Here is a 144,179-nt window from a genome sequence, read left to right on the forward strand (position 1 = left end):
TCATGTTTGGCTACCAAAAAACCCCGAAAATTCAGTTATAAAAACGCCAAACTTTTTCCAAAATAACTCCATAATATCGACTGAAACATGGCAAACGTTGTTTAGAATCAATCCTCAAGGTGTTTTTCTACACATCTCTTCAATGATGTATCGTTCCTGGAAGTGTGCTTCTGCTTCTGTATCCCATGGCAAAATGAGTGTTACTGACAATTGCGCACCAATTTAGACAAAGGACATCGGAAGGCCCCCTGGCAAATGTAGTCTCTTATGGCCAATCTTCCAATGATATGCCTACAAATACGCCACAATGCTGCAGACATCTTGGATGAACGGCAGAGCGCATAAGCTCGTTCACAGCATATTCACAGCCATATAAGGAGACGTTAGTAAAACACAGCGTCAAAAATCCTGTTCATTTCCTGTTTGAAGTTTCATCTTGGTTTCGCCTGTAAGATCAGTTCTGGGGTACTCACAGATAATATCTTTGCAGTTTTGAAAACGTCAGAGTGTTTTCTTTCCAACGCTGGCAATTATATGCATAGTCGAGCATCTTTTCGTGACAAAATATTGCGCTTAAAACGGGCACGTTTTTTTATCGAATAATGACATAGCGCCCCCATAGGTTGAAGAGGTTAAAGAACATTTCTGCAGCATTAGTAAATATCAGATCAATACATGTTGATGATTTAATTCCTGTGCTGTTTGTAACTACCCTGGTAGTTACCCTACCCTGATCCAGGTTGCAGGCACTGGTTACAGTTTTTATTTTTTTCTTGACTGGGCAGCTTGATGATACTTCTCTGTTGATTCCAGATACATTATTAAGCATTTCACACATCTTATCCAGATACTGACTGTTAGCACTTGTTGGTCTATATGCAGTTTCCCACCTGAATGAGCTTTAGGTGAGGCAGATGAACCTGTATCCATATTACTATAACAGTATTTAACATTAGATAATCTCTAAGCTTTACAGGAATGTTGTTCTGAATATAGACTGCAACACCGCCTCCGTTGGTATTTATGTCTGTTTAGTACAGAACAAGATTGTAAAGAAAAAGGATGTCCTACCGTAGTTTTCAAAACCTCCCACAATGACTCAATTTCTTGCTCAAAACCATGATTGGGCCTGTGGCTGTGACGTTTAGCGTCCTTTTATTTTGAATGTTGACCATAACCTGGCTATCCTCTTTACCCTTGTCTACAAGGCATGCTGCCATCAAATGTGCCTTGGTTCAAGAATGTTCAAAAACCTTTTTCTGAGGGGCCTTTGTTATTTTTTACATGTGAGGCATAGGATGTTACTAGTTTAATCACTCCAGTTATTTCTAGACCCAAGCTCCCTACCTTTTTGCATGTTGTACAGCCCAACTTTGAATTCTGCATGACAAGCCAGGGGTTATACATTTGCTTGTTCTTGAACTGCAAATTGTACCTGCTCCGAGCATTTCGGCGGTGGATGCACTTCACACTTCCCCGTATCCCTCTCCCACTGAGTCTGACTCACTAGTAGGCCTACTAGCTAGTGGAGGTGCCACTGGTGATGTTGAACTAGCGGGATTATCAGTGCTGCTAGCTAAGAAATCGCCATCGGGAACAGTTTGTCCCTAACTCCTCTTCTCTTGCATTGACAGTTCACTGGCTTGTTCTGGGTTTGATTCATACTCTTTCTCTGAATTTTTGGAATTGAAAAATGTAATCAAATTCGATTCCCTTTTCTTATCAATTTTGTATTTGGCTTTTTCACGTTTCAAATTCAGCAGGGAGATGACTAGCCTAGGCCGCGTGATGTGATAATTTAGGGACCTCTTCACTAGCTGACCACCACCACCAAGACCTGTGTCAAGATCAGTTACTTACCCCATTGGCCCTCCCAATAACCTCTATCTACAAAAAAAAGAGAGCAGCTCTGCAATCAGTGTGGCAGGATATGTTGATTACACAGAAGGATCATTGTGCTTTTACATGATGGAGTACGAACAATAAAACAATTAAGAAATCATGCCACGAGAGGTTCCGGATCTGGCTCAAATCAAATCACATTTTATTTGTCACAGGCACCGAAATTCTTACAAGCCCTCAACCAACACAAATAAGTTTTCATATACATTACACTGTTGGGGTCACTTAGAAATGTCCTTGTTTTTGAAAGAAAAGCACTTTCTGTCCATTAAAATAACATCAAATTGATCAGAAATACAGTGTAGACATTGCTAATATTGTAAATGACTACTGTATCTGGAAATTGCATATCTTTTATGGAATATCTACATTGGCGTACAGAGGCGCATTATCAGCAACCATCACTCTTCTGTTCCAATGGCTTGTTGTGTTAGCTAATCCAAGATTAAAAGGCTAATTGGTCATTAGAACATTTTGCAATTATGTTAACACAGCTGAAAACTGTTGTTATGATTAAAGAAGCAATACAACTGGCCTTCTTTACAATAGTTGAGTATCTGGAGCATCAGCATTTGTGGGTTCGATTACAGGCTCAAAATAGCCAGAAACAAAGACCTTTCTTCAGAAACCCGTCAGTCTGTTCTTGTTCTGAGAAATTAAGGCTATTCCATGCAAGAAATTGCCAAGAAACTGATGATTTCGTACAACGCTCCCTTCACAGAACAGCCCAAACTGGCCCTAACCAGAATAGAAAGAGGGGTGGGAGGCCCCGTTGCACAATTGAGCAAGAGGACAAGTACATTAGTGTCTAGTTTGAGAAAAAGACGCCTCCCAAGTCCTCAACTGACAGCTTCATTAATACCATTCTTAACCTCTCTGGGATAGACGGGACGCAAATGTCAAACCTGGCCAATTGCCAGGGAAAATGCAGAGCTCCAAATTCCAAAAAACTGCTATAAATTCAAACATTCATTAAATCACACATGTAGGATACCAAATTAAAGCTACACTCATTGTGAATCCAGCAAACGTGTCAGATTTCAAAAAGGCTTTTCGGTGAAAGCATAAGAGGCTATTATCTGATGATAGCACAACAGTAAACAAAGAGAGAATAGCATATTTCAACCCTGCAGGCACCACACAAAACGCAGAAATAAAATATAAATCATGCCAAAATGTCCATTTAATTGGTACGTTTGATACAGAAAAAAACAGTTTTCCAATCTGCGCAAACGCCACTACAAAATATCTCAAAAGTAACTGGTAAACTTTGCCAAAACATTTCAAACTACTTTTATAATACAACTTTAGGTATTTTTAAACGTTAATAATCGATCAAATTGAAGAAGGTTCTGTTTTCAATACAGAAGAATCACTACTTTGCAAGTCTTGCGCAACTCTCAAACAGTACACATAACGTTACCCTGTTCCAAGATGGCCGTACTTCTTCATTGCACAAAGGAATAACCTCAACCAAATTCCAAAGACTGGTGACATCCAGTGGAAGCGGTAGGAACTGCAAAAAAGTCCCTTAGAAATCTCGTTTCCCAATGAGATCTCATTGAATAGACAGTGACCTAAAAAAAATATAATTCTGAATGGTTAGTCCTCGGGGTTTTGCCTGCTACATAAGTTCTGTTATACACACAGACATGATTCAAACAGTTTTAGAAACTTCAGAGTGTTTTCCATCCAAATCTACTAATAATATGAATATCTTATATTATTGGCATGAGTAGCAGGGAGTTGAAATTGGGAACGTGAAAATGCTGCCCCCTATCCCAAAGAGGTTTTAATGTCAACAGTGAAGAACCGACTCCGGGATGCTGGCCTTCTAGGCAGAGTTCCTCTGTCCAGAGTCTGTGTTCTATTGCCCATCTTAATCTTTTCTTTTTTTTGGCCAGTCTGAGATATGGCGTTTTCCTTGCAACTCTGCCTAGAAGGCAGAGTCGCCTCTTCACTGGTGATGTTGAGACTGGTGTTTGGCGGATACTATTTAATTAATAACTCTTTAAACAACATATCCCCGTGGTGCCCCGAATTCCTAGTTAACCTCTTCAGTCGACCCTCTACTTTTTTGAACATTCTGTTAAAAATCGCGCAACATTTCAGCGCCCTGCTACTCATGCCAGGAATATAGTATATGCATTTGCTTAGTCTGTGTGGATAGAAAACACTCAGACGTTTAAAAAACTGGTTAAATCACTGCTGTGGCTTTACCAGAACGGCATTTACATCGAAAAGCACAGGAAAAACTGATCACTGAAAATGGGGAAAATATATCCATGCGCTACTTGAACCCATTGATAAACGTGAACCACAATTAATTGACTGAGGTTGCAGTACCTACAGCTTCCACAGGGTGTCTAAAGTCTTGTCATTTCCCTTCGAGTTTTTTCTTGGTCAAACACATACAGGACACCGTATCTAATCCGGTCTAGGACCGGATATTTTCGTTGAGTTTCTAGCCGGACATTTTTCCAGACGGACAGCTAATAATCTTTACATCGCCTCCTGATGAATTTTATCGCTTATTAACGTTTACTAATACCTAAAGTTGCATTACAAACGTATTTCGAAGTGTTTTGTGAAAGTTTATCGTCGACTTTTTGAATTTAAAAAATGACGTTACGTTTTGAAACGATGTTTTTTCGTTTATCACACAGTCTACATATAACGATATCTAGGCTTTATATGGACCGATTTAATCGAAATAAAGACCCAAATAGTGTTTATGGGACATCTAGGAGTACCAACAAAGAAGATGGTGAAAGGTAATGAATGTTTTCTATTTTATTGTGCGGTTTGTGTAACGCCGAAATGCTAATTATTTTGTTTACGTCCCCTGTGGGTCTTTTGGGGTGTTGCATGCTATCAGATAATAGCTTCTCATGCTTTCGCCGAAAAGCATTTTAAAAATCTGACTTGTTGCCTGGATTCACAACGAGTGTAGCTTTAATTCGATACCCTGCATGTGTATTTTAATGAACTTTTGAGTTTTAACTAATACTATTAGCATTTAGCGTAGCGCATTTGCATTTCCAGAGCTCTAGTTTGGGACGCAAGCGTCCCGGGTAGAAGCAACAGGTTAATTAATGTTTTCGTGATTAGTTTATTCACAAAAAAATTAAGCCTAGACAATTGATTTCATAATATAACAGTCTTAACCTTTAATGATAGTCAGAGACATGACAGAGCTAATATGTACATGTAGGTAGAGTTAAAGTGACTATGCATAGATAGTAACCAGAGAGTAGCAGCAGCGTAAAAGGGTGGGGGGGGGCTGTTAAGAAGCCCTTTGGACCTAGACTTGACGCTCCGGTACCACTTGCCGTGCGGTAGCAGAGAGAACAGTCTATGTCTCGGGTGGCTGGAGTCTTTGACAATTGTTAGGTCCTTCCTCTGACACGCCTGTTATAGAGGTCCTGGATGGCAGGAAGCTTGGCCCCAGTGATGTACTGGGCCGTACTCACTACCCACTGTAGTGTTTTGCGGTCGGAGACCGAGCAGTTGCCATACCATGCAGTGACGCAAACAGTCAGGATGCTCTTGATGGGGCAGCTGTAGAACTTTTTGAGGGTCTGAGTGGACCCGTGCCAAAATATTTTTTGTCTCCTAAGGGGGTCGGTCGTCATTACCACAATCTGCAAAGTACAGGGTAATATTCTTCTCTAAAGTACACGGTATAAGTTTTCTCTGGAGTGCAAGGTAATAGTCAGCTTGACCTGACCTAGAGAGAATTATGATCAAACTATCGTTAACACGTTGGTTTCCACATTTTGCACCCGTTCTGTTGTTAGTGGGGAGTGCTTTCCTCAGAGGAAACCTTATTTATTGTTTCTCTTGATTAATTTATTCTATTTATCAGTAGGACCATCTGTGTATTCATCTCGCCGCCTAAGAAATGTTGTCTGATTTTACAATTTCCCTGCGTGGTCCAATTGTGTGTTGTTTTTACTGTAACATCTGCAGTGCTGTATTAAGGGACAGTGTGGAGTACTGAGCTCAGGCTCAAAGGGAAACAAAAAGCCTAGAAAGGGAGATTAATGTTGATGTTAAAATTACATTGAATTGTGTGTGTAAATGACGTCACACGAGAACCGCTCCTCCCTGATTCAGCTCATACCAAGTATAGAACGCATAACTGTCCCCCTGAAACGTCCAACTCGTTATGATATTGATTGAAGGTCGTTATCCACACAGGCTATTTCCTTTTAATCAGATAGCAAGATTTGAAAGCGCTATGTTCTTAGACAGAATACCATTGACAAACAAGCAGAAAAGATGAAGGGATGTTTTTATAGAGATAATTTGAGGATATGTGCAATCCCTTTTCCTCCATATTACCACACTTGGTATGTGTTACTTCAAGGAAAAATAATTAGGAAGAATGAAGAAGAGTACTGGATGAATGAATGACTCATTACAATTTTATAGCAATGTTTTGTACAGTACTCATTAGGAAACCCATTTCACAATGCTTTGAAATCTCTCAGTAATTACATACCCTCTCCTGGCTTCCTCTCCAGGGAAATGTGGAGCTTCTGTTGGTCTAGTGGTCAACAACATTTTCTGCTCTTCCCTCAGGTCATGGGTAAAGAGAGGTGGCTTGTGGCGGTCATTTTCTCCCCCTTCACTCTTTAGTGAATGTGGCCATTAGTAATAGTTAGAACATTTAGATTTAAATCACCACCATCTGCTCTCTTTGGAAAGTTGTCCTGACTGAATATCGCTCTGCCAGGTGAGGGGCTTTGAGGACTTCTGCCAAGGTTTCCTGGACTTTGAGAAGAAAGTCTTATGCAGGTGTGATGGCGTGATAACTTGTCCAAATCCGTCATTGTAATTCAGAATAGGATGTCCTGCTCGAATGTGACTGATGTAATTTCATCCGGGATTTCCTCATGCAGTGTGGCTATGTGCATTTATAGCCAACTCATTCTCAGTTGTATGTGTTATTTGTTTCCTGCTTAAGACACTGTGCCATCAGCCATCTTTGTCAAATGTAATAACTGTTTAATAGCTGTCACTGACACACACACACACACACACACACACACACACACACACACACACACACACACACACACAAACACAACATATTGATTTGAGGACTAATAAACCATGCAATCACAAACTGCACTTGGACGCTGATCATGAGAGCAAACACTCACCATAACTTTGAAATGTAACATATAAAAAAATGCACATAACACAGTATGAAATACAGTTGATGGGTTCTGAATTCTAAACTTGAAATATTGTTAATCATCAGGCATCCTTTCCGAAAGGAAAAGGGCCACAGTCTGGTTTCTACAACAGAAGATAATGGTTATCTGTAGGAGTGTCACGACTTCCGCCGAAGTCGGTCCCTCTCCTTGTTCAGGCTGCGTTAGGCGGTCGACGTCACCGGCCTTCTAGCCACCGCCGATCCACATTGCATTTTCCATTTCTTTTGTCTTACACACCTGGTTTCAATCCCCCAATTACTTGTTCATTATTTAACCCTCTGTTCCCCCATGTTTGTTTGTGAGTGATTGTTTTTCATATTGCGGTCCGTTATGTGTGGCCTTGGATTTATTTGACGTGTATTGTAATTATTGTTGAGTAAAATTGTGTATATTACTCATATCTGCTGTCCTGCGCCTGACTCATCTACACCAGCTACACAGACGCATTACAGAATCACTCACCTACAATGGAGTGAGCAGGAGCAGACGGCCCCCCTTTGGCGGTCGAGGAGCACGTCCAGAAGCATGCAACCATGTTGCAATGTCTGGGCACTGCCATGGATCGCGTGCTGCAGACAATGGATCGTTGGGAGAGAGGAGGAGGTCTTCCAGCTCCTCCACCAGCCCCACTACAGCAGGCCCCACTGTCCACCCCTCCTTCACCCGGTCCCAGCGGGATTCGGTTCACCCTCCCGAGGGAATATGATGGGACGGCTGCCGGATGCCAGGGGTTCCTACTCCAGCTGGACCTCTACCTGGCGACCGTCCACCCGGTTCCTTCGGGACGTGATAACGTGTCTGCCCTCGTCTTCTGCTTCTCAGGCAAAGCCCTAGAGTGGGCCAAAGCCGTATGGAGTGAAGGAGATGCGCCGTTGGACCATTACCCAGAGTTCACCCGCCGCTTTTGGGCAGTTTTTGACCACCCACCCGAGGGTCGAGCAGCGGGTGAACGTCTGTTCCACCTGTGGCACGGGACAAGGAGCGCGCAGGATTTCGCTTTGGACTTCCGGACGCTGGCCGCTGTCACGGGATGGAACGACAGGGCCCTGATCTATCACTACCGGTGCAGTCTACGCGAGGACGTGCATCGGAAGTTGGCCTGCCGAGACACCACCCACATGATGGACTAGCTGGTGGACCTGTCCATCCGGCTGTACAACCTGCTGGCTACCCATGGACGTTCGATTCGGGGCCTGTCAGTTCATTCCCCCAGCACCCCCGCACCGACGCCCATGGAGCTGGGAGGTGCTGCTCTTAGGGCGACCGGACGAGGGGCCATTCCCCGCGCAATCTGTGGCCGCAGAGGGCACACTGCTGGTCGGTGCTGGGGTGGTTCCTCAGGGAGTCGAGGCAGCAGGCAGGGAACTATCATGTCACCCCAGGTGAGGCCGCACAAGGCTCACCCAGAGCCCCCTGTTGCTCACATGTATGTGTTTATTACATTTCCTGAGTTTTCCCCGCATTCCCAGCATAAGGCACTCGTAGATCCAGGCGCAGCTGGAAATTTTATTGACCATTCATTTGCACATAGTTTAGGGATCCCCCTTGTTCCTGTGGATATGCCCTTCCCTGTGCACGCCCTAGATAGTCGACCATTAGGGTCAGCGCTGATTAGGGAGGCCACCGCTCCACTAAGCATGGTTACGCAGGAGGGTCAAAGGGAGAGAATCAGAATCAGTGTGTAGGGGTTTCTATCGGTGCGACTCCGGTGGAAATTCCAGACCAGGTCTCCACCATGCGCATCCCCTCAGAATATGCCAATTTGGCTCTCGCCTTCTGTAAGAAGAAGGCGCCTTATTACCACCTCATCAATGGGGGATTGTGCGATAAATCTCCTGTAGAAGCAGGACTTCCCAGCAGTCACGTCTATCCTCGGTCACAGGAGGAGACGGCGGCTATGGAAACATGTCTTCGAATCCCAGTGTACAGGGATACATTCGGCCCTCCACTGCACCTGCCTCCTCGAGTTTCTTTTTTGTGAAGAAGGATGGAGGTCTGCGCCCGTGTATTGACTATCGGGGTATCAATCAGATCACTGTGAGGTACAGCTACCCGCTGCCTCTCATCGATCTCATTGAATGATTGAAATGGAACGTAGACTAAGTAATTATTACTATTACATTCAATTCCATTCTACTAGGATTATCAATAAACTTTTTCTGGAGCAGCAGGAATACATCCAAATTGTTGTAAATAGGAGAACAAAAGATTTCTAAACAGAGATGAAACATTTAGGCCAAAGGTAGACCAGAAAGATGTGCAGCTCCTGAAGTCTTCACTCGCTCTATACAAGCTAGCAGTCCTGAGTGTCCAGAGGAATGCAGCCCGGACACAGAAGAGTGCGATCCCTTGTAAAAAAACTGGAAATCTAATTTCTCAAGCAGCACAGACACAATTTTAAGAAGGCCACCAGAAAGCTTAGATTCTTCTCTTCAATGCATGTTCATAGCATCATTTTTAAAAATGTGTTCCGGCTGGTGACATTTTATGAGTCAATATCAGCCCGGTTAGCTCAGCCAGTGTGCGTGCCTAGAACCTATGAGACTAGCTAATTAGGCTACATGTCAGCTCACAATAAAATTTAGATTCAATCTACATTTTCAAACATTTCTGACAGTACAGTGCTCCTCATTTCAATCTTTCCCAGAGTTCTCTAGGCCAATCAACACCAGTTGTACCGTTAACTTACCATATGTATCCATCTTTGCACACATGCTGGATCATGTTCTGCTTGAGGCCAAAGATAGGACACCTCACAGATTTCTTGAGCAGGCTTTTCTTCTGGATGTATATTACTTAGCACACAAGTTAAAATTTGTATCCAGCTAGAAATTGTAGAAATTGTAGTGAAATACCCACGTACAGGAAATTGTAGTAACAATAATATTGTCACACCCTAACCTGAGTATTCATTGTTTCCTTTATATATTTTGGTATATATTCAGGGTGTTACGAGGGTGGTATGTGTGTTTTTGTCTCATCTAGGGTTTTGTATGTCTAGGTGTGTGTGTCTAGTCTAGGCATATTGGAGGTCTATGGTGGCCTGGATTGGTTCCCAATCAGAGACATTTAGGTTTAGGTTGCCATTTTCCAGTTTGGGTTTGTGGGTTATTGTCTATGTGTAGTTGCCTGTGTCTGCACTCGTTGTCATAGCGTCACGTTTGTTTTGATGTTTTTGTTTAAGTCGGAACAGCCTCAACTCATATATTGAGGCCTATACTATACTCCTATATATCCACTCATTATGACATTTATAATGCTTATATGTGGAGGCGTTGCCTGAACAAAACATGCACGCTATAGGCTTGATTATTACTGATTTCTTCATTGTGTCAGGCACTGGCTTCTAATTTGCACTGAGCTGTTTTACCTAGATTCTGGACAGCATTGATAAAAGACGCAGGTGCTGAGAGTTCTGGATGAGAGGCAAAGGGTGAGGCCATTATAGAGTCTCTATTATAGAGACAGCCTAAGTAATTGAAGTAGGCAGTGCTTGCCACTGCGTGTGCTATAGTTTTGGAGAGCTTGTTCCCTCAAGTCTCAACAAGGTAGTATTGTCAGCATACCTCCACCTGGTGTTTCTACATTGGCTGGTTACCTGCCATTAAAAGGCAGCATTTCGAAACAGAGGTGTGCAACCAATGTTCCCTGTGTGCAGAGGAAATATCAGCCTGCTCAGAGAACGAGATTGAACTTTACTCAACTTTCTAGAGTTTTCCCCCTTAGTTAACACTATCAACGTTTCCCTTTACTTTGGTAATTGGGATCGAATCAACGCAATATTGGCCACTTTCAATTGAACATTCTGAAACAAAATGAACTATGCAAGACTTAGTATTTAAAACTAACTAAGCAAGAAATGTTATTGGAGGCAGTAGTAGATAGCTAAGATATTTTGTCACGAAAAGATGCTCGACTATGCATATAATTGACAGCTTTGGAAAGAAAACACTCTGTCGTTTCCAAAACTGCAAAGATATTGTCTGTGAGTGCCACAGAACTAATGCTACAGGCGAAACCAAGATGAAATTTAATACAGGAAGTGAGCCAGATTTTGGAGGCCCTGTGTTCCAATGTCTCCTTATATGGCTCTGAATGCGCAAGGAATGAGCCTACACTGTCTGTCGTTTCCCCAAGGTGTTTGCAGCATTGTGACGTATTTGTAGGCATAGCATTGGAAAATTGATCATGAGACTACATTTACCAGGTGTCCGCTCGGTGTCCTCCGTCGAAACTATTCCGTAATCTCCAGGTGCGTGCATTTTTCCATTTTGAACAGAGGAGAAACCAAACTGCAACAAGTGATTTATCATCGAATAGATATGTGAAAAACACCTTGAGGATTGATTCTAAACAATGTTTGCCATGTTTCTGTCGATATTATGGAGTTAATTTGGAAAAAAGTTTGCGTTGTAATGACTGAATTTTCGTTGTTTTTTTTTTGCCAAACGTGATGAACAAAACGGAGCGATTTCTCCTACACAAATAATCTTTTTGGAAAAACTGAACATTTGCTATATAACAGAGTCTCCTCATTGAAAACATCCGAAGTTCTTCAAAGGAAAATGATTTTATATGAATGCTTTTCTTGTTTTTGTGAAAATGTTGCCTGCTGAATGCTAGGCTTAATGCTATGCTAGCCATCAATACTCTTACACAAATGCTTGTGTAGCTATGGTTGAAAAGCATTTTTGGAAAATCTGAGATGACAGTGTTGTTAACAAAAGGCTAAGCTTGTGAGCCAATATATTTATTTCATTTCATTTGCGATTTTCATGAATAGTTAACGTTGCGTTATGGTAATGAGCTTGAGGCTATAATTACGCTCCCGTATACGGGATTGCTCGTCGCAACAGGTTAACCCTGTTATAGATCATTTGTAGTCAGCAATGGGGGAGTAATTGCTTCCTCCAATAACACAAAACGTGTACATTTTTAGACATCTTTAAAAAGACTGTCAGGTAAAGAGTTTGTATTGTCTTAACTTCTTATGGCTAGGGGGAGTATTGAGAAGCTTGGATGAATAAGTTGCCCAAACTAAACGGCCTGCTCCTCAGTCCCAGTTGCTAATATATGCATATTATTATTAGTATTGGATAGAAAACACTCTAAAGTGTCCAAAACTGTCAGAAATATTGTCTGTGAATTTAACAGAACTGATATTGAGGGCGAGACCCTAAGGTAAATCAAACCAGGAAGTGGCTTCTATTTTGAAAACTCCGTGTTCCATAGCCTGCCTTTGTTCCATTTAAAGGGATATCAACCAAATTCATTTTCCTATCGCTTCCTCAAGGTGTCAAACGTCTTTAGACATAGTTTCAGGCTTTTATTTAGAAAAATGACTGAGAAAGATAACATCGCGTCATTGTAAGGCCAGGTGCCAGCAGCGTTTTGTATGTGTAACAGAATTTGGGCAGCCATTCCCTTTCCTTTTGGCAGAGCGCCAAATTCAAACAGAATGCTCAAAATTAAAATTCCTCAAACATATCTTATACCATTTTAAAGGTAATCTTGTTGTTAACTTTTTATGGCTGCAGGGGCAGTTTTGAGTAGCTTGGATTGTAAACGGCCAGCTCCTCAGTCTCAGTTGCTAATATATGCATGTTATTATTACTATTGGATCTAAAACTGTTTGAATTATGTCTGTGAGTATAACAGAACTCATATTGCAGGCAAAAACCTGAGAAATTCCACTTCCTGTTTGTATTTTGTCTGGGTGTGGCAGATTTTCAACCAAGCTCTCATTGAAATTACAGCGAGATATGGATGAGTTTTCACTTCCTACGCCTTCCACTAGATGTCAACAGTCAATATAACTTTGTCTGATGACTCTAATGTGAAGGGGGGTCGAATGAGACAGGAAATAGTCACCACAGCCACGAGTTGACCATGCTTTCACTATGCGCGTTCTTAGGGGAAGGACCTGCGTTCCACCGGTCATCTGAAGTCATTCTAATTCTCCGGTTGGAACGTTATTCAAGATATATGTAAACAACATTCTAAACATTGATTGAGTACATCGTTTGACATGTTTCTACTGACTGTTACGGAACTTTTGGACATTTCGTCACGTTATAGTGGACGCGCTTTGTGACTTTGAAATTGTTTACCAAATGCGCTAACCAAAGTAGCTAATTGGACATAAATAACAAACATTATTGAACAAATCAAGTATTTATTGTGGACCTGGGATTCCTAGGACTGCATTCTGGTGAAGTTCATCAAAGGTAAGGAAACATTTATCATGTATTTTCTGTTTTCTGATGATTCCAACATGGAGGCTAATTTTTCTATTTTTCTGATGAGACTCAGATGAGACTCATAGGACTTCATGTTACACAATACATATGTTTTGTTCGATAAAGTGCATATTTATATAACAATTTCTCAGTATACATTGGCACATTACGTTCACTAGTTCCAAAAACATCCGGTGATATTGCAGAGCCACATCATTTTACAGAAATACTTATCATAATCATTATAAATGTCAATTGTTAAACTGTTAAATTGTTAAACATGGAAATATAGATACACTTCTTCTTAATGCAACCGCTGTGTCAGATTTTTTAAAAAGCAAACCATGCAATAATCTGAGTACAGCTTTCAGACAACAAATGAGCCAAAAAGATATCCGCCATATTGGGTAGTCAACAGAAGTCAGAAATAGCATTGTAAATATTCACTTACCTTTGATGATCTTCATCAGAATGCACTCCCAGGAATCCCAGTTCCACATTAAATGTTTGCTTTAGTTCGATAATGTCCATCATTTATGTCCAAAGAGTTAGCACGTTTGGTAAACAAATCCAAAGTCATGAAGCACGTTCCCTAGTAGCAGACAAAATGTCAAAAAGTTCCGTTACTTTTTGTAGAAACATGTCAAACGATGTATGGAATCAATCTTTAGGATGTTAACATAAAATGTCAATAATGTTGCAACCGGAGAATTCCTATGTCTGTAGAAAAGCAATGTAACGAGAGCAAACTCTCTCGTGACCGCGCCTCAGAGCTTGTGGCACTCTACCAGACACCTGGCTCAAACAGCCCTTATGAGCCCCCCTTCACAGCAGAATCCTCAAACAAGTTTCTAAAGACGGTTGACATCTATTGTAAGCCTTAGGAAGTGCAACATAACCAATATCCCACAGTGTTTTCAATAGGGGCTGGGTTGAAAATCGACCAACCTCAGATTTCCCACTTCCTGTTTGGATTTCGTCTCAGGTTTTTGCCTGCCATATGAGTTCTGTTACACTCACAGTCATCATTCAAACAGTTTTATAAACTTCAGAGTGTTTTCTATCCAACACTAATAATAATATGCATATATTAGCAACTGGGACTGAGGAGCAGGCCATTTACCCTGGGCACCTCTGGGCACCCTTCATCCAAGCTAACCTGCAGCCATTAGAAGTTATACAAATGTGGTTTTACCATCTATGGCATAATGGAAAGATGAGTGGATAAGAGGCACTTTTTCTCTCTCTCTCTTTTGCTGGTAAAATTGGCTGTGTATTTTAGTGAGTTGTTGGTGAGCTAACAATCGTTTGTGGTGCTTTCCCCGTAAATCCTATTTGTAATCGGACACTGTGGTGGGATTAACAACAAGACTACCTTAATTACATTCCGTAATTTCGATTAAGACGTTAACGAGCAAGTTAAGATGGACGTAATCAATATAACTATTTGTTCAACACTTTTAAAATGTACAGCAATGCAGAACATAGGCTGTTCTTACAGTATTCTCCCTGTACAGCAAGTCAGAACAGTAGGCTAAATAAAATGGGCATATAAGCAGACAACAAAGGGACAAAATTATTAGGGTTAGGCACATGACCTACTAACAGCTTACTACACAACATACACTTAGTATTACAGTACTTTCTTAGCTACAGTATACATGTCTACCTGGCGTATTATATAATTTATGCAGCAGCATACAATACATTTTTGAACCCAACGTTGTGCTGTGTTCACTTGATCAGGAAGGTTGCGCAGCGGTCCTTCTTGTTGGTGTCACGTCCTGACCTTAGTTCCTTTTTTATGTCTCTATTTTAGTTTGGTCAGGGCGTGAGTTGGGGTGAGCATTCTGTTTTTTGTTCTATGTTTTGTATTTTTGGTTTTGGCTTGGTATGGTTCCCAATCAGAGGCAACTGTCAATCGTTGTCTCTGATTGAGAACCATACGTAGGCAGCCTGTTTTCCCACTATGGGTTGTGGGTAGTTGTTTCCTGTTTTGTCACCTAATAGGACTGTTTTGTTTGGCATGTTTTCTCCTTTGTTATTTTTGTGTTCAGTTTAATAAATATAACATGAACACTTAGCACGCTGCGCATTGGTCCGATCCTTCATACTCCTCGTCAGAAGAGGAAAACCGTTACAGTGGGCAAATTTAGTCATTAAACTTTGTCATCAAAGTCTTCCATTCCCTGGATTTATAATGCTTTCAAGACAACTTGGAACTCTGAAAAAAAAGGTTGAATCATGACGTCAGTGATCTTCAGGTTGGAGCTTGAGTTTCCGACTTGTTGGATGACCGTTCAAAACTTATTTTCCCAGTCGGAGCTAATTTTTTCAGGGTTCCCAGTTGTCAGGAACCCACTGAAGTCTGAGATTTCCCAGTTCCAAGTTTCCAGTTGTTTTAAATGCGGCAGAGGTCATGCTGGATTGACAGCATGGTCAATGTATTCAACCTTTTCTGGCCCATGGTGTTGCGTGTGAATGTTTATTATTTTTAACTTGGAAAAGACACCCTTAAACCCAGACTTGGACCACACACCCTCTCCACTAAATAGCAGACAGGGGAAGCAAAATGATGATTGCTTTGCAGCACTTGCAATTAGTCCTGATTCCTTCCAAATAACTAATTGTTGATTTTGCGATTTCCAATTTGTTGTGTAAAGTTTATGTCCAATGGCTGCATCGATATGTTTCATATATAATTTCTCTTCATATGACAAGGATTGAAAAGGATTTGCCAGTAGATTGTTGACGTGATTCATGATGATTGACTGCTTGTCTAGCTTGATAGCTAAGATTTTGAAAGTATGATGTTGACACGATCAGTCAAATCAAAGCTACGGTAGATATAACATGATTTGACTTCATTTTATCTGTGGCCAATGACCTTGGATGAGCACTTCTAATGTCAATCTATGGCAGCGCAGCACCCAAGGGGGTTTAACTTTCTAGCTCTCCATGTAGATTTTGCAGACAGTGTCCCCATGAGTGACAGAACACTGAGCCAATCACGGCAAAACTAGAGCAGATTACTAACCCCTTTGCTCTGTATTTTCCGCTGGCTACCCCTCCACCACAGAAAGCAATGAGCTATGCTGAACCACCTGCATTTTGGAGCTGCCTACCTCAAGAAAGCAAAAAAGAGACCACGTTTGTATGGCTTTATATTTTTTACATTGTTTGCAAACTGATATGTGACACATATTCATGATGGGTCACCATTGCTTCAAACTACATGTAACATATTGGCTGATAAAGCCCAGTAATACAGATAGACTAATATAATGGCCCATGTGACAATTTCTGGCAATTTAACCTATTTTTAGAGTTATTTTCACACATTTTATCTTGCCTATAAAGGCACAACATTTCTGGGACCATGGCTGGCAAGTGATCTGCGTCACATACGCCTAAAATAACATTGACTGCGGATGGGTTTGGGACCAGTTCTTGCGGTAGTGGTGGGGTCGGAAAGAAGGCCAGAGGTGCGGGAGCATGAAAAGCTCCAGGTGCGGACAGAAGTGGGATGAAGAAATCATTGTATGATCGTGCACATTTACACAAACCTTGTGTAAACAGTTTTAGAATCATTTCTTGTGAGGTAAGACAGAAAATAAGCCTGAAGGTGCAATTTGGCTGCTCTATGAATGGTCTGGATCTCGTAGATGTGCAAGGGTTTCAAGAGGCACGTTCCCAATAAAGGCTCTGGGAAACACCTCATCTACTAAATATACATTGTAAGACGTTTCAAACAATGATTTTTAACGTTATACAAAGGCTCTGGGCAACTAGGTTCTAACGATGAACCAATATGATTTTGGGAAACCAGGCCCTTGTCTTTACACACGGTTGCACATTGGAGAGTTTCAAAGGACATGTCATTTACTAACCTACTAGCCTACTAGCAATACAGATGACCAGCTTCCAACTAGATGGTCATTTTCCATGATGAACAATTTTTTAAAACAATTTTTGATCATTATTTTGACATTAGTTTTCATAAACCATGTACAATATTTGATTGCCAAATCAAATAAATAAATAATATTTTTTGTCACTCTAAACTCCAACAAACAGCTGTAACGTTTGATTAGTAGGAGATAACTATGCTACACTCTAAGTTGTCTGAAGCCCTGCAACTTCAGTTGTTTGGGAAAAGTAAGTAGTAGTGGTTACTAAAACAGCCGGATCGTTAGATTGGTAACATATATTTTTGTTCCAACATCAGATTTTAATTGTAGATGAGTAGAGGAAGTTGTCATACCCTCTAACATTTTGTCTAACTTGGGAACATGGTCAAAACTTCAGTTGTTTATATAAAGTTAAAGAACATGTTGTTGATGTGGTTACCAAAACAGCTGCAACGTTTGATCGGTACAATATAATTATGTTCTGGTTAGAAGTCCAAAACGTGCCAGTGATACAATGGGACTCATTGGGTTAAAAAGAATGATAAGGATGAGTGAGTTAGTTGGATGGTAGTTTAAATAGCATTTGCACCATCTGCAATATAAATTCAGGACTCCTCTCATTTCCATGTGTAAAGTAAAGTAGGAGAATGTGCAAGGGTAATTAGACAAAATTCCTATTCAAAATTGAATTGTGAATCCCAAATTCTCAACATATCATGTCCTTCTTGCTTGTTGGTATCTGACTGTAGGCCTATTCGTCAATACACATCCAGCAGTGTTTTCTTAACGCTGTCATTTGGAGACAATTTAATCAGAAGCAATGAGAAAAGTGTTTTCAAATTCATAGCGAATGTAAATCTTTTTTGCATTCTCCATAACATATTTCTGACCTGCACATGGATCACCTTAACTGCTTGCTAACCCACCTTGACCCTCCCTTTTCCTTCGTTGGGTTGGATGTGTTTTGACCATGGATGGTTACAGCACATCACACCAGAGGTGGGTTAGCAAGCAGTAAGCACTGGGCTTGTGCTGTTCACATGTATGAGCACCAGGTCCATACACATTGAAGTCATTGAGTCAATGCATTTATTTTCTATCAGAGGACCCTTTAAACAAATCAGGTCCGACTGGGGCACAAACTTCATTGGGGCTTGCAGAGAGCTAAAGATGGAGGTCGTTCAGAGTGAGTGAAAAGCAAGTCTTTAACCCACCACACTCCTTTCACATGGGAGGCAGCTGGGAGAGAATGATCGGAGTCACAAGGCGGAGTCACAAGGCGCATCCTGAATTTAATGTTGCTGAAGGTGGGTCCATCCAAGCTTACTGATGAAGTCTTGACCACTATGGCAGAAGTCTCAGCCATTGTGAATGATCGTCCAATGGTTCCTGTGTCTACGGATCCAGACTCCTCCATCATCTTCATACCAGCAACACTTCTAACCCAAAAGGTTGATGCCATTACCCCTCCACAAGGGGAATTCAGCCATCAATGTAGGCAGGTACAGAGCCTTGTCGCCTCCTTCCCTGCAGAGTCATTGGAAGTGGCAAAATGAGAAATCAACCTTCATCCAGGAGACATTGTGGTGCTGAAACACAGCCAAGCAAAAAGAAACGACTGGCCCATGGGCATTGTCACAAATACCTTTCCCGGCAGAGATGGAAAGGTGGGAAAGGTCGAAGTCAAGACAGCAAGAGAGTGGTCATGCAAGGCCTTCCTGCATCCAGTCTTAGAGACAATCCTACTCTTCTCTCTTGAGACTGATAAGTACCTTTGAAGTTCTGACATGCATAGTCTTAATGGTTAATTGTGGCATCCTTAAAGATACCAGGCGAGGAGTGTTCTGGCCCCTGTAGTCGGGTTTGAGATCTTTTAGACTATTGTGTAATTCCATTGTTGACCACTTGGGGCCAACTGTGTTGATGTGTGTTGTTCGTTTAATATGCTAAATCCTGTATAAGAATTGTTTTCGTTCCACAAGGGTGAAAGTCACACTGTGTAGCTGCAGATGTTACATCCTTCTTGCTATCATTTTGTAGAAGCATTTTCTTTTTACTAATTTCAGTCACTATTACTGTACCTATGAAGCGGTTTATCTATCTGCTCAGTTTAAGAAGGGGAATATTTTGCGAGGGAAGAATAGATGTGAATTCAGCGCTATGCCCTACAATGTAAAAATAAACAATAAATTAAAAAACATCCACGTGTTAGGGACCCAACACTTTCAGGGATTTATTTTCTCAACACTTTGAAAAATGTTAGTGTTAACATTACTTTGTTGGGTCACATATAAAGACTAAGAAAGTGTTCAATTCAACACGGTGGGTGATACAATTCAGATCTCAAATTTGCTGTGTGGATGTGGATGTAATATTAATGTAATATCAATATTAACCAAACAGGTCTTTGGTTCATTGTGGCGCTGTTTCTGAGATCTTTCCACGTAGTCTTTGGCAAATTACGCATTGGAAGAGTGTGCTGATTATGTCGCGTGTCCCACCAATGACCCACAGACAAGCTTCTTTCAAAGCACCCTCAGTGAAGTGGTGCCCTTGATGGAGGACCTGCTCGTGGTGGTGGCGGATGAGTAGAGTAGTGACGTGGCTCCTTCCTGGGAGGATGAGACGGTTGATTTAAATCTTGGCCATAGGTTTGCTTGGGACAGGCGTCCTCCAATCCTCAGTAGGCCTGAATCCTCAATGTAGGGGCACCGACCTAATAGTGGGCTCTGTTTAGGAATGGCTTTACGTTCTCTGACACATTCCATTTCCCCTTGAAAGGTGCTGTGTTGCAAACTGCGTTTTCTGATGATTTTGGCCTGATCCAGGTCCTTGATGGAACAGGGTTTATCACAGATGTGCCATCCTTTGCAGCTGCTGCTTTGTTTGAAGGAGTGAGCACAAGCTGAACTGCACAAGCCGAGCTGTTGCATGTGTCACTGCTCGCCAGCTTGAGACCCTCTCAAAGCGCTTTTGGTCGAACTTCTTACCAGAGATGTTGGTGGCGTGGCAATCAACTTGGGGCGGATCTCGACATCAGACCTGGAGTCAACCAAGTCGAAAGGTGTCTGAGGGGTTTCTGGCTCTGCTGACCTGAGCAAGGAAGCTGGTCCTGTCAACCATGTGCTGTGAGTTAGGCTGCCTGTTGGGACTGATCTCGAGGCATGCATCCGTTATCTCAGGATTTGGAGTGAGCTTGGTCTTGCCAAAGATTAAGCCGCCATCAAAGTTCCCACTGGCATCGGTGGTCTTCAGGTAAGCTACTGCTGCGATGGTGTTTGTGGATAGATCACGGAAGACGCACATCTCTTTCTGTGTGCTAGGCTTAGAGAGATGGAGGTGTATGTGCTGGGAATCTTGACCTGCTCAAGCTCCTACTGTGAGTCTCTCCAGAGTTTTCGTTCCTTGAACTTCTATTCTGGGAAAGATGTGTTCCAGTCGCAGTCCTCCATAGTAAGTTCTCTGAGTAGAGCCCTTCATTGAATGCTTACTGGGGGGTGTAATATCCAAGCGGATCGTACAGGCTGTTGATCGTTGACAAGACTCCACGTCTAATTTATGGTTTCTCTGCTGAGGACACCTGAAATGTGAAGACATCCTCTGCGACGTCCCAGCACACCCTAAGACTTCTCAGCATGGGAGGGAAGTCGACGCTAAGATCCAGGTCCTTCTGCCCCTTAGCTAGGTCGTCTGCAGGAAAGGCTCTCATGATCTCCGCCTTGTTAGAGGCAATTTCGTGCAAGCATAAGTTGGAGAGGGTCAACATCTCTTGAGCATCGTGGAGAAAAGTGATGCCTTCTTTCTCTGTGGGCAGGGATACAAGACCATCTAAAACGTAAAAATTCCTCTCAACGAAGTGTGTTGCCTCTGCCCCATGATCCCTCTCGCAGCATTCCTGAGATGAGGACCCGCATCCGGTACTCCACAACTTCATCATCCAGGTCATGGTGCTGTACCAGAGGAATCGTAGGTAGTTTCTGATGGTTTTCATGAACCACAAAACAGTGAAACATCTGCTGCACATCTGCTGTCGCAGAAACAGGCTCTTTTCTGAACCGCAGTAGTACCCAAAGCAAACTGTTGTTCATGTTGGGACCGGTAAGCAGGATGATGTTCAGTGCTACCCCGTGGTGCTGAGCGCTGGAGTCAAATACCCCTCTTATCTGTCTGGGTTTTTGTGGATGATACACCCCAAAGATTGGAAGATATCAACACTCTTCATCTGCTTGTAAGGTTGGCACGATTTCAGTGTGCTTATTCTCAAAAATCTTGCTTATTAACTCAATGAAGTGGTCCTTCATCTCTGGAATGTTTCTTGAGCATGCGTGTGAGTGAGTGAAGTGAGGTGATTGTTGGCCTGGGTGCAGTTGCCATGGGCTATGGAAGGGGAGCGGAGCAACCCAGCTGTTTAATGCATCATCTTTCTCCATCTTCAGGAAGGCGAGATCCTCTATTGAGTGGCCCCCAAGTGGTCAACAATGGAGTTTAATTATAGCCTAAAGGAGCCTACAGGGGCCAGAACAACATCTTTCCCAGCATGCCTTTCAATTGAATGTTAGATACACATGCATGACTTGCTAGTGACAGAAACATGGTTTTTCCAGTCAATAATTTCCAGTCCTGAACCTTTCAACAAGTGACTGCCTAAGTGAATATGTTTGAATTATGTCCATACATTATAGATTTCATAAGGCCTTCAGATATGGCTTAAGTTTCCCCTAACATTGTGGTCTGATGATCCTGGCTCACAGGGCATATCAGATCTGCAAGTCACATTATGCTGGGAGAACATTCAATTATCGGAACGTTTTTTCACTCACAACCTGCATTAAGAATGACTGCTATGGTGAAGATCTTGTAAAAATAGACTACCTAACCCATCTAAACTGGAACAACCATCTCAGTAATGGGTGCAATAAATCCTATCACTTACAGATTGGATTAGTTTAGAAACATGTTAGTTATTTATCTGTATAGTTTCAATGAATCAATCAATGTGCATGTATAAAAATAGATATTAAAACAAACTATTCTTAAAATCATCCTGCAACAAATAATTCTGGGAAATATGATAATTACGCCCCTGCTACATCTTTTTCACTCTGGGAGAGTTAACTGAAATTAACTCAACACAGTCGAGTAACAGCAACACCGCATGGTGTTGATTCCACTGTGATTAAAATAAAACTTAATTTCACCGCATGTGGTGTCAATTTCAATCCCACTGGTGTTAACCCTACTAGAATCAACACTCAGATATAACTCCCTAAACTTTTGACCTCACCACCAACATTTTAACACCTGCAAATTTGCTATGAATCCTAGCATTCCGATCAGTGCACAAGCTCTATGAAAAAGACAGAATTCCCCATAAGGAATATCTAAAAATGTCATGGACAAATTGGTCCCTAGACAGCATGTTTCCAGAGCAAAGATTCAATCAAACTCACACTGTGTAAAATCACATTAGCAGATAGCCATAATCTGTAAGATTTCCTATAACACTCCAAAAACCGACAGGTGCACTTCCATTCCGACCATCCTAACAAAGAATTTACCATTAATCTGCCTGCTCAACAATGCAAAGCCATAGTACATAAGACAATGTTTCACATCACAGGCTGTTTTGAGAGTGGAGAGTCACTGGCCTGTGTAATGTTCACTGCCACATGTTGCAGGACAAGCCCTGTCAATGTACCTGTGTGCATCAGTTGAGGACAGGGCGAGGTCATAGCCTCTGACTCGGGTGCCATATAATTGCTTCTGTCTCGGTCACGCTTCAGCCCCTATGAGCACATTCCACTGGAACAGTCTGTCAGGTGTCTCCTGCTCTCCAGACTGTAAATACCGTACATGTGCCTCTTCCTTCACCCCCAGTGCCCCTCCTCTATATGCTCTTTAATTAGCTAGTTCATTCATTATTTTCTGTCAGATTATGTGACGTGTCCTCTACTGCTACTAAACAGCCTTCCTCCACTCACATGAGAATAATATTTATTCGCTGTGTATTTTAAGATTATCCAAAACTAATCCGATTTCTGTTTAGTATGGCTAATAGTTCCATTAATCTCTAAGCAAGCAGAGACAAACATCAAATGTCATGTTGACTGAATGTGGACAATGAGGGGAGTATGGCCACTCAATTGTATAAAGCTTTGCAATAGGATACAGTTTTGTCTAATAATTAACAAAAAATACATATTTGTTACTTTGCCCTGTAACAAACAGTCTTTGGACAAGGAGAAACAGTAATACATACTTTGGTTTTGTTTGACTGGCTCCTGCAACCAAAAACTAATTTAGGCATATCTGTCCAAAAATGTACACTCACAATAATCGGTAATTGGCGGTGGCAATGTGTTCTTTCTATTAAGCACGGTTAAACTTTCCCCTTTCCGGCTTAAATCCTCTATCACCAACCTGCCTGGCATCCTGCTTTTCTCCTACATTCATGTGGAATCTATACCTTCAATGAGGTTTCTTTTGACGGTATGTTGTTTGGCTAGTAGGCATCAATCTCCTGTCAGTTGCTTCTCTTCCCAGAGACAAGGTTAACAGCAAAGCTGACAAGCGAGAGTTTGAGTAAAAGTGTTCATTCTATCAACTGCATACACTACCGTTCAAAAGTTTGCGGTCACTTAGAAATGACCTTGTTTGAAAGAAAATCAAATTTTTTGTCCATTAAAATAGTACATTCATCAGAAATACAGTGTAGACATTGTTAATGTTGTAAATGACAATTGTAGCTGGAAACAGCTGATTTTTTCATGGAATATCTAGATAGGTGTTCAGAGGCCCATTATCAGCAACCATCACTCCTGTGTTCAAATGGCATGTTGTGTTAGCTAATCTAAGTTAATAATTTTAAAAGGCTAATCATTCATTAGAAAACACTTTTTCAATTACAGTGCGGCAAAAAGTATTTAGTCAGCCACCAATTGTGCAAGTTCTCCAACTTAAAAAGATGAGAGAGGCCTGTAATTTTCATCATAGGTACACTTCAACAATGATAGACAAAATGAGAAAAGAAAATCACATTTTAGGATTTTTAATGAATTTATTTGCAAATTATGGTGGAAAATAAGTATTTGGTCAAAAACAAAAGTTTATCTCAATACTTTGTTATATACCCTTTGTTGGCAATGACAGAGGTCAAACGTTTTCTGTAAGTCTTCACAAGGTTTTCACACACTGTTGCTGGTATTTTGGCCCATTCTTCCATGCAGATCTCCTATAGAACAGTGATGTTTTGGCGCTGTTGCTGGGTACCATCGACTTTCAACTCTCTCCAAAGATTTTCTATGGGGTTGAGATCTGGAGACTGGCTAGGCCACTCCAGGACCTTGAAATGCTTCTTACGAAGCCACCCCTTCGTTGCCCGGACGGTGTGTTTGGGATCATTGTCATGCTGAAAGACCCAGCCATGTTTCATCTTCAATGCCCTTGCTGATGGAAGGAGGTTTTCACTCAAAATCTCACGATACAGGGCCCCATTCATTCTTTCCTTTACACGGATCAGTTGTCCTGGTCCCTTTGCAGAGAAACAGCCCCAAAACATGATGTTTCCACCCCCATGCTTCACAGTAGGTATGGTGTTCTTCGGATGAAACTCAGCATTCTTTGACTTCCAAACACGACAAGTTTAGTTTTTATCAAATAGTTATATTTTGGTTTCATCTGACCATATGACATTCTCCCAGTCTTCTTCTGGATCATCCAAATGCTCTCTAGCAAACTTCAGACGGGCCTGGACATGTACTGGCTTAAGCAGGAGGTCATGTCTGGCACTGCAGGATTTGAGTCCCTGGCGGCGTAGTGTGTTACTGATGGTAGGCTTTGTTACTTTGGTCCCAGCTCTCTGCAGGTCATTCACTAGGTCCCCCTGTGTGGTTATGGGATTTTTGCTCACCGTTCTCACCCCACGGGGTGAGATCTTGCATGGGGCCCCAGATCGAGGGAGATTATCAGTGGTCTTGCATGTCTTCCATTTCCTAATAATTGCTCCCACAGTTGATTTCTTCAAACCAAGCTGCTTACCTATTGCAGATTCAGTCTTCTCAGCCTGGTGCAGGTCTAGAATTTTGTTTCTGGTGTCCTTTGACAGCTCTTTGGTCTTGGCCATAGTGGAGTTTGGAGTGTGACTGTTTGAGGTTGTGGACAGGTGTCTTTTATACTGATAACAAGTTCAAACAGGTGATTTTCTGGATTTTTTTCTTCTGATTTTGTCTGTCATAGTTGAAGTGTACCTATGATGAAAATTACAGGCCTCTCATCTTTTTAAGTGGGAGAACTGGCACAATTGGTGGCTGACTAAATACTTTTTTGCCCCACTGTATGTTAGCACAGCTGAAAACTGTTGTTCTGTTTAAAGAATAAATAAAACTGACCTTCTTTAGACTAGTTGAGTATCTGGAGCATCAGCATTTGTGGGTTCGAATACAGGCTCAAAATGGCCAGAAACAAAGGACTTTCTTCTGAAACTCGTCAGTCTATTCTTGTTCTGTTGAAATGAAGGCTATTCATTTCCAATTGAGCCGACATGCAGTGTTTACAGTGAATGCAGTCTCCACTAACATGGGAACATTGCCTTTAAATTTCAATTATTCTGTAACTGTAACGGATGTTTGAAGAAGTGGACCAAAGCGCAGCGTCGTAAGTGTTCATGATTTATTAATAGAACTGAACACTGAATAACAAAAACAACAAAGAGAACGACTGAAACCGAAACAGTTCTGTCTGGTGCAGACACAAAAAACATAAAACAAATACCCACAAAACACAGGTGGAAAAAGGCTACCTAAGTATGGTTCTCAATCAGAGATGGCAGCCTCTGATTGAGAACCACACCCGGCCAAACACACAGAAATAGAAAACATAGAACACAAAACATAGAATGCCCACCCCAACTCACACCCTGACCAAACCAAAATAGAGACATAAAAAGGATCTCTAAGGTCAGGGCGTAACAGTAACGCTGAACTATCGCTGAACTAACTCTAAGCTACCAAATCCACAAGCTGCTTATGTATTGCTTTTGAGGAGTTCACTATTGTAGTTCTATCATTATATCATTTTGTTTAACATAAACAGAGGGAAGACTGACATGTGGATACTCTTGGAAAGTAAATTTGATTTTCAACTTCAAACAGGTTTACCCCGTCACAGCCTGTGAGTTATTGTCCATCTCCTTTCACAACTGAGCTGTGCCTCTACATTGACTTGCTGCAGTGAAGCTCCCCACCCCACCTCATATGCAAGGTGTGACTTCACAGTATGCTTCCGGTTTTACCCACCCCAAATGTCCTGCAATGGTAAAAATACAGCAAAAGGTCAGGGAGGATGTATCGACCACCGAGGTATAATAAGAACTGGAGACAACGTGCAAGATGTCCGCATGTTGTTTTCAAGGTAATCTACTCACGTTTTCATACGCCAAATCATGGACAATCTATGTGCGGCTTGTCTCTGGTTCGAATATGCTGATTCATGGACCGTCTATATCTGGCTTGCATTCTGTACATACGGACCAACATCACATGTCACTAGCACTCAGTGCGCACAGAGAGCAGCGCGAGCAGTGACAACGTCATCATGTTATCCAAAAACATGGCAGACATTGGATACATTTAAAAATGTAACCTTCGGCTGTGCATGACAAATAAAAAAAGTGGCCTTATTTGAATAATTCCCATGGTGGTTTTGTGCACAAAGGTGATGACTAAAATCTTTAATTATGTACTTTCAAATCTGACTTCTCTATGTGGGCATCTATGGAAATTGTCTAACTGGGTCAGAAATCAGTTACACTGCAGTACCAAAAAAAACTGTAGGAACACTGGAAACTGTGCCTCTAGACCGAAGACCTGTCCCCTTGTTATTGATGGCCTCTGCTTAGGATGGTGACATTTGAGGTTAGCGCATGTGTTTTATATTGCCCAGACATGACATGAATTAGGGCTTTGTGTCCTAGGTAGAGGATCTAGATGAGTTGTAAGGGATACTTTAAAAAAAGATCTTATCTATAATGACAGCCTTCCCTAACCCAGATGACACTAGGCCAATTGTGCTCCGCCTTATGGGACTCTCGATCACAGCCAGGGTTGAACCAGGGTCTGCAGTGATGCCTCTAGCACTGAGATGCAGTGCCTTAGACTGTTGCTCCACTCGGGAGTCCTTTTGACAATAGGCTCTGTATATACATGACTTATTTTCTATCAAAGCTGGTAATGGATAGGCTCTTTGTGTAACACATTTTGGGAATAAACATATTAATTTTCCAATTGTTAAGCTAAGCCTGTGACCTTTACAACCGATCTTGACAAATGCGATGAGAGTTCAAGCTGACATAAAAACCTAAAATACAGATGCATGAGTTACAACAAAAACATAATGAATGTTGTGAAGTTTGGAAATATTACTGTCACATTACATTATATTATCAGCTGAGAATCATTCATATTTATATTTATGCATCACCGCTTAGTATGTCAAATGCACCACCCTCGATCGCAAAGCGGTCCATCACTGAGACCAAACTCCATGCCACCCAGGACATCCATATCAAGCGGTGTCAGAGGAACGTCAGAAAAAATGCCAAATACTGTTCACTCTGCTACCATCCGGCAAACGGTTCTGGCGCATCTGCACTCGGACCAACAGGCATCGAGACAGTTTCTACCCCCAAGCCATAAGACTTTTTTAAATGTTCATTGAATGGTTAGCTGGACTATCTGCATTGACCCTATCTTGCAATGACTTTATGTACACTCACAAGACTATACATACACACACACACACACACACACACACACACACACACACTACACTACACTGACACTCACACAAAACTCAAATCAAATCACATCAAATCATCAAATCAAATCAAATGTTATTTGTCACATACACATGGTTAGCAGATGTTAATGCGAGTGTAGCGAAATGCTTGTGCTTCTAGTTCCGACAATGCAGTAATAACCAACAAGTAATCTAGCTAACAATTCCAAAACTACTACCTTATAGACACAAGTGTTAGGGGATAAAGAATATGTACATAAAGATATATGAATGGGTGATGGTACAGAGCGGCATAGGCAAGATACAGTAGATGGTATTGAGTGCAGTATATACATATGAGATGAGTATGTAAACAAAGTGGCATAGTTAAAGTGGCTAGTGATACATGTATTACATAAAGATGCAGTAGATGATATAGAGCACAGTATATACATATACATATGAGATGAATAGTGTGGGGTATGTAAACATTATATTAGGTAGCATTGTTTAAAGTGGCTAGGTGATATATTTTACATCATTTCCCATCAATTCCCATTATTAAAGTGGCTGGAGTTGAGTCAGTGTGTTGGCAGCAGCCACTCAATGTTAGTTGGGGGTAGAAACTGGTCCGTGACGGGGCTGGTTTTCTTTTTGTAATCCGTGATTGACTGTAGACCCTGCCACATACCTCTTGTGTCTGAGCCGTTGAATTGAGATTCTACTTTGTCTCTATACTGACGCTTAGCTTGTTTGATTGCCTTGCGGAGGGAATAGTTACACTGTTTGTATTCGGTCATGTTTCCGGTTTCACATTCTGTAAATGACATATGCACGCACACGCAACACACACACATACTTTCACACTCATCACATGCTGCTGCTACCTTGTTTTTTATTTTACTGTTATTATTATCTATTCCAATGCTTAGTCACTATACCCTGCCTTCATGTACATATCTACCTCAAGTACCTTGCACATTGATCTGGTACTGGCACTCCCTGTATATAGCTTTATTCATGTGCATTTTATTCCTCGCGGTACCTATATAAAAAAATGTCTTACTGCATAGTTGGGAAGGGCTCATAAGCCAGCATTTCACGGTAAAGTCTACAGCCGTTGTATTCATTACGTGACAAATACAATTAGATTGTATTTCTATGTTATAAAACCATATAATTGAAGTTGTCATTTGATATCATTAGATTTGCCTTTATTTGGAAAGCATTATATGACAATCTGTGTGGTGCAAATTGTTTGAAATGTCATCTCCAAAGGATACACATCTGCATCCTTGGTAGGGACACCACATACATCATCCTGTGTTTATTAAATCTTGAATCTTGTCATGGATGCTAGTCAGAGACTTCCAGGTCATCAATACCAACAACCACTTGATGATTACATGTACCTTTGTGCATCTTCTTCTTTAGAGTAGCATAAACTATGAATGTTGTTTTCAATGAAAAGGGAATTTATGCTGTATGTGCAGGTGAATTTGTGAATGCTGTACAAATTTGGCCTCTGTGTATTGCCAATGCATTTAATGAGTACATCAAGAGAAACATTTCTTTAACATGAGAAACACGTTGGTACACATCAAATAATCACATTTTATTTCAAATCAAATCAAATGTATTTATATAGCCCTTCGTACATCAGCTGATATTTCAAAGTGGTGTACAGAAACACAGCTTAAAACCCCAAACAGCAAGCAATGCAGGTGTAGAAGCACGGAGGCTAGGAAAAACTCCCTAGCAAGGCCAAAACCTAGGAAGAAACCTAGAGAGGAACCAGGCTATGAGGGGTGGCCAGTCCTCTTCTGGCTGTGCCAGGTGGAGATTATAACAGAACATGGCCAAGATGTTCAAATGTTCATAAATGACCAGCATGGTCAAATAATAATAATCACAGGCAGAACAGTTGAAACTGGAGCAGCAGCACGGCCAGTTGGACTGGGGACAGCAAGGAGTCATCATGCCAGGTAGTCCTGAGGCATGGTCCTAGGGCTCAGGTCCTCCGAGAGAGAGAAAGAAGGAGAGAAAAAGAGAATTAGAGAGAGCATACTTAAATTAAGACAGGAGTAGTACTCCAGATATAACAAACTGACCCTAGCCCCCCGACACATAAACTTCTTCAGCATAAATACTAGAGGCTGAGACAGGAGGGGTCCAGGAGGGTGTTTTTAGTTAAAACTCAAAGAACGCATCAGAATGATTTCTTTGATGCATGCTGAGAGCATAATAAAATTACTTCATTTGTCAGATCACAGCTGATAAGTGTGATTAAATTGACTAGTAATAAACGTCAAAATGATATCCAATAAGGGAATGTGGCACAAGGTCCCTTTTTCACAAGCTTGACTGTTCAACTAAGATAAGGCACATGAGCTTTGGTTCAGTAAAATTTGTGTTATTTACAATGTGCACATCTTTACTGACCATATCCAATTAAGGGTCATTATTTGTCATGTACATACCAATGCAGTGAAAGTGTACTTGCCCCCTTTCTATTTCTACGATCAGATCTTAAACCAAAACCTAATATAAGATCATGGAACCTGAGTTTACAATTTATGGAGTATATGCATATTTTATTTATTTAGTTAACAAAGTAACACAACACCCAATTCCCTGTGTGAAAAAAGTATTTTCCCCCTTACACTCAATAACTGTTTGTGCCACCTTTTAGCTACAATGACTGCAACCTAAAGCTTCCTGTAGTTGATCAGTCTCTCATATTACCGTGGAGGAATTTTGGCCCAATCTTGCATGCAGTACTGCTTTAACTCAGTGACATTTGATTGTTTTAAAGCAGGAACTGCTCGTTTCGAGTCCTCTCAATTGGGCTTAGGTCTGGACTTTGACTAGGTCATTCCAAAACATCAAATCTGTTGCTTCTAAACCATTTTCATGTTGACTTGTGTTTGGATAATTGTCTTTCTGCATGACTCAGCTGTGCTACAGCCTGATATTCTCCTGTGGAGTTCTCTGATACATTGCAAAATGTATGGTTTATTCTATGAAGGCAAGTCATCCAGGTCCTGAGGCAGCAAAGCATCCCCAAACCATCACACTACCACCACCATGCTTGACTGTTGGTATGAGGTTCTAACTGTGGAATGAAGTGGTTGGTTTTTGCCAGACATAATGGGACCCATCTCGTGGAGGACCCAAATGAGCAGTTCATGTTTGAAAACCCACAAATGTTGCTGAGTTAAAGCAGTTCTGCATGCAAGAGTGGGCCTAAGTTCCTTCACAGCGATGTGAGAGACTGATCAACTACAGGAAGCATTTGGTTGCAGTCATTGCAGCTAATGGTGGCACAAGCAATTATTGAGTGTAAGGGGGTTACTTTTCACACAGCGGAATTGGGTGTTGCATAACTTTGTCAATTAAACAAATATGATAGGTATATATATTTTTTGTTATTTGTAAACTCAGGTTTGCTTTATCTAATATTAGGTTTTGGTTGAAGGTCTGACAACACTAAGTATAAAAAATATGCAAAAATAGAGAAAGTCTGAAAAGGGGCAAATACTTTTTCACTACACTCTAGCTACTGACGAATGCTGGTTGAATAGAGCATAATTGGCAAAAGGTAGATATTTCAGCATGTCTTGTAAAAGCTTTGCAAAAGGTCTGTGCCAAAGGTTTGTAGCCAGTCTGGTTAACCTTTCCTCTGCATTTATAAAGCCCAACTTGTTTTTTTTATGAATAATATTACGCAGGTAGTAAGGCGCTTAATCAATAGAAACATTCACACATACAACATTATACAATTTTCAGTGTGGCTACAATCTCATACATAAAAAATAACAGACCACCATGTTTCATTTCAGTCCACTACTGAACTATAATGGGTTTTTCTCTCAATTCACGAAGAACAATATAAGCTGTGTTGCATTGTTCTATAACTTATTTGTCATTTAGCAGATGTTCTTATCCAGAGTAACTTATCACATAAATGTTTTTAACTTTTTTCTACTGGTCGGCCGTGGGGGACGCACCATGCTCTACCAACTATGCCACACGGAACCTCTATGATAATTTTGTTCAAGCATCATTTTTTGCTCCTCTCTAATCTGCATTCCAATGTTTGTGGGACATTTATGCATCTTGTGTTATATTGTGAAATCACATGCTTGGAATAGATCGAGTTGATTCTCTTCAGGGGCAAAGAGTAGAAATAACATTTATTCTATTGATGAAATGCCACTGGCTACCATATCAGACTCCAGTGGAACACACCATACAACGGCAGCCGTTAGTCTCACAAAACAAAGGGACGTGGAGGAGACCAGCAGAGATTCTCATGGTTTAAAAATCTCAAATAGATTTTATGCGTCAGCTGTTGGTGCCTCATGGCCTTGTTTTGGTCCCAAATAAATACAACTCCATGCATAGGCTCAGATGAAAAGAAAAAGCAATTTCTCTGTTAAGGAAAAGCAGCTGCTCGCTAGCAAAGAACAGGATGGCTAGTAATTAGACACAGCTACTGTAAGTAATTACATGTGTCCCCGAGACCTTTCACATTGTTGCCTTATTGGTTAATGACTTTGAATCGCCAGGGGTGGAGGCTTAGCAAGGCCTAGCACCTTCTGTAATGTGATTGTTTGAGTGCAATGCGTCACGTACAGTGAAAAATCAACAACGGCTTAATGACATGCTCACTGACTAATGGATTCAACAAAGGAGGTAAATATTCATGACTGTCACGCCCTGATCTGTTTCACCTGTCCTTGTGATTGTCTCCACCCCCTCCAGGTGTCGCTTATTTTCCCCAGTGTATTTATCGCTGTATTTCCTGTCTCTCTGTGCCAGTTCGTCTTGTCTGTTTCAAGTCAACCAGCGTGTTTTTCTCATGCTCCTGCTTTTGCTCTTCTCTCTTTTGCTAGTCCTCCCAGTTTTGACCCTTGACTGTTTTCTGGACTCTGTACCCGCCTGCCTGACCAGTCTGCCTGCCCTGACCTCGAGCATGCCTGCCACTCTGTACCTCCTGGACTCTGATATGGTTTTGACCTTTTGCCTGTCCACGACTATTCTCTTGCCTACCGTTTTTGGAACTAAGAAATATCAAACACTCAAACTATCTGCCTCCCGTATCTACATCTGGGTCTGGCCCTGAGCCCTTATACATGACCACAGAGCTGGCTGATTTTGCCATCAACTCCACAAGCTTGAATTAAAACCTATGTTTGCTTGCTGTTGGTTTTTATTGATACCTACTCTTCTCATACAGTACATACACGCACATACATGCAAGCGTACACACAGCACATTTTCCACTCAATGACTTTCACATTCTTGTTTTGAAGCGATTGCAGTGTTGCTTTGGTTGTATGCATGTCTAATCAAATAAAATTGTATTTGTCACATACATATGGTTAGCAGATGTTAATGCGAGTGTAGCGAAATGCTTGTGCTTCTAGTTCCGACAATGCAATAATAACCAACGAGTAATCTAACCTAACAATTCCAAAACTACTACCTTAGACACACAAGTGTAAAGGGATAAAGAATATGTACGTAAAGATATATGAATGAGTGATGGTACAGAACGGCATAGGCAAGATGCAGTAGATGGTATAGAGTACAGTATATACATATGAGATGAGTAATGTAGGGTATATAAACAAAGTGGCATAGTGGCTAGTGATACATGTATTACATAGAGATGGCAAGATGCAACAAGATGCAGCAGTTTAAATGAGTACAGTATATACATATACATATGAGATGAGTAATGTAGGGTATGTAACCTACTTATATTAAGTAGCTAGTGATACATTTTTCCATCAATTTCCATCAATTTCCATTATTAAAGCGGCTGGAGTTAAGTCAGTATGTTGGCAGCAGCCACTCAATGTTAGTGGTGGCTGTTTAACAGTCCGATGACCTTGAGATAGAAGCTGTTTTTCAGTCTCTCGGTCCATGCTTTGATGCACCTGTACTGACCTCGCCTTCTGGATGATAGCGGGGTGAACAGGCAGTGGCTCGGGTGGTTGTTGTCCTTGATGATATTTATGGCCTTCTTGTGACATCGGGTGGTGTAGGTGTCCTGGAGGGCAAGTAGTTTGCCCCCGGTGATGCGTTGTGCAGACCTCACTACCCTTTGTGGTCATTGTCCTGTTGGAAAGTACATTTTTGCCCCAGTCTTAGGTAATTTGCACTCTGAAGCAGGTTCTCATCAATTATTTGCCTATATTAGGCTACATTCATTGTTCCCTCTATCCCTCCAGTCCCAATCTTCCAGTTCCAGTTCCCCTTAGAATGACGCTGCCACCATGCTTCATGGTAGGGATGGTGTTAGACGGGTGATGAGCTGTGGCTGTTTTTCTCCAGATATAGCACTTTTCATTCAGACCAAATAGTTACATTTTTCTCTCATCAGACCACCGAATCATTTGCCTTATGCTCTCAGAGTCTTTCATGTGCCTTTTTGCAAACTCCAGGCATGCGGTCATGTGCCTTTTTCTCAGGATTGGCTTCCATCTGGCCATTCTCCCATAAAGTCCAGATTGGTTAAGTGCTGTAGAGACAATTGTCCTTCTGGCAGGTTCTCCCATCTAAACCAAGGAACTCTGTAGTTCTGTCAGAGTGGTCATTGGGTTCTTGGTCACCTCCTTGACCAAGGTCCTTCTTGCCCGGTTGCTGAGTTTGGTTGGACGGCCAGCTCTAGGCAGAGTCTGGCTAGTTCCATATTTTTTCAATTTCCCAACAATGGAGATCACTGTGCTCTAGGAAACTTTCAACACTCTAGAAATTGTTTTATACCCTTCCCCAGATATACTGTATGTCACAATTTTATCTTGGAGATCTACGGACAGTTTCATGGATTTCATGGTAAGGTTTCTGCACTGTCAACTTCGGAGCCTTAGAATAGAAAGATGTTGGAATGGTGGAAACATGTCTTTGTCTGAATACAGCTGTGTCGACCCTTTGGGAAAAATTTAACTTGGTTGAGCTTCTCTAGTGTCCGTGAGTTAGTAAAAAAAATGTTTTACCTAACAATAGCAAAGATGTCGGAATACTTATGTAAATGAGATATTTAATCCATTTTGAAATCAGGCATGCAACAACATGTGGAAAAAGTCAAGGGTTATGAATACTTTCTGAAGGCACTGTGGAAGAAAGTTAGGGGAATAAATGGATGGCGAGAGAGGGGGCTAAGAATGAAAGTGAGAGTGCGTTTTCCATCAGAGTCGACCCTGCCAGGCAATTTGGACCCCCATTTCAGAGGCCTAATGGGAGATGGACAGTGATGGACAGCACATGTGGGTAACTTATTAATCCGAGATAGGCAATTGGAGAACCTCCATTGACCTGCAGTAAATTAAATAAGGCCCTATCTTGAAATGGCGTTATTCTCCTTTAACTTTCCTTCTATTCTTTCTATTTTTGACAGTTTAGATGAAAGCAAATAGAAGTGGAACATTTGGGAGTTGGTAGATGATAATAGATGTTCATCACACTTGTACTAAAGGGGGAAGTTCATACACTAGGATTAATGAGGAGAAACGGATTAATCAATCAATCAGTAGTGGTAATAACTGAATGGTGCACCCAGACAGTAAGGGTGGGATTACTGGACTCAGATTTAGCCTAGTCCTGGACTAAAACACGAATAGCTGTGTAACGGGATTCTTCCTGGGAAGGAGAAGCGGACCAAAACGCAGCGTGGTTATAGTTCATGTTTTTAATATAGGAAAACTCAACATGAACATAATACAAAACAATAAATGTGGCAAAACCGGAACAGCCCTATCTGGTGCAACAAACACAAAGACAGGAAACAACCACCCACAAAACCCAACACAAAACAGGCTACCTAAATATGGTTCCCAATCAGAGACAATGACTAACACCTGCCTCTGATTGAGAACCATATCAGGCCCAAACACAGAAACAGACAAACTAGACATCCAACATAGAATGCCCACTCAGATCACACTCTGACCAAACAAAACATAGAAACATACAAAGCAAACTGTGGTCAGGGTGTGACAAGCTGCTGTATTCAGACTAGAGGTAGTTGTTGTAAGGACTAGTTGCAAATCATTCACCTTTAAAGGTTCAGTCCATCTTACTGTATCATCAAGCTGGTACGTGTCATTTTTTTCAATGATATTGTTCAACATAATTTATCAATGACCCAAGACCAGCTCAGTTAATCCTGACCATTGTGACAATGAGTTGTCATAATGTTGCATCAAATGTACATTATCCTAGCAGTGTTGGCAGACACAATGTAAGTAACTTAATTTATGTCCCCCTAATTGCCCTGAATACCTCTGTTGATCCTACAGCTATTGTATGCAATAATAATGAGCCTATGAACCAGAGTTACACTGTTAGCATGGAGGCGGTGTGCCCTTGTAGGAAGGCCACTTTGTGCAGCTCACCCTGCACTATCACCTCCTATATAAATAACATGAGCAAGTCTACTTCTGATAACCTTCCCAGTAAAGCATTAAAAACAATCAAGCAACCCAGAAAGTGCTATAAAATAGCCCATATTAAAATATGCAGCCTGAGAAACAATCTCCAGCAAGTTATAGCTTGCTTGTAACAGATGACATTCATATTCTGACTATCTATGAAACTCACTTAGATAATACATTTGATGGTTCATCTGCCTCACCTAAAACCCAAAAGTTCTGCTATAGACCACCAGGTGCTATCAGTCAATATGTGGATAATATGTGTGAAATGCTTGATAATGTATGTGTTTACAGAGAAATACACTGTTCCAAAAAATAAAGGGAACTCTAAAATAACACATAGTGCTGACAAAAAAAATCACACAAAAATGATCAATGGAAATCAAATTTATCAACCCATGGAGGTCTGGATTTGGAGTCACACTCAAAATTAAAGTGGAAAACCACACTACAGGCTGATCCAACTTTGATGTAATGTCCTTAAAACAAGTCAAAATGAGGCTCAGTAGTGTGTGTGGCCTCCACGTGCCTGTATGACCTCCCTACAACGCCTGGGTATGCTCCTGATGAGGTGGCAGATGGTCTCCTGAGGGATCTCCTCCAAGACCTGGACTAAAGCATCCTCCAACTCCTGGACAGTCTGTGGTGTAACATGGCGTTGGTAGATGGAGCAAGACATGATGTCCCAGATGTGCTCAATTGGATTCAGGTCTGGGGAACGGGTGGGCCAGTCCATAGCATCAATGCCTTCCTCTTGCAGGAACTGCTGACACACTCCAGCCACATGAGGTCTAGCATTGTCTTGCATTAGGAGGAACACAGGGCCATCCGCACCAGAATGTGGTCTTGGTGTTCTCTGGCAAATGCCAAACGTCCTGCAAGGTGTTGGGCTGTAAGCACAACCCCCACCTGTGGACATCGGGCCCTCATACCACCCTCATGTAGTCTGTTTCTGACCGTTTGAGCAGACACATGCACATTTGTGGCCTGCTGGAGGTCATTTTGCAGGGCTCTGGTTGTGCTCCTCCTGCTCCTCCTTGCACAAAGGCGGAGGTAGTGGTCCTGCTGCTGGGTTGTTGCCATCCTACGGCCTCCTCCACGTCTCGTGATGTACTGACCTGTCTCCTGGTAGCGCCTCCATGCTCTGGACACTACGCTGACAGACATAGCAAACCTTCTTGCCACAGCTCGCATTGATGTTCCATCCTGGATGAGCTGCACTACCTGAGCCACTTGTGTGGGTTGAAAGAGTGAAAGCACCACCAGCATTCAAAAGTGACCAAAACATCAGTCAGGAAGCATAGGAACTGAGAAGTGGTCTGTGGTCACCACCTGCAGAACCACTCCTTTATTGGGGGTGTCTTGCTAATTGCGTATAATTTCCACCTGTTGTCTATTCCATTTGCACAACAGCATGTGAAATTTATTGTCAATCATTGTTACTTCCTAAGTGGACAGTTTGATTTCACAGAAGTGTGATTGACTTGGAGTTACATTGTGTTGTTTAAGTGTTCCCTTTATTTTTTTGAGCAGTGTATATTTTCTGGGTGATTTAAATGTTGACTGGCTCTCATCAAGCTGCCCACTCAAGAAAAACACTCTAACTGTCACCAGTGCCTGCAACCTGGTTCAGGTTGTCAGTCAACCTACCAGGATATTTAAAACGGCACAGGAATTAAATCAACATGTACTGATCAGGTCTTTACAAATGCAGCAGAAATGTGCTTTAATTAAAGCCGTGTCCAAATCCATAAGATGTAGTGATCGCAATATAATAGCCATATCTGAAGTTCCATTTTGATTGTTCATGTTGACCAGTACGGTAGTGCATGCCACAGAAAGTATTTGACTCTAGCCACAAAATTAAGGAAATTAGAAGGGGGGAGGATTCCGGCAAGGCCATCTTCTTACCTGACAACCCCCCATTTCAGCAATGATAGTTTTCCGAGCCCTCTACTGTCTCTCTACCCATCCCTCAATCCCCCATCCCATCGTGCATTTCCCTCTTATGGCTTTTCCTAAAAAATATGTTTTACATGTTTTCTGTTTTAGTTTTTAATTTAAGAATGTAGGTACAGTAGTAATAATAAAATAATAATAATAAATACAAAATTGTACTCTGTACTCTGTCAACATTAGTGCATATCCATAATAATAGATACAAAGTAAGAAAAATATAAATATATTTAGAATAATATAATAAATACAACTATGACTGAATGTGCTTCCATGAAGAATCCCCTCCCCAATATGTCCCTTTGCCCTCAATAGGATACCCCCAGAACCTCCACCATCCCCATCAACCCTCCCCCCACCTCTCAACCACAAAACACAATAATGTTAATATTTTAAATTAAATAAAAAATGATAAATTCCAAGATACAGTTACACACAGACGTACAGTACATATACATAAACACATTCACAGGACACACAACGTATCTCTAATCTTTTTTCCTACATCAGATATGCAGGTGACATTTCCACCTGGATGACAGCACATCATCAGCAAGACGGAGATGCTCTTCATCCGAGGGAATGCCTGCCCATTCTCAGATGTTGGATAATCCGAGATGATCATGCTGTTAACATTCCAGCCCTAACCTGAATGTTCTGCTTCTTCCTCCACACCTTCCAGTGATGCCCCCAAGATGCTAAGTCACAGACTTGTCAGCTCCAGATTTGACTACCTTGAATCCCTGCATTCTCAGATTCCCCTCTATTATTAATCTCTATATTTTAAATCAAAACAAATGTATTTATATAGCCCTTTGTACATCAGCTGATATCTCAAAGTGCAGTACAGAAACACAGCCTAAAACCTCAAACAGCAAGCAATGCAGGTGTTGAAGCACGTTGGCTAGGAAAAACTCCTTAGAAAGGCCAAAACCTAGGAAGAAACCTAGAGAGGAACCAGGCTATGAGGGGTGGCCAGTCCTCTTCTGGCTGTGCCGGGTGGAGATAACAGAACATGGCCAATATGTTCAAATGTTCATAAGTGACCAGCATGGTCAAATAATAGGTCTGGGACAGTGAACATGTCAGGATTCCATAGCCATAGGCAGATCAGTTGAAACTGGAGCAGCAGCATAGCCAGGTGGACTGGGGACAGCAAGGAGTCATCATGCCAGGTAGTCCTGAGGCATGGTCCTAGGGCTCAGGTCCTCGAGAGAGAGAGAGAGAGAAAGAAAGAGAGAGAGAAAAAGAGAATTAGAGAGAGCATGCTTAAATTCACACAGGACACCGGATAAGACAGGAGAAGTACTCCAGATATAAACTACTGCAGCATAAATACTGGATGCTAAGACAGGAGGGTCAGGAGACACTGTGGCCCCATCCGATGATACCCCCGGACAGGGCCAAACAGGAAGGATATAACCCCACCCACTTTTCCAAAGCACAGCCCCCACACCACTAGAGGGATATCTTCAACCACCAACTTACCATTCTGAGACAAGGCCGAGTATAGCCCACAAAGATCTCCGCCACGGCACAACCCAGGGGGGGAGGTGCCAACCCAGACAAGAAGATCACATCAGTGACTCAACCCACTCAAGTTACGCACCCCTCCTAGGGACGGCATGGAAGAGAGCCAGTAAGCCAGTGACTCAGCCCCTGTAATAGGGTTAGAGGCAGAGAATCCCAGTGGAAAGAGGGGAACCGGCCAGGCAGAGACAGCAAGGGCGATTCGTTGCTCCAGAGCCTTTCCGTTCACCTTCACACTCCTGGGCCAGACTACACTCAATCATATGACCCACTGAAGAGATGAGTCTTCAGTAAAGACTTAAAGGTTGAGACAGAGTTTGCGTCTCTCACATGGGTAGGCAGACCATTCCATAAAAATGGAGCTCTATAGGATAAAGCACTGCCTCCAGCTGTTTGCTTAGAAATTCTAGGGACAATTAGGAGGCCTGCGTCTTGTGACCGTAGCGTACGTGTAGGTATGTACGGCAGGACCAAATCAGAGAGATAGGTAGGAGCAAGCCCATGTAAAGCTTTGTAGATTAGCAGTAAAACCTTGAAATCAGCCCTTGCCTTGACAGGAAGCCAGTGTAGGGAGGCTAGCACTGGAGTAATATGATCTAGCAGCCGTATTTAGCACGAACTGAAGTTTATTTAGTGCTTTATCCGGGTAGCCAGAAAGTAGAGCATTGCAGTAGTCCAACCTAAAAGTGACAAAAGCATGGATTAATTTTTCTGTATCATTTTTGGACAGAAAGTTTCTGATTTTTGCAATGTTACGTAGATGGAAAGAAGCTGTCCTTGAAATGGTCTTGATATGTTCTTCAAAAGAGAGATCAGGGTCCAGAGTAACGCCAAGGTCCTTCACAGTTTTATTTGAGACGACTGTACAACCATTAAGATTAATTGTCAGATTCAACAGAATATCTCTTTGTTTCTTGGGACCTAGAACAAGCATCTCTGTTTTGTCCGAGTTTAAAAGTAGAAAGTAGTAGAAAGTAAAAGTAAAAGTAGAAAATTGCGAGGGCAATTTTTGGGCTTCACCATGTTTCATTGAAATGTACAGCTGTGTGTTATCCGCATAGCAGTGAAAGTTAACATTATCTTTTCGAATGACATCCCCAAGACGTAAAATATATAGTGAAAACAATATTGGTCCTATAACCGAACCTTGAGGAACACCGAAATCTACAGTTGATTTGTCAGAGGACAAACCATTCACAGGGACAAACTGACATCATTCCGACAGATAAGATCTAAACCAGATTTATTTTAATCAGTAAAGTGTTTCAAAAATTATGTACTTTGATTAATATATATATGTTCAGATCATTCCTGAGAGAGAAAGGGTGAAAGGGTGCCTTGCAAAAGTATTCATCCCCCTTCGTGTTTGTCCTATTTTGTTGCATTACAACCTATAATTTAAATAGATTTTTATTTGGATTTCAAATAATGGACATAAACAAAATAGTCCAAATTGGTGAACTGAAATGAAAAAAAACAACTTGTTTCAAAACATTCTAAAAATAATGCTGAAGAGGGCTAAACCAAGGCCTCCTCTTCAAGGAGACCTCTGTGTGTGCATTAACAACTGTTTTGAGTGTTGTGCCCTTCAGACACTATCAGAAGGCGGAAACAGCCTACGTTCATACATACTTCTCCTGTCTGGGCCCATCTGAGGTTCTGAGAATACAACTGGTCTTCTGAGAACACAAGGCTGCCTCAGGCCTGATGAAAACAGACATCTGTCAGAAGATGCTTGGACTCGTTCACCTTGTTATAACCCTATACTTGTGATGAAAGGTCAAGTTTCGGTCAAACCCACTTCTGTGCTTTTAATTGCTGACAAGATGGTTGCTGCTGTCAGGGGGAGGTTAGATGTATTGAAATATTGTTGCCAGGGAAACTCACGCAAGTAGGACATGGAGAGGCTACATGAATTACAGGATGTGTTAGACATTCTGCAGAGCCTGAGGAGCGCTATCATATAGTGTACTCTGTACCAACTAAAGGATACTTTTAATACTTAAACAAAGAGTCTGTGTTTCCTTTCCCTTACTAATGCATGTTTGATAATTATATAGACCTGATATGTTGAAGAAATTGACCAACACTGCAAAAGGTGGCTCTACAAAGTATTGTCTTTTGGGGGGGTTGAATAGTTATGCACGCTCAAGTTTTCAGTTTTTTTGTCTTATTTCTTTCACAATAAAAAATATTTTGCATCTTCAAAGTGGTAGGCATGTTGTGTAAATCAAATGATACAAACCCCCCAAAATCCATTTTAATTCCAGGTTGTAAGGCAACAAAATTGGAAAAATGCCAAGATGGCATGCAGAAAATATCCTAGCTGAAATCAGCAATCCCTTCTAATTTCCTCAATTTTGTGGCTAAAGTCAAATACTTTCTGTGGCACACATCAGAGTCAGAGTCAAAACCGAAACTAATAATTAATGTATGTGAGTTACATTAAACATAGAGGAGGGAGTAAAATGCAGGCAAGCAATAAACATTTCAGAACAACTACTAGTCGAATAAGACATGAGAGAGATGACGAATTTTGGCAAAGAGATTTATTTATAGACTAATACACTTGAAACAAATAGCAAAACCAAAAACTGCAGATATTACTATTGCCTCTTCCGCGATCAAACCGACAAAAAAAACAATAAGAAATTGAATGAAACGCAGCCTAACATGAACAGAAATTCTTAGCAATGAAGAATTGAGTGCGCGCATGTTCACGTGAAGGGGGAGTTTTTCGGCACAAAACTGGCATGGGTATCGAACCTGCATCTGCAGCAACGCATTTTGCACTGCTGGAGCCCCCATCCACAAAGTATCAAAATACAGAGAGCTTTTGGTAAAGGTATATTGTCCTGATAATAGCACATTTTATAACTATTATAATACTGTACATGGTGTCCAGGTCAGGAAAACCAAAACATTTATTTATTAAAGACTATCATGAATGACTGCGTCACTCAGCTTTATGTAGGTGCTGCTATATGACTGTGTCATCAACTTGATAATATATAACGATATTCTGGAGGTTATTTCATTTTTTTAAATGAAAGAGAGTGATTGTAATCTGAATAAAGGCCAAAATAATATTTGTAAAAGCCAAAACATTTATTTCTGTTTTTAGAGGGAGAGAAACGCTGCCCACAAAGGCCAAAATATAGCCCTGCTAATAGCCTTAATGGCACTGTACAACTTGACGGTGTGTTTGAAAGAGTATTTTCCAGTAAGCAACAATTTGTTTACCTTCATTAGACACATTTTTTCCAATATTTCTGTAATAGTTATATTTATTCCCATAGTAATTCATTATGGATACATAAATACATTTTGAAAGAGTATTTTGATCATTATTCTATTAACAAAAGCGTAAAGATGTTGATAAAGAAATGTAACATCGAATACATTGCAGGTAGGGGGATGTTCACACCTACAATACCCAGGCTAGAAAGAGTTTTTTATCCTGCTAATCGGGCTACAAGTGTTTGAAAACCTGTTTTCAAAATGCCACCAGCTGTCCATCACAACTGGAACTAAAAACACTGCATCTTGTTTACATTCTTTATTGTAACCACAATGTCACACATTTTGTGTATCTAACTTTCCAATTACTTTTAGAGTTTGGGATTTATCTGATTAATATTATGGTGTTTATTTTCCAAGGAAAATGAAAAACCCTCTGGGTTTCCGTTAGTTGTACAACGTGACCATCGGGAGTACAGTACTGGGCAATTTAGATAAATAATCCATTGTTCTGCGGGAGACCGGGGTTCAAGTCTGCAATGGAGAGGAAGGAGTAGGCTGTCCTTGTAAATAAGAATTGGTTCTTAACTGACTTGCCTAGTTAAATAAAGGTTACAGTAAGAGCAAACATTTATACACCCTAATTTTCTAATTCTAGTCTAAGAAATACCCAAACTGAGATTTATCAAGACCAGCCCCCATGCTTGTCTCAGAGCAGCACGAAACATTGCTAAAATAGTAGTAAGCTATTTCTTAAAATCCTATTGCTGCTAACTTCAATTTGCTCTTGTAATAAAAATGTTGGATAAAGCATACAGTATGGTACTGTATTTCTTCATCGGCATCTTTATGCTTTCGTTAAAAAAATTATGATAAAAATCCTATTTCAAAATGCAGATGCTTATTTCCTTATGGAACCATAACAAATGACTATGGGAATAAATATCACTAAATGACAGAAATATTGGAACAAAGTAAGCTAATGAATGTAAACAAATTGTGCTTACTGGAAAATACTCTTTAAAACACACACGGTCACGTTGTACAGCGCCATTATGGCTATTAGCAGGGCAATTAGCAGAACATTAGACTTCCCTAGAAGGTGGGTAGGGCGAGAATTCTATCGTCAAGTATATTTCTTAGTTAGTTTGGCTGTATCACAACCGACCGTGATTGGTTGCAATTTCAGTTTAATCCACCAGAAAAGAAAGAACAAATAATACAACAAATATTGTGGTTAAACTCAAATATCATAACTGCTAAAAAAAATAACAAATTGGAACCTTTAACATGTGTAAGTGGGAAAAAGTATTATTTTATTATTATTATGTATCACATCCGACCGTGATTGGGCGTCCCATAAGCCACATCAATGTGTCGGAGGAAACACCCTACACCTGGCCACCGTGTCGGCGTGCACTGCGCCCGTCCCCTCCACAGGAGTCGCTAGTGCTCAATTGGACAAGGACATCCCTGCCGGCCAAACCCTCCCATAACCTGGACAACGCTGGGCCAATTGTGCGAAGGTCCATGGGTCTCCCAGTCACGGCCGGCTGCGACAGAGCCTGCACTGGAAATGTGTATGTGAATTTGAATGTAAATTTGAATTTCATTTTTGCATTGCGAGCGAGTAGCTCATTCATACAGAGAAGTAGTTTATAGGAACAACTAAATCATATCTATAGCCAGAATATTTGTCCCTCAACATGTTTCCCAAGCTATGGTTAATTGAAAATGTCAAAATGTATGTTCAAATGTAAAAACTGCAGTAGGTGCTTAACTGAGCCATGTGGGACACCTGTTTTGAGGAAACAAGGCAGACTGAAATAGCTCACTCATATAAAGAAGTACTTTTTTAAGAATGAATGGCTCAAGTATATCTACAAAGTCTATATTTGCCCCTGAATAAGTTGCCCAGCCTATGATTCACTGAAAATGTCCAGATGTTACAAAACAGCTTTTTAGAGTTGTGAGACACCTGTGCTGGGAGATACTTGCCTTACTGAAAATAACAAGCACTACAGGGCTAACAAAAGGTGTAGATTTATCATGCATTAAAAATCACATAGTTGACATAATGTCAATTAGATTTTCACCCCACAGATTTGTCATGCACTGCTCTCACAGTACTAATGTTTGACAACAGAGAGTTAATTGAAACTATATTTAGACATATTATATTGTAGTATTATCTGAGATTAGCAGTACCTTTTCCCAAGGTCCATTCATATATAAAAATGCACTTCCTGGCCTAAAGATAATTATCTATCATTTAGGCCCAGGCCGTGTGCGTACCCTGGAGAAACCAAATGTAGTTATGACTCCAAGTATTATTATGTCAATGTCACACCAATGTCCCAGAAAAGACTGATCTCGAGAGTGTTTTTCCAAAAGCAATAGAGCACATCACTGTTTCACTGTGAGGAAGATAAATCTTATTATTGGCTGAAGTGCTAATCACTAATTTTAGCCACTTATGGGCCCCTCTTCAAGGTCTCATCTCATCGGTTCCTTTGATGCACCAGTTATGAGAATAGTCCATCAAGAGATTGAGAAAATAGCCTCAAAGTCACCCTGAGTCCATTTTTTTGCCAGCTCTGTTGTGCATCTAACAGTCTACTGTCAATTTTTTAGGACAACTTTACCCTGAAGTACTCATAGGACCTGAGGTAACAGCTGCCTTGGCACAGGCCCTCTCAACCTCTTCACCCACATACCTCATCTTTCACAAATAACATGGAGATTTTAGACAAAGTAGGTGAGACATTTATCTAGACCATGTCTTAAATGACCACGTTAAGGCACAGTAGCTGCTTATTGAGGCTGTACATTTTATGGTAACAGGACTGCACTCTTGCTCCATTACGAGACACATTTGAAAGTAGCTTGTTACACTAACAGTACAGCACCAGTTAAAAGTTTGGACACACCTACTCATTCAAGGGTTTTATTTATTTTGACTATTTTCTACATTGTAGAGTAATACTTAAGACCTCAAAGCTATGAAATAACACATGTAATATCCAAAATCAACATATATTTTAGATTTATATTCTTCAAAGTAGCCAACCTTTGCCTTGATGAAAGCTTTGCACACTCTTGGCATTCTCTCAAACACCTTCACCTGGATTGATTTTCCAAAAGTCTTGGAGTTCCCACATCTGCTGAACACTTGTTGGCTGCTTTCCCTTTACTATGCGGTCCAACTCATCCCAAACCATCTCAATTGGGTTGAGGTCAGGTGATTGTGGAGGCCAGGTCATCTGATGCAGCACTCCATCACTCTCCTTCTTGGTCAAATAGCCCTTGCACAGCCTGGAGGTGTGTAGTGGTTTCTTTGCAGCAAATCGACCATAAAAGGCCTGATTCACGCAATCTCCTCTGAACAGTTGATGTTGAGATGTTGCTGTTTACTTGAACACTGTGAAGCATTTATTTGGGCTGCAATCTGAGGTGCAGTTAACTCTAATGAACTTAACCTCTGCAGCAGAGGTAACTTTGGGTCTTCCTTTCCTGTGGCTGTCCTCATGAGTGACAGTTTCATCATAACGCTTGATGGATTTTGCGACTGCATTTTCTGGATTGACTGACCTTCATATCTTAAAGTAATGATCGAATGTTGTTTCTCTATGATTATTTGAGCTGTTCTTGCCATGATATGGACTTGGTCTTTTACCCAATAGGGCTAACTTCTGTATACCACCCCTACCTTGTCACAACAAAACTGATTGTTTTAAACACATTAACTTCTTGAGTGTAGGGGGAAGGATTTTAGTTTTTGGCTAAAAAAACGTACCCATTTGAAACTGCCTATTTCTCAGGCCCAGAAACTAGAATATGCGTATAATTAATCAGATTAGGATAGAAAACACTCTAATGTTTCCAAAACTGTCAAAATATTGTCTGTGAGTATAACAGAACTGATATTGCAGGCGAAAACCTGAGGAAAATCAAACCAGGAAGTGCTGTTTTTACTGAAAGCTCTCTGTTCCATTGGGTGCCTTGCCTCCATTTAAAGGGATTTCAACCAGATTCGTTTTCCTGTGGCTTCCTCAAGGTGTCAACAGTCTTTAGACATAGTTTCAGGCTTTTATTTTGAAAAATGAGCGAGAAAGATAACATCGCGTCAGTGGATAGCTGGGTGTTTCCAGAGTTTTGCTTGCGCAACATTGACCATAGGAGAGGGAGAGACCATTGTCTCCCTCTCCTATTGAATAAGTGACAGTCCCGGTTGATAAATTATCGATTATATATTTTAAAAACAACCTGAGGGTTGATTATATAAACGTTTGACATGTTTCTGTGGACATTACGGATACTATTTGGAATTTTCATCTGCGATGTCGTGACCACTCGAGCCTGTGGATTTCTGAACATAACGCGCCAAACAAATGGAGGTAATTTGGATATAAAATAATCTTTATGGAACAAAAGGAACATTTATTGTGTAACTGGGATTCTCGTGAGTGCAAACATCCGGAGATCATCAAAGGTAAGCGATTTAATCTATTGCTTTTCTGACTTTTGTGACCAATCGACTTGGCTGCTAGTGTTTGTAATATTTTGTCTACTGAGAGCGATGTTCTTACATAAACGCTTGTTATGCTTTCACCGAATCTTACACGCCAGGTGGATTAACAACAAGCTAAACTGTGTTTTGCTATTTTGCACTTGTAATTTAATATGAATTTGGCTCGCTGCAATTCAGCTGGTGTTGATGAAAATGATCCCGCTAAAGGGATGGGTGCGTCAAGAAATTAAACTAATTAACTTTTAACAAGGCACACCTGTTAACTTCTTGCGTCGAGCCATGTCGGATCCAGTAGCGTAATCATAGCCTCAAGCTCAATACCATAACGCAACGTTAACTATTCATGAAAATCGCAAATGAAATGAAATCAATATGCTAGCTCTCATGCTTAGCCTTTTGTTAACAACACTGTCATCTCAGATTTTCAAAAATATGCTTCTCTACCATAGCAAACTAGCATTTAGCGTTAGCATTTAGCATTAGCATTTAGCGTTAGCATTAGCAGGCCACATTTTCACAAAAACCAGCAAAAACATTCAATAAATCATTTACCTTTGAATAACTTCGGATGTTTTCAATGAGGAGACTCAGTTAGATAGCAAATGATCAGTTTTCCTGAAAGATGTTTTGTGCAGGAGAAATCGGTCCGTTTGGTGCGTCACGTTTGGCTACAAAAAAACCCAGAAAATTCAGTTATCCAAACGCCAAACTTTTTTCCAAATTAACTCCATAATATCGACTGAAACATGGCAAACGTTGTTTAGAACCAATCCTCAAGGTGTTTTTCACATATCTCTTCAATGATATATCGTTCCTGGAAGTATCCTTCTCCTTCTGTATCGCAAGGTAAAATGAATGCCACTTGGAATTACGCACCAATTTAGACAAAGGCCACCGGACGGCCCCCTGGCAAATGTAGTCTCTTATGGCCAATCTTCCAATGATATGCCTACAAATACGCCACAATGCTGCAGACATCTTGGATGAACGGCAGAGCGCATAAGCTCGTTCACAGCATATTCACAGCCATATAAGGAGACGTTAGTAAACACAGCGTCAAAAATCCTGTTAATTTCCTGTTTGAAGTTTCATTTTGGTTTCGCCTGTAACATTAGTTCTGGGGCACTCACAGATAATATCTTTGCAGTTTTGGAAACGTCAGAGTTTTGTCTTTCCAAGGCTGTCAATTCCATGCATAGTCGAGCATCTTTTCGTGACAAAATATTGCGCTTAAAACGGGCACGTCTTTTTATCCAATAATGACATAGCGCCCCCATAGGTTGAAGAGGTTAAATGAAATGCATTCCAGATGACTACCTCATGAAACTGGTTGAGAGAATGCCATGAGTGTGCAAAGCTGTCATCAAGGCAAAGGGTGGTTACTTTGAAGAATCTCAAATATAAAATATATTTAAATTTGTTTAACACTTTTTTAGTGTGTGTCATTTCATGGTTTTGATGGCTTGACTATGATTCTACAACGTAGAAAATAAAATTTAGAAAATGAAAAACACTTTTTACTGGTACTGTACAACAGAACCGTTTCTATGAGGTCGTCTTCTTATTCATTGTGACAATAAATGCTGACCTCGAACAACAGAAGTGTGTAAAGCACTTCCTGGCCCTATAATTTACCTTTCATAGCTTTTCATGAGATTTACTATAGTAATAATGCATGCCTAGCAAGGCAGTGCTCAGGGAACCTACTGCATGGTAGCCTAGGTGTGAGGAAATTACCAATGGGAGAGAGCAAAGTGACATCTCTACTCTTATTAGAGCCGAAGAAAAATAAGGAAAAACACACGAGCATCTGGTCAAGTTGCTCTGAAACACCCCCTGGAGAGTTCAGAGGCAGCGACGAGCACAAGAGGAGAAAGCGAGAAGTCAGCAGCGGGAGGTGATATACAGTATAATCCTCCTGATTAAAACAGTATTGTGTTAAAATGAAGGGATGTGAAAGTAGATGGCGGGGGGGTGTTACTGGATTTACAGTGATAGTAAAATGGAGGGCAACTGCCCCTGTCAGCGTTCTCATTACTGCAACTCGCCGACTCCTTTGGGTGTGAGAGACCTCCCTGATGGTGCGCTCGATGGATCGATTACCAGTACTGAACGTCTTGGAAAGGCAAGGCGAGAAGCACTCATGGGGACGCACTCATGCACGCCCACTCACATGCAGAAATATCAATAACAAAACACCACACAGGTGCATAAATGTGCACAGACTCACTCAAACGTATGCTATTTCATTCATTCAGTCATCACCCTGGCTAGCCCTTAAAAGCTGGTGAAGAAGTCCTCCAGAACCCAATGAACTGGGCTCTGACTAGGACACAAATGGCCTTTCCCCTCCACACACACACTCCCTTCGGACGAGGTGACGCACACACCCAAGGTCCTTATGCAGAACAAAGTGTCTGGCTAATGGATCATTCTTTACTTAAGTACTTTATTTGTTGCATCATCTGCATCATTTGCACAGCTTCTGTAGTCGGCAAGTTGGAAATGGCCACCTCTAGGGCCATGTAAAGATGCATGATGATGATAGGCTTTTAGGTTGGTACGCACCAACACAATGAAACAAAGGCTGTGTTCTAGACTAGTTGTGCAAAATTAAGCACATTTCAGTACATTGAGTCAGACAGACTTGAAGGCAGTTGCACACTTCCTGTCATGGATTCAAAAGCAATGGATTGGTGTAATCATTGGCTAGATGGAGTTTCCACCACTGTTAAATCCATTGCAAGGAGTGTGGGAGGAGGATGGAGAATCGGTACAGAGACAAGGTCCTAAATTCCATACAACCCTGGTCTGTTAACAGTACCAAGCTGGTCTGTTAACAGTACCAAGATGCAGAGGGGTGAACTAAGGCTACAATTGCTATGTCTATGCCAGCTCAAAGTTGTATAACTACAAGAAGCTCAATGATTGTCATCCATAAAGTGGCATGTTGTTCATTAAACACGCACATGCAGCAAAAATCCAGGGTTTGCCATGTCGTGTGGGCTTTCACGGGCATATGCTCACCACTTTATTATATAAGCTATCATCTTATCTATAAGTTCTTAACTCCTCTTTAGAGTGCTGTCATGCTCTCCCATATCCTGTATCCATCTGGCCCCTGGCTCACAGCCATCCTTGAGCGTTTAGCTATCGGAGATGAGTTTAATCTTTATCTCAAAATAATCTTAATTGCAGTAATCTTCAGGCCTGGGTGATATCAATGGGTATACTCCGATGGTGCAGGCAGTCAATTCCATCAAATCTTCCTGATACAATTTTTAAATCCTGTCGTTGGCGTGCATTGGAATATGATATGCTACCAGTAATCCAATAAAGGCATTAGCGTGCCATTAGTGTGGCACTTCCTGGCTTGTGAGGGACTCACAGGACCTTGTTTAGCCTAATAGAGCAGCCGTGTTAGTGTTTATTTATGGAAGCAAGATGTCAAAGCACTTAGGGTCGGAATGTGCCTCGTCCATTAAGGCCAACGGCCAATGATGTGCTATGGAAAGCAAATTTTAGGCCTAGACTTAATCCAAGTCCTTAACCCCACACCACCCCCCTTTCATATACATCTGACACACACACACACTGTATACAGCAGTTGATTTTTTTTTACTATAATAATTTATTTTCCCATATGTAATGATTTTCCAAAGGCAAATGTGCTTGTGTGTTGCATTAGGCTATTATAAGACAGCAAAATGACTTAATGGCTTATTTAACATTAGACTGCATTGGGCAAAATCAGGCTCACACAGAGTGATTCTTTGAAGTCTTAAACAAATATGTATGCACCGCACACACATGGATATGGGCTAACAAAAAAGAAGACACCTGTACCATGAGTTTGCATCCCAATATTACACTTCATATACATCACAGAAGGCTGAAATATAACAAAACTGTTTGACATAGAAACACCGGATAATCTATATTTAATTATGAAAAATATTAATAACATTCCACCCATGAGGCCAAAGAGGGCTCTATTGGTAATTGACTGCAGGAAAGGGCTACTGTTGACAAATAACTAACTCATAATGAGTGATAGTGATGTATCACAGCCATACTGATCTTGTACATGTCTTAGCAGATGTGCTTGCATTCCATAGAGTAGTAGACAGTGGGTAAATCCTAAACCAAGGGCTGGAAAGAAGAGAAGACACTACTTTGGGCTGAAAAGATTGTTTCACAGCCAACACAGACTTGTTGCAGGGGCTGGTTTGGTGAAGTGAGAATAACTAATATGTTTTATTCATGCTGCAAAAGGTTTCAGTGTAGTGCACACTCAGATGTGATGGCCATTTCTGCAGGAGCTAATGTACAACACACACACACACACATACTTCGGGCTCACGCATGCACGCACACACACGCATACATTTGGGGTCAAAGCCAGAGGGATGAATTACAAACATTTCTCCATAGGTGATGGAGGCTTTGGTTCCGACAGCTAATTGCTACAAGAATATTAGTTCCTCAGGGAAGAAGCGATCTAGAGACCATGCTTGTGGAAACCTGCCAAGGCTCTGTATAATTATTGAACATCTGAATCCTTTTCTCTTTGTGTGAAATTATCCCCATTTAATAAATAGGCCACAGTTACTATATATTTAACCATATATTTAACAATGTACTGCAAATCCAATAAATGCAGAATGAAATGGTGGTTTGTTATACATACATTTCCAGTCAAATGTTTGGACACACCTTCTCATTCAAGGGATTTTCTGAATTTTTACTGTTTTCTATATTGTAGAATAATAGTGGAGACATCAAAACTATGAAATAACATATGGAATCATGTAGGACAAAAAAAGGATAAAAGAAGATTCTTCAAAAGCCACCTTTTGTCTTGATGAAGGCTTTGCACACTCTTGGCATTCTCTCAACCAGCTTCACCTGGAAATATTCTCCAACAGTCTTGAAGGAGTTCCCACATGCACTGAGCACTTGTTGGCTGCTTTTCCTTTATTCTGTGGTCCAACTCATCCCAAACCATCTCATTTGGGTTGAGGTCGGGTGATTGTGGAGGCCAGGCCATCTGATTCAGCACTCCATCACTCTCCTTCTTGGAAAAATAGCCCATACAGCCCGGAGGTGTGCTCGGGGTCGTTGTCCTGTTGAAAAACAAATTATATTTCTACTAAGCGCAAACCAGATGGGATGGGGTATCACTACAGAAAGTTGTGGTAGCCATGTTGGTTAAGTGTGCCTCGAATTCTAAATAAATTACTGACAGTGTCACCACTAAAGCACCCCTCATACCATCACACCTCCTCTTCATTCTTCTCAAAAAAAACAAAAATCTCAAATGTGGACTCATCAGACCAAAAGGACAGATTTCCACCGTTCTTATGTTCAATGCTCATGTTTCTTGGCCCAATAAAGTCTCTTCTTCTTATTGGTGTCCTTTAGTAGTGGTTTCTTTGCAGCAATTCAACAATGAAGGACTGATTCATGCAGTCTCCTCTGAACAGTTGATTTTGAGATGTTCCTGTTACTTGAACTCCGAAGCATTTATTTGGGCAGCAATTTGAACTTATCCTCTGCAACAGAGGTAACTCTGGGTCTTCCTTCCTGTGGCTGTCCTCATCAGAGCCAGCTTCATCATAGCGCTTGATGGTTTTTGAGACTGCACTTGAATAAACTTTAAAAATTCTTGAAAATGTCCAGATTGACTGACCTTAAATATCTTAAAGTAATGATGGACTGTCATTTCTCTTTGCTTATTTGAGATGTTCTTGCCATAATATGGATTTAGCCGTACTTGGTAAAAGACCATCTTCCATTTACCACCCCTACCACAACACACCTAATTGGCTCAAACGCATTAAGAAGGAAAGAAATTCAACTAATTAACTTTTAACATGTCACACGTTAATTGAAATGCACTCCAGGTGACTACCTCATGAAGCTGGTTGAGAATGTCAAAAGTGTGCAAAGCTGTCATCAAGGCAAAGGGTTGCTATAAGAAGAATCTAAAATGTAAAATTAACATAGATTTTGGGTTACCATATGTGTTATTTCATCGTTTTGATGCCTTTGCTATTATTCTACAATGTAGAAAACAGTAACAATACAGAAAAACCCTTGAATGTACAAACTTTGGACTGGTACTGTATTATATATATATGAGAGAGATAGAGCGAGACCGTTTTTTTATATACAGTGACTTCAGAAAGTATTCAGATCCCTTGACTTTTTCCACATGGTGTTACATTACAGACTAATTCTAAAATGGATTTAATTCATTTTTTCCCTCATCAATCTCCACACAATACCCAATTTTCGCAAAGTGAAAATATGTTTGTAGAAATGTTTGCAAATGTATTAAAAGTAAAAGAAATGAAATACATTATTTACTTAATATTCAAACTTTTTGCTTTGAGACTCAACATTGAGCTCAGGTGTCAACTGTTTCCATTGATCATCCTTAAGATGTTACTACAATTTGAATGAGTCAAACTGTGGTAAATTCAATTGATTGGACATGATTTGGATAGGCACACACCTGTCTAAACAAGGTCCCACAGTTGACAGTGCATGTCAGAGCAAAAACCAAGCCATGATGTTCAAGAAATTGTCCAAAGAGCTCCTAGGTAGGAATGTGTCGAGGCACAGATCTGGGGAAGGTTACTAAAAAAAGTATGTAGCATTGAAGATCCCCAAGAACACAGTGGCCTCCATCCTTCTTAAATGGAAATGGTTTGGAACCACCAAACTTTTAACTAGAGCTGGCCGCCCAGTCAATCTGAGCAATCGGGGGAGAAGGGCCTTGGTCAGGGAGGTGACCAAGAACCTGATGGTCACTCTGACAGAGCTCCAGAGTTCATCTGTGGTGATGGGAGAACCTTCCAGAAGGACAACCATATCTGCAGCACTCCACCAATCAGGCCATTATGGTAGAGTTGCCAGACGGAAGCTACTCCTCAGTAAACGGCGCATAACATCGCACTTGTTTGCCAAAAGTCACCTAAAGACTCTCAGACCATAAAAAACAAGATTCTCTGGTCTGATGAAACCAAGATTGAACTCTTTGACCTGAATGCCAAACATCACTTCTGGAGGAAACCTGGCACCATCCCTACAGTGAAGCACGGTGGTGGCAGCACGGTGGTTTTCACTTCTATTTAAACATAAAGCAATTGCAATCAAAATGTGAAGATGTCTTTCTCCTTGTGTTGTTGACTGAGACCAGTTTGACTTTTTTTGTATGAGAGCAGCATGCTGCAAACTAAGGTTCACGTCAATTTGTCATCTAATGATTGGCATTATTACTGTTTTCACTTGTATCAAAGCTATCAGCAATCAGCTGCCTTCAACCGTCTCCCATCTGCTGAATCCAATATTTGTCCTGCTCCTTCAAGAATTCTGTTGAAACCTCTGGGACTCAAGCAGTCTCTTGGACTAGTGTGGGGTTCTGCTTACTTACTAAAGTACGCCGTAATTACCAGTTACAGTTCTCACAGTCAAGGAGAATTGATGAATGATTTAGTAACATCTACATTTTTCCCAACATACTCTCTTTCCTTGTGTTAGCCTTGCAAGTTACTCTGTTTTGAATAACTTTGTAATAACCACAACTCTATACATTCTAGGTTTATCCAGAAAAAGCCATTCTCAGAAGATAATATGATGTTGTGGTCTGCTCTTGTGAGACTACCTATGTGGAAACACGATGGGCACATACGTACACAAAAGCTCCTGTATACAGACCATGGCTGAACCCTTTTAGCCCTAGCTGTAATGCCTCCATTCACTATGCAGCTAAGATGCAGAAAGGGAGCGTAAAGTAAATGCTTGACTCTTTACAATCTCTTTTAGGGAATGTTAGACCTTATAAGCTGTAGTCAACATAAGCGCATCTGAGCCTTTCTACTTCACTTCAATGATTTCCTAGTTTTTGATCACCACAGGAACTCAGTCCTTTGATGTCACAGTCAAGTGGAGCTTTTGTATTGACTGTCCGTGCTGCAGGTCTATGATATATTATTTAAAATAAATCATTAAAGCTATCAAGCATATTGATTGTGTGTTTTTAAACGGAATGGAATGGGGGACTTAAGACTAGGCAACTTTATGATGATGAGTCTTATCTCAAAATTACACAGAATGTTTTCATTTACATTTACATTTAAGTCATTTAGCAGACGCTCTTATCCAGAGCGACTTACAAATTGGTGCATTCACCTTATGACATCCAGTGGAGCAGCCACTTTACAATAGTGCATCTAAATCTTTTAAGGGGGGGGGGGGGGTGAGAAGGATTACTTTATCCTATCCTAGGTATTCCTTAAAGAGGTGGGGTTTCAGGTGTCTCCGGAAGGTGGTGATTGACTCCGCTGTCCTGGCGTCGTGAGGGAGTTTGTTCCACCATTGGGGGGCCAGAGCAGCGAACAGTTTTGACTGGGCTGAGCGGGAACTGTACTTCCTCAGTGGTAGGGAGGCGAGCAGGCCAGAGGTGGATGAACGCAGTGCTTTCACCCACTGGGCTTCAAAAATAAGTATATTAAAAGAGAATTTGATCTAAAATCCAGCCATGTCATATGTTGTAACTGGGACACATTGGGTTGATTGGGCCACAGGACAATCCTATGTCTTGTTAATTACTTTCACCCATGGGATACCATGGCAGCAGCAAATAACCCAGTGGGCACACACTATTGACAGCACTTACATACCCCAACCAGAAGCCATGGATTACATCCATCCGCACTGAGCTAAAGGCCAGAGCTGCCACTTTCAAGAAGCGGTACTCTAACCCAGAAGCTTATAAGAACTCCCGCTCTGCCCTCCGATGAACCATTAACTTCTTAGAGATAGGGGGCAGCATTTCCACTTTTGGATAAATAGCGTGCACAATTTCAACTTCCTGCTACTCATGCCAGGAATATATTATATGCATATGATTAGTAGGTGTGGATGGAAGTTTCTAAAACTGGTTCAATCATGTCTGTGACTATAACAGAATTTATGTAGCAGGCAAAACCCCAAGGAAAAACTGTTCAGAATATTATTTATTTTTCCTCTGACTTTTCCCTCAGTTGTCTTTGCCAAGGGAAATTAGATAGCGCCCATTTTACAGTTCCTACGACTTCCACAGGATGTAACCAGTCTTTGGAATTAGGTTGAAGTTAATTATCGGTGAAACGAAGAAGAGGCACTTCCTGGAACAACGTTACACTGTTGATAGTTACGCAAGAGGGAAAATGGTGCATGTCTACAATTTGATCGATTATTAACGTTTAAAAATACCTAACGTTGTATTACAAAAGTAGTTTGAAATATTTTGGCAAAGTTTATAGGCAACTTTTGAAATGTTTTGTGGTGACGTTGTGTTTTGGAAAGCTGTTTTTTTCGGGATCAAACCTGTTTTATAAATGGACATTTTGGGTATACATGGACGGAATTAATCGAAAAAAAGGACCAATTGTGATGTTTATGGGACATATTGGAGTGCCAACAAAGAAGCTCGTCAAAGGTAATGCATTTTTTTGTTTTATTTTAGTATTTTTTGTAGCGCCGGCTATGCTAATTATTTTGTTTACAACTCGTTCAGGTGGTTCAGGGGGGGGTGCATGCTATCAGATAATAGCTTCTCATGCTTTCGCCGAAAAGCATTTTTAAAATCTGACATGTTGGCTGGATTCACAAGGAGTGAAAGCATTGTTGTGGTGGTGGTCTGTTTAACCTGTTAAGCCCACCCGACACGCAGGCGTCTCATCTAGCCATCTGGAAATGCAAATGCATAGCGCCAAAATCAAATAAAACGCGATAAAACTCAAACTTTCATTAAATCACACATGCAGGGTACTCAATTAAAGCTACTTTAACTTGAACAAGACACTTAACTCTAATTGCTCCTGTAAGTCTTTCTGGATAAGAAAAAGCTATGCACCTTAAATGGGCAATCAGTAGTTGAATCAATAACAAAAGCCTCTCCCTGCCACAGTGGCAAGAGAAATGAAACCACTCAAATATATAGACAAAGCTATGGATGCGAGGACTGACCATCCATGATGTCAAAATTATAGTTTTAACCTAGTTTGTAAACTATAACGCTGTGTAAACATGGCTAACATTGTGTTCAGATTGGAATCCAGTTTTTGACCATGAAGTCAGCAAGGGTTATGCTTTGTGACCTTTGTACTAGCTCATTTAGCAACAGTAAAAAACTAAACAGATACAACTTTAGCCACATGGAACAACATTACTGCAAACATAGGCTACATTTAACTGAGTCATCTTGCCACTTACTATCCATAGCTGTGTAGACATTGTAACTTTAATCTTTCACCTCAAAGCTAGAAACAACATTGGCACACTGGCATTTTCCAATGTGAAAAGCCATGCATAACTTAAACAAAGCTTGTAAGTTCTGCTTTCCTGAGTGTGCTGAAACTTAATATATTGTACTTTCTCCTGTTTATGCTCAGGCTAAGGTAAATTACCCTGGCACTTTTAACTTTGAGTATCCCTACTTTCAATTCATTCACCTCTCTACAGCCCGTAGTGAGGCCCAGGCTTTGATTGGCCCATCTTGTTGCAAATTCATTACAGAGCTATCTAATGAAAAAGGCTTAAAGGAGGGGAGCTGTGAGCAGTTCCTATGTTTGTCGAGGAACCTGCGGAATTGTTAATGTTCTTGCAGATCCTCCAAGAGATCAAGCCATGTTGTGGCGAGGGGTAACGCTCCGGGACTATTTGTCCAACTAAATAAAGGCCTCACATTCACCAGATAACTGGCTGAAATTATGCATGGCATAACCAGCATGCTGACCCTGGAGAGTCAGGAAATGGCAGTGGTCTGGGCCCAGAGGAGCCCGGGTCAATCAATTAAAACAGAAAGGAAAATTGTTTTTTCAAATCATAATAATTATTCTGAAAAGGGCCCTTTTTCTGAAATTAAATATGGAGATGGCGTCTTTTGAATTATGGCCGTGGGGGGATATGTTCTCAGCTCGGAGAAGACTGCTGTGAACTAGCTAGTGTTAGTGTTCCATCAATATCAGATTTTCATTTGGAAAAACGTTGGTGTGTCGCGAGGGGGCCGGACTGGCAGGGCCATTTGATGGATGGCCTATTCATGATTAATGGTCAGTGGGGAAGTTATGCCATACCCTGTAAATATCAGAGCGGGTCGCCTCTCATCCGGACTCATTTCAGATAAGAGGTAAGTACGTTTGACAGTAGCAGTATGTAAGATGGAGGTAGTGAAAGGTACACTAATCATACCGGGACCCTGTTTGAAATGGGAAGTTTCTCTATAAGAGGTGGAATGAATCATCGGATAGAAAGGTCATCTTAGTATCTCTCATTATAGTTCTTCAATCTAATGGCAAGAGGGCTAGGTGTTATCATCCAAGTGAACACACACACACACACAATAAATGGCCATCGTAATTAGTCATGGGCAGAGCCAGACTTAAGCGAGATTTGCAAAACCTGATTTGAAAAACATTAATGTTTTACGTTTTCAAATTCACCTGGTGTAAGAAAATTGTTTCCATTTTTAAAGCAAGTTTTCTGCAATTCTACAGATTTTGCCTTGGGGTGTAGAGAATATTTTGCTATTTTACAACAAATTTCATTCAAATTCTACTATTTTTGCCATGGAGCAGAGATACGTTTTTTAGCCGTTTTAAAGCAGATGTTATGCAATTTTAAACATGATTTATAGCATGTTATTTACATTTACATTTAAGTCATTTAGCAGACGCTCTTATCCAGAGCGAAGATATTCAGCGTCAGAATGACTAACAAAATCAATGGGGGCTCCCTGGAGGTCAAGGCTCCCGTGCAAGTGCCCTGCATATCCGGAAAGAAAGAAATAATCTCACTCCAATCAATTTTAATAGAAAGTTAGCAAAAAATAATAAGATCTTGCTACAATGGAAAGGAAAAAACCTGGCTCTTTGTGGAAAAATAATCCTGATTAATTATTAATATAATAATTTTTCAAACAAGTCATAGAAAGTTGGTTGCAATTTCAGTTTAATCCAGCAAAAAAGAAAGAACAAATATTAAGGTTAAACTCAAATATACTAATTGATTAAAAAAAGTTATACTATTTGGAAATTATATCATGAATGGGACTGGTGGAGTTACAGTGGGTAAAAAAGTATTTAGTCAGCCACCAATTGTGCAAGTTCTCCCACTTAAAAATATGAGGCCTGTAATTATCATCATAAGTATACTTCAACTATGACAGACAAAATTAGGGAAAAAAATGGAGAAAATCACATTGTAGGATTTTTAATGAATTTATTTGCAAATTTACAAACAAGCACGATTTCTGGCTCTCACAGACCTGTAACTTATTCTACCTGTAACCTCCACTCATTGCCTGTATTAATGGCAACTGTTTGAAGTTGTTATCAGTATAAAAGGCACCTGTCCACAACCTCAAACAGTCACACTCCAAACTCCACTATGGCCAAGACCAAAGAGCTGTCAAAGGACACCAGAAACAAAATTGTAGATCTGCACCAGGCTGGGAAGACGGAATCTGCAATAGGTAAGCAGCTTGGTTTGAAGAAATCAACTGTGGGAGCAATGATTAGGAAATGGAAGACATACAAGACCACTGATAATCTCCCTCGATCTGGGGCTCCACGCAAGATCTCACCCCGTGGGGTCAAAATGATCACAAGAACGGTGAGCAAAAATCCCAGAACCACATGGGGGGACCTAGTGAATGTCCTGCAGAGAGCTGGGACCAAAGTAACAAAGCCTACCATCAGTAACACACTACACCGCCAGAGACTCGAATCCTGCAGTGCCAGACGTGTCCCCCTGCTTAAGCCAGTACATATTCAGGCCCGTCTGAAGTTTGCTAGAGAGCATTTGGATGATCCAGAAGAAGATTAGGAGAATGTCATATGGTCAGATGAAACCAAAATAGAACTTTTTGGTAAAAACTCAACTCGTCGTGTTTGGAGGACAAAGAATGCTGAGTTGCATCCAAACACCATACCTACTGTGAAGCATGGGGGTGGAAACATCATGCTTTGGAGCTGTTTTTCTGCAAAGGGACCAGGACGAATGATCCGTTTAAAGGAAAGAATGAATGGGGCCATGTATCGTGAGATTTTGAGTGAAAACCTCCTTCCATCAGTAAGGGCATTGAAGATTAAATGTGGCTGGGTCTTTCAGCATGACAATGATCCCAAACACACCGCCTGGCCAACGAAGGAGTGGCTTCGTAAGAAGCATTTCAAGGTCCTGGAGGGGCCTAGCCAGTCTCCAGATCTCAACCCAATAGAAAATCTTTGGAGGGAGTTGAAAGTCTGTGTTGCCCAGCAACAGCCCCAAAACATCACTGCTCTAGAGGAGATCTGCATGGAGGAATGAGCCAAAATAGCAGCAACAGTGTGTGAAAACCTTGTGAAGACTTACAGAAAACGTTTGACCTCTGTCATTGCCAACAAAGGGTATATAACAAAGTAGTGAGAAACTTTTGTTATTGACCAAATACTTATTTTCCACCATAATTTGCAAATAAATTCATTAAAAATCCTACAATGTGATTTTCTGGATTTTCCTTTCTCATTTTGTCTGTGTACCTACTATGAAAGGCCTCTCTCATCTTTTTAAGTGGGAGAACTTGCACGATTGGTGGCTGACTAAATACTTTTTTGCCCCACTGTATTTCACGCATAAAGCTAAAACAAATATGGAAATGTCTGCTCTACCCAAAGTTACAACCAAAAAAAATTAAGATTCAATAGGAAGGGGGAAAAGTCAGGAACTTGTATGTCGGCCCTGACTTAAAGACAAAAATTGATTGAATAAAAATATATACTAATGTCAAATTACAGCTGTGCCACATACTGTAGATTGCAAAATAGTTGGGATGAGATTATCAATGTACCCAAGGCACATGGTTTATGAACTTACAGTATATGCAAAACAGCCAAATTAAAACTTAGTACTTTTGTTGCCGCTCTGATTAATGCCCTCCTTGCCTGGTCCGTGACTTTTGGATGGCGGCTCTCTCTTGGCAGGTTTGTTGTGGTGCCATATTCCTTCTAGTTTTATTAATGGATTGAATGGTGTGCCGAGGGATGTTCAAAGTTTTGGATATTTAAAAAAACAACAACCCTGATCTGTACTTCTCCACAACTTTGTCCCTGACCTGTTTGGGGAGCTCATTGGTCTTCAGTGCCGCTTGCTTGGTGGTGCCCCTTGCTTAATGGTGTTGCAGAGCCTTTCAGAACAGGTGTATATGTACTGAGATCATGGGAAAGATCATGTGACACTTAGATTGTACACAGGTGGAATTTATTTAACAAATTATGTGACCTCTGAAGGTAATTGGTTGCACCAGATCTTATTTCGGAGTTTCATAGCAAAGGGAGTTACATATGCAAGCACCACTTTTCCGTTTCTTTTTTTAGAATGTTTTGAGTAATTAAAAAAAAAATCCCTTCACCAATTTGGACTATTTTGCCTATGTCCATTACATCCATCCATTTAAATTACAGGTTGTAATGCAACAAAATAGGAAAAACATGAAGAGGGATGAAAACTTTTGCAAGGCACTGAAGCCACCATTTGCCTTCATGACAGCTTTGCACACACTTGTCATTCGCTTCACCTGGAATGCTTTTCCAAAAGTCTTGAAGGAGTTCTCACATATGCTGAGTACTTGATGGCTGCTTTTCATTCACTCTGCGATCCAACTCATCCCACACCATCTCAATTGGGTAGAGGTCGGTTGATTTTGGAAGCCAGGTCATCTGATGCAGTCTCCATCACTCTCCATCTTGGTCAAATAGCCCTAACAAAGCCTGAATTTTGTTGGGGGGTCATTGTCCCGTTGAAAAACAAATGGTAATCCCACTAAGCACAAACCAGATGGGATGGCGTATCGCTGCATAATGCTGTGGTAGCCATGCTGTTTAAGTTTGCATTGAATTCAATTCAACAATGTCACCAGCAAAGCACCCATACCATCACACCTCCTCCTCCGGGCTTCACGGTGAGAACCACTCGTACAGAGATCATCCGTTCACCTACTCTGCATCTTACAAAGACACGGTGGTTGGAACCAAAAATCTGTCTCCATCCAGATCGAGGGGAATGAGCAGCGGATGTCGTTAACCATCTTTGTTTGACAAGGTCGGAGGGAGGGGGTGGAGGATTAAGGAGTGAAGGTGTAATAGTGTTGCCTTGGGTTAGAGGCAGAAGCTTGACATTTAGAGTGATAGAAAGTGGCTTAAGCAGCAGTTTGAAACAGGGCATGACCATCTGGGTCTGCCTGAGTAGGTAGGGTTGGAGGAAAGGGAGACAGAAAAGGAAACAAAGTAGTGATCAGAGACCTGGAGGGGTGTGCAGTGAGATTAGTAGGTAAATAGCCTCTAGTAAAGATGAGTTTCAAGTGTATTGCCTGCCTTGTGAGTGGGAGGGGACTGGGAAAGGGTGAGGTAAAAAGAGGCAAGGAGCGGAAATGAATAATTGGAAAGAAATTACTCAAAGGCAGTCATAAGGAGGTTGAAGTCGCCCAGTACAGAGAGCGTTGAGCCATTGTCAGGAAATTAGCTTATCAAGGTGTCACGCTCATTGAGGAACTCTAAGGCGACACGGCCACCGCTGAGAAAACAGGGGAGACCGAAGTACTAACACTAATTGCTAGTTGCCTAGCAGAGGTGAAACCACTCCCCATCCAATACAGCCACTGAGTACGAAAACAACAACAGTCACAAATTGCCCTGTCCCTTAATCCTGGTTGATGCTTCAACAAGTTATGAGAAGTCAGCAGTTCACACACCAAGCAGGCTACTGGAAAGACAGCCAGTACTTAAAGTAGGCCATAGCTAGCAAAATACTTCTAGATAACAACAGATGAAAATAAAAACTGTATATCAGTAATCTTCTAGCTATAGATTGAAGCACACTGAGATGGTGCCTGGTTATATACTCAGAAAATATCATTTTTTAAATTGTTTGAACTGCTTATTGCCCCTTTAAACCTGAACTACGTTATCACTGATTGAGTTGTTATGAAGATGAGCAAGATTACCTATCATTGATAGACTTCATCAAAGTCTCATTGTCCCAGTGTACTGAGGATGGTTACAATCAATGTCACATTTATCACCGAAGCATCTCTTACCTTCTAATCTAGAGCATACAGAAGTAGCATTCTAATTGACTCAGGGACCCTTGAATTAATCAACTCAACAAACCCTGAGAGTGAGAAACCTAGAATGTATTTTAAATGTTCAATTAGGAGTTTGTTTCAGGGCTGGATTCAAGGGCAAACCTTTTAATAAAACCAGTCATATTTATTTCTTGTCTAAAATGATAGGGGAAAAAAGTGATTTTAGAGTCAATCACCTTGGATTACATAGTGATGGATAAAGATGAAACTGACCCAATGAAATATTAATATGAAAGAAGATCCCACGAAAAGGTTATAAAAAACTGTTGAATGAAACATTTACAGGCACAACCATACAAAGTCATTTACACATGCATGTACATGCATTCTTTAAAGTTTTCAAAACCATTAATAAATGTTTATACTTCATTAACACCTCTACACATGTCCATGGCCCACTTGTTCTTACAATACTACATCAATCATCTTCTAATTTGTCGAAGGGAAATGAGCCACATAGCAGATCCTATCACACACTTACGTTACCCTTCAGTTCATCATTGATCTGTGAGTCATAATTGAAATAATCTATTATGGGAGAATATCACAGCCTGCCATATCAAAATGATATACATTATGTTAACTTAAAACATCCAATTACCTACTGCGATTTTGATGCCTCAATCTCGAAGGCTTGAAATACAGTGTGCTGACATCAAAGGTACTCCATTCCATTGATTCAAAATTAAATGTACAGTATGGGGAGCCAAACATGGGGACACCTTGCATAACACCCATGTGAAGGATCAAATATGTCAGTTTTATGTTTCATTTCTATGTAACATGGCACATTTCCATAAGCCTTTGCCAGGATCACAAAAGAAAGACTGTGGTGGACTAGCTGCTGCACTTCGTAATAACAATTGGGGAGATAGGTGACATTGGGAATCTCTGTCTGCACCCTGTTTTCCAATTCACAGACATGCACATAGCCACTCCTGTCATGGGCACAGCAGAGTTGATGAACGAGAGCGAAAGTGACGGTCCCCATCAGTGTGGATGATATAGACTGAACAAGCCTGCCAGCCAGCCCACCTCTGTCCCTGCACCCCCTCTCTCCGTTTCTGACGTGCCTCTCGCCTGGTTCTCCGGGGATCGCTAGGAGAATATGAGATCACCACCAGGCACAGGGAACCGTAATGAATGGGAAGAGAGGGAAATGAAGAAAAAAAAAATTGATGAGAAATAGGAGGCAGTGAAGGAGGGGAATAAATAGGTGTGAGAGAGAAGAATGAGAAACAGATCGGGACAGAAAACGAGGGGTAACAATAGGGTCAGGTTCTTTCAATATGAAAGCCTTAAACTGCTGATTGTGGGCTTGTGTAAAGCCATTGACAAGTGATTCAACCAATGTGTTTTTTCTAATATAGGCTCTAATGGGGCACTTTGGGTATTTCACTGGCAGAATATAACTATGTTAAAGTAGCACAAAGCAGAAATAGTCAAAACAGGACAATCTGTACATTGTTTGAATGGACTTAAATGTCAAAGATGAATGTCCTAATGCATTACTCTTTGATTTATTCCACTAGACCAGCTTCATGTTAACAACATTGTGTGTGGTCAGATAGAGTGGTCACTGAGTTGTGATTCTATGCAACAGCTTGACTTGTCTTTAAATTATTTAAAATTGCAGAGCATGTTTCGGAGGACACATGTCCTGATTTTTGCCTCTCCTGAGACCACTGGGGAGTTGCCGCACTGAGACAAGGTCTTTACCATGAAATTAGGGAGAAAATTGGGTAAAAATGGATAAACAAAAAACAAATTATGGAAATTGTGTAAGTTGGTGCTGTTATTTATCTCAGAGTATGGGAGCCAAATATTTCCACAAGCTCCCAAAAACAAATTAAAGAGACTATGAGATTATTTCTAAAAACATACATAGACTCAAATGTTCTTTCCAGGGGACTCTTTGTGAGGATAAGTGGATGTTGAAGGAACCTGCATTTCCCAAAAAATCATGTCATTCTTCCACATTCTTCCTTTTGACTACCTGTCTTCAGTTCAGATGTCATGGATTTGGATATTTACACTGCATGTGATTAATTGTTTTTCATATGTGCACGTTCAGTTTGATTACACTGGCAGTATTCATTCTTCGTGGACCTGGAAAAGATTGAAAAGGTGTGTGGGCCAAATCCATAATAAAATTGGAACCTATGCCAATGTCTTGCTCTGTTCATCCCATGGAAGAGCAACTTCTTCTGCCTGGCTGAGGCTACCTTGGCTATGCTTATCACTATAGGACTATGACTTTTGGAAGGAGGAGTAAAGAACGCAAGTGACTCTTAATGCTTGGATGTAAATGCAACCACATCCCAAGAGAAGAGAATTATACTTTGTTTTACAGAGAATGGGAATGTTTCTTTTTGATGTGAACTCAATCCCCAAGACACAAACACCACCCAAGATGTTGGAAGCACAGGGTCAGTTGCAGTCAGGAAAGATGGATAGAGAAAGGAATACAGAAAGGTTCAAAGGGACATGAAGACAATCCAGAAATAGATCAACAGTTAGATAAGGGTAAAAGGGCAGGGAAGAAGAAGTGACAGAGAATGGGTGAAAGAAAGAGAGCATGATAAGAGAGACCCCCTCAGGGTGGGACAAATTTGATCCCACGCCTAGTCCCTCTCAAAACTGGTTACAGGCGACTGTAGGGACAACCCCTGCTGGGCTCCAATCAGAATGTTCTGAATATAAATCCATGTCCCTCCACCCCGTGGCTACCTTTCTCCAGTCTTCTTCTGCTCACAGTATGATGATAAAGAAGCTCTTGCCATGGCAGAGTGTGTGGGTAATGCGTCTCTAGCTACTCCCGGGCCATTAGCCACAGAACATGTGACTCTTACAATGGAGGCTGGCAGGAAGTAGAATTAACTGCTTAATTTCAACACACAACCACATTCCAGCTACATCGGTACTCCCCTTCCAGCCTAATTTATGGTATTAGATATATGGTATTAGAATGATAAATATAGATAATTCATGTGCTTTGACATAAGTAAATATATCTAGTTGGACTGAGACAGGAGTATTACATACAACCTTGAGTTGACATGGGGTGTATCTCCATTAAATAAGAAGAGGACAGCAGTTTGCACTGAGCCCCTTCTCTCTGAAATTAATTTAGGGACAGCTTCCCAGACACAGATTAAGCCTAGTACTGAACTAAAAAGCATGTGCAATGGCACATGTGCAATCTCCATTGAAAGTGCTTCTTAGTTCAAGACTAGGCTGAATTCATGTCCAGGAAACCATCTTTTTAATGTTTTATCCAACATTTTCTGCAAAAAATCTGGAAAATTGAACATGTATTTTTTTTAAATTGGTTAAACAACAAATGTAGCACTGTCCCAATGTCTCCACCCTATTTGGCAACAAAATACATTCCTTTATTTAAAAGTTGTTGCAGATAGTAATGAGTGTAATTACTCGGAGAGAAGATGGAGTCCACCTCTTGGAGTTGAAGAAAAATGGCCGCTCTGTGTCTGTGAAAAAGGTCAGATTACCACCGTTTACTATTTCGCTGACCCGGACTAGGAACACTTCACTTTGAACCATAGGGAGTTGTGGACATCACAGGGAGTACATTTTATTAACAGGGAGGGGAGCCAATATGCCCCTCAGTACTCTGTCCCCTTCATCTCTTTGTTTGTTGTCCATGCAAGGGCAAGAAACACATTTCTCTTCCTGCTAGACATGTCTTGCCCAACGTTTGAAACCCTGATAATGCATTGGTACACTTATTTATTCCAGGAATTAGTTTTAGCTTTTTCTGTTCTTTAACAATGGCTTATTTTCTGGCCACTCTTCCGTAAAGCCCAGCTCTGTGGAGTGTACGGCTTAGAGTGGTCCTATGGACAAATACTCCAAGCTCCGCTGTGGAGCTTTGCAGCTCCTTCAGGGTTATCTTTGGTCTCTTTGTTACCTCTCTGATTAATGCCCTCCTTGCCTCCTTGTGTTTTGGTGGGCGGCCCTCTCTAGGCAGGTTTGTTGTTGTCACACCCTGACCATAGTTTGCTTAGTATGTTTCTATGTTTTGGTTGGTCAGGGTGTGATCTGAGTGGGCATTCTATGTTGGATGTCTTGTTTGTCTATTTCTATGTCTGGCCTGATATGGTTCTCAATCAGAGGCAGGTGTTTACATTTACATTTAAGTCATTTAGCAGACGCTCTTATCCAGAGCGACTTACAAATTGGTGCGTTCACCTTAAGACATCCAGTGGAACAGCCACTTTACAATAGTGCATCTAAATCTTTTAAGGGGGGTGAGAAGGATTACTTTATCCTATCCTAGGTATTCCTGAAAGAGGTGGGGTTTCAGGTGTCTCCGGAAGGTGGTGATTGACTCCGCTGTCCTGGCGTCGTGAGGGAGTTTGTTCCACCATTGGGGGGCCAGAGCAGCGAACAGTTTTGACTGGGCTGCGCAGGAACTGTACTTCCTCAGTGGTAGGGAGGCGAGCAGGCCAGAGGTGGATGAACGCAGTGCCCTTGTTTGGGTGTAGGGCCTGATCAGAGCCTGGAGGTACTGAGGTGCCGTTCCCTCACAGCTCCGTAGGCAAGCACCATGGTCTTGTAGCGGATGCGAGCTTCAACTGGAAGCCAGTGGAGAGAGCGGAGGAGCGGGGTGACGTGAGAGAACTTGGGAAGGTTGAACACCAGACGGGCTGCGGCGTTCTGGATGAGTTGTAGGGGTTTAATGGCACAGGCAGGGAGCCCAGCCAACAGCGAGTTGCAGTAATCCAGACGGGAGATGACAAGTGCCTGGATTAGGACCTGCGCTGCTTCCTGTGTGAGGCAGGGTCGTACTCTGCGGATGTTGTAGAGCATGAACCTACAAGAACGGGCCACCGCCTTGATGTTAGTTGAGAACGACAGGGTGTTGTCCAGGATCACGCCAAGGTTCTTAGCGCTCTGGGAGGAGGACACAATGGAGTTGTCAACCGTGATGGCGAGATCATGGAATGGGCAGTCCTTCCCCGGGAGGAAGAGCAGCTCCGTCTTGCCGAGGTTCAGCTTGAGGTGGTGATCCGTCATCCACACTGATATGTCTGCCAGACATGCAGAGATGCGATTCGCCACCTGGTCATCAGAAGGGGGAAAGGAGAAGATTAATTGTGTGTCGTCTGCATAGCAATGATAGGAGAGACCATGTGAGGTTATGACAGAGCCAAGTGACTTGGTGTATAGCGAGAATAGGAGAGGGCCTAGAACAGAGCCCTGGGGGACGCCAGTGGTGAGAGCGCGTGGTGAGGAGACAGATTCTCGCCACGCCACCTGGTAGGAGCGACCTGTCAGGTAGGGACGCAATCCAAGCGTGGGCCGCGCCGGGAGATGCCCAACTCGGAGAGGGTGGAGAGGAGGATCTGATGGTTCACAGTATCGAAGGCAGCCGATAGGTCTAGAAGGATGAGAGCAGAGGAGAGAGAGTTAGCTTTAGCAGTGCGGAGGGCCTCCGTGATACAGAGAAGAGCAGTCTCAGTTGAATGACTAGTCTTGAAACCTGACTGATTTGGATCAAGAAGGTCATTCTGAGAGAGATAGCGGGAGAGCTGGCCAAGGACGGCACGTTCAAGAGTTTTGGAGAGAAAAGAAAGAAGGGATACTGGTCTGTAGTTGTTGACATCGGAGGGATCGAGTGTAGGTTTTTTCAGAAGGGGTGCAACTCTCGCTCTCTTGAAGACAGAAGGGACGTAGCCAGCGGTCAGGGATGAGTTGATGAGCGAGGTGAGGTAAGGGAGAAGGTCTCCGGAAATGGTCTGGAGAAGAGAGGAGGGAATAGGGTCAAGCGGGCAGGTTGTTGGGCGGCCGGCCGTCACAAGACGCGAGATTTCATCTGGAGAGAGAGGGGAGAAAGAGGTCAGAGCACAGGGTAGGGCAGTGTGAGCAGAACCAGCGGTGTCGTTTGACTTAGCAAACGAGGATCGGATGTCGTCGACCTTCTTTTCAAAATGGTTGACGAAGTCATCTGCAGAGAGGGAGGAGGGGGGGAGGGGAGGAGGATTCAGGAGGGAGGAGAAGGTGGCAAAGAGCTTCCTAGGGTTAGAGGCAGATGCTTGGAATTTAGAGTGGTAGAAAGTGGCTTTAGCAGCAGAGACAGAAGAGAAAAATGTAGAGAGGAGGGAGTGAAAGGATGCCAGGTCCGCAGGGAGGCGAGTTTTCCTCCATTTCCGCTCGGCTGCCCGGAGCCCTGTTCTGTGAGCTCGCAATGAGTCGTCGAGCCACGGAGCAGGAGGGGAGGACCGAGCCGGCCTGGAGGATAGGGGACATAGAGAATCAAGGGATGCAGAAAGGGAGGAGAGGAGGGTTGAGGCAGAATCAGGAGATAGGTTGGAGAAGGTTTGAGCAGAGGGAAGAGATGATAGGATGGAAGAGGAGAGAGTAGCGGGGGAGAGAGAGCGAAGATTGGGACGGCGCGATACCATCCGAGTAGGGGCAGTGTGGGAAGTGTTGGATGAGAGCGAGAGGGAAAAGGATACAAGGTAGTGGTCGGAGACTTGGAGGGAGTTGCAGTGAGGTTAGTGGAAGAACAGCATCTAGTAAAGATGAGGTTGAGCGTATTGCCTGCCTTGTGAGTAGAGGGGGAAGGTGAGAGGGTGAGGTCAAAAGAGGAGAGGAGTGGAAAGAAGGAGGCAGAGAGGAATGAGTCAAAGGTAGACGTGGGGAGGTTAAAGTCGCCCAGAACTGTGAGAGGTGAGCCGTCCTCAGGAAAGGAGCTTATCAAGGCATCAAGCTCATTGATGAACTCTCCGAGGAACCTGGAGGGCGATAAATGATAAGGATGTTAAGCTTGAAAGGGCTGGTAACTGTGACAGCATGGAATTCAAAGGAGGCGATAGACAGATGGGTAAGGGGAGAAAGAGAGAATGACCACTTGGGAGAGATGAGGATCCCGGTGCCACCACCCCGCTGACCAGAAGCTCTCGGGTGTGCGAGAACACGTGGGCGGACGAAGAGAGAGCAGTAGGAGTAGCAGTGTTATCTGTGGTGATCCATGTTTCCGTCAGTGCCAAGAAGTCGAGGGACTGGAGGGAGGCATAGGCTGAGATGAACTCTGCCTTGTTGGCCGCAGATCGGCAGTTCCAGAGGCTACCGGAGACCTGAACTCCACGTGGGTCGTGCGCGCTGGGACCACCAGATTAGAGTGGCGCGGCCACGCGGTGTGGAGCGTTTGTATGGTCTGTGCAGAGAGGAGAGAACAGGGATAGACAGACACATAGTTGACAGGCTACAGAAGAGGCTACGCTAATGCAAAGGAGATTGGAATGACAAGTGGACTACACGTCTCGAATGTTCAGAAAGTTAAGCTTACGTAGCAGGAATCTTATTGACTAAAATAATTCAAATGATACAGTACTGCTGAAGTAGGCTAGCTGGCAGTGGCTGCGTTGTTGTTGTTCTATCTCTCTATAGTGCTGTTTCTTGTATTATGGTCTCTTGTTTCTTTAGAGGTTTCACTTTGTTGTCCTTTTTCTTTTCCTTTTTCTTCTGTCCTTATTTTGTCTTCCTTTCTTCTGTTAACTAGATATTTTTTGTTGTTATTATTAGTAAGCTAGCTAGCTTCTTCCAGGAGAGTCCCTAGCAACTGCTTAGCAACTGCTTAGCAACAAGTAAACAATTCAGCTAGCAATTCAGCTAGCTAAGATAACTGTACAATTTTATGAAAAATAGTTACTTCTTCAAAAGCCTGTCTTTTTGGTTTGTTCCTTGTTTTGTCTTCTATTGAGTCTTGCAGTTTTCTCTTGATTTTTTCGATGTACTTCACTCTAAAAAAACATTTAAATCTCAATATATACAGGAGCTAATTTTTCAGTAGCTGCTCAATTTAGAACTTCTTCTAAAGGTGTTAGTCATTGTCTCTGATTGGGAACCATATTTAGGTAGCCTGGGTTGCACTGTTTGTTTGTGGGTGATTGTCTATGTTGTTGGCTTGTTTCAGTGCAGCTCGCATTAGCTTCACGGTTGTTATTTTGTTTACTGTTTTTGTATAGTGTTTCAGTGTTCAGTTCTTTCTTTAATTAAACATTCAACATGAACACATATCACGCTGCATTTTGGTCCTCCGATCCTTCTCGCCTCTCCTCTTCAGATGAAGAGGAGGACGACCGTGAGAGTTGTGGTGCCATATTCTTTCCATTTTTCAATAATGGATTGAATGGTGCTCTGTGGGATGTTCAACGTTTCTGATATTTTTTTATAACCCAAACCTGATCTGTACTTCTCCACAAGTCTGTCCCTGACCTAGCTTGGTGGTGCCCCTTGCTTAATGGTGTTGCAGACTAAGGGGGCCATTCAGAACAGGTGTATATATACTGAGATCATGTGACAGATCATGTGACACTTAGATTTCACACAGGTGGACTTTATTTAACTAATTACGTGACTTCTGAAGGTATTGGTTGCACCATTTAGGGGCTTTTAAATTTTTAATTTCACCTTTATTTTACCAGGTAAACCATTTGAGAACAAGTTCTCATTGAAAACTGCGACCTGGCTAAAATAAAGCAAAGCAGTGCGACACAAACAACACAGAGTTACACATGGGATAAACAAACATACAGTCAATAACACAATAGATAAATATATATACAGTGTGTGCAAATGTAGTAAGATTAGGGAGGTAAGGCAAAAAATATGCCATAGTGGTGAAATAATTACAATTTATCTTCATAGCAAAGGGGTGAATACATATTCACGCACCACTATTCTTTTATTTTTTAGAATGTGTTGAAACAAGTTATTTTTTTCATCTCACTTCACCAATTTGGACTATTTTGTTTATGTCCATTATATGAAATCGAAAATAAAAATAAATTTAAATTACAGGTTGTAATCCAACAAAATAGGAAAAACGCCAAAAGGGATGACTACTTTTGCAAGGCACTTTACGTAGCTATCTAACTAGCTAACGTTTGCCAGCACCTCTGTCCTATCTAGCTAGCTAGGAAATGTTATCTAACCAGCTAGTATTTGGTAAAACCTAGAACATATTTTTCAATATAGCTGGGTATCCCCTTTAATCTTTGGTAGGTAGCGATTAGTGTTAGCAAGTAATGTTAAACACTAACTAGCTATTATCATAGCAGTGAATAGCATAACTAACTAAGCCTCAACAGTACAAATCATGATAATGATGATTGTACCAAGCTAGCGATGAGGAATCTGCCCAGAAATGGCCCTCTTCCGGGGGGAACTGATTTTATACGGCCCGGAATTGGGTGTCGGACTCAACCCGGAATCAAAATGAATGACTGTCCAGAATTGGGCAAAGTACATCGGGCCATTGACCGTCTACCAGAATTCGGCCGACTTTGCCGGCGTCTTACCAAAATCCCCCCAGAAGCTGCCCGATGCAAATGTAAATAAATGTATACAAAATTACCCAATTTAGTCATAGTAAATATTACTATTATACATTTTATACATTCAAATTATACCATCCACAAACAAACACCATACACCTGGTGACCGTGTCAGCATGCATGCGCCTGGCCTGCCGCAGGAGTCGCTACAGAGCGATGGGACAAGGACATCCCGGCCGGCCAAACCCTCGCCTAACTCGGACAACGCTGTATCGCCTCATGGGTGAAACGCAGTTTGCTCTATGATGCACTGTCTTAGACCGCTGCGCCGCTCAGGAAGTTCCGACCACAAACTATTTAATGCTTATCAATTGTCTTGCACAAAATATCAAAATACTAAAATACTACACAGGACTCTTAAATAATTTCATTTATGTGTTAATTGTATTTTTTGATGAGGAAAATAAGGAAAATATGGAGATAATGAAATGTTAATTATATAAAGCAACCTGTGTAATCATCTACCAGAGAGTAGCCCCAATCGGCCAGAGCCGCAATAAATACATTTGGGCCAGATAACTCTCACCGGAATCGGCCCGGGTCCCAAGTAATATAGGCATTTGGGCCAGATAACTCTCACCGGAATCGGCTCGAGCCCCAAGTAATACATTTGGGCCAGATAACTCACACCGGTATCGGCCTGAGCTCAATCCCGAGTCCTAGTTATAAGTAATACTGCCGAAGGCGGCCCAGACTTGGGCAACATGACGTCGGCCGAGTCTGACTCTCAGCTGAGTGCCCCGACTCTTGGCCGGAATCGGCCCAGAGCCACTGTGCTAGCTGGGTAGAGTTTAAAGGAGGCTGGTGTGAGGAGCTGTAGGAGGACTGGCTCATGGAATAAATGGAATGGAATCAATGGAATGGGGTCAAACATCATACCGTTCCATTAACCATTCCAGCCAATTATAATGAGCCCGTCCTCCTATAGCTCCTCCCACCAGTCTCCTCTGGTAGAGTTATATATAGCTAGAGTGTCTGATAAATTGTCATAAATTCTTCTTCTCTCTCACAGATTCCCATAAGGTCTCAGATTCCAGGATGGGAAACTGTTTAACCTGTTACTCCTACCCCCTACATTTTCGAACATTCTGTTAAAAATCACGCAACTTTTCAGCGCCCTGCTACTCATGCCAGGAATATAGTATATGCATATGATTAGTATGTGTGGATAGAAAACACTCAGACGTTTATAAAACTGGTTAAATCACGGCTGTGACTATAACAGAACGTGCGTTTGATCGAAAAGTGCAGGAAAATCTGAAAAATATATCCATGCGCCACTTCAACCGATTGATAAAGGTGAACCACATTAAATGGGGCCGAGGTTGCAATACCTACAGCTTCCACACGATGTCAACAGTCTTGTCATTTGCCTAGGCTTTGTTTCTTGGTCAAACGAACAAGAGACAGCCCATTTCTTCAGGTCTCCGACCGGATATTTTGGTTGAGATTTACCCGGACATTATTTCCAGACGTACAGCTATAGAATATACATCGCCTCGTGATCAATTTGATCGCTTATTAACGTTTACTAATACCTAAAGTTGCATTACAAAAGTATTTCGAAGTGTTTTGTGAAAGTTTATCGTCGACTTTTAATTTAAAAAAATGACGTTTTTTTCCTTGATTACAGTCTTCATAGATTGATATCTAGGCTATATATGGACCGATTTAAACGAAAAAAAGACCCAATAGTGATGTTTATGGGACATCTAGGAGTGCCAACAAAGAAGATGGTCAAAGGTAATGAATGTTTTATATTTTATTTGTGCGTTTTGTGTAGCGCCGACTATGCTAATTATTTTGTTTACGTCCCCTGCGGGTCTTTTGGGGTGTTACATGCTATCAGATAATAGCTTCTCATGCTTTCGCCGAAAAGCATTTTAAAAATCTGACTTGTTGCCTGGATTCACAACGAGTGTAGCTTTAATTCACTACCCTGCATGTGTATTTTAATGAACGTTTGAGTTTTAACTAGTACTATTAGCATTTAGCGTAGCGCATTTGCATTTCCAGATGTCTAGATGGGACGCCTGCGTGTCAGGTAGGAGCAAGAGGTTATTAACAAGAAAGAAGCAGATGAAGACACAGAAGGGGGCCATGAGACCCTATGCTGTATTTTAAATAGTTAATCTGTTGTCAACTACTATTCTGACTTGTAATGTTAAAAAGAGGAGAAATAGAACCCCCAGTTTAGAACCCCAAGTTAATCTGAATTACTCACTATACCAATGATAGGCTTCAGGTTAGACACTGCTATTAAAATTGTTTTCCCAATGTATCATTCTATTAAATTACATTTTGATCTTACTATGTACAGTATCAGTCAAAAGTTGACACAGCTACTCATTGCAGGGTTTTTCTTTATTTTCACAATTTTTACATTGTAGAATAATAGTGAAGACACCAAAACTATGAAATAACACATATGTAGTCATGTAGTAACCAAAAAAGTGTTAAACAAATCAAAGTAGCCACCCTTTGCTTTGATGACAGCTTTGCACACTCTTGGTATTCTCTCAACCAGCTTCATGAGGTAGTCACCTGGAATGCTTTTCAATTAGCAGGTGTGCCTTGTTTAAAGTTAATTTGTGAATTTCCTTCTTAATTCCTTTGACCCAATCAGTTGTGTTGTGACAAGGTAGGGGTGGAAAACAGAAGTTAGCCCTATTTGGTAAAATACCAAGTCCATATTATTTCAAGAACAGCTCAAATAAGCAAAGAGAAATGACAGTCCGTCATTACTTTAAGATATGAAGGTCAGTTAATCTGGAAAATGTCAAGAACTTTGAAAATATATTCATGTGCAGTCGCAAAAACCAAAGGAAAGGAAGACCCGAAGTTAATCCGAGTTACCAGCCTCAGAAATTACAGCCCACATACAAAGTAACAGACAATTCTCAACATCAACTGTTCAGAGGAGACTGCGTGAATCTGTCTTTTATTGTCAAATTGCTGCAAAGATGTCCTGGATGTAAATTTGTCCAAGGCATCAGGGTTTAAAGGTGGGTCAAGACACATCATGAAAACCAACCTTGTGTTCCCATCACAAACAAATGTGGAAAAATAACTATTGTTCAACTGCGCAACATTTGTAAGTGCATTTATAAATGGTTAATAACTGGCAATATTTGGCAAACACTGACAAGTTATTGTATTATTTTGACCGATGTAACTGTTTATTAATGGTTTATAATCCTGTTAAAATGTAATTGTAAACCCTTTACAAATGGCACCTGACTGTTAACAAAACGGCGCAGTATATTGTGTTTCCCTTAAGGATTTACCTGTTTAAGCCTATTAGTCACGAAACCCTAGCAAAAATCAGCCCTTACATTCAGTCTCACAAAGCATGTTGCCATTTTCTTTTCAGGACAACCAGGGCATCTAATAGAACACAACGAATTTGACATTAACAGTTGCATTCATGAGTTTTATTGAGAAATGTCAAGAAAAAAAAGGTCAGTCAAAGCAAAAAAAACTGAAGAAAATCTATTTACATGAATGCTGTATGTACCAACATTTTTTTCACGGTGGGAAATGAATATCCAACTTGTTAGTGACAATTGTGCTGCATTTGTGACTACAACTATGTGAGCTTATTACAGTATTATATACAATATGTCATGGGATTTGTATGCAGAAGAACCCCTTACCTTCTCACGACTTTGTAGCTCAAATCATTCTGAATCTACATATGTTTTTGTAAAAAGACCCCGCCCGGTCCCCTTTGGGATCTACCCTTGTCTCACAAACACATACTCTAGCTCAGACCTCTTTCATCTTTAATGTAAAATAAATATACAAATCCAATGGTATAACCCAGAAGTCTGTAGCTCAAAGACACAATGTTTAAAAGTGGTTAGAAGTACTAATTCACCGGCGCTACGCATTGGGTTAAGGGCGTTGCATAGAGCCCCTCAACATTTTTGTTAGGTAAGGGCATACTTAAAGGGTTTTACAGTAGTTTGAAGACATGCATGGCAAAATGAGTCTGGTTACCATGGAGATGAACTTCATACATAGCTAGCAGGTTGATGTTTTCCCTTTGCAACCAGGGAAGAGGAAAGCAACATTCACCAACATTCATTGATATCCATACAGAATGAAGCGCTTAAGGGACCTCATGGGCACCCTTAACCTTTTCATTTAATAAATGAAATTCGTCTTAAAATGTTTTGTGCAACTGACTTAAGGATAAGTGGAAAATGAACGTAGCCCTTTCCTGCAGTCAAATTACCTAGTGGTCTCATGGGTGTGTTATGAATGTTATTAATATTTTTCATAATTAATAAACGTTATTTAAAAAATGCACAGTTTTGTTATAATTCAGTCTTCTGTGATGTATATAAAGTGTAAAATGTATGCAAACTCAAAATGGAATACATTTCAACTCTCTATCTGACATGGTAACGGTCACTTATGTTTTTAAGCACGTAACCATGTGTGTGAGGTGTATAATTTTGTTTCAAAGCAGATTTGTTTTATGCAATCAGCCTCAGAGCACAAAAATCAGCACCAAAAGCAGTATTAAAATGTCACAGAAACTGTCTAACAAATATCTTGATAAGACTTGCTATTTCATTCAAATAAAGATAACGCAGATTGTGGATCGTACCTGGGTCGTGTTAATCAGGGCACACACACACACACACACAACATAAAATGAAAAAGAGTGTTTGTTATTGGACAGGTTCAGATAGTACCTCCCCATTTTGGAAATTTTTCTTCCATTACATTTCTACTGAATGTGTGCCTGTTGTCGTCCTACCATATCTCTATCGGTGTCAGCCACTGGCAAGAGTCAAAGAGCCACTAGAGGGAACTGTGAGGAGTGTCCCTTCCTTTCGCCAGATGGAATGTTATGTCATGGCGCATTAGGTGGCAGTTACATTTCTAGTTGTAATTAATATCTTAATGTTCTCTCACTGGTACCCAGAGAAAACAGGCTTCTTTCTCACTCTCACCCTTTGCCATGGTTCGCCATTGCCAGTCTGTGGGGTCTCTGTGTCATGCTCGCTTACTCAGTAACTGCAGCATAAACATGACTTTGACTTTGATTGGAGGTCATCCACTCACTAGTCGTGGTGTGTGGGCTGTTTGAATTAATGCACAATCCGTAATAGCTTCATCGTGTCTTAGCTTATCATAACCAAAAAACAAAGGACCTATTATGTTGATAGAAGACACTGTAAACAAATAAGGCATAGATTGAAGTCCTGATTTTAAAAAAAGTAATGTAATTTGATGTAAAGCGTGTTATAGGACATCAAACTATACAGCCTACTACAAGCATTTCAAAGGCCTTTTCCTCAGCGTTCACATGAATCATATTCATGGTAAACGTGAACTTGCTTGTTTAATTACCTTTAAAAGTATGTTACAGTGTGCCATGCTATAATGCACATTGTAAACTGGGTGGTTCGAAGCCTGAATGCTGATTGGCTGTTAGCCATGGTATATCAGACCGTTTACCACGGGTACGACAAAACATTTATTTTTACTGCTATAAATACATTGGTAACCAGTTTATAATAGCATTAAGGCATCCCGGGGGATTGTGGTATATTGCTAATATATCTATCCAGGCAATGTGAGTTGCATTGTGCATAAGAACAGCCCTTATCCATGGTATATTGGCCATTTACCACACCCCCTCTGGCTTTATTGCTTAATTGGAATGAAACCTGCCCTTAGTCTTGTGGTATGTCCTTTGTTGAGCAGAACAGATACAGTATAGAATGGAATGGATATGTTATTCATAGGATGGATGTGTTATTTCTGTGTAAAATGCAATGGGATGCATTTGCTTCAAAGTTTATGTCTTTGTTGGTGGCCCACTCTTTAATGGTACAGTCTAGAAGTTGAATTAAGGCACATGCAAAACTTCGTAGGGTGATAAGAGTGACACACAGGGCCTGATGAAGAATTTAGAAATTGGGAGAGAGCGAAGCAAACAGAGCACTGTTGTATTAATTGCTGCTGTTTTCTTTGCCAGGTCTCCCTTGCTGAAGAAACCCTGTGTCTCAATGGGGTTTTTCTCTGTTAAATAAAGGTTCAATTAATAAAGCAAATGAACTGTAGCTGACATTGAGCACAGTCACATGCACACAATAATGTGATTATTGTGGATAGTTGGGTTAATGTAATAGTTTGCTTAAAACGTTTACATGCTTTGGAAGAATTATAATTTCCCTCATAATCCTGTTTACATGGACACATCTGAAATCAGGCTACCAATGGGACTTTTGATAATTGCAGAAATTCGGCAATCAAAATAAACATTCTACCACAGTGACCATGTTATTTTTGAGTATAATATTATAACATATGAAGTGTGTAGGTGAAAACTATTTATAAGATGCATACTTTCAGTTTTTCCGAACTCACTTAACTTACCATAAGTGGGAGGCTTGCACTACCGAAACACCAATTAAGCTGTTTACATGTCCTGATAATTCAAAATATTGCTCATAAAACCAGGTGTAATAGGCATATTAATAGGCATATGTTTACTTTGATTGTGACCTCACGCCGATTAAGATTAAGCAGAGTAAGCTGTTTACATGACTAATGCTGTACTCGGCCTTCTGCCATAATCAGTTTAATATTGAATTATTAGTATACATGTAAACATACTCATTACAGCAGTCCTCATAAATTAGGTACAAAGAATGCAACCCCCCCCCATTGAATGCAACCTTAGGGCTGTTGGATGCAGAGTCAGAGGAATGTGATGGATATAACAGGTGTAGGTGACTGCTGGCAGAGTTAGTACTCAGCAGCAGTGCCTGTCTCCAGCCTTAATACATGGCAGGAGTCTGAGCCTTGCACAGTGAACCGGCTTTGATTTGCTATTTGGCTTATGTAAAGCAGTGCTTTGAACTGAACTATGGTGAACAGCATTATCAACTTTCCCCAACAGCCTCCTCACAGGTGCACCGTTTTCTTTTCCAACGTTTGCCTGAGAGAGAATTGAATACAGATCGCTCTACCCTCTCTCCCCCTGCGGCTTGAAGGGAAATTATGAAATTGTGGGAAATATTTTATTTATCGAGGCAGACTGCTCTCACATTACATTTACATTTAAGTCATTTAGCAGACGCTCTTATTCAGAGCGACTTACAAATTGGTGCGTTCACCTTATGACATCCAGTGGAACAGCCACTTTACAATAGTGCATCTAAATCTTTTAAGGGGGTGAGAAGGATTACTTTATCCTATCCTAGGTATTCCTGAAAGAGGTGGGGTTTCAGGTGTCTCCGGAAGGTGGTGATTGACTCCGCTGTCCTGGCGTCGTGAGGGAGTTTGTTCCACCATTGGGGGGCCAGAGCAGCGAACAGTTTTGACTGGGCTGCGCGGGAACTGTACTTCCTCAGTGGTAGGGAGGCGAGCAGGCCAGAGGTGGATGAACGCAGTGCCCTTGTTTGGGTGTAGGGCCTGATCAGAGCCTGGAGGTACTGAGGTGCCGTTCCCCTCACAGCTCCGTAGGCAAGCACCATGGTCTTGTAGCGGATGCGAGCTTCAACTGGAAGCCAGTGGAGGGAGCGGAGGAGCGGGGTGACGTGAGAGGCTAACTGGGGAGACTTGATGAATCAACCAATGAGCATCGGCAGATTCAGTGATGTTTACAGTTCAAGTCAAATCAAATTTTATTTGTCACATGCACCGAATACAACAGTGAAATCTTTACTTACAACCCCTTAACCAACATATATTGAAGGTAGAATTCATCCGTTTTTTATGCTTGAGGGGCTTTACATTTTTCTTACATGGAATTATATACCCAAAAGGCATCTTAAAAGGGTTCTCCTATGGGGACAGCCGAAGATCACGAAGGTTCTAGATATCACCTTTTCTTCAAAAAGCGTACTGTTTACCTAAAAATGGCACTCCATTTTCTGCTATTGCTTCTATTGTTCGATGATTGGTGACATGCCCTATGTTTGTGCCGTGAGAAAAGAGAGGCGGCTGCCTACCTACAGATGATATCATTGACTACTTTAAGAAATGGAACACTAGTCACTTTAATAATGCCACTTTAAGAAAGATTATCATCTCACATATAATGTATAGCATATCCTTCACTATCTATTCTTTACTATCTAATCACTTCCTGATTGGATTTTTCTTAGGCATTCGCCTGCAATATCAGTTCTGTTATACTCACAGACAATATTTTGACAGTTTTGGAAACTAGTGTTTTCTACCCTAAGCGGTCAATTATATGCATATTCTAGCATCTGGTCCTGAGAAATAGGGGGTTTACTTTGGGAATGTTATTTTTCCCAAAATAAAAATAGTGCCCCCTAGTTTCAAGAGGTTAAAATAATATATCAACCGCAAATATCTTTCACAGTAGAAGAGGGAAAAGCAATACCTATCCAAACTCTGTTGCGCAAGCAAAACTCATGTGACCACTTGACGCGATGTTATCGTTCTGGCTCATTTTCAATATAAAAGCCTGAAACTATGTCTGAAGACTGTTGACGCCTTGAGGAAGCGTTAGGGAAAGGAATCTGGTTCATATCCCTTTAAATGGAGCAAAGGGAGGCGATGGAACATGGAGTTTTCAAAATAGAAGCCGCTCTGCTTTGATTTTCCACAGGGTTTCGCCTGCAATATCAGTTCTGTTATACTCACATACAATATTTTGGAAACTTTACAGTGTTTTCTATCTAATACTAATAATAATATGCATATATTAGCAACTGAGACTGAGGAGCTGGCTGTTTACAACGGGCACCTTTTCATCCAACCTACTCAATACTGCCCATGCAGCCATAAAAAGTTCAAATAAAATAAAATAAATGGAAAAGTGGATACATGCATACTGTATGTATTCCCCCCCTTTGCCACGAAGCCCCTAAATAAGATCTGATTTAACCAATTACCTCCAGAAGTCACATAATCAGTTAAATAAAGTCCACCTGTGTAAATCCAAGTGGCTGATGATCTCAGTATATATACACCTGTTCTGAATGGCCGCAAAATCTGCAACACCACTAAGTAAGGGGCACCACCAAGGAAGCGGCACCATGAAGACCAAGTGGCTAGCCGAACAGGTCAGGGACAAAGATGCATCGAAGATGGCACCACAACAAACCTGCCAAGAGAGGACCGCCCACCAAAACTCACGGACCAGGCAAGGAGGGCATTAATCAGAGAGGCAACAAAGAGACCAAAGATAACCCTGAAGGGGCTGCAAAGCTCCACTTGGAGGAGATTGGAGAATCTGTCCATAGGACCACCTTAAGCCGTACACTCCACAGAGCTGGGCATTACGGAAGAGTGGCCTGAAAAAAGCTATGGTTAAAGAAGATAATAAGCAAACACATTTGGTGTTCGCAAAAGGCATGTGGGAGACTCCCCAAACATATGGAAGAGGGTACTCTGGTCAGATGAGACTAAAATTGAGCTTTTTGGCCATCAAGGAAAACACTGTGTCTGGCGCAAACCCAACACCTCTGATCACTTCGAGATCACCATCCCCACGGTGAAGTATGGTGGTGGCAGCATCATGCTGAGGGAATGTTTTTCATCAGCAGGAATTGGGAAACAGGTCAGATTTGAAGGAATGATGAATTGAGCTAAATACATGGAAATTCTTGAGGGAAACCGGTTTCAGTCTTCCAGGGATTTGAGACTGGGATCGATGTTCACCTTCCAGCAGGAAAATGACACTAGCATGCTGCTAAAGCAACAATTGGTTGGTTTAAGGAGAAAAAAGTAAATGTCTTGGGCATGACTTAAATATTGCTGTACACCAGCAGAACCCATCCAACTGTAACGGAGTGAGTGACTGATTGCCGGGAAGTCAGGCGCAGGAGAGCAGAGATGGGTGAACTTTAACTTTAATATATACCCTGGCCCAAAGGCACAGAGCACAACCATGGTCACATGAACCGGATAAAACAGAACAAACAAACCTAGGTTTGAAACAAACCTAGCGCAAGCCAGCCTGTACCGTAACACCCTACACAAATAACAATTCCACACACAGACATGGGGGAAACAGAGGGTAATATACATTTAGTCTGATGAGGGAATGTGAACCAGGTTCGTGGGAAAACAAGACAAAACAGATGGAAAATGAAAGGTGGAGCAGCGATGGCTAGAAGACCGGTGACGTTGCCCGAACAAGGAGAGGGACCGACTTCAGTGGAAGTCGTGACAGTACCACACCCCTTGACACGCGGCTCCAGCAGCCGGGCCTTGTGGACGACCCGGAGGGCGATCCGGACTAAGACGGTGGAACTCCCACAGCATAGAAGGGACCAAAACGTTCTCCACCGGGACCCAGAATCTCTCCTCCAGACCGTTCACCTCCACGAGATACTGAAGGCCCCTCGCCCGATGCCTCGAATCCAGTATGGAGTGAATGGAGTATGCCGGGGCCCCCTCGATGTCCAAAGGGGGTGGAGGCACCTCCCGCACCTCAGACTCTTGGAGCGGATAAGCCACCATAGGGCTGAGGAGAGACACATGGAACGAGGGGTTAATACGGTATTCAGGGGGAAGCTGTTACCGGTAACTAAAGTCTCCTCAGGACTTTAAATGGCCCCACAAACAGGTTTCGGGTCGAGAGCCAGACCCGGTCCCCCCGTGCGAACACCTCGGCCTCACTGCGGTGAAGGTATGCGCTGGCCTTCTGGTGCAGCACGGCTTGCTGGAGGTGAACATGGGCGGCATCCCAGGTCTCCTCCGTGCGCCTGAACCAGTCGTCCACCGCAGGAGCCTCGGTCTGACTCTGATGCCAAGGCGCCAGAACCGGCTGGTACCCAGTATGCACTGGAAGGGCGAGAGGTTAGTGGAGGAGTGACTAAGGAGTGACGGAGCAAGTTCTGAGCCATCTTGGCCCAGGGCAAGAACGCCGCCAACTCCCCCGGCCGGTCCTGACAATAAGACCCACATCCTGGTTCACTCTCTCCACCTGCCCATTACTCTCGGGGTGAAAACCTGAGGTAAGGCTGAACTAGACCCGAAGACATTCCATGAACGCCCTCCAGACTCTCGAAGTGAACTGGGAACCTCGATCAGACACTATATCCTCAGGCACCCCGTAGGAAGACGTGTGTAAACAAGGCCTACGCAGTCTGTCGGGCCATAGGAAGACCGGGCAGAGGGAGGAGACGGCATGGAAAAACTGTCCACAAAGACCAGGATCGTGGTTGTAGCCTGTGAGGGAGGAAGATCGGTGAGGAAATCGCCCGACAGATGCGACCAATGCCTTTGTGGTATGGATAAGGGGTGTAGCTTACCTCTGGGCAGGTGCCTAGGAGCCTTACACTGGGCACACACCGAGCAAGAGGAAACATAAACCCTCACGTCCTTTGCCAAGGTGGGCCACCAGTACCCCCCACTCAGACAGCGCACCGTCCGACCGATGCCTGGATGACCAGAGGAGGGTGATGTGTGGGCACAATAAATCAACCGGTCACGGACAGCAGAAAGAACGTACAGACGCCCAGCGGGACACTGGAGGGGAGCCGGCTCTGTACGTAACGCCCGTTCATTGTCCGTGTCCAGCTCCCTCACTACCGGCGCCACCAGGCAGGAGGCCGGGAGTATGGGGGTGTGATGCATGGGCCGCTCCTCTGTGTCATACAGCCGGGCAGTGCATCTGAATGAACATTCTGGGAACCTGGTCTGAATGAAAGGATGACAACAAAACGGGTAAAAAACATGGCCCACCTTGCCAAACGAGGATTCAGTCTCCTCGCTGCTTGGATGTACTCCAGGTTGCCGTGGTCAGTCCAGATGAGCCAATGTCTCCACGCCTTCAGCGCCTTGACCACAGCCAACAGCTCCGGGTCCCCCACATCATAGTTTCGCTCCGCCGGGCAGAGCTTCTTCAAGAAGATGGCACAGGGGCAGAGCTTTGGTGGCATACCCGAGCGCTGAGAGAGCACGGCTCCTATCCCAGCCTCAGATGCATCCACCTCCACCGTGAACGCCAAAGAGGGATCCGGATGCACAGGGTTTGAGGTAAACAGAGCCCTTAGGTGACCAAAAGCCCTTTCCGCCTCAGCCGACCACTGAAAACGCAGTTACCAATTACTACCCGGATAAACCTCCGGTAGTAATTGGCAAACCCTAGGAAATGCTGGACCTCCAATTACGCACGGTTGAAATGCGGTCACTCTCCATCTCCACTCCTGAGTTGGAAATGTGGTATACTAGGAAGGAGACGGACTGCTGGAAGAACAGGTATTTATCAGTCTTGACATACAGGTCATGCTCCATCAGTCGACCAAGCATCCTGCGCTCCAAGGACACATGCTCTGCGCGTGCAGGGAAGTATATCAGAATGTCATCAATATACACCACTACACCCTGCCCATGCAGGTCCCTGAAAATCACCACGTTTTAAGCGATCCCGAGATCTAGTTTAGTGAAGAAGCGCGCCCCTTGCATTGACTCAATCGCTGTGGCTATGAGAGGTAGCGGGTAACTCTACTTCACAGTGATCTAGTTCAGGGCTCGATAGTCAATACATAGGCGCAGATCTCCCTCATTCTTCTTCACAAAAAAATAAACTCAAGGAGGCGGGTGAAGTGGAGGACTGAATGTACCCCTGACGCAGAGATTCGGAGACATAGGACTCCGTCGCCGCCTGTGATAGGGGATACACGTGACTCCTGGGAAATGCGGCATCTACCTGAAGGTTTATCGCACAATCCCCCCAACGATGCGGTGGTAATCGAGTCGCCTTCTCTAAGAAATCTGAATATTTGGGGGGAATGCGCACAGTGGAGACCTGGTCTGGACTTTCCACCGTAGTAGCACCAATGGAAACCCCCAAACACCTCCCCAAGCACTCTCACGACCACCATGTGAGAGCCCTCCATTGCCATGAAACAGTGGGGTCATGACACGCTAACCAGGGAAGGCCTAGCACCACGGGAAACGCAGGAGAGTCAATGAGTAAGAGACTGATTCTCTCCCTGTGACCCCCCTGCATCACCATGACCAAAGGAGTGGTGGCCTCCCTGATAAAGCCGGACCCTAATGGTCGACTGTCCAACACGTGAACTGGAAAGGGCCTAACCACTGGAACAATGGGGGTCCCTAAACTATGGGCGAATGCTCTGTCAATAAAATTCCTAGGCACGCCTGAATCGACGAGCGCCTTATGCTTGGAATGTGGGGAAAACTCCAGAAAGTTGGCTTGCAAAAACAGATGGGCAACAGAGGGCTCTGGGTGAGAATGGTGACAGCTCACCTGGGATGACAGAGATGAACCAACCTGACACTGACCGACAGTGTGACCTCTGCGGCCACAAAAGGTGCACGTGAAGGCCCCCCCTCCGGCCTCCCTAAGCGCAGCACCCCCTAGCTCCATAGGCCCCGGAGCGGTGATGCTGGGCGATGGAATCGACAGAGCTGCGTTTGAACATCCGCTGGTGACCAGCAGGTTATTCAGTCGGATGGACAGGTCCACTAGCTGGTCAAAGGTGAGGGTGGTGTCCCTGCAGGCAATCTCCCGACGGAAATCCTTGCGCAAGCTTCAGCGATAGTTGTCGATCAGGGCCCTCAGGTGGAAGAGACTTTCACCTGCCGCTTTATCCTTGTGCGGGTGGTCGAAGACTGTCCGGAAGCGGCGGGTGAACTCGCATCTCCTTCTGCCCACTCCAGAGGGCTTTCCCCGAAAGGCATGAGACGAGGATGGACACACTCTCACGTCCCGAAGGAGCCGATGTTGCCTGCAATGACAACAAGCTCAGTACGATGATGCTGTGACACACCGCCCCAGACCATGACAGATCCACCTCCAAATCAAGGTTGCTCCAGTGTACAGGCTTCGATGATACGCTCATTCCTTCGATGTTAAACGCATTTCTGAACATCACCCCTGTTGAGACAAGTCAGTGAAGAGCACTTTTTGCCAGTCCTGTCTGGTCCAGCGACGGTGGGTTTTTGCCCAATAGACAACGTTGTTGCCGGTGATGTCTGGTGAGGACCTGCCTTACAACAGGCCTACAAGCACTCAGTCCAGCTTCTCTCAGCCTATTGCAGACAGTCTGAGCACTGATGGAGAGATTGTGCATTCCTGATGTAACTCGGGCAATTGTTATTGCCATCCTGTACCTGTCCCGCAGGTGTGATCTTTGGATGTGTCGATCCTGTGCAGGTGTTGTTACGTGTTCTGCCACTGCGAGGACGATCAGCTGTCCATCCTTTCTCCCTGATGCGCTGTCGTAGGCATCTCACAGTACGGACATTGCAATTTATTGCCCTGGCCACATTTACAGTCCTCATGCCTCCGTACAGCATGCCTAAGGCACGTTCACGCAGATGAGCAGGGACCCTGGGCATCTTTCTTTTGGTGTTTTTCAGAGTCAGTAGAAAGGTCTCTTTCATGTTCCATGTTTTCATAACTGTGACCCTTAGAGCTACCCCCTACTATTTTCAATTTCCGCCTGAAGACATACCCAAATCTAACTGCCTGTAGATCTGGCCCAGAAGCAAAGATATGTATTTTCTTGGTACCATTTGAAAGAAAACACAAATGTGAATTGAATGTAGGAGAATATAACACAATAGATCTGGTTTAGATAATACAATGAAAAAAACATACGTTTTTTCTTTCTATTGTTGTATCATCATCTTTAAAATGAACATGAAAAAACAAACATTCAGATAGGATGATGGGGATAATTTCATATAAGAGGGCAACAGTACTTGTGCAAAGTTTCAGAATGATAACTTCCAAAATGAGTGTACTACATGACATTTATCATGAGGTCACCCAGGTGTCCCACACAAGTAGCCCAAATTTACCCAAGTGGCCAAATTGGTGAAGGTATACATTTTGAAACAAATAACTATATACAAAATGCTAAAATGGTATTCTAACGCACCCCCAAAAAAAAATATATACATTTGCAAAATAACATGGGTAACTATTTACACACTTTCAATATTTGGAAGACCCTCAGTCCTCTAACAAATCAAATGTGTGTATATAGCCCTTCGTACATCAGCTAATATCTCAAAGTTCTGTACAGAAACCCAACCTAAAACCCTAAACAGCAAGCAATGCAGATGTAGAAGCACGGTGGCTAGGAAAAACTCCCTAGAAAGGCCAAAACCTATCTGTTTTTTTAGCATTGGATGCATCTCAATCCACCACATTTGCCTATGTCACATTTCCAGATCTGTGGTGAGAGGTGACATAGCTAGAGCGGTGTTTTCAGACCATGAGACATACCGAAAATCGTTCTTCTCACAAAATCATCTGTAGCATCCGAACGGTTTGGGCTACAAACTATTATGACCCTCTATGGAAAGGTGAGACACAAGATGGTGTTCTCCGTTTTGCTCTATGATCTCCATAAGCGTCTTGGGACTCGTCTGTACAGACGATCTGCCAACTTCTGTCTATAGTGTCTGAACAGTTTGGGCTACTCCCACAGGCCTCACAACATTCGTCTGAATGTCCCCCGGTACCAGTTGAAAAAATGTATGGAAGTGCACTGCTCAAAAAATTAAAGGGAACACTAAAATAACACATCCTAGATGTGAATGAATTAAATATTTTTATGAAATACTTTTTGCTTTACATAGTTGAATGTGCTGACAACAAAATCACACAAAAATTATCAATGGAAATCAAATTTATCGACCCATGGAGGTCTGGATTTGGAGTCACACTCAAAATTAAAGTGGAAAACCACACTACAGGCTGATCCAACTTTGATGCAATGTCCTTAAAACAAGTCAAAATGAGGCTCAGTAGTGTGTGTGGCCTCCACGTGCCTGTATGACCTCCCTACAACGCCTAGGCATGCTCCTGATGAGGTGGTGGATGTTCTCCTGAGGGATCTCCTCCCAGACCTGGACTAAAGCATCCGCCAACTCCTGGACAGTCTGTGGTACAACGTGGTGTTGGTGGATGGAGCGAGACATGATGTCCCAGATGTGCTCAATTGGATTCAGGTCTGGGGAATGGGCGGGCCAGTCCATATCATCAATGCCTTCCTCTTGCAAGAACTGCTGACACACTCCAGCCACATGAGGTCTAGCATTGTCTTGCATTAGGAGGAACACAGGGCCAACCGCACCAGCATATGGTCTCACAAGGTGTCTGAGGATCTCATCTCGGTACCTAATGGCAGGCAGGCTACCTCTGGAAAGCACATGGAGGGCTGTGTGGCCCCCCATAGAAATGCCACCCCACACCATGACTGACCCTGCTCCTCCTTGCACAAAGGCGGAGGTAGCATTCCTGCTGCTGTGTTTTTGCCCTCCTACGGCCTCCTCCACGTCTCCTGATGTACTGGCCTGTCTCCTGGTAGCGCCTCCATGCTCTGGACACTACGCTGACAGACACAGCAAACCATTCTTGCCACAGCTCGCATTGATGTGCCATCCTGGATGAGCTGCACTACCTGAGCCACTTGTGTGGGTTGTAGACTCCGTCTCATGCTACGACTAGAGTGAAAGCACCGCCAGCATTCAAAAGTGACCAAAACATCAGCCAGGAAGCATAGGAACTGAGAAGTGGTCTGTGGTCACCACCTGCAGAACCACTCCTTTATTGGGGGTGTCTTGCTAATTGTCTATAATTTCCACCTGTTGTCTATGCCATTTGCATAACAGCATGTGAAATTTATTGTCAATCAGTGTTGCTTCCTAAGTGGACTGTTTGATTTCACAGAAGTGTGATTGACTTGGAGTTACATTGTGTTGTTTAAGTGTTCCCTTTATTTTATTTGAGCAGTGTATATATGGACACTGTTTAGTAAAACAATAATAAGGGGTTAAATACATACAATTTAAAAAACCTGATAATTCTTATTAAAAATAAAAATATAAAAAAATATCTCAGATATAGAACAGACATGTCAGAAAATTTCAGAACACATTTTCTTTTTTTGGGGGGGGCTACCTTTTGTTCCATGTAGTGACTCTTTTATTCAATGTGTTTGTATGGGATAATATGGAGAGTGGTACTCAGTAATGTTTTGTATTTGATTAGCCCAAAACATAACACTTTATATTCAGGAAAAAAAGTGAATTGCTTTGCCACATTTTTTTGCAGTATTCCTTCAGTGCCTTGTTGCAAATGTTATTCTGTACAGACTTCCTTCTTTCCAGGTTAGTATTGTCAAGTCACTACAATGTTGTTGATCCATCCTCAGTTTTCACCTATCACAGCCATTAAACTCTGTAACTGTTTGAAAGTCACCATTGGCCTCATTCCTTTCTCTCCAGCAACTGAGTTAGGAAAGATACTTGTATATTTGTAGTGACTGGGTGTATTGGTTCACTATCCAGTGTAATTAATTACTTCCACATACTCAAAGGTATATTCAATATTTGCTTTAAAAAAAATCAATCTACCAATAGGAGCCCTTATTTGCGAGTGATTGGAAAACATCCCTGGTCATTGTGGTTGAATCTGTGTTTGAAATTCACTGCTTGACTGAGAAACCTTATAGATAGTTGTAAGTGTGGGGAACAGAGATGGACTAGTCATTCAAAAACACTATTATTGCACACAAGTGAGTACATGCAACTCTTGTAAAGCACATTTTTACTCCTGAACTTTAGGCTTGGCATAACAAAGGGGTTAAATACTCATTGACTCAAGAAATGTAATCTATTCATTTTTTATTCATTTGTACAAATTTCGAAAAACGTAATTTTACTTTGACATTATGGGCTATTGTGTGGAGGCCAGTGACAAAATAATCTACATGTACATTTGATACATTTCAATTCAGGCTTTAACACAACAAAATGTGGAAAAGTCAAGGGATGTCAGTACTTTCTGAAGGCACTGAATGTTCAACTGTTTATTTACTGTTGGCAACCACGACCGTATGGTGACAGTCTTTCTCTCCCTCCCTCTCCTTCACTGTGATAGGAGCTGGGTCGGATCTGTAATTCAGGCTCCTTCATGACAATTATCTGTGACGAGAGTGGCCTGGAGCTGATCTACAGGTACTGGCAAACACCCCAGAAGGGACAAAATGAGATTACTAATATGACAGGACATCACAAGTGTTTAGTAATATCACATTTATGCCCCAAATGCATTCGCATGTACAGGGATTTGTTTGGTTAAATAGTGCAGCCACAATAAACACAATTTACAGACGGACAGTAAACTGAATATACATGGTGTCTTGTCTCTGACTATGATAAAATTATATGACATGCCATTTTATCAAATCGTTTACCTAACGTTTCATTGAATACGTGATTGAATTAAACCATGCTACAATTAAACCATTAATAACCTGGGGCATCACAGAAGCATTCATTTATATAGAGCGGTGATCTCCCGAATTCACTCTCTTAAAGATCTGAAGATATTTTGCATAAATAGCAGTCAATTATTATTAATCACCTCGATAAGTCTCATTCTGATGGTCATAAAGTACTTGGTTATCTGTACAAACCCGAGCTAACAAGTTGAATCAGCAATACACAAATTGGCTTAACCATTTATTTACTAAATACTTAAATAATCACACAGAACTACATATATATATATACACAGGATCGATCATACATCGATTACTAATCATGTCATGAAAAGCCCCTAGTGGGCTAACCTGATATGATGGCTGGTTGCAGACAGGAAAGGGATTGGGTTTGAAAGTGCGGGAAGACTGAGGGACAAAGGGATTGGGTCTCTATCGGACCTAGAGAAGCTATGCTACCTTAAATACAGCATCTTATACATTATAATAAGCGCACATTCGGAAAAGGAAATTGCAAGATATATATTTACGCTGAGCTGCTCTTCGATTGATGGGTCGAAGATGGAAGACTGGTTTGCCGAGCAGAGATCGCCATTGTTCTTTGAAAAATCTTTCTGGTCATAGTGTTGTAGAGCGGGTACATTGAAATACGCTGTCATTCTTAGGAGATTGTCTGTCCTTTCCTGATAACTCGACGTCGAGGATGTATAATACAAGTTCAAGTAACAGTTAAAAATTCATACCAAGTTGTGACTCCCGGGTGGCACAAATAACTAACCAAGTTCAATGTTAGCTAGCTAACAATAGGCTATAACTAGGCAAGCAAATGGCTCTGACATAGGAATATTAAGATCAAACACATAACGTTATATAGCTAGCTAACAGTACACTTTAACTTGAAATTAAACAATTTTCTCTCAAAATGAGATGTGTAATATCTGAAAATATAGCTAGCTAGACTACCTTACTAGACTACCTGATAGCGGGGTGAACAGGCAGTGGCTCGGGTGGTTGTTGTCCTTGATGATCTTTATGGCCTTCCTGTGACATCGGGTGTTGTAGAAGTCCTGGAGGGCAGGTAGTTTTACCCCTGTGATGCATTGTGCAGACCTCACTACCCTCTGGAGAGCCTTACAGTTGTGGGCGGAGCAGTTGCCGTACCATGCGGTGATACAGCCCGACAGGATGCTCTCGATTGTGCATCTGTAAGTTTGTGAGTGCTTTTGGTGACAAGCTGAATTTCTTCAGCCTCCGGAGATTGAAGAAGCGCTGCTGCGCCTTCTTCACCACACTGTCTGTGTGGGTGGACCAATTCAGTTTGTCTGTGATGTGTATGCCGAGGAACTTACAACTCTCTTGGTAGATGCGGTCGACATTTTATTGTGAGGAATTCTAAGTTAGGTGAACAGAAGGACTTGAGTTCCTGTATGTTGTTATAATCACTCCTTAGCTATCATACTCGATTTTCACTGATTTCACAATTCAGTCTTCCAGAAAGTGGAGAGCAAAACTTATGCAGTTTTACTACGTGATACAGGATTTTTTCAATTTTATTTAATTTATTTCACCTTTATTTAACCAGGCAGGCAAGTTGAGAACAAGTTCTCATTTACAATTGTGACCTGGCCAAGATAAAGCAAAGCAGTTCGACACATACAACGACACAGTGTTACACATGGAGTACAACAAACATACAGTCAATAATGCAGTAGAAACAAGTCTATATACGATGTGAACAAATTAAATGAGATAAGGGATATAAAGGCAAAAAAAGGTCACGGTGGCAAGTAAATACAATATAGCAAGTAAAACACTGGAATGGTAGATTTGGAGTGGAAGAATGTGCAAAGTAGAAATAAAAATAATGGGGTGTGCAAAGGAACAAAATAAAAAATAAAAAATATATAAAAAAATACAGTAGGGAAAGAGGTAGTTGTTTGGGCTAAAACATAGGTGGGCTATTTACAGGTGCGGTAATCTGTGAGCTGCTCTGACAGCTGGTGCTTAAAGCTAGTGAGTTCGTTCCCGTCATTGGCAGCAGAGAACTGGAAGGAGAGGCGTCCAAAGAAAGAATTGGATTTGGGGGGTGATGCTATGGTGACCAGCGAGCTGAGATAAGGGGGGACTTTACCTAGCAGGGTCTTGTAGATGACATGGAGCCAGTGAGTTTGGCGATGAGTATGAAGCGAGGGCCAGCCAACAAGAGCGTACAGGTCGCAATGGTGGAGCGTCTGGGGGTCTTATGGAGCGTCTAGGGGTATCGGTCAGCTTGACCTCCGGTTATCACCCCGAGAGTAATGGGTAGGTGGAGAGAGTGAACAAGGAGATGGGTAGGTTCCTGCGGTCATAATGCCAGGACCGGCCAGGGGAGTGGTCTAGGTACGTCCCATGGGCGGAGTTGGCCCAGAACTAATTCCGTCACTCATTTATTGGATATTTCAAACTTTTTTAACAAATCAAAAACTGAAAAATTGGGCGTGCAAAATTATTCAGCCCCTTTACTTTCAGTGCAGCAAACTCTCCAGAAGTTCAGTGAGGATCTCTGAATGATCCAATGTTGACCTAAATGACTAATGATGATAAATACAATCCACCTGTGTGTAATCAAGTCTCCGTATAAATGCACCTGCACTGTGATAGTCTCAGAGGTCCGTTAAAAGCGCAGAGAGCATCATGAAGAACAAGGAACACACCAGGCAGGTCCGAGATACTGTTGTGAAGAAGTTTAAAGCCGGATTTGGATACAAAAAGATTTCCCAAGCTTTAAACATCCGAAGGAGCACTGTGCAAGCGATAATATTGAAATGGAAGGAGTATCAGACCACTGCAAATCTACCAAGACCTGGCCGTCCCTCTAAACCTTCAGCTCATACAAGGAGAAGACTGATCAGAGATGCAGCCAAGAGGCCCATGATCACTCTGGATGAACTGCAGAAATCTACAGCAGAGGTGGGAGACTCTGTCCATAGGACAACAATCAATCGTATATTGGACAAATCTGGCCTTTATGGAAGAGTGGCAAGAAGAAAGCCATTTCTTAAAGATATCCATAAAAAGTGTAGTTTAAAGTTTGCCACAAGCCACCTGGGAGACACACCAAACATGTGGAAGAAGGTGCTCTGGTCAGATGAAACCAAAATTGAACTTTTTGGCAACAATGCAAAACGTTATGTTTGGCGTAAAAGCAACACAGCTCATCACCCTGAACACACCATCCCCACTGTCAAACATGGTGGTGGCAGCATCATGGTTTGGGCCTGCTTTTCTTCAGCAGGAACAGGGAAGATAGATAAAATTGATGGGAAGATGGATGGAGCCAAATACAGGACCATTCTGGAAGAAACCCTGATGGAGTCTGCAAAAGACCTGAGACTGGGACGGAGATTTGTCTTCCAACAAGACAATGATCCAAAACATAAAGCAAAATCTACAATGGAATGGTTCAAAAATAAACATCCAGGTGTTAGAATGGTCAAGTCAAAGTCCAGACCTGAATCCAATCGAGAATCTGTGGAAAGAACTGAAAACTGCTGTTCACAAATGCTCTCCATCCAACCTCACTGAGCTCGATCTGTTTTGCAAGTAGGAATGGGAAAAAATGTCAGTCTCTCGATGTGCAAAACTGATAGAGACATACCACAAGCGACTTACAGCTGTAATCGCAGCAAAAGGTGGCGCTACAAAGTATTAACTTAACTTATCTTATCTTATCTTATCCTTAACTTATCCCATAAATGTCGTTCCACTTCATGATTGTGTCCCACTTGTTGTTGATTCTTCACAAAAAAATACAGTTTTATGTCTTTATGTTTGAAGCCTGAAATGTGGCAAAAGGTCGCAAAGTTCAAGGGGGCCGAATACTTTCGCAAGGCACTGTATCACCAGTTCCGGCCTCCCAGGTGGCACAATGGTTAAGGGCGCTGTACTGCAGTGCCAGCTGTACCACCAGAGACTCTGGGTTCGCGCCCAGGCTCTGTCGTAACCGGCCGCGACCGGGAGGTCTGTGGGGCGACGCCCAATTGGCCTAGCGTCGTCCGGGATAGGGAGGGTTTGGCCGGTAGGGATATCCTTGTCTCATCGCGCACCAGCAACTCCTGTGGCGGGCCAGGCGCAGTGCGCGCTAACCAAGGTTGCCAGGTGCACGGTGTTTCCTCTGACACATTGGTGCGGCTGGCTCCCGGGTTGGATGTGCGCTGTGTTAAGAAGCAGTGCGGAATGGTTGGGTTGTGTATCGGAGGACGCATGACTTTCAACCTTCGTCTCTCCCGAGCCCATACGGGAGCTGTAGCGATGAGACAAGATAGTAGCTACTAACAATTGGATACCACGAAATTGGGGAGAAAACGGGGGTAACATTTAAAAAGAAAAGAAAAATCACCATTTCAGTGTGTGTTGAGCTACCAGCCGGTCCTGGCAACATGGCATCAGAGTAAGACCGAGGCTCCTGCGATGGAGGAGTGGGTACAGCGCTCCAAGGAGACCTGTAGAGCTGTCCAGGAATCCCTCAAGCAAGCCGGTGGACTGCAGAAGAGGAGTGCTGACCGCCACCGCAGTGTGGCCCCCGTGTTTGTCCCGGGGGACAGGGTCTGGCTCTTGACCCGAAACCTAATCCCCTCCGCTTGCCCTGCCGGAAGCTGGGGCCGCAGTGTGTGAGCCCTTCAAAGTCCTGAGGATAAACGAGGTGTGTTATAGATTACAACTCCCTTCCTATCGTATTAACCCCTCATTTCATGTGTCTCTCCTCAGACCGGTGGTAGCTGGTCCCCTGCAAGAAGGTGAGGTGCCGGAGGTCCCTTTGCCTCCTCTGGACATCGAGGGCATGCACTATATGTGCAATTCTGGACTCGAGACACCAGGTGAGGGGCCTGCAGTACCTCGTGGACTGGGAGGGGTACGGCCCGGAGGAGAGGTGCTGGGTACCGGTGGGAAACATCTTGGACCCGTCAATGTTGAGGGATTTCCATCGCCTCCATCCGGATCACCCTGTACCTCGCCCTCCAGGTCGCCCTCGAGGCCAGTGTCAGGGTGCTGCCGGAGCTTCGGGGGGAGGGGGGTACTGTGTCACGACTCCTACCGAAGGTGGCTCTCCTTCCTGTTCGGGGTCGTCGTCACCGGCCTACTAGCTGCCACTGATCCCTTTTCCCCTTTCTTTTTATTGGTTTCACCTCTTTTGTGTGTAGGCTGATTAGTCGCGCTATGTTAGCCAGTAGGCCCGCCTGCTCTTTGTGCAGGTTTGTTTTGTGTTGCTACTGTGCACGTTTGAGGTTGACGTGTTTTCGTGGGTGGGCTTTCTCCAGACTGTTTGAGTCCCCATGTTTGGGGCATTTGTTTTGTGTTTCTTGGGGTGGCTTATGTTCGCTGTGTGTGCAATTAAAAGCACTACCCTATACTCTCTGCTTCCTGCGCCTGACTTCGCACCCACTACGCCCAGAGCGTTAGAAGTTGCCAAACGTCCGCCTCAAAACCTTAATGACTTGGAGAAGATCTGCAAAGAGGAGTGGGACAAAATCCCTCCTGAGATGTGTGCAAACTTGGTGGTTAACTACTTGAAACATCTGACCTCTGTGATTGCCAACAAAGGTTTTGCCACCAAGTGGTAGTAGAGGGGGAGGGGAGGGGTCAAATACTTATTTCCCTCATTAAAATGCAAATCAATGTATAAAATTTTTGACATGCGTTTTTCTGGATTTGTTTGCTGTTATTCTGTCTCTCTCAACAAATAAACATACCATTAAAATTATAGACTGATCATTTCTTTGTCAGTGGGCAAATATACAAAATCAACAGGGGATCAAATACATTTTTCCCTCACTGTATCTGACATGATGCCAAACCAGATCGATAATTACCATATGAGTAGCAAATAGTCAACTGTTTTCATTTCTCTAATGTGCAAACACCTCTGTACAAAGAATATAACATTAGAAACAGCAACAAAACTATAGTGTAGTATCTTATACAATTCACAACAGTAACAACTAACATTGATAAGTAAGCAATATTATCATCACAAGCCATATGCTTGAATTGAACTTACAAACAAATATTTTCCAAGGCTGAAGTGTGACAAGAAATAACTGCACTGTAATGTTGTTTTTTGCTGCTTATCTGCATGCAGAATGACGACTCTACTCTACTTCCTGTTTCCGTGCAGTCTTTATAAGTTCCAGAAAGCTCCATTAGGAGTACGATAAACACCATGGAACACAATAAAAGTCCATCTTAACCACTATAATAAAATAATCTGTTACCTTCTAACAGGATGGCAGCACAATATGCATGTCAATCTCTCATTGCTCAGGAGAGATTGACTTCATCACTATTTGTTTTTGCAAGAAGTATTGACATGCTCAGACACCCATGCATACCCCACAAGACATGGCACCAGAGGTCTCTTCACAAACTCAAAATACCAAACAGACTATGGGAGGTGCAGAGTACTAGATAGAGCCATGGCTACATGGAACTTGATTCCACATCAGGTAATTGATGCAAGCAGTAGAATCAGGAAAAAAAACAAATAAAGATACACCTTATGGAACAGCGGGGTGTGTCGAAGAGACACACTCTCTACAGACACCTACACATGGATTTTGTATTATAAATATGTGGTAGTAGAGTAGTAGCCTAAGGGCACACACTTAATGTGTTGTGAAAAGTGTTACGAAATATATTGTCATGTAATATTTAAAATTGTATATAACTGCCAAATGTTGCTGGACCCTAGGAAGAGTAGCTGCTGCCTTGGCAGGAACTCATGGGGATATCAATGACATAAGTGAAATTGATTGACAGTGTGTATACCAGAGGTGTGGACTTAAGTCATATGACATGGACTCGAGTCACAAATATGATGACTTGCAACTCGACTTTGACATGAACACCAATGACTCGTGATTTGACTTGGAATTGAGCCTTATGACTCGACTTGATACCTTCCCCAAGCACAAATATTAAAAATGATGCCATTAAAAAGAGTGTTCAGCGCATCAACTCTTAATTTAACGGATTACAGTTTGAATCGGAAGGCAGCCAGTGAAATTCGTTAGCCTACTGTAACGAGAGAGAGAGAGAGAGAGAGAGAGAGAGAGAGAGAGAGAGAGAGAGAGAGAGAGAGAACAAGCCGACATCGCCTGATGTAGGCTTGGGAGGGGGGTCTTCCTCATCGATCACCACATTCTTTTGGAGCGATTGGAAACCCAAATTGGTCTACACGGACAAGTTCTGGCCTGGTTTAGATCTTATCTGTCGGAAAGATATCAGTTTGTCTCTGTGAATGGTTTGTCCTCTGACAAATCAACTGTAAATTTCGGTGTTCCTCAAGGTTCCGTTTTATGACCACTATTGTTTTCACTATATATTTGACCTGTTGGGGATATTATTCAAAAACATAATGTTAACTTTCACTGCTATGCGGATGACACACAGCTGTACATTTCAATGAAACATGGTGAAGCCCCAAAATTGCCCTCGCTAGAAGCATGTGTTTCAGACATAAGGAAGTGGATGGCTGCAAACTTTCTACTTTTAAACTCAGACAAAACAGAGATGCTTGTTCTAGGTCCCAAGAAACAAAGAGATCTTTTGTCGAATCTGACAATTAATCTTAATGGTTGTACAGTCGTCTCAAATAAAACTGTAAAGGACCTCGGCGTTACTCTGGACCCTGATCTCTCTTTTGAAGAACATATCAAGACCATTTCAAGGACAGCTTTTTTCCATCTATGTAACATTGCAAAAATCAGACACTTTCTGTCCAAAAATGATGCAGAAAAATTAATCCATGCTTTTGTCACTTCTAGGTTAGACTACTGCAATGCTCTACTTTCCGGCTACCCGGATAAAGCACTAAATAAACCTCAGTTAGTGCTAAATACGGCTGCTAGAATCCTGACTAGAACCAAAAAATTTGATCATATTACTCCAGTGCTAGCCTCTCTACACTGGCTTCCTGTCAAAGCAAGGGCAGATTTCAAGGTTTTACTGCTAACCTACAAAGCACTGCTAACCTACAAAGCATTACATGGGCTTGCTCCTACCTATCTCTCTGATTTGGTCCTGCCGTACATACCTACACGTACGCTACGGTCACAAGACGCAGGCCTCCTAATTGTCCCTAGAATTTCTAAGCAAACAGCTGGAGGCAGGGCTTTCTCCTATAGAGCTCCATTTTTATGGAACGGTCTGCCTACCCATGTCAGAGACGCAAACTCGGTCTCAACCTTTAAGTCTTTACTGAAGACTCATCTCTTCAGTGGGTCATATGATTGAGTGTAGTCTGGCCCAGGAGTGGGAAGGTGAACGGAAAAGCTCTGGAGCAACGAACTGCCCTTGCTGTCTCTGCCTGGCCGGTTCCGCTCTTTCCACTGGGATTCTCTGCCTCTAACCCTATTACAGGGGCTGAGTCACTGGCTTGCTGGGGCTCTCTCATGCCGTCCCTGGAAGGGGTGCATCACCTGAGTGGGTTGATTCACTGATGTGGTCATCCTGTCTGGGTTGGCTCCCCCCTTGGGTTGTGCCGTGGCGGAGATCTTTGTGGGCTATACTCAGCCTTGTCTCAGGATGGTAAGTTGGTGGTTGAAGATATCCCTTTTGTGGTGAGGGGGCTGTGCTTTGGCAAAGTGGGTGGGGTTATATCCTTCCTGTTTGGCCCTGTCCGGGGGTGTCCTCGGATGGGGCCACAGTGTCTCCTGACCCCTCCTGTCTCAGCCTCCAGTATTTATGCTGCAGTAGTTTGTGTCGGGGGGCTAGGGTCAGTTTGTTATATCTGGAGTACTTCTCCTGTCCTATTCGGTGTCCTGTGTGAATCTAAGTGTGCGTTCTCTAATTCTCTCCTTCTCTCTTTCTTTCTCTCTCTTGGAGGACCTGAGCGCTAGGACCATGCCCCAGGACTACCTTACATGATGACTCCTTGCTGTCCCCAGTCCACCTGGCCGTGCTGCTGCTCCAGTTTCAACTGTTCTGCCTTATTATTATTATTCGACCATGCTGGTCATTTATGAACATTTGAACATCTTGGCCATGTTCTGTTATAATCTCCACCCGGCACAGCCAGAAGAGGACTGGCCACCCCACATAGCCTGGTTCCTCTCTAGGTTTCTTCCTAGGTTTTGGCCTTTCTAGGGAGTTTTTCCTAGCCACCGTGCTTCTACACCTGCATTGCTTGCTGTTTGGGGTTTTAGGCTGGGTTTCTGTTCAGCACTTTGAGATATCAGCTGATGTACGAAGGGCTATATAAATACATTTGATTTGATGGAAATACAATGTTTATTTGGAAAGTACTAAATATATAGATATTTTTAAAAGCATTAATGATTTGCGTAAATGTAATATACTAACTATAACTAAGACTTGAGACTTGTAAAACAATGATTTGGTCCCACCACTGGTGTATACCAAAAGATGCAATATAATTTTGCTGATGGCTTTCAGAGTTCAATACAAGGACTGTAACGTTAGCTAGCTAACTTAATTAGCAAGCTAGCTAATGTTAGGTTACCTCTAATTGGGAATCTTCCGTTTTGTTGTGAAGGAAAGAAATAGATGATATTGCATCACTTCTCAGCTGTCGTCAAAATGTATTCCCATCAGTTCAGTCTGAAAATCTCTCTGATAATCTTTGGTCACCGCATCATTCTTGATAGCCACAAGCCACTAGCAGAAACGGGGTGAATTTATGGTAGGTAGAATGGTAGCTAAAACAGTGAAAGGTAACTATTTTTTGCGCTTGTTAGCACAACCAGGCACAGAACACTACACGGGCATGATGACAAACATAAGTGTAAAACAAGAGTAAAACAAGTTCTGAGATTACTGTGTGTTGGTCGTTCGAAGCCATTATTCAAGTTTGTGGCCACGCCCCCTCTACCTAGCGAGTGGAATCAGCATTCGCTATGAATGCTGGACTTTGTGGTTCACTATGAGCAGATGAATAAACAGGGATTAGAAACATCCCGATTCGACCAGTGAAATAAAAATATGCAAGATTTAGGTTGTGTCTTGGATAATTGGGATAAAAATATAAACTCAGCAGAAAAAGTAACGTCCCTTTCTCAGGACCATGCCTTTCACAGATCTTCATTGTAAAGGGTTGAAACACTGTTTCATATCCTTGTTCAATGAACAATTAATGAACATGCACCTGTGGAATGGTCGTTAACAGCTTACAGAAAGCAGGCAATTAACCTCTCTGCCCACGGAACCCGGTAGCGGGCTGAAATTCCACAACATACGGTGATCGCTACATAAATGGTCATATTAAACATTCATGAAAATACAAGTGTCTCACATGTATCGAAATCCTAGAATCTTGCTAATCCAACTGCGTTGTCAGATTTAAAAAATGATTTACTGCGAAAGAATAGGATGGGATTATCTGAGCATAGAGCCCCATAAAAAACAACTATTTCAACCAGCACAGGCGTAACATCACAAACTGCACTAAAATAAATTGTTTACCTTTGACGATCTTCGTCTGTTTGCAATTCCAATGCTCATTGTTACACAATTAATTATCTTTTGTTTGATAAAATCTGTTTTTATAGCCTAACACGAAACATTTTGAACCGCTTGTGTCGTGAATTCCGTCTCATTCCATTTTTGACGACACATTCCAGGTAAATAACCCAAACAGAACGTGACTTTTCCAGTCATGTTTGGTTTCACTGCAATCAACTGGTTTGTTTGTAACACAATCAAACCTGATGGGTCATTTCGCGGGACATATTGGGCACCAATGATTTTCCCGCTGTTTCGTTGATTGACTGTATTTTAACCCAATGACCACTGATCGTCTTGAAATCTAGCTGGGTAGATAGCCAATGAGCTGAGGTAAACGGCAATAGGTCATGTTTATGTGTTGGAAGACCAACCCATGTAGTAAGCTCCAGCGTAAAGAGAGTAATTCGATATTGAAGTTTCATACCGGAAGGAGAAACACATATTACGCACTGCATTGTTTGGTAAACGCGCAGATTCAGCTGTTTATATATCAATCAGTATGGCGACTAAGTCAGGGAAAGCTAAATCTAAGTCTAGATATACAGATGTACACACAATTTTAGAATACATTGATTGGGAAAGTGAGACAGAGATTGTTGTAGAACTATTCATTTAGCGAATGTTGAGGAATATTTTTGGAACGTGAGAGAACATCGTTCTTATCATGCTAATGCCCTTGTTGAAAATTAATAATATAAAATATTATTTTTTATTTTTTATTTACTTTAGAAGCAATATATATACAGGGTTTGATTGATTGCATTTATGGGATAATTAAAAGTACAACAATTCGTTGTACAAGGTAGACTTGTTTGTAACACTTAAAACCTCTTACAGCTACCCCCCTACTTTTTTCAATTTCCGCCTGAAGACATACCCAAATCTAACTGCCTGTAGCTCAGGCTCAGAAGCAAGGATATGCATATTCTTGATTTCATTGGAAATAAAACACTCTGAAGTTTGTGTACATGTGAATTGAATGTAGGAGAATATAACACAATAGATCTGGTTTAGATAATAAAATGAAAAACCACACATTTTTTTCATTTTATTGTTGTTTCATCTTTAAAATGAACAAGACAAAACAAACATTCAGATAGGGTGATGGGGATAATTTCAGTGAAAAACATAAGAGGGCATCAGTACTTGTGCAAAGTCAGAATGTCATGTAGCACACTCATTTTGGAAGTTATCAATCTGAAACTTTGAACAAGTACTGTCACGAACCTTGCCGAAGATGGTGCCTCTTCCTGTTCGGGCGGTGCTCGGCGGTCGTCGTCGCCGGCCTATTAGCTGCCATCGATTCCCTTTCCGTTTGTTTTGGGTTATTGGGTAATTGGGTACACCTGTTTTGTATTAGGGTTTGTTTGTAGGGTATTTAAGGCACTAGGCCCGCTGGGTATTTGTGCGGGCTTGTTCTTGTTAATCTGTGTTTGATGGTGGGAGTTATTCATGTATTTATTCTCCGGACTATTTTGTCCTGTTGTTTGGACTGGCAACTTATATACGCCCTGTGTGTTGGCGTGACTGTTTTGTTGCGCTGGGGAATAAATTTGAAAGAAAGACTGAACCCTGCTCTCTGCGCCTGATTCCACCCACCACTCCTAGTTGATCGTAACAGAAGCCCGCACCTTCAGAAATGGAATCAGCAGGAGCAGCGACCACCCCTCTCCCCACTATGGAGGAGCGCGTCCATCACCACACAGCGGTCCTCCATCGGATTGGTACCGCTATGGACCAGATGATGGAGAGGATGGAACGATGGGAGAGGAGTGGTCTACCGACGTCTACCCCAGCTCCCCCACTGCCGACACCACCTACTCCACCTACGTCATCCTCTGGGTCCGGCGCACTGCGTCTCTCCCCCCCGAGGGAGTACGATGGCACGGCTGCTGGGTGCCAGGGTTTTTTGCTCCAGCCAGAGCTCTACCTGGCTACCGTGCGTCCGGCTCCCTCGGGTGAGGAGAGTGTGAGCCTCCTCGTCTCCTGTTTAACGGGCAGGGCCCTGGACTGGGCTAACGCGGTCTGGAACAGTCCAGACTCGGCTCGGGACAACTACCTGGAGTTCACCCGCCGTTTCCGAGCTGTGTTCGATCATCCACCAGAGGGTAAAGCGGCGGGTGAGCGACTGTTCCACCTCAGACAGGAGACAAGGAGCGCACAGGACTTCGCGTTGGAGTTTAGGACCCTAGCTGCTGGTGCTGGGTGGAATGACAGGGCCCTGATGGACCATTACCGGTGTAGTCTCCGGGAGGACGTCCGCCGGGAGCTAGCTTGCAGGGACACAAATCTCTCCGTGGATGAACTAATAGACATGTCGATTCGATTGGACAACCTGCTAGCTGCCCGCGGGCGTTCAGAAGGGGTCCTGTTAATTCCACTTTCCAGCTCTCCCACTCCCACTCCGATGGAGTTGGGAGGAGCTGCATCTAGGGGGATCAGAGGGGGCTCCTCCTGCTCCTATTGTGGACGGAGAGGACACACTTCGGACCGGTGTTGGAGGAGTCCCTCCGGGAGTCGAGAGGGTCGGCGGAACACTCCTCGGCCACCCCAGGTGAGTAAGCACCAAACTCACCCAGAGCTCCCTGTTGGTCACATGTTTTTGTAATTTTTTTCCCCTGCGTTTTTCCCCTCTCTTCAGCATAAGGCGCTAGTCGATTCAGGCGCAGCTGGGAGTTTTATGGATCGTGGACTCGCCCGTAAATTGGGTATTCCGTTAGTGCAGATAGACCCACCTGTCCCCGTGCACTCCTTAGATAGCCGACCGTTAGGGTCAGGGCTGGTCAGAGAGGCCACGATTCCGCTGGACATGGTAACGCAGGGGAATCATAGGGAGAGGATCAGTTTCTACCTTATTGATTCACCTGGGTTTCCGGTGGTGTTGGGGGTTCCCTGGCTGGCTATTCACAATCCCCTCATTTCCTGGAAACAGGGGGCTCTTAAGGGGTGGTCAGACGAGTGTTCAGAGAGGTGTATAGGAGTTTCCATCGGTGCCACAACGGTGGAGAGTCCAGACCAGGTTTCCACCGTGCGCATTCCCCCAGAATATGCCGATTTGGCTATCGCTTTTAGTAAGAAGAGGGCGACTAAATTACCACCCCATCGACGGTGGGATTGCGTGATAAACCTCCAGGAGAATGCTGCACTTCCCCGGAGTCATGTGTACCCGCTGTCACAGGAGGAGACGCTGGCTATGGAAACATATGTCACGGAAGCTCTGAGACAGGGGTACATTCGGCCCTCCATGTCACCCGTCTCCTCGAGTTTCTTTTTTGTGAGGAAAAAGGAGGGAGATCTGCGCCCGTGCATTGATTATCGAGGTCTCAATTCGATCACAGTGGGTTTTAGTTCTCCGCTACCACTCATCGCTACGGCGGTGGAATCATTCCACGGAGCGCGTTTCTTCACAAAACTGGACCTCAGGAGCGCGTATAATCTGGTGCGTATTCGGGGAGGAGACGAGTGGAAAACAGCGTTTAGTGCCACATCAGGCCACTATGAGTACCTCGTCATGCCGTATGGGTTGAAGAATGCTCCAGCCTTCTTCCAATCCTTTGTAGATGAGATTCTCAGGGACTTGCACGGGCAGGGTGTGGTAGTCTATATTGATGACATCTTGATTTATTCTACCACACGCGCCGCGCATGTTTCCCTGGTGTGCAGAGTTCTTGGGCGACTGCTGGAGCATGACCTATACGTCAAGGCTGAGAAATGTGTGTTCTCCAAACCAGCCGTTTCCTTCCTGGGTTATCGCATTTCCAGCTCGGGATGATGATGGAGTGTGACCGCGTTAACGCCGTGCGTAATTGGCCGACTCCGACCACGGTAAATGAGGTGCAGCGGTTTTTAGGGTTTGCCAATTACTACCGGAGGTTTATCCGGGGTTTTGGCCAAGTAGCGGCGCCCATTACCTCACTGCTGAACGGGGGGGCGGTGCGTTTGCGGTGGTCAGCAGAGGCTGAGGGAGCCTTCAACCAGTTGAAGGCACTGTTCACTGGGGCTCCAGTGTTGGCGCATCCGGACCCTTCGTTAGCATTCATAGTGGAGGTGGATGCGTCCGAGGCTGGGGTTGGAGCCGTGCTGTCTCAGCGCTCGGGCACGCCACCGAAGCTCCGTCCCTGCGCTTTCTTTTCTAAGAAGCTGGGTCCGGCGGAGCGGAACTATGATGTGGGGGACCGGGAGTTACTAGCTATGGTAAAAGCCCTGAAGGTGTGGAGACACTGGCTAGAGGGGGCTAAACACCATTTTCTCATCTAGACTGACCACGGTAATCTGGAGTATATTCGAGCAACGAGGACACTGAATCCTCGTCAGGCTAGGTGGGCCATGTTCTTTACAGGTTTTAGATTTACGATCTCTTACAGACCAGGTTCCCTCAACACTAAGGTCGACGTGCTGTCCCGTCTCTATGACACCGGTCCATCGAACCCACTCCCATCCTTCCAGCCTCTCGGCTGGTGGCCCCAGTGGTATGGGAGGTGGACGCGGACATCGAGCGGGCGTTGAGGGTTGAACCTGCGCCTACACAGTGTCCGACTGGTAGAAGTTATGTACCGCTTGGTGTGCGTGATAAGTTGATTCGGTGGGCCCACACACTACCGTCTGCGGGTCATCCGGGGATTGATGGGACAGTGCGGGGTCTTAGGGGGAAATACTGGTGGCCCACCTTAGCTAGGGATGTGAGGCTCTATGTCTCTTCCTGTTCGGTATGCGCCCAGAGTAAGGCTCTTAGGCACCTTCCTAGAGGGAAGTTACAGCCCTTCCCGGTTCCACAACGGCCATGGTCCCATCTCTTGGTAGATTTCCTTACTGATCTTCCCCCATCTCAGGGGAACACTACCATTCTGGTCGTTGTGGATCGGTTCTCTAAGTCCTGTCGTCTCCTCCCATTGCCTGGTCTCCCTACAGACTGCAGAGGCTCTATTTACCCACGTCTTCAGACACTATGGGGTTCCAGAGGATATCGTCTCCGATCGGGGTCCCCAGTTCACATCTCGGGTTTGGAAGGCGTTTATGGAGCGTCTGGGGATCTCGGTCAGCCTTACCTCTGGTTATCACCCCGAAAGCAATGGGCAGGTGGAGAGAGTAAACCAGGAAGTGGGCAGGTTTCTGAGGTCGTATTGCCAGGACCAGCCAGGAGAATGGGCGAGGTACGTCCCGTGGGCAGAGTTAGCCCAGAACTCTCTTCGGCATTCGTCCACAAATATGTTGCCATTCAAATGCGTACTGGGCTACCAGCCGGTCCTGGCTCTGTGGCATCAGAGTCAGACCGAGGCTCCTGCGGTGGAGGAGTGGGTACAGCGCTCTAGAGAGACCTGGCGGGTAGTCCAGGATTCTCTCAGGCAGGCCAGTGAACGGCAGAAGAGAGACGCTGACCGCTACCGCAGCGAGGCCCCTGTGTTCGCACCAGGGGACAGGGTCTGGCTCTCGACCCGAAACCTGCCCCTCCGCCTGCCCTGCCGGAAGCTGGGGCCGCACTGTGTGGGGCCATTTAAAGTCCTGAGGAGGATAAACGAGGTGTGTTATAGATTGCAACTTCCCTCTTATTATCGTATTAACCCCTCATTTCATGTGTCTCTCCTCAGGCCGGTGGTAGCTGGTCCCCTATAAGACAGTGAGGTACCGGAGGTCCCTCCACCCCCTCTGGACATCGAGGGGTCCCCGGCGTACACAGTACGAGCTATTCTGGACTCGAGACGCCGGGTGAGGGGCCTGCAGTACCTCGTGGACTGGGAGGGGTACGGTCCGGAGGAGAGGTGCTGGGTACCGGGGAGGGACATTTTAGATCCTTCCCTCTTGAGGGATTTCCATCGCCTCCACCCGGATCGCCCTGCGCCTCGTCCTCCGGGTCGTCCTCGAGGCCGGGGTCGGCGCGCTGCGGGAGCCGCGTGTCAAGGGGGGTACTGTCACGAACCTTGCCGAAGATGGTGCCTCTTCCTGTTTGGGCGGTGCTCGGCGGTCGTCGTCGCCGGCCTATTAGCTGCCATCGATTCCCTTTCCATTTGTTTTGGGTTATTGGGTACACCTGTTTTGTATTAGGGTTTGTTTGTAGGGTATTTAAGGGCACTAGGCCCGCTGGGTGTGTGAATATGTATTCACCCCTTTGCTATGAAGCCCCTAAATAAGATCTGGTGCAACCAATTACCTTCAGAAGTTACATAATTAGTTATCCTCTCTAGGGTAGGGGGCAGCATTCGGAATTTTGGATGAAAAGCATGCCCAAATTTAACGGACTGCTACTCGGGCCCAGAAGATATGATATGCATATAACTGGTAGATTCGGAGAGAAAACACTCTAAAGTTTCCAAAACTGTTAAAATAGTGTCTGTGAGTATAACAGAACTGATTTAGCAGGCGAAAACTCCATTCAGGAAGTAGTTTTCTTTTTGGTTTTGTAGGTTTCTATTCAATACCATTACTGTATCCATTGACATATGACTCAATTTGCAGTTCCTATGCCTTCCACTAGATGTTTCAGGCTTGTATTCTTATAAATGAGGGAGTAAGATCAGTCTGAACGAGTGGACCCAAACATGACGCAGAGTTTTTTCAGGCGCATGTGCATTTCTTGTTTACCTTTTATATTGACAACGTTATTGTCCGGTTGAAATATTGTAGATAATTTAGGCTAAAAAACAACCTTAAAGTCTATCTGTGTGCATTCTAAGTGTCAGATGATCTGTCACATGATCTCAGTAGATATACACCTAGTTGTGGTGAAGTACAGATCAGGGCTGGGTTATAAAAAAGTATCAAACTTTGAACATTCCACTGAGCATAATTAAATCTGATCATTCTACAGTGGTCCCTGTAGCGTACAATCAAACCGATGTGATTAGAACACTTAGTTTAGAAAGTCCTGTTTCGGTATGATGCAACAAACAGCATTTGAGCTGGCCACACTTTTTTCAGAAACATTTTGCACAAACACAGTCCTTACAAAAGTTGTCCAGAATGTGAGAAGTTTATTTTGAATGCAATGTTCAGACATTCACATAAGTATCTTCAGCATAACACAATCATCCAAACCGGAAAAACGTAGGCTTCATTTGTCCTAGCGCTAACGTAAACTCACTCACTTTTGTACATGACCTTATTTTAGCGCCCAAAAAACGTAATACTTCCAGATCAACTGTAATGTCAATACCATTGTAAAGCACAATTTCTCCCCTTTCCAACAAAATTCATGCCGAGACCTCCACACTGCCCGTTTCTGCATGATTCCAAAAGGCAATGATCTCCATCGGGTCTTTGGCAGGTGGGGAAGCAAAACTAATGCGTGGTAGTGAGAAGGAGAGATGTCGTGTGGGAAAACGGCTTTTTTTTCACTCAATCTGTCCAACTTATCACCTTATCGCCTCTAAAATGTAAATAAAACACTATAAAGAGTTTATATAATGTGTCATTACATACCTACTTGAAGGATTGTGTCGAATTTGAATCTGATTTTTGTAGCGGTGCTAAAGTGATCTTCAGAAGTAAACAGCGGCTTTGAGAGTCATGATTGTTTGCAGTGATGACGCAAAAAAATTACTAGGTATCCCCCTCTTACCCCCGTCACTGTCCATTTCTTGTTTTTAAACGATGCGAGAAGTGCTACACCTGGTGGAGAGAGATTATAAGACAGAAATAGTTGCTGTACGTTACGGCATGACACGTCACGATGTAACGGAGGGTCAGTTTTTTCAACTTTTCTCCAATACTATAGAGCCATTATCATGTCGATCAACGCATGAATAGAAACATAGTTCACACCCCAGATTTTAAAGTGAACACAGTCGCTACAGTCCCAATAGTTTTCTTTGCAGCCTCGTTTGAACGTTGCGGTTGCGCACATTTGTGCGGAAGGGGTGAGTGAGTTTACGTTAATTGAGGAAAGATTGACATAACACAAGTGGTCATATTTTTTTAACTCTCAGCTGATAGAAACGACAATATGAATGAGCTAATAGCAATTACGATTTATAATTAATCAAATCACGGATGACCTCACCATTGATCAAAATAACTGAGTAAAACACTTTCTAGAAGTCGAAGGTAATCCGACGATAGTGGGTTGTTTCTGCGTGCCGCCAAGCTTGTTTTTCGCATCAACCAAAGATAAGAGGAGACAAGATGAGTTTGGTCTGTTTATAGTATGCATGTTGAAGGGAGTGTGTCGTCTACAATCATCCACTTTCCTTCATTCACTTCTGGGAGTTTACCCGAAAGATGGGTGAACCATTTATTCTTCTCATTATAACATATTTGTCAAGAAACATGGCGCCACACATAGCTGGCAAATAGGTTAGTTCATTGTAATCAGTACAACCTTCAAAAAGGTATTTTACACACATTATAAGGTGTCCATGACAATAGATGCACAATCAGAATGCATTATTTGTCATCAGTAATTGAAAACGTGAATAAAACTGTAAATACATTATGCTTCATACATACATACTATGTGCGCCTGCAGTAGAATTGACAACATGATATACAGAAAATAAGGAACTTACTTTGATAGGAACGCACACATGTCCAAAGTTATTATGTGTAAGGACAAAAGCAAACTCCAGCAAGAAAATTTCCCAATTCTTGCAAGACTTGATCTGCAAACATGAGTGAAGTGCTGTGGGCTCTAATCGAAGAAAAGTTTATCCGGCTCAGTAAAGCCTCAAACATAAATTGTCCTCAATGCAGAAATGGGCTACTTCTATGTGAATTAATGAGGAGGCGGAACACACCTCAATTCAAACAGGTGTCGGAAATGCAACTTGTTAGAAAATATTTTTAAATTGACAAGTTGAAACATAACGTATAGATAATTAGCAGGCAGCGTGTGTTATTAACTGTCCTGTTAGGTAATAATCACATTTTGGAACAGTGAGTGCATTCTGACTTCACGTGCATAAAACATCTCATGCTGGTGTGACCATTAGAGATATTAGGAAGTCAGGTGTGAAAAGGTTAAAAAAACGTAAAGAATATGGCATCACAACAAAACCTGCCAAGAGAGGGCCGGCCACCATAACTCACGGACCAGACAAGGATTTTCTCTGGCAAACAAAAACAAACATTTGAGGCCAATGAAGGTAAGGGGGAGCCAATGGAGGTAAGGGGGAGAGAGACAGCGTGTATGCATGAGTCTGAATGTGAGTGTTTGCGTGTGTGAGTAGATTGGGTGTTGAGGTCGATAGAGAGAACGTTGAGATTGTTGAGCTGCCACTGACAGCCAGGCGAAGAGGAAAAAGGAGCAGCTTGGACAAGACACCCCGCAGACGAAGAAGGAAATCAGGCCAGCCAGAGATAGGGTTGCATTGGTAGACTTCAAGTAATGAAGTGCCAGAGTTGAGGAGGACCTGTGATCATTACACCAACAAAAATAAAATAGTTTGCACTACACAACAACAAAGTTACGCAACCATACATAAATAGGTTATTAGTAGGTTAAAATGTACTAGTTACAGACAAACGACTTAACATGCTGCCATCTTGGATTTGAAGTTGATCGAGTCTAGCTCGACACTCAAGTGTTGCTTTAGCAGTATGCTTAGGGTCATTGTCCTGGTGGAAGGTGAACCTCCGTCCAAGTCTCAAATCTCTGGAAGACTGAAACAGGTTTCACTCAACAATTTCTCTGTATTTAGCACTATCCATCATTCCTTCAATTCTGACCAGTTTCCCAGTCCCTGCCGGTGAAAAACATTGTGGTGTTCTTGGGGTGATGAGAGGTGTTGGGTTTGCGCCAGACATAGCATTTCCCTTGATGGCCAATAATATACATTTTGGTCTCATCTGAGCAAAGTACCTTCTTCCATATGTTTGGGGATTCTCCCATATGCCTTTAGGTGAACACCAAACGTGTTTGATAATTTTTTTCTTAAGCAATGGCTTTTTTCTGGCCACTCTTCCGTAAATCCCAGCTCTGTGGAGTGTACGGCTTAAAGTGGTCCTATTGACAGATACTCCAATCTCCGCTGTAGAGCTTTGCATCTCCTTCAGGGTTATCTTTGGTCTCTTTGTTGCCTCTGATTAATTCCCTCCTTGCCTGGTCCGTGAGTTTTGGTGGGCGGTCCTCTCTTGGCAGGTTTGTTGTGTTGCCAATTTCTTTCCATTTTTTAATAATGGATTTGATGGTGCTCGGTGGGATGTTCAAAGTTTCAGATATTTTTTTATTATCCAACCCTGATCTGTACTTCTACACATCTTTGTCCCTGACCTGTTTGGAGATCTCGTTGGTCTTCATGATGCCGCTTGCTCGGTGGTGACCCTTGCTTAGTGGTGTTGCAGACTCTGGGGCCTTTCAGAACCGGTGTATATCTAATGAGATCATGTAACAGATCATGTGACGCATAGATTGAACACAGGTGGACTTTATTTAGTTGACTATGTGACTTCTGAAGTTAATTGGTTGCATAAATCTTATTTAGGGGCTTCATAGCAAAGGGGGTGAATACATACAGTGGGGCAAAAAAGTATTTAGTCAGCCACCAATTGTGCAAGTTCTCCCACTTAAAAAGATGAGAGAGGCCTGTAATTTACATCATAGGTACACTTCAACTATGACAGAGAAAATGAGGGAACAAAACCCAGAGAATCACATTGTAGGATTTTTAATTAATTTATTTGCAAATTATGGTGGAACATAAGTATTTGGTCACCGACAAACAAGCAAGATTTCTGGCTCTCACAGACCTGTACCTTCTTCTTTAAGAGGCTCCTCTGTCCTCCAATCGTTACCTGTATTAATGGCACCTGTTTGAAGTTGTTATCAGTATAAAAGACACCTGTCCACAACCTCAAACAGTCACACTCCAAACTCCACTATGGCCAAGACCAAAGAGCTGTCCAAGGACACCAGGAACAAAATTGTAGACCTGCACCAGGCTGGGAAGACTGAATCTGCAATAGGTAAGCAGCTTGGTTTTAATAAATCAACTGTGGGAGCAATTATTAGGATATGGAAGACATACAAGACCACTGATAATCTCCCTCGATCTGTGGCTCCACGCAAGATCTCACACCGTGGGGTCAAAATGATCACAAGAACGGTGAGAAAAAATCCCAGAACCACACGGGGGGACCTAGTGAATGACCTGCAAAGAGCTGGGACCAAAGTAACAACGCTTTTACCATCAGTAACACACTACGCCGCCAGGGACTCAAATCCTGCAGTGCCAGACGTGTCCCCCTGCTTAAGCCAGTACATGCCCAGGCCCGTCTGTAATTTGCTAGAGAGCATTTGGATGATCCAGAAGAAGATTAGGAGAATGTCATATGGTCAGATGAAACCAAAATATAACTTTTTGGTAAAAACTCAACTCGTCGTGTTTGGAGGACAAAGAATGCCCGTTCCTGTAAGTTCATGCTCTACAACATCCGCAGAGTACGACCCTGCCTCACACAGGAAGCGGCGCAGGTCCTAATCCAGGCACTTGTCATCTCCCGTCTGGATTACTGCAACTCGCTGTTGGCTGGGCTCCCTGCCTGTGCCATTAAACCCCTACAACTCATCCAGAACGCCGCAGCCCGTCTGGTGTTCAACCTTCCCAAGTTCTCTCACGTCACCCCGCTCCTCCGCTCTCTCCACTGGCTTCCAGTTGAAGCTCGCATCCGCTACAAGACCATGGTGCTTGCCTACGGAGCTGTGAGGGGAACGGCACCTCAGTACCTCCAGGCTCTGATCAGGCCCTACACCCAAACAAGGGCAATGTGTTCATCCACCTCTGGCCTGCTCGCCTCCCTACCACTGAGGAAGTACAGTTCCCGCTCAGCCCAGTCAAAACTGTTCGCTGCTCTGGCCCCCCAATGGTGGAACAAACTCCCTCACGACGCCAGGACAGCGGAGTCAATCACCACCTTCCGGAGACACCTGAAACCCCACCTCTTTAAGGAATACCTAGGATAGGATAAAGTAATCCTTCTCACCCCCCTTAAAAGATTTAGATGCACTATTGTAAAGTGGCTGTTCCACTGGATGTCATAAGGTGAATGCACCAATTTGTAGGTCGCTCTGGATAAGAGCGTCTGCTAAATGATTTAAATGTAAATGTAAATGTAATGCTGAGTTGCATCCAAAGAACACCATACCTACTGTGAAGCATGGGGGTGGAAACATCATGCTTTGGGGCTGTTTTTCTGCAAAGGGACCAGGACGACTGATCCGTGTAAAGGAAAGAATGAATGGGGCCATGTATCGTGAGATTTTGAGTGAAAACCTCCTTCCATCAGCAAGGGCATTGAAGATGAAACGTGGCTGGGTCTTTCAGCATGACAATGATCCCAAACACACCGCCCGGGCAACAAAGGAGTGGCTTCATAAGAAGCATTTCAAGGTCCTGGAGTGGCTTAGCCAGTCTCCAGATCTCAACCCCATAGAAAATCTTTGGAGGGAGTCTGTGTTGCCCAGCAACAGCCCAGCAACATCACTGCTCTAGAGGAGAACTGCATGGGGGAATGGGCCAAAATACCAGCAACAGTGTGTGAAAACCTTGTGAAGACTTACAGAAAACGTTTGACCTCTGTCATTGCCAACAAAGGGTATATAACAAACTATTAAGATAAACTTTTGTTATTGACCAAATACTTATTTTCCACCATAATTTGCAAATAAATTCATTAAAAATCCTACAATGTGATTTTCTGGATTTCTTTTTCTCATTTTGTCTGTCATAGTTGAAGTGTACCTATGATGAAAATTACAGGCCTCTCTCATCGTTTTAGTGGGAGAACTTGCACAATTGGTGGCTGACTAAATACTTTTTTGTACCACTGTTCTTTTTTTTTCATTTCACTTCCCCAATTTTGACTATTTTATGTATGTCTATTACATGAAATCCATTTAAATTGCAGGTTGTAAGCAAAAAAAATAATAGTTAAAATGCCAAGGGGGTGAATACTTTTGCAAGGCAATGTATGGCTTTCCAAATCATGTCCAATCAATTTAATTTACCGCAGTTGTAGAAACATCTCAAGGATGGTCAATGGAAACAAGATTCACCTGAGCTCAATTTCGAGTCTCATAGCAAAGTTGAATACTTATGTAAATAAGGTATTTCAGTTTTTTATTTTTAATATATGTGAATCATTTTCTAAAACCCTGTTTTCTCTTTGTCATTATAGGGTATTGTGTGGAATGAAGATTATTTATTTTTTAATCCATTTTATATTTTATTCATTATTTTACCAGGTAAATTGACTGAGAACACGTTCTCATTTGCAGCAACGACCTGGGGAATAGTTACAGGGGAGAGGGGAATTAATTTTAACTCAATTATAGGTTAGATTCCTATTGTATTTTGAGTGTATGAAGTTGATAAGCAACAATTAGATTTTTCACTGCCGTTTTGTTCATATTTACCTAGGGTGCAAATAATTCAGGAGTGCACTATAGCAATATATATTTTTTTATTCACAGGATTATATATTTCATTAAGCAAAGATGTAATCAAAGAATGGAAGCAAGAACAGGAATGCTTGTTCACTCTGGTGATATAGACCAACGTGGAGAATGTTTTATTTTTGTAATTCATTTTATTTAACTAGGGAAGTCAGTTAAGAACCTTTTATTTTTTTACAATGACGGGCTACCACGGCCAAACCCTAACGACGCTGGGCCAATTGTGCACCTCCCTATGGGACTACCAATCACGGGGGGGTTGTGATACAGCCTGGAATCGAACCAGGGTCCGTAGCGACACCGTTAGCACTGAGATGCTATGCCTTAGACCGCTGCACCACTTGGGCGAGTTTAAATGCTTGTTGCATATTTGGTAGATGAACAAAGCAGGCATTTTGACTGGTATTTCATTTTCTTTACATGGAAAAGAGAAGTGTAGTCCTCCAATTAATTCCATTGAAGCCACTGGCAGACATGTCAACACAGACCATTCAGATACTTCAGGATTTCTGAAAAGAAATTATGTTAGTAAATGTCATAGGAGGGCCCATTTATTCTATGGTTTGTTGGTGAGGTTTGTAACAAGCATTGGGTGAAGAAAACACTACTTCGCTTCCACCTGGATGAAGCAAAACAACACTATTTTCTTAAGAACTCACGTCACCCTATAATACGCCACTCCCGCTTGTAACACCTCGGGCAACCCACACCCTCCTAGAAGGATACTCCAGTTAGGCTGTAGTATACAAGAAACACACTAGAAGCTTCAAAGTGTTGGATGAAGTACCTAACTGATGTCACTCCAATCATGCATGAGGCAGGAGTATGTTCAATAGGCACCAAATTGAAAAAAAGGACTGAAACCGGAAGAAACAAACCTGACTTGTCCAATAACAAACACTAATTTTATTTTTGTTACAAAATGCTTTGTTTTTTTGTTGTATACCCAACTGAACACAACCTAGATCTAAAGCGACTCCCAGCCCTTTGTCAACAATGAATCGACATGAACACATTCATGGACAGAAAAGGAAAACCACCCTTTATAATGTTATGTTCTTATTTTTCAGAGTAAATAACCCACAGACACCAGAGAAGCTTTAACCAAGTTTAATTCTTCCCAAAGATTCTGAACAGCTGTAATCACACAATCCAACATTTGTCCCATGCAGATATTTATATCCCACTTAATACTCCTTCTCTCCAATCCTTCTTATGGTTTAACAGGAACAGAGTAACAAGATCCCCAAACCCTTATTACTCCCTTCAGGTGACCTGTCCTCACCTCCTTGACCTCAACCCCTCCATCTAATCCACAGATGATACAGGAAAGACAGATTGACAACACGGTGCTCTTCTCCCTTCCCTCAACACATTCCACAGCCATCTGTCCTTACGGGTCTATATACCGTGACACGATTGAAAGGATTACCCTGTTCAGCACTTCCCCTCTCTCTATTAGATTTACCTCCACAGGCTTTATGCTCGGGACTTTACCTATGATATTCTACCCCCACAGATCTATTCTGCTCGGGACTTACTCTTGAAATTTTTCCCTCCATAGCAACTATCCTGCTCGGGATTTATGAGACTTACCCTCCACAGACCTATTCTGCTCGGGACTTACTCGCTATAAGAATTACCCTCCACAGGATCCATCTTGTTTGGGACTTATTCGCTATAAGACTTATCCTGCTCGGGACTTACTATATACGTATATGGTACTAGCATATACCACAAAGCTACGACCGTTCGTCACACAATGGACCTATAGAATTAAACAGACTCCCCAGGTCCGTATCCCATAATTAGTTCAGCCAATGATTCTCATCTCTCCAAGATGTCAAAATGAGTGGAAACAGATATATGAACTTAGCCTACCTTTTGTTTGTTGCCAGCCCTGCTCCACTGATCTGGACTCTTTTTGGTTTGACTACAAATCGTGGTGAACTCCTGGCTGGCTCGCCATCTGTTAGGTTCTTATTTTTTCAGAGTAAATAACCTATGGACACTAGAAAGCTTTAACCAAGTTTAATTCTTCCCAAAGGTTCTGTACAGCTGTAATCAGACAACCCAACATTTGTCCCATCCAGATATTTATATCCCACTTAAAACACTCCTTCTCTCCAATCCTTCTTATGGTTTAACAGGAAAAGAGTAACAAAATCCCAAACCCTTATTACTCCCTTCAGGTGACCTGTCCTGACCTCCACCCCTCCTTAATCTAATCTACAGATGTCCATCTGCCTTTCCTGTATCAACACGGTGCTCTGCTCCCGTCCCCCAACACATTCCACAGCTATCTGTCCTTCTACAGAGAACCCTTAACTTTCTCCTTTGATTCTATGCTTCTTTTCTATCATTTATTTAACATCTATGTTCAAAATGTCAAACCCAACAATAGGAAACCGGAGATGTCCAGCAATACAGAAGCCAACTTACTATTCACTTCCAAAAATAGAACCTTGCACACTTAGAGGTTTTTCAAGCCTCCCTGATGTTCCTGCTCCCGGGCCCACAATGATTTCCTAAATGTACTGTTGATTTCCTTCTCCTCTGTGAACCTGATTAGGGATGAGTGGCAGAGATATGTGGAAGGCTATAGCTCATAGTACCAATTCTCAGAGAAATAGAATGTTATAGTCAAAGGATGAGTTGAAAGACATAACACTGACAGTGTGTTGTGAAGGAACACATGATTACCATGTATCATTTTAAACCTCTCTGGGATAGGGTCCAGTTTCCTGATTTTCTGCCTGACTGGCATGCCCAAAGTAAACTGCCTGTTACTCAGGCCCAGGATATGCATATAATTGGTAGCATGGGATAGAAAACACTTACGTTTTTAAAACTGTTAAACTAATGTCTGAGACTTCAGTCTTTATTCAAGGTTTCAGGCTTGTTTTCTGAAAAACAAGCAAGAATTTGGAGTTTTGGTTAGGAACCACCGGAACAATAGTATTTCGGAGCGCAAGGGAGAGGGCGCTTACTAATTTTAGTTTCCTACTGAACATACTATTTTCTGTATTAAATATTATAGTTTACATTTTAAATAGAAACGTCGTTTGACTTGTTTGGACGAAGTTTAGCGGTAGCTTTTTGGACTGCTTTATTTGCATGTTAAATTACTGAAATCGATGGCGCCAACTAAACAGACTTTTTGGCATATAAGGAAGGATTTTATCTAACAAAACGACCATTCATGTTCTAGCTGGGACCCTTGAGATTGCAAACAGAGGAACATTTTCAAAAGTAAGTGATTTATGGTCATGAATGTTTAATATTACAATTATTTATTTCAATTGCGCGCCCTCCAATTTCACCAGATGTTGTCGGGCTTGAATCCCACTAGCGGGACGCCTATCCCTATTAATTGCAAATTAGTTTAGAAATGTGTTAAAATTTACAATTCATGCATTTCCAAGGCATATTTTTTCCTTTTACTACTTTACAATACATAATTCAGTAATTAAGACTTTAAATATTTACTAGTTTGCCATTAGTTCAATGTTTTTTTATTAGTGACCACTCATCAGCGGTATTCTATGAATGTGAGTTGCATTAATGTGATTGTGGCTGAGTTTCTTGCTGTCCATTGTGCTGACCAATGCTCATAGGCTGTGGGGCTCTCTATCATCCTTAAATCAAAATCCTTCCTACATAGAAAGAACCAGCCATTGTTCTCGACTTTGACTGTCACAGAGCCTGGAGGGGTGGGTGCGGAGTCAAGTGCAGAGAGCGTAGGATAATGGGGAAACCTGACTTTATTACGGCCTCCAATATTAACGCCCAAAATAACAGGCGAATAATCAAAAAATGTACAACCCAATACAGGGCACAAACAGACAGGAACACTACACGCCATAACCTCGACTAACAGAAAACAAGCCCGCACAAAAACAGGCGGGCCTAACAGGCTTAAATATTACTGAATCAAAACAAAATAAGACAGGTGCAACCAATAAGACATAAGGAAAAGAGGACCGGTGGCAGCTAGTAGACCGCCGAGGGCACAGGCAGGGGAGCCACCGTCGGTGGGAGTCGTGACAGCACCCCCCCCCCCCCTTAACCTGTTGCTTCTACCCGGGACGCTTGCGTCCCAACTAGAGCTCTGGAAATGCAAATGCGTTACGCTAAATGCTAATAGTATTAGTTAAAACTCAAAAGTTCATTAAAATACAAATGCAGGGTATCGAATTAAAGCTACACTCGTTGTGAATCCAGGCAACAAGTCAGATTTTTAAAATGCTTTTCGGCGAAAGCATGAGAAGCTATTATCTGATAGCATGCAACACCCCAAAAGACCCACAGGGGACGTAAACAAAATAATTAGCATTTCGGCGTTACACAAACCGCACAATAAAATAGAAAACATTCATTACCTTTCACCATCTTCTTTGTTGGCACTCCTAGATGTCCCATAAACACTATTTGGGTCTTTATTTTGATTAAATCGGTCCATATAAAGCCTAGATATCGTTATATGTAGACTGTGTGATAAACGAAAAAAACATCGTTTCAAAACGTGACGTCATTTTTTAAAATTCAAAAAGTCGACGATAAACTTTCACAAAACACTTCGAAATACGTTTGTAATGCAACTTTAGGTATTAGTAAACGTTAATAAGCGATAAAATTCATCAGGAGGCGATGTAAAGATCATTAGCTGTCCGTCTGGAAAAATGTCCGGCTAGAAACTCAACGAAAATATCCGGTCCTAGACCGGATTAGATACGGTGTCCTGTATGTGTTTGACCAAGAAAAAACTCGAAGGGAAATGACAAGACTCTAGACACCCTGTGGAAGCTGTAGGTACTGCAACCTCAGTCAATTAATTGTGGTTCACGTTTATCAATTTGTTCAAGTAGCGCATGGATATATTTTCCCCATTTTCAGTGATCAGTTTTTCCTGTGCTTTTCGATGTAAATGCCGTTCTGGTAAAGCCACAGCAGTGATTTAACCAGTTTTTTAAACGTCTGAGTGTTTTCTATCCACACAGACTAAGCAAATGCATATACTATATTCCTGACATGAGTAGCAGGGCGCTGAAATGTTGCGCGATTTTTAACAGAATGTTCAAAAAAGTAGAGGGTCGACTGAAGAGGTTAAGCGCGGCTCCCGCAGCGCGCCACCACCGGCCTCGAGAGCGACCCGGGGGGCAATGCGCAGGAACGGATGCTGTGGAAATCCCTCAGCAGTGATGGAGCCAAGATGTCCCCCACCGGTACCCAGCACCTCTTCTCCGGACCGTACCCCTCCCAGTCCACGAGGTACTGTAGGCCCCTCGCCCGGAGTCTAGAGTCCAGAATGGAACGTACAGTGTACGCCGGTGACCCCTTGATGTCCAGAGAGGACGGAGGGACTTCCAGCACCTCACCTTCCTGCAGGGGACCAGCCACCACCGGCCTGAGGAGAGACATGAAACAAGGGGTTAATACGATACCCAGAAGGAAGCTGTAACCTATAACACACCTTGTTTATCCTCCTCAGGACTTTAACCTCTGGGATATGTGGGACGCTAGCTTCCCCACCTGGCCAAAAACCAGTGAAAATGCAGAGTGCCAAATTAAAATAAACTACTATAACCAGTTATGCATTAGGGGGCGCTATTAAAATTTTGGGATGAAAAACGTTCCCGTTTTAAACAAGATATTTTGTCACGAAAAGATGCTCGACTATGCATATAATTGACAGCTTTGGAAAGAAAACACTCTGACGTTTCCAAAACTGCAAAGATATTATCTGTGAGTGCCACAGAACTGACGCTACAGGCGAAACCAAGATGAAATTTCAAACAGGAAATGCCCCAGATTTTAGAGGCGCTGTGTTCCAATGTCTCCTTATATTGCTGTGAATGGGCAAGGAATGAGCCTACACTTTCTGTCGTTTCCCCAAGGTGTCTGCAGCAACTTTGCCAAAACATTTCAAACTACTTTTGTAATACAATTTTGGGTATTTAACGTAAATAAGCAATACAATTAAAGACGGGATGATCTATGTTCAATACAGGAAGAAAACAAACTGATGCTAGCTTTCTGGTCAGGCGCCTCTAACAGTACACTTGAAGTGACCTTTGTTTTGAACAGGGATACTTCTTCATTACGCAAAGGAAAAACGTCAACCAATTTCTAAAGACTGGTGACATCCAGTGGAAGCGGTAGGAACTGCAAGAAGATCCCTTAGAAATCTGGATTCCCAATGAAAAATCATCAAATATCTGAATGGTTTGTCCTCAGGGTTTCGCCTGCTAAATAAGTTGTTATACTCACAGACATGATTCAAACAGTTTTAGAAACTTCAGAGTGTTTTCTATCCAAATATACTAATAATATGCATATCTTATCTGTAGCATGACTAGCAGGCAGTTGAATTTGGGCATGCATTTCATCCGGAAGTGAAAATACTGCCCCCTGTCACCAAGAAGTTAAATGGCCCCACACACTGTGGCCCCAGCTTCCGGCAGGGCAGGCGGAGGGGCAGGTTTCGGGTCAAGAGCCAGACCCGGTCCCCCGGTGCGAACACGGGGGCCTCACTGTGGTGCCGGTCAGCGCTTGTCTTCTGCCGTCCACCAGCTTGTTTCAGTGATTCCTGGACGGCTCTCCAGGTCCCCTTCGAGTGCTGCACCCACTCCTCCATCGCAGGAGCTTCGGTCTGACTCTGATGCCATGGGGCCAGGACTGGCTGGTAGCCCAACACGCACGAGAATGGTGACATGTTTGTGGAGGAGTGGCGGAGGGAATTCTGAGCCACCTCCGCCCACGGGACGTACTTCGCCCATTCACCGGGCCGGTCCTGGCAATATGACCACAGAAACCTACCCAAGTCCTGGTTCAATCTCTCCACCTGCCCATTACTCTCAGGGTGAAAACCCGAGGTCAGGCTGATCAAGACCCCCAGACGTTCCATGAATGCCCCCCAAACTCTGTACGTGAACTGGGGACCCCAATCAGAAACGTTGTCCTCAGGCACCCCATAGTGCCAAAAGACGCAGGTAAACAGGGCCTCCGCAGTCTGTAGGGCCGTAGGGAAACAGGGCAATGGGATGAGACGGCAGGACTTAGAAAACCGATCCAAAACGACCAGGATCGTGGTGTTTCCCTGAGACGGGGGAAGGTCGGTGAGAAAATACGACCACTGCCGTTGTGGAAGGGGGAGGGGCTGTAACTTCCCTCTAGGCAGCTGTCGAGGAGCCTTGCTCTGAGCGCACACTGAGCAGGAGGAGAGATAAAACCTCACGTTCTTGGCCAAAGTGGGCCACCAGACTCCGAACTGTCCTCTCAATACCAGGATGACCCAAAGAGGGTAGTGTATGGGCCCATCGAGTCAAACAATCACGAACACCAAGCGGCACATACTGAACACCCGCTGGACACTGAGGTGCAGGTTCCAACCGTAACACTCGCTCGATTTCCGCGTCCACCTCCCATACCACCGGTGCTACCAGACATGAAGCTGGAAGGATGGGAGTAGGCTCGATGGACCGCTCCTCGGTGTCAGAGACGGGACAGCGCGTCAGCCTTAGTATTAAGGGAGCCTGGCCTATAAGAGATTGTTAAAAATCATGGCCCACCTGGCCTGACGCGTATTCAATATCCTCGCTGCCCGGATATACTCAAGATTACGATGGCCAGTCCAGATGAGGAAAGGGTGCTTGTCCCTCTCGAGCCAATTTCTCCACACCTTCAGAGCTTTGACCACAGCTAACAACTCCCAGTCCCGCACGTCATAGTTCCGCTTCGGTGGCGAAAAGTGAGACGAAAAGTTCCATTACAGTCTGTAGAAACATGCCAAACGATGTATAGAATCAATCTTTAGGATGTTTTTAACATAAATCTTCAATAATGTTCCAACTGGAGAATTCCTTTGTCTGTAGAATTGCAATGGAACTCAAGCTAACTCTCACATGAACGTTTGTGGTCAGCTCATGCCTCTCTGGCAGACCTCTGACTCATTCCCCTCTAATTCACCCCCCACTTCACAGTAGAAGCATCAAACAAGGTTCTAAAGACTGTTGACATTTAGTGGAAGCCCTACGAAGTGCAATATGACCCCATGGACACCTCAGATGTTCCACTTCCTGGTGGATTTCTTCTCAGGTTTTTGCCTGCCATATGAATTATGTTATACTCACAGACATCATTCACACAGTTTTAGAAACTTCAGAGTGTTTTCTATCCAAATCTACTAATAATATGCATATATTAGCAATTAGGCCTGAGTAGCAGACAGGGCACCTTATTCATCCAAGCTACTCAATATTGCATAATAATAAAGGTTAATTCGCTACCACACCCAAAATGGGAGCACGATCATGGCCTTTGATTCACTGGTGGAGGTCTTCTGTGAGAGGTCACCGTTATGCCTGAATTCAAGAAAGTCAACTGTAGTGTTGAGGGCGGATGTCTGTAACCAATCAGTGTGTCAAGCAAAGTTCATATGAACCGTGCCAGTCCCCTCGATTTCGAATGATTTTGACTCGCCATGAATTTGCCGTTTCTGTGTTTCTGTGTGTGTGTTTGTGCCTCACATACTTGCTGTCCTCTCCCTGAGGCGAAATGTTGGCAGTTGCAATCAAGAGCAAATCAAGGAAAGAGCCTTTTGAGATGCAGCCCCTGGTGTGCCACGTGTGGTATTTACCTGTGTGAGTGTGTGTGTGTACATGCACGTAGTGGGAGGCTGAGACCTTTGATTGTGTTTTGGGAAATGCTTTTGGGAGTTAACCATGTTGTTGGAAGGTGTGTAGGTGGCTCAGACGGCGAAGAGTTGGTGTGCTTGTGTGTGGGTTGACATTTGAGTAGCCGACGCCATAGTCTTACTGGGTCCCGACACATAACGAATAATACATTACATACAAAAAACTTTATTTATTACTTTAATATGCATACATTTAAAAACATTAACATGTAGCTTGTGTGTGTGCATCTATCAGTTACACTTACACAACTGTTCAAAGGTTTGGGGTCACTTAGAAATGTCCTTGTTTTTGAAAGAAAAGTACATTTGTCGTCCATTTAAATAACATCTAATTCATCAGAAATACAGTGCAGACATTTTTATTGTTGTAAATGACTATTGTAGCTGGAAATAGCAGATTTTTTTAATAGAATATCTACATAGGCGTACAGAGGCCCATTATCAGCAACCATCACACCTGAGATCCAATGGCTCGCTGTGTTAGCTAATCCAAGTTCATCATTTTAGAAGATAATTGATCATTAGAAAACCCTTTTGAAATTATGCTAGCATAGCTTAAAACGGTTGTCCTGATTAACTTCATATGGCTGCAGGGGCAGTATTGAGTAGCTTGGATGAAAAGGTACCCAATGTAAACGGCCAGCTCCTCAGTCTCAGTTGCTAATATATGCATATTATTATTAGTATTGATAGCGGTAGGAACTGAAAATAGGTTCCTAATAAATATCCAATGGCAAAGACAATATAGTGAACAGAGGGGGAAAAAAAGATTTCTGAACAGTTAGTCCTCGGGGTATTGCCTGCTACATAAGTTATGTTATACTCACAGACATGATTCAAACAGTTTTAGAAACGATGAGTGTTTTCTATCCAAATATATGAATAATATGCAGATCTTATATTCTTGGCATGAGTAGCGGGAAGTTGAAATTGGGCATGCTATTTATCCAAAAGTGAAAATTCTGCCCCCTAGCTTTAAGAGGTTTTAAGACATAGTTTCAGGCTTTTATTTTGAAAAATGAGCCATAACGATACCACCACGTCAAGTGGTCACATGAGCTTTGCTTGCGCAACAGAATTTGGACAGCCATTCTTTTCCCCTCTCCTACTGTGAAAGACATTTGCGGTTGATATATTATCGATTATATATTTTAAAAACAACCTGAGGATTGATTATAAAAAACGTTTGACTTGTTTCTGTGGACATAATGGAAACTATTTGGAATTTTCTGCGTTGTCGTTACCGCTCTTTCCTGAACATAACGCGACAAACAAACGGAGGAATTTTGGATATAAAATCATCTTTATGGAACAAACGGAACATTTGTTGTGTAACTGGGAGTCTTGTGAGTGAAAACATCAGAAGATCAAAGGTAAACGATTAATTTGATTGCTTTTCTGATTTGTGACCGAGCTACCTGGTGCTAAGTGTACTTAATGTTTTATCATGCGATCGATAAACTTACAAACGCTTGGATTGCTTTCAATGTTAAGCATCATTTCAAATTCTGACACGAAAGGTGGATTAACAAAAGGCTGTGTTTTCCTATTTTGCACTTGTGATTTCATGAATATAAATGTAGTAATATTTATTGTTTGTAGCGCTATGCTATTCAGCGGTTGTTGATGACATTTTGGATTGCAGCCAAAACAGGTTAAAGAAGCAATAAAACTGGCCTTCTTTAGACTAGTTGAGTATGTGGAGAATCAGCATTTGAGGGTTCGATTAAAGTCTGAAAATGGCCAGAAACAAAGAACTTTCTTCTGAAACTTGTCAGTCCATTCTTGTTCTGAGAAATGAAGGCTATTCGATGTGAAATATTCCCAAGAAACTTACGATCTTGTACAATGCTGTGTACTACTCCAAACGGGCTCTAACCAGAATAGAAAGAGGAGTGGGAGGCACCGGTGCACAACTGAGCAAGAGGACAAGTTCATCAGAGTATCTAGTTTGAGAAACAAAGTCCTCAACTGGCAGCTTCATTAAATAGTACCGCAAAACACCATATTCAACATCAACATTGAAGAGGCGATTCCGGGATGCTGGCCTTCAAGGCAGAGTTCCTCTGTCCAGTGTCTGTCTTCTTTTGGCCATCTTAATCTTTTATTTTTAGTGGCCAGTATGAGATATGGCTTTTTCTTTGCAACTCTGCCTAGAAGGCCAGCATCCAGGAGTCGCCTCTTCACTCTTGACACTGAGACTGGTGTTTTGCGGATACTATTTAATGAAGCTGCAGGACTTGCTTTGTCAAAAAAAGCAGAGCTTCTCTGTATTACAGAAAGACCTCTCGCCATCTTTACAACCATTCAATCTTTGTTTTGACAATGACAGTTTACAATTTATGGTAACACCAAGTTATTTAGTCTCCTCAACAGCCTCACCTGAATCTGGTAACGACTGGTGAGGTCTAGAACATAGGGAATGATTTGTACCAAATACAATGTTCTTAGTGTTAGAGATGTTCCCATTCCAAAACACACTGCAACTCTTTAAGGGTTTCAGTGACTTCATTAGCTGTGGTTGCTGATGCATAAATGGATGAATCAGCATACATGGATACATTCTTTGTTTAATGCCAGATCATTGGTAAAAATAGAAAAGCATATAAGGTATATAGAGCTGTCCTGCGGTACACCACGTTTGACATTAGAGAAACTTCCATTAACCTGTTAAGTCTACCCCCTACTTTTTTGAACATTCTGTTAAAAATCGCGCAACATTTCAGCGTCCTGCTACTCATGCCAGGAATACAGTATATGCATATGATTAGTATGTGTGGATAGAAAACACTCTGACGTTTCTAAAACTGGTTAAATCACGGCTGTGACTATAACATAACGTGTGTTTCATCGAAAAGCGCAAGAAAAACTTAAAAATACCCAAATCTAACTGCCTGTAGCTCTGGCCCGGAAGCAAGGACATGCATATTCTTGGTACCATTTGAAAGAAAACACTCTGAAGTTTGTGGAAATGTAAATTGAATGTAGGAGAATATATCTGGTTTAGATAATACAATGAAAAGAAACATCCGTTTTTTTTTATTGTTGTATCATCATCTTTAAAATGAACAAGATAAAACAAACATTCAGATAGGATGATCGGGACAATTTCAGTGAAACATATAAATGGGCAACAGTACTTGTGCAAAGTTTCAGAATGATAACTTCCAAAATGAGTATACTACATGACATTTATCATGAAGTCATGAAGCCCAAATATTCCCAAGTGGCCAAATTGGTGAAGATATACATTTTGAAACAAATAACTATATACAAAATGCTAAAATGGTATTCTAACATACCCACCCCAAAAATTGAGAAAAAAATATGGAAAAAATATACGCAGAAAAAAATATATACATTTACAAAATAACATGTGCAACTATCTACACACTTTCAATATTGGGAAGACCCTCAGTCCTCTATCAAATCTAATTTATATAGCCCTTCGTACATCAGCTAATATCTCAAAGTGCTGAACAGAAACCCAGCCTAAAACCCCAAACAGCAAGCAATGCAGGTGTAGAAGCACGGTGGCTAGGAAAAACTCCATAGAAAGGCCAAAACCTAGGAAGAAACCTAGAGAGGAACCAGGCTATGAGTGGTGGCCAGTCCTCATCTGGCTGTGCCGGGTGGAGATTATAACAGAACATGGCCGAGATTTTCAAACGTTCAAAGATGACCAGCAGGGTAAAATAATATTAATCACAGTAGTTGTAGAGGATGCAACAGGAAAACACCTCAAGAATAAATATGAACAGTTTAGGATTCCATAGCCGCAGGCAGAACAGTTGAAACTGGAACAGCAGCAAGGGCAGGTGGACTGGGGACAGCAAGGAGTCATCATGCCAGGTAGTCCTGACGCATGGTCCTAGGGCTCAGGTCCTCCGAGAGAGAGAAAGAGAGAATTAGAGAGAGCATACTTAAATTCACACAGGACACCGGATAAGACAGAAGAAGTACTCCAGATATAACAAACTGACCCTAGACCCCCGACACATTAACTACTGCAGCATAAATACTGGAGGCTGAGACAGAAGGGGTCAGGAGACACTGTGGCCCCATCCGATGAGACCCCCGGACAGGGCCAAAGAGGAAGGATATAACCCCACCTACTTTGCCAAAGCTCTACACAATATTGTGCTGCGGATGCCAGGTGCCATAGCAGTCTCTTTCTGCTGTAAAGCAGAGGGTCACCAAGCATATGGCGCAGGTGATGGGGGACTTAATTTAGCAAAGAACACAGCAACGCCTCCATGCTGTGCCCTTTTGGACCTGAGACACATCCATGCCTGCAGAAATACATTTGGGCAGATGAACACCACTTGTGGCAGGAGCTGAATGAACCAGCTTCAGTGGGGGATGGACACCTTGGCACCGGGGGCTCCCATTCGGAGTCAGTGTCACTGTGAAAGAAAATGTTCAGTTAGAATAGTTTCACATATGAGCCCTGTATCAACAGGTATAATAAACCTATATATATAGAGTACAGCGAACATAAGGTTGAATATATTTTTATAGACCTGCTAGATCTGCTGTCTCTTTTATATTATGACAGCCGAGCTAGATCTACTGTCTTTATTATATTACAACATACCATGTGTATCTACTGTCTCCATTTCACTTTGGCCATTGTTGTGGGCCTGCCCTCCCCTCAACAGCCTCAAATAGGCTATTTCATGTGGGTTGGGGTGGGGCGGCAGACACACGCATCTCACATTTCAGTACATTTTTATATATTGCTTCTAAAATGAAAAAGAATCACAAATAATATTTTATATTATTCATTTCAAAAAAGGGCAATAGCATGAGAAGAACTTACCAGTCCAAAACGATGACCACTCCGTTAAAAAAAATATTCCTCCACTTGGGAATCGCTAAATTAATCGTCCTTCAACAATCTCTGTCTCACTTTTCCGATCAATCTGTACATCTGTATATCGAGACTTACATTTAGCTTTCCCTGACTTAGTCGCCATAGTGATTGATATATAAACAGCTGTTTCTGCGCGTTGACCAAAACAATGCTGTGCGTAATATGCGTAGCTCCTTCCGGTATAAAACTTCAATAGCGAATGACACCTGAGTTTACTACATGGGTTGGTCTTCCAACACATAACCATTGCATATTGCCGTTTACCTCAGCTCATCGGCTATCTACCCAGCTAGATTTCAAGACGATCAGTGGTCATTGTTTTAAAATACAGTCAATCAACGAAACAGTTTGTCATATCATTGGTGCACAGTGATGTCATTACTTGTTGTCTTCAAATCGTTTTCTTTCAGTCAATACGTCCTGCGAAATGGCTCATCAGGTTTGGTTGTGTTACAAACAAACCAGTTGATTGCAATGAAACCAAACATGACTGGAAAAGTCACGTTTTGTGTGGGTATTTATCTGGAGTGTGTCGTCGAAAATGGAATGAAACGGAATTCATGACAGAAGCGGTTCACAAAATGTTTTGTGTTAGGCTATAAAAACGGATTTTATCAAACAAAAGATCATTCATTGTAAACAGACGAAGATCGTCAAAGGTAAAATATTTATTTTAATGCAGTTTGTGATTTTGTTACGCCTGTGCTGGTTGAAATAGTTTTTTTTTTTATGGGGCTCTATACTCAGATAATCGTATCGTATTATTTCGTAGTAAATCGTTTTTTTATATCTGACAACGCAGTTGGATTAGCAAGATTCTAGGTTTTCGATACATGTGAGACACTTGTATTTTCATGAATGTTTAATATGACTATTTATGTAGCGATCACCGTATGTTGTGGAATTTCAGCCCGCTACCGGGTTCTGTGCTCAGAGAGGTTAAAGTACTCCCCCAAAAATTCAGCATTCTTTACATCATTGATCTTGGCTTCATAATACTCCATTTGCAATAAGTCAGCCAGTCAGATGTGCAGCCTTATTAGCCACAAATTTTGCCCATCTCTTATCCATACAGTTTTTCAATTCCTCGTCAATCCATGTAGCCTTAAACATTCTAACAGTCCGTTTCTAAACATGTGCATGCTTATTAATAATTGGAAGAAGCAGTTTCATAAATTCATCAAGTGCAGCGTCTGAACGCTCCTTATTAATCACACCAGACAAACAAATATTTTTAACACCATTCAGTTAAGAGTACTATAATAATAATATAATCTTTTGTATGATATCTTATACACTATTTTAGGCCCTGTTTTTGGAACTTTGGCATTCCTGGATATAGCCACAATATTGTCATCACTGTATCCAATAGGAACGGATACAGCTTTAATGATCATGTATGCTGTGCATATGTGTGGGTGCAGATGGAGGGGGGGGGGGCAGAATCAGCAGGCCTTGCCATCAATGTAACAGCATGGAAGAGTATTATCTACACAGTATGGTGTTTGAGTGTGTGTATCAGGGAACTCTTCTGTATGTGTAAAAGCGGACTCAGCAGGCCTTCCAACTCTGTAACTCTCCACTCTACCACGACCACCCAGTCCAGCAAGCATAGGCAATGCAGGGCCTGCACCCATGGAGCAGTGTGTGAGTGTGTGTGTTTAAAGGGGGTAGATGCAGCCACCAGAAACTACAGGGAAGAGGGCCGGCCTCCCTCCCTAGTGCGGTTAAATATTCTGTAATGGCTTCCTCTTAAAGCAAAACATCCCCCACAAGACCCTGCTGTTGGGCTACTGTTGTTAGGAGGGTAATTTACTGTTAAGAACAAGCCCCATCATACCCTTTACAAACCTCCCGTCGGTTAAGGCTGCTCTACTTTTTCGGCTCAACGGGCAAGCACAATGTTGCTGATAGGTAGAAACAAACAAGCAGGGAGACCTGGCTACGCTCTTTGACCACCAATTTTGTTTACCAAGTGGGAGCTTCAGTCATGAACCACCACAGCACAAACCTGCCACTTCACAGTTGGCTTGATAACAGAAAGGGTATCTGCATTATTCCCATTTTTCTTTTCTTTTTGTCTGTCAATGCATTTTGATATTAATATCACATCCTTTTATCGTAGAGCACTTACAGGTTGAGGGTCACTTTTGAAGTACACAAAGGGTTGTTGTCTGGATAAAAACAAGAACAAATAGGTTACAATAAAAAAACATGGAAGGCTGAAGATCAATTTGTAAAGTTTTTAGACTTCAACCTAAACAAATAAAGTACACTTTTGGTAGGAGTAAAAAAATAAATAATAATAATTGAATTCTTCTTCAGTACTGTATATCTTTCTATATCTTCAACATACTCCACATAAAGAGGCATTACAGTGTCCTGAAAAATAGTTATTTATTTAAACCTCCCATTTTGGACTCTGACGTGTCACTGTATGGTCCATACATGCATTATATACCATCTGTAGTCATCTCCCTCATAAGAAGAATCCTTTGAAGAACCCTTTTTTGAAACAAAAAGGCTTCTCCTACAGGAATAGCTAAAGAAACCTTTTGGATAACAATTTTTTCATGAGAGTGTAGCATATAAAGCCACAAAATCCTTACATTTGTTACGATAAACTAGGAGTGGTGGGTGGAATCAGGCGCAAAGAGCAGGGTTCAGTCGTTTGTCAAATTTATTCACCAGCGCAACAAAAACGGTCACGCCAACACACAGGGAGTATACAAGTTGCCAGTCCAAACAACAGGACAACAATAGTCCGGAGAATACAGACACGAGCAAATAACACCATCCAACACAGAGTAACAAGAAACAAGCCCGCACAAATACCCAGCGGGCCTAGTGCCCTTAAATAACCTACAAACAAACCCTAATACAAAACAGGTGTACCCAATTACCCAATAACCAAAAACAAACGGAAAGGGAATCGATGGCAGCTAATAGGCCGGCGACGACGACCGCAGAGCACCGCCCGAACAGGAAGAGGCACCATCTTCGGCAAGGTTCGTAACAACATTCAATACTTACAAGATTTAGTGCACATTATAGCTACATTTGTTACTTCATTTAGAGGTGCGCACTCTGTAAGACGGAGTTGCCTGCATGGCTAATTTTGATGACAGCATGAATAAATAGAAGATAACAATTATATGAATGCATCAGAAGTTAGAAGACCTTGTAAGTGTAAGGCAGTGTGTATACTTATTACTTAGGGCACCAGTTCTTTCTTGGACAAAACTTGTCTTCTAAGAAGGCCTGACTCGACAAATTTGTTGCATGCACCTGCAGTTTGTTTTGGTTGTGTTTCCCATCATTTTGTGCCCCATAGAAATTCAGTGTAAATAATGTCTTGTGTCATTTTGGAGTCACCTTTTTTGTATATAAGAATAGAATATGTTTCTAAACACTTCTACATTAAAGTGGATGCTACCATGATTATGGATAATCCTGAAAGAATTGTGAATAATGATGAGTGAGAATGTTAGATGCAAAAATATCATACACCCCAAAAATGCTAACCTCCCCTGTTAATGTAATGGTGAGAGGTTAGCATGTTTTGGGGCTATGATATTTGTGCGTCTGTAACTTTTTCACTCATCATTATTAATGATTAATTCAGGATTTTCCATAATCATGTTTGCATCCACATTAATGTAGAAGTGTGGTCATTTCACAATGTATATTTTTAACTGTTCACCCAATACGGATGAAAATACCCTAAAATTTAAGCTGACAGTCTGCACTTTAACCTCATAGTCATTGTATTATTTTAATTCCAAAATGCTGGAGTACAGACCCAAAACAACAAACATGAGTCACTGTCTCAATACTTTGAGCTTACTGTATAACTTCTTCATTGTACAAAATTACATTATTACAAGTCAATGTCACTGTTTTGCTGCCTCGAGGAAGGTTTTGCCCTGGTTTGGAAACCATCTCTTGCATCATTATCTAAAATGATTAAACTGTTAGTCATTTAATCTAACGAGTGACACATTTGAAAATGTTTGCTCTAAATGTAGGCTAATAATATATTAACCCCCAACCCAAAATTGGACAGCGAGCATTAATCGCATTTCATTAGCCGAAAGCATTGTAGGCTATTTATCATCTGGAACAGGGATATTATTTTAATAATTAGGGCAATACATTCATTTAATAACTAAGAATTCCTTTTATGAGTCAAGCCTATGAAATCTATTTTAATTTATTATATTTTTCCATAGTCATGCTACAATAATACAGAGGGTTCCCACTAGATAACATAGCCAGAAAGTCTAAATTGGCTATGTCGTAAAAACTCAAGAAAATAACTATTTGCTTTTTTGGTCTTGATTTAAGATAATGGCTAGACATATAAGGTAAGCAGTGTGATTAAGGTTACATTTTGAGAAGAGAAATTGTAAAAATAGTCAGGGTTAATGACTTTGTGGTTGTTTAACCTCTCTGAGCTCGGAACCCGCTAGCGGGCTGAAATTCCACAACATGCAGTGATAAATAGTCATATTAAACATTCATGAAAATACAAGTGTCTCACGTGTATCGAAAGCCTAGAATCTTGCTAATCCAACTGCGTTGTCAGATTTACAAAAGGATTTACTGCGAAAGAATACGATGCGATTATCTGAGCATAGAGCCCCATAAAAAACAACTATTTCAACCAGCACAGGCGTAACATAATCACAAACTGCATTCAAATAAATCGTTTACCTTTGACGATCTTCGTCTGTTTGCAATTCCAATGCTCATTGTTACACAATGAATTATCTTTTGTTTGATAAAATCCATTTTTATAGCCTAACATGAAACATTTTGTGAACCGCTTGTGTCTTGAATTCCGTCTCATTCCATTTTCGACGACACATTCCAGGTAAATAACCCACACAGAACGTAACTTTTCCAGTCATCTTTGGTTTCACTGCAATCACCTGGTTTGTTTGTAACACAATCAAACCTGATGGGTAATTACGCGGGACATGTTGACTGAAAGAAACCGATTTGAAGACAAGTCATGACATCATTGTGCACCAATGATTTACCCGCTGTTTCGTTGATTGAATGTATTTTAACCCAATGACCACAGACCCATTACGCACCAAGGCAATGAGGCAGTGATCGCTGGGATCCTGGTTGAAGACAGCAGAGGTGTATTTAGAGGGCAAGTTGGTCAGGGTGATATCTAAGAGGGTGCCCATGGTTACAGATTTAGGGTTGTACCTGGTAGGTCTCTTAATCATTTGTGTGAGATTGAGGGCATCTAGCTTAGATTGTAGGACGGCCGGGGTGTTAACCTGTTGCTTCTACCCGGGACGCTTGCGTCCCAACTAGAGCTCTGGAAATGCAAATGCGCTACGCTAAATGCTAATAGTATTAGTTAAAACTCAAAAGTTCATTAAAATACACATGCAGGGTATCGAATTAAAGCTACACTCGTTGTGAATCCAGGCAACAAGTCAGATTTTTAAAATGCTTTTCGGCGAAAGCATGAGAAGCTATTATCTGATAGCATGCAACACCCCAAAAGACCCACAGGGGACGTAAACAAAATAATTAGCATTTCGGCGTTACACAAACCGCACAATAAAATAGAAAACATTCATTACCTTTCACCATCTTCTTTGTTGGCACTCCTAGATGTCCCATAAACACTATTTGGGTCTTTATTTCGATTAAATCGGTCCATATAAAGCCTAGATATCGTTATATGTAGACTGTGTGATAAACAAAAAAACATCGTTTTCAAAACGTAACGTCATTTTTTAAAATTCAAAAAGTCGACGATAAACTTTCACAAAACACTTCGAAATACGTTTGTAATGCAACTTTAGGTATTAGTAAACGTTAATAAGCGATAAAATTCATCAGGAGGCGATGTAAAGATTATTAGCTGTCCGTCTGGAAAAATGTCCGGCTAGAAACTCAACGAAAATATCCGGTCCTAGACCGGATTAGATACGGTGTCCTGTATGTGTTTGACCAAGAAAAAACTCGAAGGGAAATGACAAGACTCTAGACACCCTGTGGAAGCTGTAGGTACTGCAACCTCAGTCAATTAATTGGGGTTCACGTTTATCAATGGGTTCAAGTAGCGCATGGATATATTTTCCCCATTTTCAGTGATCAGTTTTTCCTGTGCTTTTCGATGTAAATGCCGTTCTGGTAAAGCCACAGCATTGATTCAACCAGTTTTTTAAACGTCTGAGTGTTTTCTATCCACACAGACTAAGCAAATGCATATACTATATTCCTGGCATGAGTAGCAGGGCGCTGAAATGTTGCGCGATTTTTAACAGAATGTTCAAAAAAGTAGAGGGTCGACTGAAGAGGTTAAGTCATTTAGCAGACGCTTTGTTCATCTACCAAATATGCAACAAGCATTTAAACTCGCCCAAGTGGTGCAGCGGTCTAAGGCATAGCATCTCAGTGCTAACGGTGTCGCTACGGACCCTGGTTCGATTCCAGGCTGTATCACAACCCCCCCGTGATTGGTAGTCCCATAGGGAGGTGCACAATTGGCCCAGCGTCGTTAGGGTTTGGCCGTGGTAGCCCGTCATTGTAAAAAAATAAAAGGTTCTTAACTGACTTCCCTAGTTAAATAAAATGAATTACAAAAATAAAACATTCTCCACGTTGGTCTATATCACCAGAGTGAACAAGCATTCCTGTTCTTGCTTCCATTCTTTGATTACATCTTTGCTTAATGAAATATATAATCCTGTGAATAAAAAAAAATATATTGCTATAGTGCACTCCTGAATTATTTGCACCCTAGGTAAATATGAACAAAACGGCAGTGAAAAATCTAATTGTTGCTTATCAACTTCATACACTCAAAATACAATAGGAATCTAACCTATAATTGAGTTAAAATTAATTCCCCTCTCCCCTGTAACTATTCCCCAGGTCGTTGCTGCAAATGAGAACGTGTTCTCAGTCAACTTACCTGGTAAAATAATGAATAAAATATAAAATGGATTAAAAAATAAATAATCTTCATTCCACACAATACCCTATAATGACAAAGAGAAAACAGGGTTTTAGAAAATGATTCACATGTATTAAAAATAAAAAACTGAAATACCTTATTTACATAAGTATTCAACTTTGCTATGAGACTCGAAATAGAGCTCAGGTGAATCTTGTTTACATTGACCATCCTTGAGATGTTTCTAAAACTTGATTGGAGTACAAATGCGGTAAATTAAATTGATTGGACATGATTTGGAAAGCCATACAGAGCCTTGCAAAAGTATTCACCCCTTGGCATTTTAACTATTTTTTTTGCTTACAACCTGCAATTTAAATGGATTTCATGTAATAGACATACATAAAATAGTCAAAATTGGGGAAGTGAAATGAAAAAAAAAAAAATGAAAAAAAAAGAACAGTGGTACAAAAAAGTATTTAGTCAGCCACCAATTGTGCAACTTCTCCCACTAAAAAGATGAGAGAGGCCTGTAATTTTCATCATAGGTACACTTCAACTATGACAGACAAAATGAGAAAAAGAAATCCAGAAAATCACATTGTAGGATTTTTAATGAATTTATTTGCAAATTATGGTGGAAAATAAGTATTTGGTCAATAACAAAAGTTTATCTTAATAGTTTGTTATATACCCTTTGTTGGCAATGACAGAGGTCAAACGTTTTCTGTAAGTCTTCACAAGGTTTTCACACACTGTTGCTGGTATTTTGGCCCATTCCCCCATGCAGTTCTCCTCTAGAGCAGTGATGTTGCTGGGCTGTTGCTGGGCAACACAGACTCCCTCCAAAGATTTTCTATGGGGTTGAGATCTGGAGACTGGCTAAGCCACTCCAGGACCTTGAAATGCTTCTTATGAAGCCACTCCTTTGTTGCCCGGGCGGTGTGTTTGGGATCATTGTCATGCTGAAAGACCCAGCCACGTTTCATCTTCAATGCCCTTGCTGATGGAAGGAGGTTTTCACTCAAAATCTCACGATACATGGCCCCATTCATTCTTTCCTTTACACGGATCAGTCGTCCTGGTCCCTTTGCAGAAAAACAGCCCCAAAGCATGATGTTTCCACCCCCATGCTTCACAGTAGGTATGGTGTTCTTTGGATGCAACTCAGCATTACATTTACATTTACATTTAAGTCATTTAGCAGACGCTCTTATCCAGAGCGACTTACAAATTGGTGCATTCACCTTATGACATCCAGTGGAACAGCCACTTTACAATAGTGCATCTAAATCTTTTAAGGGGGGTGAGAAGGATTACTTTATCCTATCCTAGGTATTCCTTAAAGAGGTGGGGTTTCAGGTGTCTCCGGAATGTGGTGATTGACTCCGCTGTCCTGGCGTCGTGAGGGAGTTTGTTCCACCATTGGGGGGCCAGAGCAGCGAACAGTTTTGACTGGGCTGAGCGGGAACTGTACTTCCTCAGTGGTAGGGAGGCGAGCAGGCCAGAGGTGGATGAACGCAGTGCCCTTGTTTGGGTGTAGGGCCTGATCAGAGCCTGGAGGTACTGAGGTGCCGTTCCCCTCACAGCTCCGTAGGCAAGCACCATGGTCTTGTAGCGGATGCGAGCTTCAACTGGAAGCCAGTGGAGAGAGCGGAGGAGCGGGGTGACGTGAGAGAACTTGGGAAGGTTGAACACCAGACGGGCTGCGGCGTTCTGGATGAGTTGTAGGGGTTTAATGGCACAGGCAGGGAGCCCAGCCAACAGCGAGTTGCAGTAATCCAGACGGGAGATGACAAGTGCCTGGATTAGGACCTGCGCCGCTTCCTGTGTGAGGCAGGGTCGTACTCTGCGGATGTTGTAGAGCATGAACCTACAGGAACGGGCCACCGCCTTGATGTTAGTTGAGAACGACAGGGTGTTGTCCAGGATCACGCCAAGGTTCTTAGCGCTCTGGGAGGAGGACACGATGGAGTTGTCAACCGTGATGGCGAGATCATGGAACGGGCAGTCCTTCCCCGGGAGGAAGAGCAGCTCCGTCTTGCCGAGGTTCAGCTTGAGGTGGTGATCCGTCATCCACACTGATATGTCTGCCAGACATGCAGAGATGCGATTCGCCACCTGGTCATCAGAGGGGGGAAAGGAGAAGATTAATTGTGTGTCGTCTGCATAGCAATGATAGGAGAGACCATGTGAGGTTATGACAGAGCCAAGTGACTTGGTGTATAGCGAGAATAGGAGAGGGCCTAGAACAGAGCCCTGGGGGACACCAGTGGTGAGAGCGCGTGGTGAGGAGACAGATTCTCGCCACGCCACCTGGTAGGAGCGACCTGTCAGGTAGGACGCAATCCAAGCATGGGCCGCGCCGGAGATGCCCAACTCGGAGAGGGTGGAGAGGAGGATCTGATGGTTCACAGTATCGAAGGCAGCCGATAGGTCTAGAAGGATGAGAGCAGAGGAGAGAGAGTTAGCTTTAGCAGTGCGGAGTGCCTCCGTGATACAGAGAAGAGCAGTCTCAGTTGAATGACTAGTCTTGAAACCTGACTGATTTGGATCAAGAAGGTCATTCTGAGAGAGATAGCGGGAGAGCTGGCCAAGGACGGCACGTTCAAGAGTTTTGGAGAGAAAAGAAAGAAGGGATACTGGTCTGTAGTTGTTGACATCGAAGGGATCGAGTGTAGGTTTTTTCAGAAGGGGTGCAACTGTCGCTCTCTTGAAGACGGGAGGGACGTAGCCAGCGGTCAGGGATGAGTTGATGAGCGAGGTGAGGTAAGGGAGAAGGTCACCGGAAATGGTCTGGAGAAGAGAGGAGGGGATAGGGTCAAGCGGGCAGGTTGTTGGGCGGCCGGCCGTCACAAGACGCGAGATGTCATCTGGAGAGAGAGGGGAGAAAGAGGTCAGAGCACAGGGTAGGGCAGTGTGAGCAGAACCAGCGGTGTCGTTTGACTTAGCAAACGAGGATCGGATGTCGTCGACCTTCTTTTCAAAATGGTTGACGAAGTCATCTGCAGAGAGGGAGGAGGGGGAGGAGGATTCAGGAGGGAGGAGAAGGTGGCAAAGAGCTTCCTAGGGTTAGAGGCAGATGCTTGGAATTTAGAGTGGTAGAAAGTGGCTTTAGCAGCAGAGACAGAGGAGGAAAATGTAGAGAGGAGGGAGTGAAAGGATGCCAGGTCCGCAGGGAGGCGAGTTTTCCTCCATTTCCGCTCGGCTGCCCGGAGCCCTGTTCTGTGAGCTCGCAATGAGTCGTCGAGCCACGGAGCGGGAGGGAGGACCGATCCGGCCTGGAGGATAGGGGACATAGAGAGTCAAAGGATGCAGAAAGGGAGGAGAGGAGGGTTGAGGAGGCAGAATCAGGAGATAGGTTGGAGAAGGTTTGAGCAGAGGGAAGAGATGATAGGATGGAAGAGGAGAGAGTAGCGGGGGAGAGAGAGCGAAGGTTGGGACGGCGCGATACCATCCGAGTAGGGGCAGTGTGGGAAGTGTTGGATGAGAGCGAGAGGGAAAAGGATACAAGGTAGTGGTCGGAGACTTGGAGGGGAGTTGCAATGAGGTTAGTGGAAGAACAGCATCTAGTAAAGATGAGGTCGAGCGTATTGCCTGCCTTGTGAGTAGGGGGAAGGTGAGAGGGTGAGGTCAAAAGAGGAGAGGAGTGGAAAGAAGGAGGCAGAGAGGAATGAGTCAAAGGTAGACGTGGGGAGGTTAAAGTCGCCCAGAACTGTGAGAGGTGAGCCGTCCTCAGGAAAGGAGCTTATCAAGGCATCAAGCTCATTGATGAACTCTCCGAGGGAACCTGGAGGGCGATAAATGATAAGGATGTTAAGCTTGAAAGGGCTGGTAACTGTGACAGCATGGAATTCAAAGGAGGCGATAGACAGATGGGTAAGGGGAGAAAGAGAGAATGACCACTTGGGAGAGATGAGGATCCCGGTGCCACCACCCCGCTGACCAGAAGCTCTCGGGTGTGCGAGAACACGTGGGCGGACGAAGAGAGAGCAGTAGGAGTAGCGGTGTTGTCTGTGGTGATCCATGTTTCCGTCAGTGCCAAGAAGTCGAGGGACTGGAGGGAGGCATAGGCTGAGATGAACTCTGCCTTGTTGGCCGCAGATCGGCAGTTCCAGAGGCTACCGGAGACCTGGAACTCCACGTGGGTCGTGCGCGCTGGGACCACCAGATTAGGTGGCCGCGGCCACGCGGTGTGGAGCGTTTGTATGGTCTGTGCAGAGAGGAGAGAACAGGGATAGACAGACACATAGTTGACAGGCTAGAGAAGAGGCTACGCTAATGCAAAGGAGATTGGAATGACAAGTGGACTACACGTCTCGAATGTTCAGAAAGTTAAGCTTACGTAGCAAGAATCTAATTGACTAAAATGATTAAAATGATACAGTACTGCTGAGGTAGGCTAGCTGGCAGTGGCTGCGTTGTTGACTTTGTAGGCTAGCTGTCAGTGGCTGCGTTGTTGACACTACACTAATCAAGTCGTTCCGTTGAGTGTAAAGTTTCTACAATGCTGCTATTCGGGGGCTAGCTGGCTAGCTAGCAGTGTTGATTACGTTATGTTGCGTTAAAAGAACGACAATAGCTGGCTAGCTAACCTAGAAAATCGCTCTAGACTACACAATTATCTTTGAAACAAAGACGGCTATGTAGCTAGCTATGTAGCTAGCTACGAACAAACAAATCACACCGTTGGGACTGTAATGAAATGAAATGAAAATGTGATACTACCTGTGGAGCGAAGCGGAATGTGACCGGAATGCGAAAGTTCTATTCAGTAGACGTTGGCTAGCTGTTGGCTAGCTAGGAGTGTCTCCTACGTTAAGGACGACAAATAGCTGGCTAGCTAACCTCGGTAAATTAAGATAATCACTCTAAGACTACACACTCTAAACTACACAATTATCTTGGATACGAAGACAGCAAAGACAACTATGTAGCTAGCTAACACTACACTAATCAAGTCGTTCAGTTGAGTGTGATAGTTACTACAGTGCTACGGTAGACGGTGAACGTTTGCTAGCTGGCTAGCTGCTGGGCAGATAGGAGGACGACGAAATACGATAATTACGCAATTATCTTTGATACAAAGACGGCTATGTAGCTAGCTAAGAAGAAATTGCTAAGATTAGACAAATCAAACCGTTGTACTATAATGAAATGTAATGAAATGTAATGAAAAGTTATACAACCTGCAGACCGAAGCAGACCGAAGCGCGGATGCGACCGCTCGCTCCAACCCGGAAGTACGGGTGTGTTGGAAGACCAACCCATGTAGTAAGCTCCAGCGTAAAGAGAGTAATTTGCTATTGAAGTTTCATACCGGAAGGAGAAACACATATTACGCACTGCATTGTTTGGTAAACACGCAGATTCAGCTGTTTATATATCAATCAGTATGGCGACTAAGTCGGGGAAAGCTAAATCCAAGTCTATATATACAGATGTACACACAATTTTTGAATACATTTATTGGGAAAGTGAGACAGAGATTGTTGTAGGACGATTCATTTAGCGAATGTGGAGGAATATTTTATGAACGGGAGAGGACATCGTTCTTATCATGCTAATGCCCTTGTTTGAAATTAATGATATACATTTTTTTTGTGTTTTTTAAATTTATTTTAGAAGCAATATATAAACATGTAATGTCATGAAATGTGAGATGCGTGTGTCTGCCGCCCCACTCCAACCCACATGAAATAGCCTATTTGAGACTGTTGAGGGGAGGGCAGGCAGGCCCACAACAATGGCCAAAGTGAAATGGAGACAGTAGATATAGCTGGTCTGTCATAATATAATAGAGACAGTAGATCTAGCTGGAATGTCATAATATAAAAGACAGTAGATCTAGCAGGTCATAATAATATATTCAACCTTATGTTCCCTGTACACTATATATATATATTTGTTTATACTTGTTGATACAGGGCTCATATGTGAAACTATTCTAACTGAACATTTTCTTTCACAGTGACACTGACTCCGAATGGCAGCCCCCAGGGCCAAGGTTTCCATCCCCACTGAAGCTGGTTCATCCAGCTCCTGCCACAAGTGGTGTTCATCTGCCCAAATTTATTTATGCAGAAATGGATGTGCCTCAGGGCCAAAAGGGCACAGCATGGAGGCGTCGCTGTATTCTTTGCAAAATTAAGTCCCCCATTACTTGTGCCACATGCTTGGTGACCCTCTGCTTTACAGCAGAAAGAGACTGCTATGGCACCTGGCATCAGCAGCACAATATTGTGTAGGGCTTTGGCAAAGTGGGTGGGGTTATATCCTTTCTCTTTGGCCCTGTCCGGGGCTCTCATCGGATGGGGCCACAGTGTCTCCTGACCCCTCCTTTCTCAGCCTCCAGTATTTATGCTGCAGTAGTTTGTGTTTGGGGCTAGGGTCAGTTTGTTATATCTGGAGTACTTCTTCTGTCATATCTGGTGTCCTGTGTGAATTTAAGTATGCTCTCTCTAATTCTCTCTCGCTGGAGGAGGACCTGAGCCCTAGGACCATGCGTCAGGACTACCTGGCATGATGACTCCTTGCTGTCCCCAGTTCACCTGGCCTTGCTGCTGTTCCAGTTTCAACTGTTCTGCCTGCGGCTATGGAACCCTAAACTGTTAATATTTACTCTTGAGGTGCTGTTCTGTTGCATCCTCTACAACTACTGTGATTATTATTATTTTACCCTGCTGGTCATCTATGCACGTTTGAAAATCTTGGCCATGTTCTGCTATAATCTCCACCCGGCACAGCCAGAAGAGGACTGGCCACCACTCATAGCCTGGTTCCTCTCTAGGTTTCTTCCTAAGTTTTGGCCTTTCTAGGGAGTTTTTCCTAGCCACCGTGCTTCTACACCTGCATTGCTTGCTGTTTGGGGTTTTAGGCTGGGTTTCTGTACAGCACTTTGAGATATTAGCTGATGTACGAAGGGCTATATTAATACATTTGATTTGATAGAGGACTGAGGGTCTTCCAAATATTGAGTGTGTGTAAATAGTGTGTAAATAGTTACTTTGTACTTTGTTATTTTGTAAATGTATATATATATTTTTTTCATATTTTTTTCTCACATTTTTGGGGGGGTGTGTTAGAATACCATTTTGGTATTTTGTATATAGTTATTTGTTTCAAAATGTATACCTTCACTAATTTGGCCACTTGGGTACATTAATATCATGTAGCACACTAATTTTGGAAGTTTTCATTCTGAAACTTTGCACAAGTACTGTTGCCCTCTCATGTTTTTCACTGAAATTGTCCCCATCATTTTAAAGATGATGATACAAAAGTAAAAATAAAAAACGTATGTTTTTTTCCATTGTATTATCTAAACCAGATCTATTGTGTTATATTCTCCTAAATTCAATTCACATTTACATAAACTTCAGAGTGTTTTCTTTCAAATTAAATCAAGAATATGCATATCCTTGGTTCTGTGCCTGAGCTACAGGCTGTTAGATTTGAGTATGTCTTCAGGCAGAAATGGAAAAAAGTAGGGGGTAGCTGTAAGAGGTTTTAACTAGTGATGACCAATATGTAGACATTCAGTAGCCTAAAACAACCTAACTTGATGGACAATGTTGATTGGCAGGTGAAATGATGTCCTATGAGGTTGCAAAGTCAAAGTGGGAGGCGGGGTCAGGTTGGCCCAGTATTGTTGCAAAGAGGGCCTAAGTCGATTCTGGAACCCTGATGCACATGCGCACAACAGAACAATGAAGTGATACACGTGATGTTGTATAACATCTTTGAGGATTCATTTTGGTTCATGAGCTCTACTTTCAAAACTGCTGTCTGAAATTATAGAACACCTTCAAAATCACTTTGAGTACAGTCGTTTATGGAACCTTTCACATTGTTGGCAATACAACTTCTCTGTGAAGGCTCAGTTAATGGTGCTATAAATTTGATCATAGAGCTTAGGTTTTTCTATTTAAATGAGGCAATATTATTCCTTATTGATTGTGGAAAGTCAAGCCACCTGTCAAAATCAGTGGCAAATTTCAGGGTGTCTTAAAATGTACAGCGTACTAAATTCCCAAAGCTGCCCCTGGATGCTGATCTAGGGTCAGTTTTGCATTTCCCCTACTAATGGCTAAGAGACAAAACTGATCCTAGATTTGTACTTAGGGGAAGAAAAGCTTCCTGTAGTTCTCTATGACCTTTTTACCCAACCTTCACCTATTGATTTTGGTTGTTTTTATTTTGCTTTCTTACCTTAGTATGTGTTATAGGATCCAATGCTTGGTATAAAACAGACTGTATTTGGTGCTTTTTCTTCCAGAGCTTTT

This window comes from Oncorhynchus nerka, linkage group LG3 (assembly GCF_034236695.1).
Source record: "Oncorhynchus nerka isolate Pitt River linkage group LG3, Oner_Uvic_2.0, whole genome shotgun sequence".
Lineage (NCBI taxonomy): Eukaryota > Metazoa > Chordata > Actinopteri > Salmoniformes > Salmonidae > Oncorhynchus > Oncorhynchus nerka.